The 116,955-nt window shown below is 44.7% G+C and overlaps 1 protein-coding gene across 1 annotated transcript; it reads right to left on the reverse strand.

Annotated features, from left to right (window-relative positions):
• Window positions 1-2,616: 2,616 nt before the first annotated feature.
• Window positions 2,617-82,879, reverse strand: LOC147737731 (uncharacterized). The gene is made up of 2 exons (XM_086942438.1): window positions 82,666-82,879; window positions 2,617-7,047 (listed from the first exon to the last, which is right to left on the reverse strand). Exon 2 carries the CDS (start codon window positions 6,126-6,128, stop codon window positions 4,311-4,313), a length of 1,818 nt encoding a protein of 605 aa, XP_086798564.1. The 5' UTR covers window positions 6,129-7,047; window positions 82,666-82,879; the 3' UTR covers window positions 2,617-4,310.
• Window positions 82,880-116,955: the final 34,076 nt, after the last annotated feature.

Here is a 116,955-nt window from a genome sequence, read left to right on the forward strand (position 1 = left end):
GAGTAGACTGTTTCTATCAGTCTCCTTCTTAAACAGAGTAGTAGTGATCGCTGAGGGATCTAATTGAATGGTCAGATCTAAGAAGGGTATAGATGTTTCAGAGATAGTGCCCGTGAACTTTAAGAATGGGTCCTGCTGGTTGATCCATGTACAGAAGGCCTCACAGCTAGGGCGATCACCCTTCCAGAAAATCAAAATGTCATCGATATATCGACGCCAGAGTGTAAGATTCTCTCGAAAGGGGTTTTGTTCCGGAGGGTAGATGTGATTCTTTTCAAAAGTGGCCATGTAGATACAGGCCAGGCTCGGTGCAAACGTCGAACCCATCGAGGTTCCGCGGACCTGATGATACAGTTGTAATTCGTATCTGAAGAAATTCTCAGTCAGGGCTATGTGGGCTAGCTCCATGATGAAGGCTATTGGGGTAGGGGAGATCCATTCTTCCTGTCGCATCAGTGAGTCCACAGCTTCTAATGTGGCTTGTTGCGGAATGTTGGTATACAACGCCTCTACGTCTAGGGTTAGGAGTAGATCGACGTCTTCTCTTCCATCGATGTCATTAATCAGACGGAGGACGTCTTTGGTGTCTTGTAAATACGACGGAATTTGCTTCACCAAAGGTTGGAAAAAGGCGTCACAAAATTGGGACAAGGGCTCCAACAGTGATCCGATGCCAGAGACAATTGGTCTCCCTGGGACTGGGGTGGTACCCTTGTGAATTTTGGGGAGGGTGTAAAAATAAGGTGTGACAGGGTCCGTTGTCACCAGGAACTCAGCTTCCTTCTTGCTGATCCACTCGTTGGTCTTGGCTTCAATAACAAGACTTGTGATGGTTGTAGTAAGCCGTTTTGTGGGATCCTCCATGAGTGGTCTGTAATGTGTAGTGTTCGACAGTTGTCGTATGCATTCAAGGTCATAGTCCTCATAATTTTGTATAAACGTGGCTCCCCCTTTGTCTGCCTGTTTGATGACAATAGAATCATCCCTGCCCAAATCAATGGATGCTTGTCTTTCCGCAGCTGTTAAATTGTGGAAGGGTTTGACAATTGGTTTATTCCGCAGGCTCGTCAGAACCGCTCGTTCGAAAGTTAAGACTTCCGGTGGAACCATCCCATCAGTCGGGGTGAAGGTGGATGGTTTTTTCAAACCAGTATCTTGACTGGGAAGCTCAGGTCGATTCTCGAAGAACGCCCGGAGACGTATTTTCCTGAAAAATTGTTTAAGCTCAATCATTTCTTGGAAACTATCAGGGGTCGGGTGGGAACAAACCCGAGACCTTTTTCCAAAACACTCTTCTCCGTTGGTGAAAGAATTTTCTTTGACAGATTAACGATCAGACTCGTCTCCCCCTGGCTGCTGTGCTCCTGGTCTCCATTGCTGTTGATATTGGCGGCTGATCTTGCCATTGTACTCCTTTCTGCCCGCCTCGCTTTCGCCCTCTTCCTCTGCCCCAACCTCTGCCTTGAAAAGGTGGCGGATTGAGGGGGTAAAATTGCGGGGGGCCTTGCGGGAAGAAAGGGTATTGCCACGCTGGTGTCATATGAGGTGGGCCGTGGAATACTGGGCCTTGTTGGTAACCTTGTTGCCAAGTGCGTGGTGGGGCTCATGGATTCCTAGAGGGATAACCACCACTGGAATCGCTGCTTGTCGATCCACGTCTGCTGTCACTGCCTGAGTTGTCATCAGATGAATAGTTATTCTTTTTCCCTTTAAAACCGTCTTTGAGATAGGGATAGACTTTTTCTTTCTCAAACTTGGCAATGTCTTTCTCAAGTTTTGTTGTCTTTTGTTTTAATAAGAACTCATGATGGTCAGACATTTCTTGATTGATCTCAGCTAACTTAGTGGTGAAAGCCGTTTTATTATTCTTGGAAGTTGCGTTCTTCATGGTGGCCTCTAGGGCTGAGATCTTTTCTAACAAGGCGTCAGAGAGGCGCTTTGCTGTTTGAGTGATCAAAAATAGTAGATCCTTGGTGCATTTCCAGGATACCTGGCACCAGTCTACTTTAAAACGTTTGTCTTCCAAGAATAGTCTTGGGATTATGTTGACAATTAAGCCCTGTGGGGCTATGTTGCTCCTCAAATAATCCGTCATCATGATCCCGTGGATCGTAATTCTTATAAGTTCTTTTTTCATCTCCGTCAGGGTTGTCCATTCATCGGAAGATGTACCAGATGTGGAGACAGGAGGGTTGGTTAGTATTGATGGCGTTGTTCTGTATGCCTCGGCTATGGTGTCCTCATCGAATTAAACTATAACACATTCGTATAAGTAGGTTAATCTGTCACGCCTGTTAACCGGAAAAGGTGTTGAGGGTATTGTGGACAGATACGAGCACTAATCAAGACTTTGGGCGCCATGTTGCGGGAATTATGCTCATGCGCAGAACTATGCACAGGAAACCAGGACCTCAGTGTATTGTGGTGTACCAAAAATCCACCTCAGTGCCCAGAACCCCTATCCGACTAGCAACAGTGTCTCATTCATTCTCCGTACTACAGCGAAGCTACCAATGAACAAGCGACTTTGGGACCTCTCAGGTTTAGTGGGAATCAAGAACACTCTTTTGTTTTTATTCTCATAAATGTCCACAACGTGAGCAATCAGAGACACTGTATAGTTTAAAATGTTTATTTCAACTACGTGCTCTAAGATGCAGTATCTTTATTAACATAAGTAAAAAGATGCATAAAATCAATAAAATCAACATTGTTACAATTCCATAAAATACAAAGGGAGAAATCATATTATAATGATAGTGGAACCATGTCTATAGCGCCTTGTGTACCACCCTCCCCTTGCTAGGAGCTAGGTATTATAATAATAGAAGATCTCTAGGTTAAAACCGGGAACCCCATACCTCCAAAGTCAGGTGAAGTGAATCACATACCAGATCAGCACAGCTCTTTGTCGATTGAAAGGTTTTTCCCAAGTGCTAGACTCATGCATGCAGTGCAATAATAAAAGCACCCTAGTTTCAGAAATGAGCAGCTGTGTTTGTGTTGTGTCTAGAGCGTGGGCCGATCAACCTGCATCAACACATACATTGTTATTTTAACCTTGAACACTTTGTGCAGACTTGAGGTCGCAGTGTGAGTCTAGAGATATGAAAAACAGACCATTCTCATGTGAAGGAAAAGCAAGAAGTTGGTCTTTATAAAAACAGAGACGTAGTGTCATGTGCAAAAGCAGCAAAATGGCGTTTTCGCAACTAACTCATTTATGCTTATATAGCAATGTGTGAAGGCAGAATCGTATTCGTCCCTACACTTTTACAGGTAGCATGAACAGGAACACTAGGATGTTTTATTTTGTAACTCTTCATCGCCAAATAAAAACCACCAGTGTTTCTTTTCTTTTAATCCACATTGTGCTAGTCTCCCAGTGGATTTCCTGTTATATCACGTTTTTTCTATGTGTACCGAAGTGAACAATCCCTGGGAACAGACACTTTTATTATTCTACAAATCTTTCGTTTTCTTCATTTCTTCTAGTCGAGTCTTCATTCATCTGGTATTTGAATAACCCACATAATTATATATTTGTTCCTATAATTCCTTCATGTCAAAATAACTGCACTGTTCTGCTCCTGTTTATGTCCTCAGATGAGTCAATATTATAGTTAATGTTCTTAAGTTCTTTTTGAATTCACTGCCTCTCGAAGATTATTTCTAAGTGAGTTAAATGAAGGTGTGTGTTCGCTGAGGCTATGTAGGATCAGAAATTGACAAAAGCTTGTCACACTTTTAGTGCAATTGTAAGGTTTAGCCCAGGTGTGTTCGTAATTGACAAAATCACTTCTGACATTCATTGCAATGCCCATGTTTACTCTGTGTGTGTTAGTTGATGTATCCGTAGGTTTAATAACTTACAGAAGATATTCACACATTCACTGCACCTGAAAGGATTTTTCTCAGTGTGCATTAACTGATGAATCCTTAATGCGGAAGATTTCCTAAAGGTACTTCTACACTCACTACAGTTGTATGGTATTTACAGAGTGTGTGTAAGCTGATGTCTATATAGGCTTGATAATTGACTACATTTATTCACACATTCATCGCACTTGAAGGCTTTTCTTCTGCGTGTGTTCGCTGATGCCTGTTTAGGATTGATAATGGACTTCAGCTTTTCAAGCATTCATGGCATTTAAAAGATTTGTTTCCCCTTTGTGAGCTCACTGATGATTTCTTAATGCTGAAAAGTAAGTAAAACTACTGCCACATTCACTGCAATGGTATGGGTTTTCCCCAATGTGTATTCGCTGATGTCTCCGGAGGCTTGTTAACTGACTGAAGCTCTTTACACATTAACTGCACTGGTATGGTTTTTCCCCTGTGTGTATTCTCTGATGTGCGTGGAGCTGTGAAATTTGACTGAAGCTCTTTACACATTCACTGCACTGGTATGGTTTTTCCCCTGTGTGTATTCTCTCATGTGCATGGAGCTGTGAAATTTGACTGAAGCTCTTTACACATTCCTTGCAATGGTATGGTTTTTCCCCTGCGTGTATTTTCTGATGTCTGTGGAGGTTTGAAATTTGACTGAAGCTCTTTACACATTCCTTGCAATGGTATGGTTTTTCCCCTGTGTGTATTCGCTGATGTTTTTGGAGGTGTGATAACCGACTGAAGCTCTGCACACATTCCTTGCAATGGTATTGTTTTTCCCCTGTATGTATTCTCTGATGTCTTTGGAGCTCTGATAACTGACTGAAGCTCTTCACACATTCATTGCAATGGTATGGTTTTTCCCCCGTGTGTGTTCGCTGATGTCTTCGGAGGTTTGTTAACCGACTCAAGCTCTTCACACATTCAGTGCAATGATATGGTTTTTCCCCTGTGTGTGTTCGCTGATGTGTTTGGAGATATGATAACCGACTGAAGCTCTTCACACATTCACTGCACTGGTATGGTTTTTCCCCTGTGTGTATTCTCTGATGTGCGTGGAGCTGTGAAATTTGACTGAAGCTCTTTACACATTCCTTGCAATGGTATGGTTTTTCCCCTGTGTGGGTTCGCTGATGTGTTTGGAGTTCTTGTAACCGGCAGAAGCTCTTTACACATTCCTTGCAATGGTATGGTTTTTCCCCTGTGTGTGTTCGCTGATGTGATTGGAGATGTGATAACCGACTGAAGCTCTTCACACATTCACTGCACTGGTATTGTTTTTCCCCTGTATGTATTCTCTGATGTCTTTGGAGGACTGATAACTGACTGAAGCTCTTCACACATTCATTGCAATGGTATGGTTTTTCCCCCGTGTGTGTTCGCTGATGTCTTCGGAGGTTTGTTAACCAACTGAAGCTCTTCACACATTCAGTGCAATGATATGGTTTTTCCCCTGTGTGTATTCTCTGATGTGCGTGGAGCTGTGAAATTTGACTGAAGCTCTTTACACATTCCTTGCAATGGTATGGTTTTTCCCCTGTGTGGGTTCGCTGATGTGTTTGGAGTTCTTGTAACCGGCAGAAGCTCTTTACACATTCACTGCACTGGTATGGTTTTTCCCCTGTGTGTATTTTCTGATGTCTGTGGAGGTTTGAAATGTGACTGAAACTCTTCACACATTCACTGCAATGGTATGGTTTTTCCCCTGTGTGTGTTCCCTGATGTGTTTGGAGGTGTGATAACCGACTGAAGCTCTGCACACATTCCTTGCAATGGTATGGTTTTTCCCCTGTGTGTATTCTCTGATGTGTGTGGAGTTCTTGTAACCGGCAGAAGCTCTTTACACATTCACTGCACTGGTATGGTTTTTCCCCTGTGTGTATTTTCTGATGTCTGTGGAGGTTTGAAATGTGACTGAAACTCTTCACACATTCACTGCAATGGTATGGTTTTTCCCCTGTGTGTGTTCCCTGATGTGTTTGGAGGTGTGATAACCAACTGAAGCTCTTCACACATTCAGTGCAATGGTATGGTTTTTCCCCTGTGTGTGTTCGCTGATGTGTTTGGAGATGTGATAACCGACTGAAGCTCTTCACACATTCAGTGCAATGGTATGGTTTTTCCCCTGTTTGTATTCGCTGGTGCTCTTTTATGGTTTCTAACTGGCTAAAGTTCTTGACATATTCCGTGCAATTGCCAGATTTTTCTCCTGACCGTCTTTCCTGAAGGGTCAGCATAATTAATAAACCACTTGCATTATTTTCACATTCCCTGTATGTGTGTGATATTTTGGATGCTTGATTTCCGATTTAACAATAAAATACAAGATTCACTAAATACCTGCCACATTCATAATATCAGTAAGGCTTCCTTGTGGGTGATGGCATCTTTAGAATGGATAATGGCTTCGCATGCTTGCGGGTAAAGCTTAATCTTCCTTCCAGTAGGTGCAAATTGGGACAATACTCTGTACTTCAGAGAGCAGAACTCCGCTTTCCTTTAGCCTTCAGTTGTTTGGCTCCACTTCGTTGTGCTTTTCCCTGGTGCCTGTGGTTTGGCTAGAAACAGTTAACAATACACTAAGAGCACTGAATGGTGGTCTGTTGCCAGTTTTGATAGCGAAGCACTGCTCTAGCCATATCATGATGGTGAAGCGACTCGTAATGTGTACAGCTACTCCAAAGAGTGTCCTGGGGCCAAGCACAGGTCAGAAAAGAAAGTAAATCTGGTTGTTTCAAACATGAACAAAAAGCCAAGTTTTCAACTTTTTTTTAAACATTATCATGTTACTAACAGCTCAAAGCTGAAGAGGGAGTTTGCTCCAAGCTATGGATCCCAAATAGACACGAGACCTTCCTCCAACTCTCATACCGGCCTCATGATCAAAGCTGGTGTTGGACACTTGTTTATACAGCCGGTGGCTTGTCAGTTTTGTTGTCTTGGTTTTGTTGAGGTCATTTATTCGTCTTGGGGTGTCGAGGTGCAGAGCTCAGACTCGTACACTCACTGAATTGACTTTGACTGCTTCTTCCTGGATTTGTCCTCTGCCTCTGATTGCACTGATGTTTTTGGAGCTCCTTTTTTTTGACAATTTTTGCTGGTTTGATGTGTTATCTTCTTTATTCATAATCAATCCGTGCATTTAAGGCTTATTTTCTGTTGGATGTAAAGAAATGTAATATTACTAAATGCAAATGTAATACAATGTGAATACACAATATTTAACCAGCTGGATAAGACATCTCTTCTCTACCATATTTGAAATTTAGTAAGGAACATTTTACCATACATGGATATTTCATGAAAACTGTGGTTGAACATGTCACATCTTATTTACTTCTGAAAAGGCAGTGATTTACCATTGTTCAGAGTAAATTACTAAGGAAAGGTCAGCTACAGAGCACTCATGTGCTACAGGTACAGTTTTGGGTAGAAACACATGGATAAGATTTCATTTAAACAGAACAGATTGTGGAAAAAGAGAGGAATCAGGAAGCGCTGCCATTAATTCAGTTTCAGGAAGTATCTACCAAAGGTAGCTCTTCAGGAAGTGTATAACAAAGGTAACTCTTCAGGAAGTGTACAACAAAGGTAACTCTTTATGAACTGTATAACAAAGGTAACTCTTCAGGAAGTATATATGACAAAAGTAACTCCGGATATCTTTTTCCAAAATGCTTTCCTGTTCACACTGGATCAGCTCAAATGCCAATTGCCGCCTTTACCTTGCTTGTTACTAAAGACAGGGGTCCCTGTTTACACAGGGTGGTCACTCCTTGACCACAAGGGAGATGTCTTCAGTCTTCTAGTCGGTATAGAATGTCGAAGGTCCAGGAGTTTCATTTCAGAGTTTCGTTCCAGGATAATCTAAAGTCCTGGGGACACAGCACCTATCTTTATATTAAGAAAATGGGCTGGATTACCCGCTAGGTCCCTCCTATGGGTGGACCTGGGAAGGGGGTGGTTACACCCCTTACCCTTTGTCCAGTATCGCGCCAGAGCGGGGCTGGAGTGCTCCAGCAACTGGTTTGCACCGGGCTATGCATGGAGCATCTTGTGTGCCCCAGGCAGTGCCTGGAAAAGCATTGTTCCATTCAACCCACCCTGCCCCAATACACTACAGGCTGTCTGGGGAGGTGCTAGCACCTCCCTCAACAGGAAAACCATTGTCCAGGCCTCCCTTGCTGGAGTTTCGTCCAGCAGCAGGAGGTCAGACTCGTGTCTCTGGCAGCAGCATCCATTTTGTGATGCTGAAGCTCTGTTTAACTTTAACCGGGTAAAGCAGTAACATACATGTCTTTTTCCTCTAGAAGGGTGGAATGCTACCCCCACCGCCGTAATTGGTGGGGGGGAGGGGTAGTATTCCAAAGTGTTTGACACCTTACACCACGTGTTTTGATAAAGCCACACCAAAGTTAGCATTTAACCACGAGGATTGTAATGCACTTAAGAGTATATGGTATGGCTATATCATAGAACAGCTATTAGGACATGGTTCTGAAAGCTGCAGAGGGGCTCAGCTCATGCTAGGGCACCCTCTCACATAAAACCAAGCACTCTGCCTCGAGGATTGTCGAGGCCTACCATGGGAGTGACTTATAGGTGCATATGTGTCTATATATAAAGGTAGATATAGGTATACTATATCTAAGTAAGGGGTGATTATACCACCTTACTCAAGCTGAGTGATCAACCTGTGGTGTCAGTTTGGATGGCCAGCCAGGGGTGGCATAATACATGCTTCAGCCCATGGTAGGCCTTGGATGCACCTATGCCCTGGGTACCTATGGTACACTACACAGGGGCTCACAGAGGTGACCCAATACCCAATCTGTTATGTACCTAAAGTACATGGAGTCCATTTATAGGGAGAGCAGATAGCCTGGAGCCCTGAATAGCAGGATCCCAGGCCAACTAAGTCGAAAACCAGCAAAACACAAGGCAAAAAGTTGGGGTAACCATATAGTCATATATCCACCTTCCTACACCCAGTGTCTTCTCAGTGTTGGAAATTATCAATTTTATTAACAGCACAATATTAACTCACCACTGCTGTGGCTTGCAGTCATAAGGCCATTTTGAATGGACTATGTTGTGTGCCAGAATGCCTGTGAATAGTTTAGCAAGAATGTTGGGAGGGAGATTGGTCTCATGTTGAGCAGGCCTAGGGGTTTTGCCAGGGATTGTGAATAACTGGTATTACTGTTTCTCTCTTGGTGTCAGTGGGCTTGTCTGTGTCCTCAGCTCTTTCAACAATGTTTGAAAACAAAACTAGTCAGATGATAGCTGCCAGGTGTACATGTTTTGCATGTGTAGAATCACACAGTAGTAACTGTACTGCATGCATGATTCACCTTATCAGTTTGTGAGCAAGTGAGCATTCACAGACCCCAATCTGACTATTTCTGTCATTGGAAACAGTTAGAGTTTCACTTCAACAAAATGCTGGAGTAACTCTCTTTCCAGGGTAGGAAGAGAAATGGATCACCCTCAAAACGTGGTAGCGAGTAGTGCTATACAGTTCATAGCACCATTTATCCGGGCAAAACTGGGGGAATGGTACAATGCACTGGGAAAATGGCATGTGATGACAATGTGACATGACATTCCTACACGTGCTTTTACACTTTTTTTGAGCTGTCTGTGTCCAGTTTTTCAAGGCCCAGGGTTTAGTTTCAAGTCAAGAGATAGTGCAGGATTAGACTAATTATAATGTCATACATTCCAACAAAAACCACGTAACAGCTTTTCCACGTAAGTCTTTACCATGCATATGCCTTGACCACGTACCCCCTTTACCACACAAGTCTTTACCATGCATATGCCTTGAGCACGAATAATGAAAGATTTACAAAAATGGCCCTGCCGGTAAAGGGTGGGTGCCCTTGAGCCACCCAGGGCACCCAAATCATTATTGTTGGGGGCCAGAGGGGGTCCCAAAGCCCCCATGATGCCAGCTGGAGCCACCATTGTTCCTACCCGTAGGGAGCAGCTTAAAATCCTGCACTCTACGGGCAGGAGCAATGTTTTCATGTGTTTCTCTGACCGCTTCATAAGCTGTGCATTTTGGGTAGTCTAAGCTAAGGTTACCCCAGGTAACTATAACTGCTCAGTTTCTATGGTTTTGAGTATGTAAAATGTGAACCTAAGGAAAACGCCCCTGTAACCTTTGTTTTTTTCCATGTATTTCTAAAGTTTTTAATGCTATTTCCTACCTATATCGTCCCTGTAACCTTTGCTTTTTTCAGTGAAAATATCTATCTAGCTATCTCTCTCTCTTCGAGTCTCTATGGTTCGCAAGTAAACTTCCCCAAGGAACAAGGCTCTTTATGCCTTAATATCTTGGCGGGATAGTGTACTTGTTTGCAGCACATATGGAGATCGCCGTGTCTCAAAGTTTTCCAAACATTATGACATGGCCTAGAATATACAGGCACCTGTAATGAACCGGCAGCCTCTTGTAATTAGCTGTGTTCACATTCAGTCCTGTTAGGCACTGCCATGCTCCCCGATGGAACTTCCCGCCACTGACGGGCTGATAATCATTTCCAACTCTAAAGCAGGTGTATTTCACGAGTAGATCAATATCCAAAGAGTCTTCACTCTTTCATACAGCATCCAGCAAGGCTAGATGACGGCAGTAGCCAGTGTGTCAGGGCCCCAAGTGAAAGGAAAGAAATGCCGTCTTTGGTCCCTGTTTGAACTGTGAAATACAGCAATAATTAGGGTTCAGTGGGCCTTGGTGCCACTGCACCTGCTGCACCAATGGAAGATACGCCTCTAGTTTACGTGTTGTGTTTAAAAGTTGGAGTGGAGGATAAACAATTTGTGTTTGAGATAAAAAATAATGATTTACAAGTACAGTCTTTACACTGAAAATGGTATCCTACTAATTGATTGTGAATACATACAAAATTGAGTGTGTGCTAATGTAATTTACTGTAATCTACATTGATAAAGACAGAAAGAGTGCTCCCACAAAGAAATACACATACAAAGAGATGCACAGACCCACAAACACACACCCCACACATGAACACACAGACACCTAACAACCCATAAACACATAAATACAAATAGAATAAAATAACACCCACAAACAGATATTCAAATAGATGCACACAAACATGCACACATAGACAAACACACAGGCTAAAAGACACTCACACACGTAAACAGCACACACCTCAATAACACTGAAGTAAATAGGTAATAACGAGACACTGGCAGGCAGGAGTTTAGCTTGGGCAGTAAGATTGGAGGGGTGAGCTGCAGATTTTCCATGAATGGAGCCAGCATATATATAATGTTAAAATGGTTCTGTTGTGAATCTATCTAGGACCCTAATTATATATCCCCGATTCATGCCCTTATGTGGTTATAACAAACATATCCTTATAAAGGCATAAGAATCATGTCCATATTTAGTAATAGCTAATGCAGTCCAAATACAGCAAGGCTACTCCCATAGACTCCTAGAAAGTACAACGCGTTCTTTAAACAAACCAAGCCTCCAGCAGCCTGGGAAATCCCCCTGCTTTTATTTTGATTTGAACAAGAAATCCTGGAGTCAAGAAAGAACTGTTAGTTTTTAGTGACGTCTTATGTCCAACCTTACCTCAAACTCGGCACCTTTGAGGTATAAATATACCAACGTTGCCTTAAGCAAACACACGGTGGTTTGGTGCAGAGCGGCTATCTACTTGGCCGACGCCCAGCTGATGCGAGTGCCGAAGGAAGCCGACCCTCCCATTTGACTCGCTGAGAGAGACGCTGTCTTTTCTCCAGCCGAGAAATTCCAGCTCCGGTGTTTCCAGTCGCCCTTGCGGGTTGCTGGGAGATCGAGTCCCGAGAGAGAGATACAAGACCTCCTTCATTCTAGAACCAAGGTACGAAGCTGATTAAAACCTTGAGAGAATTCTTGATTCAGATTCTTGGCAAAAACTAACTTAACTTAAACTGCAGCTCACTTACTCCTTCCCACGTACTAGGCTTAGGTTAGGTACACCGGGGTAGGCGTATCTTAGAAGCACCAGTTGAGTACGTTTAGTCAATGATTTTATGTCTGTATATATTTTATCCGTTTTAAAGTATCATATGCTCAGAAACCATACGCACTTTACTTCATGATAAGTATTGCATTTGTGGCAATTCACTTCTCTTGCATGAGAAAGAGGACTGCTCAATAAATAACACGTTTTATTGAAAATGTCCGTCTCTCTGTTTCTCTGCACTCCTGGTGAAACTAAGCATGCACGATTGACTGCGTGAAATAGTTGTCTATTTTAATAATAATAATCTTTATTTGGATATAAAATAACATCCTTAAAAGAAGTGCCAACAGCAATACACATTGTAAGAACAAAAATAACATCAATGATCAACTTAAGTGGATAAAAGTTCCCACATTGCATTGTGCAGTTCCCTATTGAACAATCCAAGTGACGTTTAAAAATGACATTTTATTTTATTTTTTTTAAAGAAGATAAAAGATACGGAGTTTGTTATACAGTGATTTACCGTGTTGAACTTGTAGGCCCACCCGCCGTTAATAAATAATTACAAATGTTAAAAAAGAGATCAGATAAAATAGCAACAGCAGGTCAATAGCAGCAAATCATGATAGTGCAAAGGTAAATAAAATAAATATACAGATGATACAACTTGGTTTAGGCTGCTCCCAACATGAGGGGAGCATGCAAAAAATTGCGGTATGCAAAGCGTATAAACAGTATAAGGCCGATATTTAAAGCCGTGTTTTCTGGGCATAAGGCCGCAATGATTGCCTGTCTGCAGGACCGGATTCCCAACCTATTCCATTCCACTTTCAATTTACGTCTGCGCTGTGCCATGAGTGCTGGGCAAAGACAAACCACGTGCTCCAGAGTTTCAGCCGTCCTGCCGCACCCTCTGCACCATATTTCATCTGACGTGCGACGCCAGCCTGGCAGATCTTTTAAAAATTGCCAGTCACCAAGTCTGATAGCCATAAAACTGAGTTTTAGGTGCAGGGAGTAGGTGCAGGACAGATAGGTTGCAGGAGCTAAACGCCCGTACGAGTTCATAATGGCCCAGGCGTGTCTGCGTTTGGCAAAGTGATTTTTATCCATAATGAGGGAACTTATTCGGACGCTTTTCTTAATGGTGGATTTAAATACTGTCATACTGGGGTTGAGATCCCATAGGTCACCCGCAGAGAGTTCTTGAATGTACTCCTTAAAGAGGCGCCCATACGTGCCCCCTGGGTTTTTCACAAAGATGTCTTGCCAAACTAGTGACTCCAATGAGCCTATGTCTGCTTGTCTGAATTTGTGGCAGAGATTTAGAAATGTGCCAATGCTGGAGGCTTCATAGTTTAATAAACCAAATTCTAGCCTAATCTGGGCAGCAGAGGCATTTTTGGGCAAACAAAGGACTTTTTTATAAATTTTGGTCACATGTTGGTTTAAATTCATGTTCAGTTTACCCCTGAAAATCTCATTACCATATGACAGTGTTGGGCCTATTTTTGCTCTCATGACCTCTAGTAGAGGAGTTAAACTTGGGCCAGACAATTTTTTTGAGAGCTTGGAGAAGGTCACCTGTAGGGTCACAGCTTTAGCAGATATCTCCTTACGCTGTTTCGCAAAATTGCCCCTTGAGTCGAGATTGACCCCTAGGTATTTGTATACACTTCCTACTGCAATGGTCATGTTGTTATATGACCATCCTCCCCCGACTTTCCTTTTTTTTCCAAAGGTAACCACTTGAGTTTTCTTTAGGTTAACCTCTAACAGGTTTGCAGTGGTGTAATTGTATAATTTTACCAGGAGCCTTTGTAAACCAACACGTGTTAGACTGAGAAGCACTAGGTCATCAGCGTAAAGCAGGTTGCTTATGGGAACACTACCCACCTTTGGGGGGTGACTATTAGTTTCATCTAAAGTTGTCGTTAAGTCAGCAAAAAGTTGTCTATTGTTTTCACACGACTCTAGAGATATACTATTTATTCTGAGGGAGCAAAGTTGTCATGTTTATGCGGTTGTCAGAAACGAATCCCTTGTCTAATCAGGAAAGTTAACTCCTTCCTGAACATTCGAGAAAGTTTCTAGTGACCTCTGAGCTAGCTGGCAAAACTAATTAAGTCTAACATAGTCAGTAGAGACCTAGATGACCTCAGTCCTACGTCTAAACTGCTGTTTATGTTATTCCAATGCGCAGAGCCTATTGGGAATATAGGAACTACACTACATGGCGCCCAACGTTTGGTAAGGCGATAATCTAACGCAAGACATTAGAGTAACTCAGTCGTGCTTTTTCACACAGACCCCTTTTTCCCGTAAAAACTCCAATAGACGTCTGGAGTGGGTAAAAGGTTAATATCCGCTGCAACTTAGTAGGAACAGATTTCTATGTATTAGTTTTTGGTTTAGTCAACGTTGAAGGATACAGTGTTCCAAAATATAGTGCACCTAATCTTTGTTTCCTTGAAACTTGCTCTGCAACAAAAAACTTTCTGTCAGAAAAATGTCGGATAGTGAAGACGAAAGGGAGAAAGCTAGAATAGCAGCTCAACTCCTAGCAGATGACACAAGTCTCCAAAATGATGACCCGAATGCTATAATCATTCCAGTAAATGTAAGAAAAACTATAACTATTAAACTTATAGAAAATGGACTATCATCGAGAGGTGGTACAGTCATATTTGTGGTAGAGGCCCATGAATATCGTCAGACAGTGGTATTCTATTCCTGGATAAATTTTCCAGCAGCACATGCTGTGACACATGAATTCCACTATTGCAAAATAGAAGAATCTCCAGAGGAATACGCTCCTTTCGAGGACGTTGAAATTCCACTAACATACCAAGAGCACCTGCTCTGGTTTAATGGCGCCCTAAAACATCAAAATCACATTACCAGGCTCGGTCCACTAGGTAGACCAGGAGCCACATGGCCGGTTCTAGCCAGCTACATACCACATCCCGACATTGAAAAAATGCCAGACCGGGAACTTTTAGCTCAGCTAAAACTACTAATTAAAATACAAAGACAATTGGTCCAATATGTCATGAGGACTTCAACAGTCCAACCAGCAATTAAAATTCCACAGCACACCCCTCATCAGGGGAACACAAATAAAATCACACCACAGAATATACAATCAGCTATTGGCAAAATACCCGCAAAATGTGAACAAATTCCATTCTGGTTAGCTCAAAAAATCACTCAAATAGAGGCAGTATTTGCTGATACTACACCTCATGAGAAACACAGAATTCTGACTATCTGCCTTCCAATGGGGATCGCACCACATGTCGAGGACTGTGACACTTGGGGCACAGTCTTTGCTTAGATTTACACAAAAACACATTGTGTTCCGTCTATGGCGGTTATACCAGATGTACTAAGACAGATTCAAAATTAATACGGTCCAGAACCTGCTTTAACTCTGGGTATGAAATTACTGAAAGACTTTAAGCAGGTCTCGGCTATATTATTAGCCAACATAAAAGGAGAAGCAGCATCTGTGGCGATCTGCCAGAAATTGAAAGAGACAGATATAGCAGAACAACCTTTTGAACTTGCCAGAATCATAGAAAAATCCTATGAAGAACTAGGTAGAGATAGTTTGGGTGGGAAACCACTAAAACCACAACTAATTGAAAATCCTGAAAAAACTTTTATTAAAAATAATCTGAATACTCCAAAAAAGAGTTGGGAGGGTAATAAACAATCCACTCCCAGAAAAAAAAACATTTTCAGTCCAGAGGAAGGTCTCCTCAGCGAAGAGATAGATCTCTAGAAAGAGGAAGCAAGACTCCCCAAAAAGAGCCCTCTGAGAAAAGTTACAACCTTAGAGATAGGGATAAATTGAAAAAACCTGACAGATATCAAGATATTGATACACGTCCCTCTCGATCTTTTCAGACTTCCTCACAGAAATCGGAAAGAAGAGGATGGTCAGAACACAAGGAAGAGCACGTCAAGTCCAAAGACAAGGAACCTGCTCATCAAAGTAAAAAATTACAATTTACAAAAAAGAAGGTAGCCAGTATTAAAATAAAACATGCCGAGGATTCTGAGGACACAACTGAAAAACGGAGAGTGGGCCCAGACAATGCTAGACAGCGCAGCAGAAGTAACCATAGCTCGCAAGATCCTGATGAATCTTCTGGAGACAGTGGACACGAATGAATACATTCAGGTGGAAACTGCGGACACCAGAGTTAGCAAACCCCATAAATTATATGAAATAACATTGCGTACAGAGGGGGACAAAACTAGGAAAATAAGAGGTGTTTTTTGAGATAACTTATCTAAAGGCTATGATATCCTGTTATCTGAGAAAGACTGGCCACCAGAGTTTGTCGGGGAGTGCCCTCATGGCGAATAAATGATTATGCCTGCCTTCTCAAATCATATTCCAATTCATAAAAAATACACATTTGCAAGAAAATGGGCAGTGGCCCAAGCTCCTGCATCATATAAAAATCATGTAGGATGGGATGAGGATTCTCCTCCCCACAAAATCCAGTTAATAAATCAACCTACTGCACAAAGGCAGTATCCTGTTAAGCAAGAAGCTAAAAAACAAGTCAGAGAGATCTTAGATCAACTTGAATATCAGGGGGTGATTTAAACATGCACCTCACAAATGAACAATCCTTTATTTCCTGTCTCCAAGCCAGACGATTCATATCGTCTAGTTTTGGACTACAGACACTTAAACTCCTGTTGCAAAACATTTGCAGTACAAAACTCACACAGTGCAGCACTAATGAATAACATTGGGCGCAAAAAATATAAAACGACATTAGATATCTCAAATGGCTTCTTTTGTCAAAACATTGCACCTGAAAGCAGGTATTTGACCGCTTTCTCAACAATGGGGTCACAAAAACAATTCTGTCGACTCCCACAGGGACTCAAGAATTGCCCAGGATTATTCTCAGCAAGGGTAACAGAGTTACTACAAATATATGATGATGAGGCATTATCTTATGTCGATGACATCTATCTCACAGATGATGACCTGGAGACACACTTGAAAAGAGTGAACACCATAATACTTGGGTTCGCAGCTGAAGGGTACAAATTCAACTTTAAAAAGTCACGAATTGCTCATCTAACTGTCCTGTTTTTAGGATATGAATTATCAAGGGAAGGCAAAAGCCTACCAGACAACTTCTTAGAGAAGTGTGCTGTACTCCAAGCACCAAAAACGCTGAAGAATTTACAATCAATACTAGGTTTCCTGAATTTTGGAAGAACATACACTCTAAATTATGCAAAGAGGGTTAAAAGAATTAATAAAACCTGATTTCAAACAAATTAATTGGACTCAGAAACACACAGAAATTTTAAGATCATTACAAACAGATATGTTAACTAAAACAAAACTGCAAACACGCGCAAACGAACGCAACCTTGTAATCCGAGTTATCCCAGGAAGATGCGGATTCACGTACCTGACCTCTAATGAGGGAGAAACTGTACCAATAGCTTACAAATCACACTTGTACACACAAGCAGAAATGAAATTCAGTTCTACTGAAAAAATTCTAACTGCGGTTCAAACTGCTGTAGCAAAAGAAAGAACCCTAGTCCAAGGGAGAAACATATCTGTATTAACAGCAGAATCAGCCCTTGAGGCAGTAACAAGACCACGCAATCTGAATGCTGTGGCATTAGAACCAAAATGGATACAATGGGAAAATGATCTTGCTGCAGAAGACGTGAAACACGCATTTGATCTGAAAATGAAAAAACTAGAAAATCTGGAATACGGACATGAATATCCTCTGCCAATCGAAATTCTGCCTCTAAAACAGTATACCTGTGTAATCTACACGGATAGATTTGCACAACACTACGCCGAGGATAAAAAACTCCTATAATGCAGCGTGCGCGATTGTTAAAGGTCGCTGGCGCTTTGGTAAATTCAGGCTGATAATCACCAAAACTGAATCACTCAGAAACTATACAGCTCAGCGAGCTGAAATAAGATCTTTAAAGATGGCGCTTGAAAATGCCGATCTCAAATTCCCGACACTAATAGTGTGCGATTCGCATTACTGCGTCCAGTCTTACAATAAGAACATGCAGACCTGGATTCAAAACGGTTACAAGAATGACACAGGTGCCACAATAAAGCTTAAAAAACTTTGGGAACAAGTAGTTCTTTTGCAGAAAGAACTACCAAAGACTCACGTGATACATACACTGAGTCATCAGCGTGATGGCATTCACGTTGCAGGGAATTCATTGGCTAACAGAGCCACAGCGGCAGCGGTTCAACCGGCTTACGTAGTCACAAAAAAGTGTGCTAAAAAACAAATAGACGGTGAAACGCTACAAGCAGTAAAAGCCTCAATGAAAGGCAACTATGCGGCGTTACCTCTAATTTATCCACTTGGAAATAAATACATAATTGATGCGAACTCCGTTCCTTTTGCTCAAATCCTTGGAGTGGGGGATAGAGTAATTCCAAACCAGACCGGAGGGCTTACTTGATTCAAGAAGCACATATGGGACAGGGTCTGAGGCACCAAGATATTTTGACATCTGTAATAGAATTACAATCACAATACTGGTGGCCGGGGATGTGCGTGCAAATGTACAACTTTGCAACTAATTGTCAGAACTGCAATAGAGATTGCAGTGGGGAACCGGACGAGACACCAGCCCAGATACCTTTATTAGAAAGCATCAGGCTATCTATACGCAAAAATCCAGAAGGAAAAAGGCGGTCCCATAATTATTAAGACAAAATTCACTTAAGATGTGGCCCCAGCGCTCGGCTGACGCCAGAACTGTTATAAAAGATTTGCGAGTCTTTATCGGCACATACGCAATTGGCATGCTACATTCTGACCAGGGTCCTGCGTTTAGCTCTCGAGCTTACAAAGAGGCCATGGCCAGCATGGGCATTGCATTGCGGTACTCTTCTCCCTTCCATCCTGAGGGAAATGCGGTAGTGGAAAGAAAAAACCGTGACATAAAGCAATCTATAACGGCGAGGGTATTAGGTTCTGGTGATGGGTGGGTCAAACATCTAACAAGTTTCCAAGGTAGTCTTAACAATCTGCCAAGAAATTCTCTAAAAGGTATCACTCCTTACGAACTATTGTTCGGCACTAGAATGAAAATCCAGGACTTAGATTGTCAGACTTCAGTTGTGAAAGAAAAAGCCTTTGATATCAAAGATCGTTTGGCTGTTTTACAGGACTTAAATGAAACAAGAAGACGTCTAAGTAACACAAAGTTAAAGCCAACAGCCACTGAAGAAAAACCACCTGTCCCAGCAAGACCTGTCTGGATTCCAAAGATTGGGGATCTAGTCAGAGAGAAGATCGCAGTGAAGAAGGAATTTGGGCTTTCTTACAGAAAAGCATTACCTGTCTTAGCTGTCAGCGAAACAAGATCAGTAGTACTACCGCCCCTTGCTGGTAAAATGGAGAACAGAGTTGCATCAATCGACCTGGTAAAACCACAATCATGTGGCCAATAATAAGTAGTAGGCCCAGTGGACTCCCAAGAAGTAGCAGAAGACCAAACCTTGCTACAATCCAAGAGGTTCAAACTGAGAGACTAATCACTTTTGATAAACCTGCAGTAAATAAAAAAGGACTATGCAACAAAGCCATGGAACTTGTGCCTCTTGAAACCCGAATTGCAACAGTTCGTCATGAAACAACTGTCTACAATGATGTAGCTTCAGACTATACTAATGTGACAAAAGAAGATTCAAAGACTAAAGAAAATCCGGAAGCAATTCCAACAATTGACAGAACTGCATCTGGCTACTTCATCAATTTCGATGACTTTTCTGATGATCCAAGTGAACATGAAGAAACGGCAGCAACAAAAACGTTTAAACAAAAAATGACTGAACTCTTTCATCAACTCAAAGAAACATATCTGATTTCAACATGGATTGAATTATGGATTGTGTTAGGTGTACTTTCCCTCCTACTTTGGCTCATCATGATTTTATGTTTGGGTAGATTTATTGATGGAAAATATAGTACAATGGACACAGCAAGTCAGAACATCAACTTGGTCCTAAAGCCACACAAATCATCTCACATCGAAAAAGAGAACTGTCATCAGTGAACATCACAGCCAATCCAATACCCGGTGGGGTAGCATGGGACAAAACGGATTATGAAATCTATGGCCCGATTGAGCTCTTAAAATATCTACATCAGTTCAAGGTTTCATTAAGTGACTTTGTGACACCAAGTACTTTCTCTGATGATTGGGACCTTGAAAATATTAATAATATGATGTCAGATTTAGTAATGTCAGCAAAATTCACAGAACAAGATTATTTGCAGGGTTCAGCAAACTATGAAGAAATGTATAGCTATAATCATTATGGTCATCACTATTTGCTTAAATCTGCTAATCCTAGAAATGTTTTTACTTATAATCAATGGGAACATTGTACAACGCCGCCAAAAGGCAGCTCGAAAGCATTTTATGAGAAATTCCCATACTTCTCAGGGTTTAACACAACTGATCCAGAAACGTTTTATTTCAAAATGTTAAATAAGACAGGATTGGAAAATATGTTGACAAATACTAAATTGATTTATTCTGAAACATTTTATGAAAAAATGGTTACATTTGGTTTTGAATTTTGGAAAACAACATTGAAACAAAAACCATCTGGGGTACAAAAGACTGGCAGGTACAAGGTCTAGAAGCATTATTTAGAACCTGCATGATCCCAGAACAGATAATATTCCTGAATGACACCATTCAGCAAACAACCTGTCTTGATTTAGCCAAGATAAAAGACTTAAACAATCCGTCTATTCCAAAGCCCATACCTGATAGTAATAGCACTACAGATGTGGAGATAGACGTATGCCATTTTTTTTTTGTCCTCATTACACCAAGGTGAGTGCATATGAACACTAGCATCCCCATACCGTCCGGGGCGCCCAGGGGTGAAGTTCTTGCTTTACCTGGGCCGACCCAGCCTGCCCCTTTTTGTTCCGAGGCATGGTGTAATCATAGGACAGTTTAAGACATCATATCATATCAGCCTCATTTCTTTCCCCCATTCCATTAAGGGTGCCCAAACAATACTATTTACATTGAGTGCCATGACAGATTCAAATCGTGCTATTCTGAGTGCAGCTTGAAGCCAACTTTCGTACAAGGGAGGACTAGTATACTTCCATACCTTACATATCTCCCTACGTGCAATAATAATACAATTAAAAAATAAAGCCACCTGTGCCACCCTAAGTAAGCAAATAAGATCAGCATCTAAACAGAACATCACTCTAACTGTATTTAAGGTAAATCTAATCTTGAAAATACTCTCCATTGCCTTCTCCACACTTGACCAGTAGGGGCCCAAGATTGGACAGTCATAAAAGATACGGATGTCATCTGCCTCGATTAAACCACAACTTGGGCACCCCGGGGGCGGGCTAATAAATTTCGCAATTTTTTTTGGCGTATAATATAGCCTATTGATTACATAAAAATTGTTATTCTTAAGTGAGGCAGATCTAACATATTTATACAAATATTGGAGAGATGTATCATACAGGGTGACTGAGGCGGCCTCCAAAGATGACAAGCTCCAAACCAGATCGAGTGGCGGGGCATGGGTTTCCTCTGCCTCTAGGGTTTTTTTGTACCAGAAACCCACTTCCTTCTTTTTATACCCAGGAGTTTGAAGGGCGAGCTCAATATCCCAATTGCCACCAATGTTATCCTTCTCAGCAGAATACCATGAGCAAAGTTGAATATATTTAAATTTGGAAAGGGAGTCCCCAATCTTAGATCTCAACACCTCCCACGGGAGAACCCCCTCTGATGTTATCAGATCCGACCAGATTGTTATTCCAGCTCTCCTGATGGGAAGGTACAGACCGTCCCTTAGACAGAGTGGCAGTCCCAGCGACTCCCAAATTGGGGCAAAATCAGAGTAGTATTTTATGCCCCATTTTGCTTTTGCTCTCCTCCATACTGAAAAGGCGAGTTTTAAAACCTTAAGGCGCACCTTTTTGTAGTATCTGGGTGAGCTGAATTTATACAGGAAACCGGGCCCACCCCCCTCTAGATCCACCATTATATTCAGAATCTGTCCCCAATTAGAATTATCGGGACTAGTAAGGAGGCTTCGAATATTTTTTAACTGAAACGCAAAGGCATACCAAAGGACATCTGGGAGCGCAAGACCCCCCTTTAGCAATTTCCTTTTGAGTTTTTTCCATGATATTCTGGACGTTTTGTTTGCCCATATGAAACTACCTATTTTCCTCTCAATTTTCCCCAAGATTTTATCGTGGAAGATCAGGGGTATCGTATTAAATAGGTACGTCAATTTAGGCAAAATAACCATCTTGACCAGGTTAACACGGCCATAGATTGTAAGAGGGAGGTTCTGCCAACGCAGAAAGAGATGATCTATGTCCTTATCTACCCTTTTTATGTTTATCTGCACTAAATGTTTAGCTCTGACGTTATTATTATGCCTAAGTATCTGAACTGGGTATTTTGCGCAGCACCCCAATTATCCACTCCCCAGCTCATTGTTTCAGTCTTCGAGGCATTAATCAAATAACCAGAATACTGACCAAAGTCACTCATAATCTCCTCTACTCTGGGAAACACCTCGGCTGGATTGCTAGTGTAGACAAGCAAATCATCTGCATATAACGCCAGCTGGCAACTATATTCCTTAACTGTAAAAGGTGTAATCAGTTCATCTATCCTCAATGCCTGCGCCAGAGGCTCTATATAGATGTCAAACAGGAGGGGCGACAGAGGGCACCCCTGCCTAGTTCCCCTCCCTATACTGAAGCGAGTAGTCAGAAACCCATTCACTAGGATCGCAGCTGTAGCCCCCTCATAGCACCCTCTCAGCGTCTGGATAAAGATTGTACCGAACCCATGGTACTCAGAAGATCCCAGAGGAAGCCCCAATTAACACGGTCAAAGGCCTTGGCGGCATCATATGCTGCCACCGCCAAGGGCTCCGACCGTGCCACTGCCAGATCTAAGCTTCCTATTAATTGCAGGGTCAGCTCTTGAATGAATCTACCAGGTATAAAACCCCTTTGATCTGGGTTGATGAGTAGAGGGGCCTGCTTATCCAATCTCCCTGCCAAAACACTAGTAAAGATCTTGTAGTCTGCATTTAGCAGGGAGATAGGCCTGAAGGAGTCTGCTTTAAGAGGATCTTTCCCAGGTTTCAATATAAGCACAATTGTGGACTCCTTCCAAGATGGCGGGGCCCTTCCCTCTGAGCTGTAGACGTATCCCATATTTTACACCAAAACAGAACAAATCCTGATTAGAAAAAATAGTTGATCTGGCCCACAGACACAAATAACTGTCAAGATAGATTCCTGAACAAAATACAGGAGTTCAAACAGACCAGGCCAGACCCAAGATATTCCCAGAGACAACATCCAGGGATAGTTACAACATACAGTGTAGGGAAACTATGCCTCGAGTGGCTACAGAAATCCACACTGGCTGAAATTAAGCAACACTTGACTGCACTTAAAGAAGGTGCTGACTTGCGAGATTTCATACTGGGACCTCGCAAACAGCGTCAAAAACGTTTCGTATACGCCGGTATATACGCTGCTTACAACGAAGCTTGGAAAGTAACACAAATTGAAACTGCAGAAAAAATACGAGGAATTGATCGTATTAATTTGGAAAAATCACTTTTTGTAGTAGACAATGGGTTAACGACTCTGTCCTCCAGAATATTTTTACTGGACAGCATTGTATCATCTGCTATTGATTTAATAGAGCAGGACTTGCTAATGTTACAACATGGTCAGTCCCAATTACGTTCTATTGTACAGCTAGGCTGGACGTTAAAAAACTTGCGTTCAGGCTACGTGCCATGGCGTCTAATCAACACAACATCATTATTTTCTATCTTTAACCTTACTGATAAACAAATCAGTTTGGCAAAAAAAGGAGCAGACTATACGATTCTGAGCATTGAAAAACTTGAGAGATTACCATTGACAATGTCAGAGAGACCTGTCATTGAATGGATAATACACGGAACAATTACAATTCCAATAACAACTTTCCAGTTTAAGTATTGCCAAAAATATATACCAACAGGCCTGTATGAAAGGTTGGGTAAAGGATACATCAAGTCAACCTGGAATTTACCTTATACACACAAATGTTATAGTGAAGGGAAAAAGGAGGTATTTCTTAGTGGTAACAATTGTAAAAAATCAGTAAGCGGTACACTTCTGTGTCAAGGTATTAACTTGCATGGAGCCTGCGAAGGTTCATCAAATAACCTTTCATGTCACCTGCATGGCACTCCTGCAACACAGATAGAGCCATTTTTCAGACAGCTTTCCAACGGCAGCTACGTTCTAATAAGTGACTACAGCTGTTGTGGCATGGTGCCAGGAAAAGCCTATCTCGTAACCGTTACGTCCAGGGTCATTTGCTGTATGCAAGTATTGTATCCAAACAGCAATCCAGACATGGAGGCGGCAATATGTCCTTCTTTGAATATCTCTTCTATTCAAATTGATACTTTAAGCAGAATGTTATGTTATGTTATGTTATTTTTACTTATACCGCGCACAGCTGCCCCAGCAAAGGGGCGTCCTGGCGCTTTGACAAGGCAAGCACAACACAACACTAAAGAAACTCAGAGGATTAGACCACAGCTTGAAAGCTAGACAAATAAAAAGGTCTTGATGGCCCGTCTGAACTGGAGAAGCTCATCGATGGCCCGGATATGCATGGGAAGAGAGTTCCACCAACTTGCCTCCAAAACTCTGAAAGAGCGGCCACCGGCTCTACTCAGTCTAAAACGCGGGACCAGTGCTAAATTCTGACCCAGGGAACTCAAGGTACGCGAAGGGACGTATGGTGTCAACAGATTCTCCAAGATTTGGGGAGATGTGCCCTTAAGAATTTTAAACGCAAGGCAGAGAACCTTGAATTTAATCCTCTGGTGCACAGGGAGCCAATGGAGGGAGCGCAAAGATTTAGATACCGAGCTGCGCCTTGGCAGACCTATCACCGCTCGGGCTGCAGCATTTTGGACTCGCTGCAACCGAGAGAGTTCCGATTTATTGATCCCGGCCAATAGAGAACTGGCATAGTCCAACCGAGACAACACTGATGCTTGAACCACCAATTGTCTAGTGGAAGCATCAAAGAATTTGAGGATCGGTCTAAGTCCTCTAATAATGCCATAGCAAGAAGCCGCCACCTTCTTGGTGTGACAGACAAAACTGAGGGACGGGTCAAGCCATACCCCCAGATTTTTTATCTCTGATGCTGGGGAAGGAGTCACACCCAATTCAGAAGGCCACCACTTGTCACCCCACAATGCCACCTGCTTGCCGACCACCATAATCTCCGTCTTCTTGGTGTTTAACTGGAGACAGTTGGAATTCATCCAGTTAGCCACTGCCCGTAAGCCGTCACAGAATTTGGGAGCCTCCATGTCTGAGTCCCCACTCAATGTGACCGCCAGCTGCGTGTCGTCTGCATATGAGACTATCGTCAGGCCCCACTGCTTGACGACCACAGCCAGCGGTCTCACGTAAAGGTTGAAAAGAGTGGGACTCAGCGACGAACCCTGTGGGACCCCCAGATCTAGCGGATAAGATTTCGATTTACTGGGCGGGATCGCCACCTGGAATGACCTTTCGGCAAGAAAAGATCGAAACCAGCATAGGGCGGAGCCCGAGACGCCCACTTCCGCAAGTCGCTGAAGCAGAATCCTGTGCGAGACCGTGTCGAACTAAGATCTAATAGCAGTAGCGCCGCCGTCCGACCCGCATCAAGCACAGAACGCAGATGTTCGACCATAGAAAGAAGGGCTGTCTCCGTGCCGTGAATGAAGTCTATTCTTTTACAGACAAATGTGCCTTTAACCTCGTCCAAAGGGACGTATGATCTGCAAGTTGCAAGGACAGCGGCAGAGATACATACCCTATTATCAACGAATTGCCCCGTGCATTTCGTAGAATTGTTAGGTCAAATTATAAACATGTATGATACCAGTGGCATCGCACATGTATTTAAGACAATTTTTTCGGGACTGTTAGCACCATTTGAAACAGTTCTGGGCATTTTTGGGACTCGTAGCAGGAATTTTATTTTTGATCCTTCTGCTCTGACATGGCAAGCCAAGCCACATACAAAACTCCAGCTACGATGGAAGAAACGATCCTAGCAATGCGCTACCGAGACCGAATCACTAAAGTCCTCGGCTAAGAGATCTGAGTACTACCTGGTTTCTTTCATTCAGACCAATCTGGCAAGATTGCATCTTACCTGTGCTTCGATGTCTGCTATGCGGAGAAGAATGCGTGTTGGACGTCTGTCTTACACTACCATCAGCAGTACCTATGGATATCGATACTTTGCTTGGTTCGGTAACGGCTGATGCAACGTGTTGTCCCCAGCGGCTACCTATTCTGATGACGGCATTCGTTGAGACTTCACCATTACGATTAGGTGGCGGTGAAGTACAAGATGAAAGCAGCACCACACAGGTACAACCTTCTGTGAGCATTGCTGATCCAGACATCGATGATAGCAATCATTCTCACATATGCACAATTTCAGCTTTTTCGAACTTGGTCGAACTCTCACCTACTGTTGTAGACCAATTTTTCGAAAGCCTGTCTGATTTGATGTTCTCTCCCAACAAAGAGAATAACTTTTAAAACAACGAGCACACAGCGTTCCCTGAACTCTGAATTCGGCCTTCAGTTTTTGATAAACAACACTACTGAAAAACATTTGGAACTATTTTTTCCCTTGATAGCGAAATTATTTTTCCACTTCCAAAATATGTACTTTTTTCTGGCACATGGTACTCTGCTTAAAGTAGAACTATTCTTAGAGAACAGAGCTTCTATTTTTAGAGACACTAGAGACAATATTTATACAGTATTGTATAAATATGTGATGAAATGGTCTCGACCTTCTTTTCTGTATTAAGAGCCATTTCATAAATGTAATTTTCGCAATTCATTCAGCCAATATTTATATATGCATTTCCTGAATGATAACACTGCTTGAAAAATGTACAGTATAAATACTCATTTTTGTGTATATACCATACACCATTTCAAATGCAATTTATGTATTTTGGGGTGGGTAGGAAAACACATGCATCGTTATATGTTTAGTATTACTTAGTATTTAGTAATGATGGACATTAATATGTGGAGTGGGTGTTGTGAATCTATCTAGGACCCTAATTAGATAACCCCGATTCATGCCCTTATGTGGTTATAACAAAACATATCCTTATAAAGGGCATAAGAATCATGTCCATATTTAGTAATAGCCAATGCAGTCCAAATACGGCAAGGCTACTCCCATAGACTCCTAGAAAGTACAACGCGTTCTTTAAACAAACCAAGCCTCCAGCAGCCTGGGAAATCCCCCTGCTTTTGTTTTGATTTGAACAAGAACTCCTGGAGTCCAGAAAGAACTGTTAGTTCTTAGTGACGTCTTATGTCCAACCTTACGTCAAACTCGGCACCTTTCAGGTATAAATATACCAACGTTGCCTTAAGTAAACACACGGTGGTTTGGAGCAGAGTGGCTATCTACTTGCCCGACGCCCAGCTGATGCGAGTGCCGAAGGAAGCCGACTGTCCCACTGAGAGAGACGCTGTCTTTTCTCCAGCCGAGAAATTCCAGCTCCAGTGTTTCCAGTCACCCGTGCGGGTTGCTGGGAGATCGAGTCCCGAGAGAGAGATACAAGACCTCCTTCATTCTAGAACCAAGGTACGGAGCTGATTAAAACCTTGAGAGAATTCTTGATTCAGATTCTTGGCAAAAACAAACTTAACTTAAACTGCAGCTCACTTACTCCTTCCCACGTACTAGGCTTAGGTTAGGTACACTGGGGTAGGCGTATCTTAGAAGCACCAGTTGAGTACATTTAGTCAATGATTTTATGTATGTATATATTTTATATGTTTTAAAGTATCATATGGCTCAGAAACCATATCAATGCTTTTACAGTATTATTTCATAATACTCCTTTTTACTGTACGCACTTTACTTCATGATAAGTATTGCATTTGTGGCAATTCACTTCTCTTGCATGAGAAAGAGGACTGCTCAAAAAATAACACTTTTTATTGAAAACGCCTGTCTCTCTATTTCTCTGCACTCTGGTGAAATTAAGCATGCACGATTGACTGAGTGAAATAGTTGTCTATTGTTTTCACACGACTCTGGAGATATACTCTTTATTCTGAGGGAGCAAAGTTGTCATGTTTATGCGGTTGTCAGAAACGAATCCCTTCTTGTTTAATCAGGAAAGTTAACTCCTTCCTGAACATTCGAGAAAGTTTCTAGTGACCTCTGAGCTAGCTGGCAAACCTAATGAAGTCTAACATAGTCAGTAGTGACCTAGATGACCTCAGTCCTACGTCTAAACTGCTGTTTATGTTATTCCAATGCACAGAGCCTATTGGGAATATAGGAACTACACTACAGTTCCACTTCTTCTTGGAGGGACGGTCCCAAAAAGTGTTCCTATAACCACACGTGTCGTCTTCCAGCCCCTTAGTATGTGGAGTCCCGCAGGGCTCAGCCTTGAGCCCTACTCTCTTTACTGTATCTCTGGCCCCTTTAGCTCCAATCATTGAACAACTAGGGGTGAAGGTCATATGATATGCTGATGACACTTAGCTGTGTTCTCCTTCAGGGAAGACTCAAAGGCTGTATTTATAAACTTTAAGCGGTGTATGCTGATAGCTGCATGAAGTCAAATGCAGATAAAACAGAGGTCATTTTTTTAATCAATCCTCTCCTCCCAAGCCTGACCTTTGGTGGCCTTCAGAGCTAAATCCTCCACCTTCTCCGGCTACATCAGCTAGGAACCTTGGGTTTAGTTTTGATTCCAATCTAACTGGCAAATCTCAAATATGCCAGGTCTCTTCCACATGTTTTTTGAAGTTGAAAGCCTTGAGAAGATTTTTACATCTTCTGCCGATGGAATGTAGAAAGTCAGTGGTCCATGCATTAGTCATCTCACAGCTGGACTATGCAAATAGTCTGTTCTTGGGTATGCCAGATTATCTAATCAGGAAACTGCAGACTATACAAAATGCGGCAGCAAGGCTAATTAGGAAAGTGCCATTCCGCCACCATATCTCACCAGTTCTCCAAAGCCTACATTGGCCGCCTGTCAAAAGAAGAATTGAGTTTGAGGCGTTGACTGTGGCTTACAGAGCAATCAGAGGCTCTGGTCCACAATACCTTACTCAAAGACTTCGGAAATAGTATCAAACGAGGGTCCTATGGTCAAACCACCAGACGTTACTGGTGACTCTGCGTTTTAGGAAACTTGGACTGGTGGACGAGCTTTCTCTGTAAGAACAGCCTTGCTATGGGATTCTATGCCAGAACATCTTCGGAAGGCCAAGTCGGAACGATTGTTCAGGAAAGCATTGAAAACATTTCTTACGCCCACCTAATCACCTGGTCATGCCGCTGCTGCTGCTGTTCGCTCTGGGACACCTCCGTCGGAGGTAGCCGTGCGCTTTATAAACTGCATTAATATTAATAATAATAATAACAGAGCTTTAACTATACACAAGGACAGAGCACAGAGGTCGCCTTCACCAGCCATGGTTCCTCCTGAAGCCCTTGTGGTCCGTATTCAATGGGCGGGAAGCGTAGTGGGGGTGACAAGACGGAAACGAGGAACAGCAATAAAGATTCGAGAGAGAGGGAAAGCCAGGAAGAAGAAGTGCGAGGGGAGGAAGAGAAAGGGCACCTGGAGAAGGAGAGACCCTTAAATTTCCCTCCCGGCACTTAAGCAAATGGCCTGGGCACTGATCTCATCCAGGTTAGACTACTGCAATGAGCTCCACTTGGCTATCAACAAGACTGTAAGAGCCAAACTGCAGCTGGTCCAAAATGTGGCAGCAAGATTGATTCTTGATATTCCTAAATCTCAATCATTTTTGTCAGATACTCTGAAGCTCAATTGGCTACCTGTGACACACCTATTACCTTCAAACTTTATGCATTGTTCACAAGGCACTGCATAACACTGGGCCTGGAGAAATTAAAGAAATGTTTCAATGATATATTCCCTCCAGGCAGCTTCAATCCTCAAGTCAAAATCTTGTAATTGTTCCTAAATACCAAAAGGCAAGTTGGGGAGTCCAGCGCCTTTTCTGTGGCCATATTCAAGCTATGGAACTCTCTTCTCCATTCCATCTCCAGTCTTCAGGCTCACACCCCATGTCGTAAGGCCTTAAAACCTGACTTATTATTCTGTCATGGATGTTTTCGGGGCTTGAGAGCATGGAATTTCTATTTCCATCTTTTTTTCCTTGTTTAGGACTAACTACTATCAGCGCCTTGATGCCTTTGGGCATTTGTTTGTGCTGTATAAATCCTTTTTAGTTCATACAACGTTAGAGAGACATCAAGCCATTGTGAAAGCCTTGCAAAAAAAGACATTGCAGAACAGACCGGTCTGACCCTTTTTATTTACGCTGATGATTCTCAGATCATCTTTTCACTTTCACACTCTGACCCCTACTCCACATCCTGTCTTCAGCTGGGTCTCAGGCGGATCACAGCATGGATGAGCCAGAACTATGTGAAACTAAACGGGGAAAAAACAGAGGTCCTTATCATTGGTAAGGAGAAAAAATCTATGGGGTCCGCTTCACTGGCCCGCTGAGATGGGTACACCTCCGCGGCCTTCCAGCCATGTCCGGAACTTTGCTGTTCACATCGATGACTCCCTGTCCATGCATATCATGCAGTCAAGGTCACAGCTGTTTGCTTCACCATCTTACAATGGCTTGGGAATATCCTTTGGATGCTACCTAATGCCACCCAGAAAACTGTGGTCCATTCCCTTATCACCTCACGGCTGGACTATGGGAATGTCCTCTTTCTGGGCACGAATAAGGCTGTAACCCGTAGACTGCAGCTGGTACAAAACTCTGCAGCTAGACTTCTTTGCAGAGTCCCTAGTTCCACTTCCATTTCTGGCCATCTCCGCGATCTGCAATGGCTCAGAGTGGAAAACCGCATAAAATTCAAAGCTCTCAGCTACATTTTTACGATCAAATGGGGTTCTGTTCCACAATACTTGCAGCCTCTTGCTCAGCCTTACATCCCTACACGCCACCTTCGTTCTGCCACTCTTGAAAATGTTACGGTCCCGAGGTTCAATCTTGCTAGGATGGGTGGCCGGTCCTTTTCTTATCTTGGCCCAATGCTCTGGAACACCCTTCCGATCACTATTCGCAAAGAAACCATCTATACCAGCTTCCGCAAATCATTAAAGACTTGGTTGTTTGACCAGTAACGTCTTTCATCACTACTTCTCTGTATTTTGCTTCGTCCAGGTGCCGGGAAACCCTTTTTGGGTAGGCGTCGCGCCTCACAAATTCAATAAATAATAATACTAATAATAATAAGGCGAACAGGCACATGGAAAAGTGAAGAGGGTGAACGAGGAACACCAGGAGAACGCCAGGCATAAACATTAGCTTGTTTTCTGGTCCCATTATCTTTTCTTCTTGCCCTTCAATAGACGGGCAAGAAGAACAGATAAGGGGCCAGAAATGGGGGCAGTGTCGAAAATGTCAGTCTTATTAGGTGCAATAATGCACTTAAAAAGCATTGAGTGTTCAGAATGGGAGGATGTGTAAACTGAGCTCTCTTTGTGTTGTTGTTGCAGTTATTAGACTCATTTCAGTAGTTGTTATTGTTATTGTTAATGTATAATTATTATTGTGTACACCAGGTCTCGCAAGAAGAATCAAAGCACTAAGTGGTTATCTATTCCTGGAAGCCACTGAAGGCTTCCAGGAGCACACAACAAACAATGCTTTGTCTCATGCCTCGGTGTGAGCAACACTCTTGGATAAACTGCAACAAAAGCAATGCAAGCACCATCCAAGCTTAGAGGCGATTCTACACGCGACGCCTACATTGGCCCGAATTGCACCCGTTGTGTAAAAGCACTGGATAGTGCTAGCGCAGTACAGTATCTTGCAGGGGCGAAGAATGTATGGCTCAGCAGTCTGTCTGCAAACACCCTGAAGAGGCATGCATGACTCAGCAATCAGAGCACAAGTGTATCTGAAGAATTCATGGCTCAGCAGTCTGCCTGCAAAAACCCTAAAGAGGCATTCTTGACTCAGCAATCAGAGCACAAATATATCTGAAGGATGCATGGCTCAGCAGTCCTATCTGCAAAAACCCTAAAGAGGCCTGCATGATGCAGCAATCAGAGCACAAATACATCTGAAGGATGCATGGCTCAGCAGTCTGTCTGCAAAAAGCCTGAAGAGGCATGCATGACTCGGCAATCAGAGCACAAGAGTATCTGAAGAATGCATGGCTCAGCAGTCTGTCTGCAAAAACCCTTAAGAGGCATGCATGACTCAGCAATCAGAGCACAAATATATCTGACTAGCAGCCCGCCCCGGCGTTGCCCGGGGCAGAAGGGGGCTGGGGGCAGCATTTCAGGCTTGCGTGCACTCAAGGCTCCCGCCCGTCCCTCTGTGCACACCCGCGGCTCTTGGCTGCTTCACTTACCTCACCCGCCGGCGTTGCCCGGGGCAGAAGGGGGCTGGGGGCAGCATTTTGGGCTTGTGTGCACTCATGGCTCCCGCCCGTCCCTCCGCCCGTCCCTCGGTGTGCACCCGCAGCTCTTGGCTGATTCACTTACCTCACCCGCCGCTCCTCCCTGCACTGCTGATGTTACCGCTCCATCGCTCCTCTGCTTCTCGCTGCTCCTCACCGCTTGACCGCCGCTCGCCGCTCCTCCCCGAGCTCATGTACTCCGCTTTTCCTGTTGCTCCTGAACGCCGCTCCTCCCCGCGCTCCCGATGTCATCACGCAGACGTCGCGGCCGGCGCTACTTGTAAGGCACTACTTTATTTTTATTTCTAAATTTTTTAAACAACGTATATTTTTTATTTTTATATAGCCTATGTCCTTCAGCTTGCCCTGAAGTTTTCAAATATGTCTTGGGTATTTGGATTGGTGGTGTACTTTTCGAGGTTACCTGGCTCAAAGGTCACAGTTCTCTCTTTATAATAGTAGTATAGATGAATGCATGGCTCAGCAGCCTGTCTGCAAAAATCCTTAAGAGGCATGCATGATGCAGAAATCAGAGCACAAATATATCTGAAGAATGCATGGCGCAGCAGTCTGTCTGCAAAAACCTTAAGAGGAATGCATGACTCAGCAATCAGAGCACAAGTGTATCTGAAGAATGCATAGCTCAGCAGTCTGTCTTCAAAACCCCTTAAGAGGCATGCATGACTCAGCAATCAGAGCACAAGTGTATCTGAAGAAAGCATGGCTCAGCAGTCTGTCTGTAAAGACCCTTAAGAGGCATGCATGACACATCAATCAGAGCACAAATATATCTGAAGAATGCATGGCGCAGCAGTCTGTCTGCAAAAACCTTAAGAGGAATGCATGACTCAGCAATCAGAGCACAAGTGTATCTGAAGAATGCATAGCTCAGCAGTCTGTCTTCAAAACCCCTTAAGAGGCATGCATGACTCAGCAATCAGAGCACAAGTGTATCTGAAGAAAGCATGGCTCAGCAGTCTGTCTGTAAAGACCCTTAAGAGGCATGCATGACACATCAATCAGAGCACAAATATATCTGGAGAATGCAACGACTCAGCAGCCTGTCTGCAAAAACGCTTAAGAGGCATGCATGACACCGCATTCAGAGCACAAATATTTCTGAAGAATGTATGGCTCAGCAGCCTGTCCGTAAAAAACCTTAAAAGGCATGGATGACACAGCAATCAGAGCACAAATATATCTGAAGCATGCATGGCTCAGCAGCCTGTCTGCAAAAACCCTTAAGACACATGCATGACTCAGGAATCAGAGCACACATGTATCTGAAGAATGCATGGCTCAGCATTCTGTCTGTAAAAACCCTTAGGAGGCATGCATGATGCAGAAATCAGAGCAGAAATATATCTGAAGAATGCATGGCTCAGCAGTCTGCCTGCAAAAACCCTTAAGAGCCATGCATGGCGCATTAATCAGAGCAGAAATATATCTGAAGAATGCCTGGCTCAGCAGTCTGTCTGCAAAAACCCTTAAGAGGCATGCATGACCAGAAATCAGAGCAGAAATATATCTGAAGAATGCATAGCTCAGCAGTCTGTATGCAAAAAGCCTGAAGAGGCATGCAAGACTCAGTAATCAGAGCACAAGTGTATCTGAAGAATGCATGGCTCAGCAGTCGGTCTGCAAAAAGCCTGAATAGGCATGCATGACTCAACAATCAGAGCACAAATATATCTGAAGAATGCATGGCTCAGCATTCTGTCTGCAAAACCCTGAAGAGGCATGCATAAGGCAGCAATCAGAGCACAAATATATCTAAAGAATGCATGGCTCAGCATTCTGTCTGCAAACACCATTAAGAGGCAGGCATGACGTAGCAATCATAGCAAAAATATATCTGAAGGATGCATGGCTCAGCTCTGGTCTGTCTGCAAAAACCCTTAAGAGGCATCCATGACCAGAAATCAGAGCAGAAATATATCTGAAGAATGCATAGCTCAGCAGTCTGTATGCAAAAAGCCTGAAGAGGCATGCATGACACAGAAATCAGAGCACACATATATCTGAAGAATACATGGCTCAGCAGTCTGTCTGCAAAACCCTGAAGAGGCATGCATAACGCAGCAATCAGAGCACAAATATATCTAAAGAATGCATGGCTCAGCATTCTGTCTAGAAACACCATTAAGAGGCAGGCATGACGTAGGATGCATGGCTCAGCATTCTGTCTGCAGAAAACCTGAAGACGCATGAATGATGCAGCAATCAGAGCACAAATACATCTGAAGAATGCATGGCTCAGCATTCTGTCTGCAAAAACCCTGAAGAGGCATGCATCACGCAGCAATCGGAGCACACATATATCTGAAGGAAGCACGGCTCAGCATTCTGTCTCCAAAAACCCTGAAGAGGCATGCATGACTCAGCAATCAGAGCACACTTATACCTGAAGGATGCGCGGCTCAGCACCCTGTCTACAAAAACCCTGAAGAGGCATGCATGACGCAGCAATCAGAGCACAAATATATCTGAAGAATGCACGGTTCAGCAGCCTGTCTGCAAAAACCCTTAAGAGGCATGCATGACTCCGGAATCAGAGCACAAATATATATGAAGAATGTATGGCTCAGCAGTCTATCTGCAAACACCTTTAAGAGGCATGCATGACGCAGCAATCAGAGCAGAAATATATCTGGAGGATGCATGGCTCAGCAGTCTGTATGCAAAAAGCCTGAAGAGGCATGCATGACTCAGTAATCAGAGCACAAGTGTATCTGAAGAATGCATGGCTCAGCAGTCGGTCTGCAAAAAGCCTGAAGAGGCATGCATGACGCAGCAATCAGAGCACAAATATATCTGAAGAATACATGGCTCAGCAGTCTGTCTGCAAAACCCTGAAGAGGCATGCATAACGCAGGATTCAGAGCACAACTATATCTAAATAATGCATGGGTTAGCAGTCTGTCTGCAAAAACCCTTAAGAGGCATGCATGACGCAGCAATCAGAGCACAAATATATCTGAAGGATGCATGTCTCAGCAGTCTGTCTGCAAAAACCCTTAAGAGGCATGCATGACGCGGCAATCAGAGCACAAATATATCTGAAGGATGCATGGCTCAGCAATCTGTCTGCAATAACCCTTAAGAGGCATGCATGACTCCGGAATCAGAGCACAAATATATATGAAGAATGTATGGCTCAGCAGTCTATCTGCAAACACCTTTAAGAGGCATGCATGACGCAGCAATCAGAGCAGAAATATATCTGAAGGATGCATGGCTCAGCAGTCTGTATGCAAAAAGCCTGAAGAGGCATGCATGACTCAGTAATCAGAGCACAAGTGTATCTGAAGAATGCATGGCTCAGCAGTCGGTCTGCAAAAAGCCTGAATAGGCATGCATGACTCAGCAATCAGAGCACAAATATATCTGAAGAATGCATGGCTCAGCATTCTGTCTGCAAAAAGCCTGAAGAGGCATGCATGACGCAGCAATCAGAGCACAAATATATCTGAAGAATACATGGCTCAGCAGTCTGTCTGCAAAACCCTGAAGAGGCATGCATAACGCAGGATTCAGAGCACAACTATATCTAAATAATGCATGTCTCAGCAGTCTGTCTGCAAAAACCCTTAAGAGGCATGCATGACGCGGCAATCAGAGCACAAATATATCTGAAGGATGCATGGCTCAGCAGTCTGTCTGCAATAACCCTTAAGAGGCAAGCATGACACAGCAATCAGAGCACAAATATATCTGAAGGATGCTTGGCTCAGCATTCTGTCTGCAAAAACCCTGAAGAGGCATGCATGACGCAGCAATCAGACCACACATATATCTGAAGGAAGCACGGCTCAGCATTCTGTCTGCAAAAACCCTGAAGAGGCATGCATGAAGCAGCAATCAGAGCACACATATACCTGAAGGATGCGCGGCTCAGCAGTCTGTCTGCAAACCCCTGAAGAGGCATGCATGACGCAGCAATCAGAGCACAAATATATCTGAAGAATGCATGGCTCAGCAGCCTGTCTGCAAAAACCCTTAAGAGGCATGCATGACGCAGCAATCAGAGCACACATATACCTGAAGGATGCGCGGCTCAGTACCCTGTCTGCAAAAACCCTTAAGAGGCATGCATGACTCCGGAATCAGAGCACAAATGCATCTGAAGGATGCATGGCTCAGCAGTCCGTCTGCAAAACCTCTTAAGAGGCATGCATGATTCAGGAATCAGAGCACAAATGCATCTGAAGGATGCATGGCTCAGCAGTCCGTCTGCAAAAACCCTTAAGAGGCATGCATGACTCCGGAATCAGAGAAGAAATATATCTGAAGGATGCATAGCTCAACAGTCCGTCTGCAAAAACCCTTAAGAGGCATGCGTGATGCAGCAATCAGAGCACAAATACATCTGAAGGATGCATGGCTCAGCATTCTGTCTGCAAAAACCCTGAAGAGGCATGCATGACGCAGCAATCAGAGCACAAATACATCTGAAGAATGCATGGCTCAGCATTCTGTCTGCAAAAACCCTGAAGAGGCATGCATGACTCAGTGATCAGAGCACAAGTGTATCTGAAGAATGCACGGCTCAGCAGCCTGTCTGCAAAAACCCTTAAGAGGCATGCATGATGCAGCAATCAGAGCACACAAATACCTGAAGGATGCACGGCTCAGTACCCTGTCTGCAAAAACCCTGAAGAGGAATGCATGACGCAGCAATCAGAGTACACATATACCTGAAGGATGCGCGGCTCAGTACCCTGTCTGCAATAACCCTGAAGAGCCATGCATGACTCAGCAATCAGAGCACAAATATATCTGAAGAATGCACGGCTCAGCAGCCTGTCTGCAAAAACCCTTAAGAGGCATGCATGATGCAGCAATCAGAGCACAAATATATCTGAAGAATGCACGGCTCAGCAGCCTGTCTGCAAAAACCCTTAAGAGGCATGCATAACGCAGCAATCAGAGCACAAATGTATCTGAAGGATGCACGGCTCAGCAGCCTGTCTTCAAAAACCCTTAAGAGGCATGCATGACTCGGGAATCAGACCACAAATGCATCTGAAGGATGCATGGCTCAGCAGTCTGTCTGCAAAAACCCTTAAGAGGCATGCATGACTCTGGAATCAGAGCAGAAATGTATCTGAAGGATGCACGGCTCAGCAGCCTGTCTGCAAAACCTCTTAAGAGGCATGCATGACTCAGGAATCAGAGCACAAATGCATCTGAAGGATGCATGGCTCAGCAGTCCGTCTGCAAAAACCCTTAAGAGGCATGCATGACTCCGGAATCAGAGCAGAAATATATCTGAAGGATGCATGGCTCCACATTCTGTCTGCAAAAAACCTGAAGACGCATGCATGATGCAGCAATCAGAGCACAAATACATCTGAAGAATGCATGGCTCAGCATTCTGTCTGCAAAAACCCTGAAGAGGCATGCATCACGCAGCAATCGGAGCACACATATATCTGAAGGAAGCACGGCTCAGCATTCTGTCTGCAAAAACCCTGAAGAGGCATGCATGACTCAGCAATCAGAGCACACATATACCTGAAGGATGCGCGGCTCAGCACCCTGTCTGCAAAAACCCTTAAGAGGCATGCATGATGCAGCAGCAATCAGAGCACAAATATATCTGAAGAATGCACGGCTCAGCAGCCTGTCTGCAAAAACGCTTAAGAGGCACGCATGATGCAACAATCAGAGCACAAATGTATCTGAAGGACGCACGGCTCAGCAGCCTGTCTGCAAAAACCCTTAAGAGGCATGCATGACTCAGGAATCAGAGCACAGATGTATCTGAAGAATGCATGGCTCAGCAGTCTGTCTGCAAAAACCCTAAAGAGGCATGCGTGACTCCGAAATCAGAGCAGAAATATATCCGAAGGATGCACGGCTCAGCAGTCTATCTGCAAAAACCCTAAAGAGGCATGCATGACTCAAAAATCAGAGCATAAATATATCTGAAGAATGTATGGCTCAGCAGTCTATCTGCAACCAAACTTAAGAGGCATGCATGACTCAGCAATCAGAACACAAATATATCTGAAGAATGCATGGCTCAGCAGTCTGACTGCAAAAACCCTTAAGAGGCATGCATGACGCAGCAATCAGAGCAGAAATATATCTGAAGGATGCATGGCTCAGCAGCCTGTCTGCAAAAACCCTTAAGAGGCATGCATGACTCCGGAATCAGAGCACAAATATATATGAAGAATGTATGGCTCAGCAGTCTATCTGCAAACACCCTTAAGAGGCATGCATGACGCAGCAATCAAAGCAGAAATATATCTGAAGGATGCATGGCTCAGCAGTCTGTATGCAAAAAGCCTGAAGAGGCATGCATGACTCAGTAATCAGAGCACAAGTGTATCTGAAGAATGCATGGCTCAGCAGTCGGTCTGCAAAAAGCCTGAATAGGCATGCATGACTCAGCAATCAGAGCACAAATATATCTGAAGAATGCATGGGTTAGCAGTCTGTCTGCAAAAGCCCTTAAGAGGCGTGCATGACGCAGCAATCAGAGCACAAATATATCTGAAGGATGCATGGCTCAGCAGTCTGTCTGCAAAAACCCTTAAGAGGCATGCATGACGTAGCAATCAGAGCACAAATATATCTGAAGGATGCATGTCTCAGCCGTCAGTCTGCAAAAACCCTTAAGAGGCATGCATGACGCGGCAATCAGAGCACAAATTTATCTGAAGGATGCATGGCTCAGCAGTCTGTCTGCAATAACTCTTAAGAGGCAAGCATGACACATCAATCAGAGCACAAATATATCTGAAGGAAGCACGGCTCAGCATTCTGTCTGCAAAAACCCTGAAGAGGCATGCATGAAGCAGCAATCAGAGCACACATATACCTGAAGGATGCGCGGCTCAGCAGTCTGTCTGCAAAACCCTGAAGAGGCATGCATGACGCAGCAATCAGAGCACAAATATATCTGAGGAATGCACGGCTCAGCAGCCTGTCTGCAAAAACCCTTAAGAGGCATGCATGATGCAGCAATCAGAGCACACATATACCTGAAGGATGCGCGGCTCAGTACCCTGTCTGCAAAAACCCTGAAGAGGCATGCAGGACGCAGCAATCAGAGCACACATATACCTGAAGGATGCGCGGCTCAGTACCCTGTCTGCAAAAATCCTTAAGAGGCATGCATGACTCCGGAATCAGAGCAGAAATGTATCTGAAGGATGCACGGCTCAGCAGCCTGTTTGCAAAACCTCTTAAGAGGCATGCATGATTCAGGAATCAGAGCACAAATGCATCTGAAGGATGCATGGCTCAGCAGTCCGTCTGCAAAAACCCTTAAGAGGCATGCATGACTCCGGAATCTGAGCAGAAATATATCTGAATGATGCACGGCTCAGCAGTCTATCTGCAACCACCCTTAAGAGGCATGCATGACTCAGCAATCAGAGCAGAAATATATCTGAAGGATGCATGGCTCAGCATCCTGTCTGCAAAAACCCTTAAGAGGCATGCATGACTCCGGAATCAGAGCACAAATATATATGAAGAATGTATGGCTCAGCAGTCTATCTGCAAACACCCTTTAGAGGCATGCATGACGCAGCAATCAGAGCAGAAATATATCTGAAGGATGCACGGCTCAGCAGCCTGTCTGCAAAAACCCTAAAGAGGCATGCATGACTCAAAAATCAGAGCATAAATATATCCGAAGAATGTATGGCTCATCAGTCTATCTGCAACCACCCTTAAGAGGCATGCATGACTCAGCAATCAGAACACAAACATATCTGAAGAATGCATGGCTCAGCAGTCTGTCTGCAAAAACCATTAAGAGGCATGCATGACGCAGCAATCAGAGCAGAAATATATCTGAAGGATGCATGGCTTAGCAGCCTGTCTGCAAAAACCCTTAAGAGGCATGCATGACTCCGGAATCAGAGCACAAATATATATGAAGAATGTATGGCTCAGCAGTCTATCTGCAAACACCCTTAAGAGGCATGCATGACGCAGCAATCAGAGCAGAAATATATCTGAAGGATGCATGGTTCAGCAGTCTGTATGCAAAAAGCCTGACGATGCATGGATGACTCAGTAATCAGAGCTCAAGTTTATCTGAAGAATGCATGGCTCAGCAGTCGGTCTGCAAAAAGCCTGAATAGGCATGCATGACTCAGCAATCAGAGCACAAATATATCTGAAGAATGCATGGCTCAGCATTCTGTCTGCAAAAAGCCTGAAGAGGCATGCATGACGCAGCAATCAGAGCACAAATATATCTGAAGAATACATGGCTCAGCGGTCTATCTGCAAAACCCTGAAGAGGCATGCATAATGCAGCAATCAGAGCACAAATATATCTAAAGAATGCATGGGTTAGCAGTCTGTCTGCAAAAACCTTTAAGAGGCATGCATGACGCAGCAATCAGAGCACAAATATATCTGAAGGATGCATGGCTCAGCAGTCTGTCTGCAAAAACCCTTAAGAGGCATGCATGACGCAGCAATCAGAGCACAAATATATCTGAAGGATGTATGTCTCAGCAGTCTGTCTGCAAAAACCCTTAAGAGGCATGCATGACACGGCAATCAGAGCACAAATATATCTGAAGGATGCATGGCTCAGCAGTCTGTCTGCAATAACCCTTAAGAGGCAAGCATGACACAGCAATCAGAGCACAAATATATCTGAAGGATGCTTGGCTCAGCATTCTGTCTGCAAAAACCCTGAAGAGGCATGCATGACGATGCAATCAGAGCACACATATATCTGAAGGAAGCATGGCTCAGCATTCTGTCTGCAAAAACCCTGAAGAGGCATGCATGAAGCAGCAATCAGAGCACACATATACCTGAAGGATGCGCGGCTCAGCAGCCTGTCTGCAAAAACCCTTAAGAGGCATGCATGATGCAGAAATCAGAGCACACATATACCTGAAGGATGCGCGGCTCAGTACCCTGTCTGCAAAAACCCTTAAGAGGCATGCATGACTCCGGAATCAGAGCAGAAATGTATCTGAAGGATGCACGGCTCAGCAGCCTGTCTGCAAAAACCCTTAAGAGGCATGCATGACTCCGGAATCAGAGCAGAAATATATCTGAAGGATGCATAGCTCGGCAGTCCGTCTGCAAAAACCCTTAAGAGGCAGGCATGATGCAGCAATCAGAGCACAAATACATCTGAAGAATGCATGGCTCAGCATTCTGTCTGCAAAAACCCTCGAAGAGGCATGCATGACTCAGTAATCAGAGCACAAGTGTATCTGAAGAATGCATGGCTCAGCAGTCTGTCTGCAAAAACCCTGAAGAGGCATTCATGACTCAGCAATCAGAGCACAAATATATCTGGAGAATGCACGGCTCAGCAGCCTGTCTGCAAAAACCCTTAAGAGGCATGCATGATGCAGCAATCAGAGCACACAAATACCTGAAGGATGCACGGCTCAGTACCCTGTTTGCAAAAACCCTGAAGAGGCATGCATGACGCAGCAATCAGAGCACACATATACCTGAAGGATGCGCGGCTCAGTACCCTGTCTGCAAAAACCTTGAGAGGCATGCATGACTCAGCAATCAGAGCACAAATATATCTGAAGAATGCACGGCTCAGCAGCCTGTCTGTAAAAACCCTTAAGAGGCATGCATGATGCAGCAAGTAGAGCACAAATATATCTGAAGAATGCACGGCTCAGCAGCCTGTCTGCAAAAACCCTTAAGAGGCATGCATAACGCAGCAATCAGAGCACAAATGTACCTGAAGGATGCACGGCTCAGCAGCCTGTCTGAAAAAACCCTTAAGAGGCATGCATGACTCAGGAATCAGAGCACAAATGCATCTGAAGGATGCATGGCTCAGCAGTCTGTCTGCAAAAACCCTTAAGAGGCATGCATGACTCCGGAATCAGAGCACAAATGTATCTGAAGGATGCACGGCTCAGCAGCCTGTCTGCAAAACCTCTTAAGAGGCATGCATGACTCAGGAATCAGAGCACAAATGCATCTGAAGGATGCATGGCTCAGCAGTCCGTCTGCAAAAACCCTTAAGAGGCATGCATGACTCCGGAATCATAACACAAATTATTCTGAAGGATGGATGGCTCAGCAGACTGTCTGCAACAACCCTTAAGAGGCATGCATGGCTCAGCAATCAGAGCACAAATATATCTGAAGGATGCATGGCTCAGCAGTCTGTCTGCAAAAACCCTAAAGAGGCATGCATGACTCCGGAATCAGAGCACAAATGCATCTGAAGGATGCATGGCTCAGCAGTCCGTCTGCAAAAACCCTTAAGAGGCATGCATGACTCCGGAATCAGAGCACAAACATATCTGAAGGATGGATGGCTCAGCAGCCTGTCTGCAAAAATCCTTAAGAGGCATGCATGACTCAGCAATCAGGGAAAAAATATATCTGAAGGATGCATGGCTCAGCAGTCTGTCTGCAAAAACCCTAAAGAGGCATGCATGACTCCGGAATCAGAGCAGAAATATATCTGAAGAATGCATGGCTCAGCAGTGTGCACTATCACACTGTTGCATTGCATGCAGGCAGAAGGATTCTAGCATCACAGATATACTCTATGTAGGAAGAATGAGAGGCGATTTCTGTGCATGCATGCACACACTTATGCTGTGTAAAATTCGTGCATGGCTCGTCTGTGTGCACACACAGTTGTGCTGTAGAGGATACAAACACAGCAAGCATAGATCAACAGTCTTTTGCACAACTGCGCTGTATCAGTACCATACAAGGTGTGGCAGTGTGTGTGTGTGTGTGAAACTTCATGCACAGCAGTTGAAAGCTGGATGGCGCAACAGTGTGCACAATTGTACTGTGTTGTAATGTGCACAAATGACCTGTACAGCAAACCAGGTAGGAGTTAACAGTGTGTAGAACTGCACCATACAGGAAGCATGCAAGATGTAACTCTATACTCACGAAGCACAGCACACTATGTAAAGCATGTATGGTACTAAAGTGTGTGTACCATTGTACTGTGTAAAAAGAAAGCATGGCTCAGCAGTATGCAAAAATTATTTCCATGGTAAGCATTTACAGCCGAACACTATGCACAACTGCACCTTAAACGAAGCTTGCAAGGCAAGAGAGAGTGTTGCACATTTGGCAATAGAATGCATTGAGGGCACAGCTCAGAAGTGTGCATAACTGCACAGTATCATAAGAATGCCTGGTTAAGAAAGGCACAGCAGAGGGTGTGCGCAATTGTGCCATATAGAAATTATTCACGGCTCATCAGTGTGGGCATAATTGAAATGAAGATGAAGCAAGCGTGGTTCAGCAGTGTGCACAACTACCCAGTATGCGAAGCATGTTTGGCTCAGCAGTGATTGCCCCATTACAGTGAATAGAAGTATGCAAGTTCAGCCGTGAGCGTCTGACTGGAAGCATGCAGTGCTCAGCAGAGGGGTCACAATAGTGGTGTTTAGGGATGCATGGCTCGCCACGGCGCTAAATTGCACTCAAGGAACCATGTATTGCTCAGGAGTGTGTAATACAGCAAAGTACAGTGAGCATGCAAGGTACTGCAGTGTGCAGAAGGGTACAGTAAATGAAATGAGCTTGACTTTTATAACAAATAATCAAACAAATATTGAGAGAATGCACGGTTTAGTTATGCATGCATGATTAATTGCTACTGCTAGTTATAGCAGAAATGTCACAGCCAACCATATGTGACTACCAAGATCCTATATGCATAGGAAACATGCACTGCTCAGTACTTTTTTTGTTCCTGTGTGTGTCAGCACAAAGATTAGGTGTGGGATGCTAACCTCTGTGTTTGTGGGATGTGCATGCACCGCTACGTGGCCCACGTCGTCAGTTTGGTTGCTAGGAAGCGTACACTGCGCTCCTGTCAGTTCGCTGACCCTGAATATGCAGGGATTTACTTTGCACTCAGACAGCGGATCTAACAGAGCAGGCAGGTCACTGCAAGCCCTAAAAGCAGCAAGCACCTTTCACCTCTGTTAACATGCACAAAAACAAGTACTACCCCCCCCGAAGCACACGGTCATTGAGACTGCCAGTCCCAGTGCCCTATCCGTGCTCTGCCATAAGCACATGCAGACCCGGATGCAAAGTGCAACAATTACCTGGGGGCTCCCATGCAGCTCAGCATGTAGAGGGGGCCCAGGGGCTGAAGCATGGCTGAAGCGGGGCTGTCCGCTGATCAAGGAGGAGAGCGCTGCAAGGTGCTGCCGTGATACGGTCATGCTGCTAAATCTTTTTCTTTTTAATTACTTAAAAACGAATCAATGGATTTGCACCAAATTACAAAATGAGATCTTTCTGGTCCAAGCTCTAGCTTGCTGCCAAATTTGGTATTATTCTGTGCAGCGGTCCGAGCTGTAGTCATGTCTAAAACCCCTATGGGAAAACGCATGGGGAAAAGGCATTTTGGGACCACCCTTTTACTCGACCTCTACTGACGAATGACCCCAAAGCTTTCCAGTCAGTAGCTGAATTGAATGGTAAACTAGCTTTAAAACTTTTGTAGACTCGTCAAATGGAGCCAAAGTTATTAGCAAAACAAAAAAAGGTCCTAACTATAACTACCTACGGGTGACAGCTAGTGTGATACATATATATATATATGTATATAAATATATATATATATATATATATATATATATATATATATATATATATATATATATATATATATATATATATATATATATCTCTATCTATCTATCTATCTATCTATCTATCTATCTATCTATATATATATATATATATATATATATATATATATATATATATATATCAATGCTCCGACTCCTCCCAAATCCTTGGAAAAGAAAGGCAACACGCCCAGGACACTCCAGTACTCACGAAAGATTTATTAAATCAGACAGACGCGTTTCGGGAAAGCTCCCTTTCTCGATGTCTCATCACACATGTAAGACGCGGCGCCATTTAAAGATAGACAATTCATAGACATAGAAGTGGGGTATCGCCTGCTGTGATTCCGCGGGCGCCATATTGAAAGTATCATACTATCAACGCTAGGCAGTAGCTTTACATTATTTAAATCAAAATGCGTACATTTCCGCATTAACATTTGACAGTTATCTTGCCGTGGATCGGCAACGCAACCCTCATGGGTTGCAAATCCCCCCCTAACAGTTATTCTAAGAAATTCTCAATATATCATTAGATTCTATGTGCAACACAACTACATGTCCTTGGGGGTCACGGAAGTGAAACAGCAGCCGTACATGGGATCGAGGACGGGCCCACTTGTGGAGTCCATACAGGACTTGATTGTGTGCTTTCCGCACCACACTTCCCATAATGCACAGTCTCATCGGAGCCTTCCATCGGCGGGTGTGTCATATGGAAATTGGAGAAGTGTGTCAGCGGGTGCGCACACCGCTTCCGTTAAAGCCCCTGAAGAGAAGCAGATGGAGCTTCGAAACGCGTCGGGCAGATCCATTACGGAGCGGCGTCTACAAGCGGATCCCCGTCCTCACCTACACATAAATCAAGCTGCTGCTCGTGTGCTACTCAAGAGGTGGACAACCTGGAGCGACAATTTACACGCGGCAGTCCAGCCGCGGAGTATGCACCACCCCGTTATCCTTGGGGGTCACGGAAGTGAAACAGCAGCCGTACATGGGATCGAGGACGGGCCCACTTGTGGAGTCCATACAGGACTTGATTGTGTGCTTTCCGCACCACACTTCCCATAATGCACAGTCTCATCGGAGCCTCCCATCGGCGGGTGTGTCATATGGAAATTGGAGAAGTGTGTCAGCGGGTGCGCACACCGCTTCCGTTAAAGCCCCTGAAGAGAAGCAGATGGAGCTTCGAAACGCGTCGGGCAGATCCATTACGGAGCGGCATCTACAAGCGGATCCCCGTCCTCACCTACACATAAATCAAGCTGCTGCTTGTGTACTACTCAAGAGGTGGACAACCTGGAGCGACAATTTACACGCGGCAGTCCAGCCGCGGAGTATGCACCACCCAGTTATCCTTGGGGGTCACGGAAGTGAAACAGCAGCCGTACATGGGATCGAGGACGGGCCCACTTGTGGAGTCCATACAGGACTTGATTGTGTGCTTTCCGCACCACACTTCCCATAATGCACAGTCTCATCGGAGCCTCCCATCGGCGGGTGTGTCATATGGAAATTGGAGAAGTGTGTCAGCGGGTGCACACACCGCTTCCGTTAAAGCCCCTGAAGAGAAGCAGATGGAGCTTCGAAACGCGTCGGGCAGATCCATTACGGAGCGGCATCTACAAGCGGATCCCCGTCCTCACCTACACATAAATCAAGCTGCTGCTCGTGTGCTACTCAAGAGGTGGACAACCTGGAGCGACAATTTACACGCGGCAGTCCAGCCGCGGAGTATGCACCACCCCGTTATCCTTGGGGGTCACGGAAGTGAAACAGCAGCCGTACATGGGATCGAGGACGGGCCCACTTGTGGAGTCCATACAGGACTTGATTGTGTGCTTTCCGCACCACACTTCCCATAATGCACAGTCTCATCGGAGCCTCCCATCGGCGGGTGTGTCATATGGAAATTGGAGAAGTGTGTCAGCGGGTGCGCACACCGCTTCCGTTAAAGCCCCTGAAGAGAAGCAGATGGAGCTTCGAAACGCGTCGGGCAGATCCATTACGGAGCGGCATCCACAAGCAGATCCCCGTCCTCACCTACACATAAATCAAGCTGCTGCTCGTGTGCTACTCAAGAGGTGGACAACCTGGAGCGACAATTTACACGCGGCAGTCCAGCCCCGGAGTATGCACCACCCCGTTATCCTTGGGGGTCACGGAAGTGAAACAGCAGCCGTACATGGGATCGAGGACGGGCCCACTTGTGGAGTCCATACAGGACTTGATTGTGTGCTTTCCGCACCACACTTCCCATAATGCACAGTCTCATCGGAGCCTCCCATCGGCGGGTGTGTCATATGGAAATTGGAGAAGTGTGTCAGCGGGTGCGCACACCGCTTCCGTTAAAGCCCCTGAAGAGAAGCAGATGGAGCTTCGAAACGCGCGGGCAGATCCATTACGGAGCGGCATCTACAAGCGGATCCCCGTCCTCACCTACACATAAATCAAGCTGCTGCTCGTGTGCTACTCAAGAGGTGGACAACCTGGAGCGACAATTTACACGCGGCAGTCCAGCCGCGGAGTATGCACCACCCCGTTATCCTTGGGGGTCACGGAAGTGAAACAGCAGCCGTACATGGGATCGAGGACGGGCCCACTTGTGGAGTCCATACAGGACTTGATTGTGTGCTTTCCGCACCACACTTCCCATAATGCACAGTCTCATCGGAGCCTCCCATCGGCGGGTGTGTCATATGGAAATTGGAGAAGTGTGTCAGCGGGTGCGCACACCGCTTCCGTTAAAGCCCCTGAAGAGAAGCAGATGGAACTTCGAAACGCGTCGGGCAGATCCATTACGGAGCGGCATCTACAAGCGGATCCCCGTCCTCACGTACACATAAATCAAGCTGCTGCTCGTGTGCTACTCAAGAGGTAGACAACCTGGAGCGACAATTTACACGCGGCAGTCCAGCTGCTGAGTATGCACCACCCCGTTATCCTTGGGGGTCACGGAAGTGAAACAGCAGCCGTACATGGGATCGAGGACGGGCCCACTTGTGGAGTCCATACAGGACTTGATTGTGTGCTTTCCGCACCACACTTCCCATAATGCACAGTCTCATCGGAGCCTCCCATCGGCGGGTGTGTCATATGGAAATTGGAGAAGTGTGTCAGCGGGTGCGCACACCGCTTCCGTTAAAGCCCCTGAAGAGAAGCAGATGGAGCTTTGAAACGCGTCGGGCAGATCCATTACGGAGCGGCATCTACAAGCGGATCCCCGTCCTCACGTACACATAAATCAAGCTGCTGCTCGTGTGCTACTCAAGAGGTAGACAACCTGGAGCGACAATTTACACGCGGCAGTCCAGCCGCTGAGTATGCACCACCCCGTTAACCTTGGGGGTCACGGAAGTGAAACAGCAGCCGTACATGGGATCGAGGACGGGCCCACTTGTGGAGTCCATACAGGACTTGATTGTGTGCTTTCCGCACCACACTTCCCATAATGCACAGTCTCATCGGAGCCTCCCATCGGCGGGTGTGTCATATGGAAATTGGAGAAGTGTGTCAGCGGGTGCGCACACCGCTTCCGTTAAAGCCCCTGAAGAGAAGCAGATGGAGCTTCGAAACGCGTCGGGCAGATCCATTACGGAGCGGCATCTACAAGCGGATCCCCGTCCTCACCTACACATAAATCAAGCTGCTGCTCGTGTGCTACTCAAGAGGTGGACAACCTGGAGCGACAATTTACACGCGGCAGTCCAGCCCCGGAGTATGCACCACCCCGTTATCCTTGGGGGTCACGGAAGTGAAACAGCAGCCGTACATGGGATCGAGGACGGGCCCACTTGTGGAGTCCATACAGGACTTGATTGTGTGCTTTCCGCACCACACTTCCCATAATGCACAGTCTCATCGGAGCCTCCCATCGGCGGGTGTGTCATATGGAAATTGGAGAAGTGTGTCAGCGGGTGCGCACACCGCTTCCGTTAAAGCCCCTGAAGAGAAGCAGATGGAACTTCGAAACGCGTCGGGCAGATCCATTACGGAGCGGCATCTACAAGCGGATCCCCGTCCTCACGTACACATAAATCAAGCTGCTGCTCGTGTGCTACTCAAGAGGTAGACAACCTGGAGCGACAATTTACACGCGGCAGTCCAGCCGCTGAGTATGCACCACCCCGTTATCCTTGGGGGTCACGGAAGTGAAACAGCAGCCGTACATGGGATCGAGGACGGGCCCACTTGTGGAGTCCATACAGGACTTGATTGTGTGCTTTCCGCACCACACTTCCCATAATGCACAGTCTCATCGGAGCCTCCCATCGGCGGGTGTGTCATATGGAAATTGGAGAAGTGTGTCAGCGGGTGCGCACACCGCTTCCGTTAAAGCCCCTGAAGAGAAGCAGATGGAGCTTTGAAACGCGTCGGGCAGATCCATTACGGAGCGGCATCTACAAGCGGATCCCCGTCCTCACCTATACATAAATCAAGCTGCTGCTCGTGTGCTACTCAAGAGGTGGACAACCTGGAGCGACAATTTACACGCGGCAGTCCAGCCGCGGAGTATGCACCACACCGTTATCCTTGGGGGTCACGGAAGTGAAACAGCAGCCGTACATGGGATCGAGGACGGGCCCACTTGTGGAGTCCATACAGGACTTGATTGTGTGCTTTCCGCACCACACTTCCCATAATGCACAGTCTCATCGGAGCCTCCCATCGGCGGGTGTGTCATATGGAAATTGGAGAAGTGTGTCAGCGGGTGCGCACACCGCTTCCGTTAAAGCCCCTGAAGAGAAGCAGATGGAGCTTCGAAACGCGTCGGGCAGATCCATTACGGAGCGGCATCTACAAGCGGATCCCCGTCCTCACCTACACATAAATCAAGCTGCTGCTCGTGTGCTACTCAAGAGGTGGACAACCTGGAGCGACAATTTACACGCGGCAGTCCAGCCGCGGAGTATGCACCACCCCGTTATCCTTGGGGGTCACGGAAGTGAAACAGCAGCCGTACATGGGATCGAGGACGGGCCCACTTGTGGAGTCCATACAGGACTTGATTGTGTGCTTTCCGCACCACACTTCCCATAATGCACAGTCTCATCGGAGCCTCCCATCGGCGGGTGTGTTATATGGAAATTGGAGAAGTGTGTCAGCGGGTGCGCACACCGCTTCCGTTAAAGCCCCTGAAGAGAAGCAGATGGAGCTTCGAAACGCATCGGGCAGATCCATTACGGAGCGGCATCTACAAGCGGATCCCCGTCCTCACCTACACATAAATCAAGCTGCTGCTCGTGTGCTACTCAAGAGGTGGATATATATATATCATTCCACGATTTGCTTCCAAGGATGAAGCCACTCCCAGCGTGTAAACTCCGTTTATTTCAAGGATTGCGCAAGCCAGGTAGAGCGCACAAATGTCAGCCAAACGCGTTTCGGGCGAGAATCGCCCTTGATCACTGGCAAGGAAATATCAGCAGAGCAGTCCTGTGAGCACGTTAAGTATCCCGCCCATGTGGGCGTGTGCCTCGAGGGATTCTGGTTCTTGAAGTCCGCTCTTTAGGTAAAACCATAAATGGGCGCCGGTATTCCCCAAATGTTTAATGTTCCCAAGTGGGTATGTGCCCTGCAGCCCGGCTTGCATACTATGCCACCCTCCTTGAACTGGACACGATGTCCCTCACGTGCTTCTCGGTATCCTGCACGGAGGTCCTGCATGTGTGTGCTGTGGGGCCTCATCGCGGCCAGGCCAGCCGCTAAACATCATTCCACGATTTGCCTCCAAGGATGAAGCCACTCCCAGCGTGTAAACTCCGTTTATTTCAAGGATTGCGCAAGCCAGGCAGAGCGCACAAATGTCAGCCAAACGCGTTTCGGGCGAGAATCGCCCTTGATCACTGGCAAGGAAATATCAGCAGAGCAGTCCTGTGAGCACGTTAAGTATCCCGCCCATGTGGGCGTGTGCCTCGAGGGATTCTGGTTCTTGAAGTCCGCTCTTTAGGTAAAACCATAAATGGGCGCCGGTATTCCCCAAATGTTTAATGTTCCCAAGTGGGTATGTTCCCTGCAGCCCGGCTTGCATACTATGTCACCCTCCTTGAACTGGACACGATGTCCCTCACGTGCTTCTCGGTATCCTGCACGGAGGTCCTGCATGTGTGTGCTGTGGGGCCTCATCGCGGCCAGGCCAGCCGCTAAACATCATTCCACGATTTGCCTCCAAGGATGAAGCCACTCCCAGCGTGTAAACTCCGTTTATTTCAAGGATTGCGCAAGCCAGGCAGAGCGCACAAATGTCAGCCAAACGCGTTTCGGGCGAGAATCGCCCTTGATCACTGGCAAGGAAATATCAGCAGAACAGTCCTGTGAGCACGTTAAGTATCCCGCCCATGTGGGCGTGTGCCTCGAGGGATTCTGGTTCTTGAAGTCCGCTCTTTAGGTAAAACCATAAATGGGCGCCGGTATTCCCCAAATGTTTAATGTTCCCAAGTGGGTATGTGCCCTGCAGCCCGGCTTGCATACTATGTCACCCTCCTTGAACTGGACACAATGTCCCTCACGTGCTTCTCGGTATCCTGCACGGAGGTCCTGCATGTGTGTGCAGTGGGGCCTCATCGCGGCCAGGCCAGCCGCTAAACATCATTCCACGATTTGCCTCCAAGGATGAAGCCACTCCCAGCGTGTAAACTCCGTTTATTTCAAGGATTGCGCAAGCCAGGCAGAGCGCACAAATGTCAGCCAAACGCGTTTCGGGCGAGAATCGCCCTTGATCACTGGCAAGGAAATATCAGCAGAGCAGTCCTGTGAGCACGTTAAGTATCCCGCCCATGTGGGCGTGTGCCTCGAGGGATTCTGGTTCTTGAAGTCCGCTCTTTAGGTAAAACCATAAATGGGCGCCGGTATTCCCCAAATGTTTAATGTTTAATATATATATCAATGCTCCGACTCCTCCCAAATCCTTGGAAAAGAAAGGCAGCACACCCAGGACACTCCAGTACTCACGAAAGATTTATTAAATCAGACAGACGCGTTTCGGGAAAGCTCCCTTTCTCGATTTCTCAACACACATGTAAGACGCGGCGCCATTTAAAGATAGACAATTCATAGACATAGAAGAGGGGTATCGCCTGCTGTGATTCCGCGGGCGCCATATTGAAAGTATCATACTATCAACGCTAGGCAGTAGCTTTACATTAATTTAAATCAAAATGCGTACATTTCCGCATTAACATTTGACAGTTATCTTGCCGTGGATCGGCAACGCAACCCTCATGGGTTGCAAATCCCCCCCTAACAGTTAGTCTAAGAAATTCTCAATATATCAGTAGATTCTATGTGCAACACAACTACATGTTGGTTCTTATTCCACCCATGAATCTATAAATACATTTACATTTATCCTCACTGAGTACAATGAAACAGAATATTCATATATAAGGTGCACAATTATGAGAAATTCTGAAAATTCATATAGTTCTTCAATCACAGATGCATAAAACACAGTTACATCTTAAACCCATAAGTGCAGATTATTACCCAATCTATGTACCAAGGTGTACAGCTAATTCTTCCCCACTATTCAGGCCAAACGGTGCCTTGGTTTGTAAATCCACTATGTACCTAGATTCAAGTCTGCGGAGTTTCTGCATTCTGTCTCCGCCTCTTGGATTCTCAGGTACATGATCCAGGCAAAAATATTGGAGTAAATCCATGTTTCCTTTATGTTTTATTGCAAAGTGCCTGGCTACTGAATATGTAAAATCCTTATTTGCAATGGCCCGCATATGTTCTAAAATCCTGAGCTTCACGGGGTTAATTGTGCTTCCCACATATTTTAGATCACACGGGCATTTGAGGCAGTAAACAGCATAGGTCGTATGGCATGACATGAATTTGTTAATCTTTTTCCCATTTCTCACCGTTTGGTGTATTGGTAGCTGTAATGGAAATTTGAGTGAGTGCACCGCCGCTAACACCAACCCATCAAGCGCAGAGTGAGAACCCCGTGAACCACAGGAGGAGGAGCAATAGAACCTCAAGCGCTGGACAAACCACCGAGAATCGGGGTAAGCCCTATCTTGCAATTTGCTTGCGCTTTGAAAGTAAATGGGTGAGCGGCTAGGCGAGGGACCGTTTCAGAACTTACACGAAGGATAAGGAGGTGGCGTCCGGGACCGGAGCACCACTGACTTGAGACTGATATAAATCAAGGCACCATGTTCAATCTAACAGAACGCAGGGAAGCGGCAGCAGGGATGTCTAAGAACAAAAATCCTGACATTTCATTGCCTCCTCACAAAGTACCAACTGAGGTGAAAAGTACTCTTGCCAACCTTTATGCAAAGCTTGAAAAACTTTACGAAAGAGAAATACGCAAGTGGTGGAAGGGGACCTCATTACAGAGCTATATAGAGGTACAAAGAGTTCCACGAGGCTTGCGTATTTTCACTATCCCAGCATACGAGAATCTAGACCCTTTGCTGTTGGAAGCATGGGCGGCACATATAGCCCTATCATGCAAAGGTATGCTGGAAATCTTGATACAGTTCGCTTGGAGCGATCGAGACAAGGCTTTGAAAGAAATTGAGACTCTGGAAGAAGAGTTATCGAAAGACTCAGAAAAAGACCAGCAAGAACAACTAAGGGCGTCCATGAAGAAACGGTTGGAAAAGTACGAAATGAAAATTAAGGTGCGCAAACAAGAGAAATTCGATCGCGACGAACGGGATTATGCGATGGGGAGAGTCCTTACATTCGCCAAGAGATACGATCAAACCCGGAAGGAATTGGCTAACAAGAATTCAACACAACAAAAGGGAACCACACAACCAAGGGTGGAAACCTCGGAGTCCGATATCACTGAAAGTGAACAATCTGGTGAGGAAACGGCAGGACCCTCAAGAGCAATGACCAAAACCCCTTTTCACCAGGAGTTCAATATCATCCGACTAAACTGGTTGAGAGGGGGAAAGAACAAGCCCCCAGAGGAAGGAGGAAAACCAGAAGGAACGGTCGGCACTGCAAGGGGAAGAGCCAAAAACAATCCAAAAACCAGAATAACGAGGAGCAAAAGAGGGGGCAGATGGTAATGCAACCTGACGAATTAACAATTGTGAATCTGTCAAACAGAATCTTAACACCAGCAGAAGAATCTGTGCTAAAATTGGGACTCACCTTCTGCCCTAATGATGGCCTGGAATATACTCAAACCAGGATAGACCTGTTTAAATTCATTCGAAAAATGAAATTACACAATTGTCATAAAATCAAACCAACACAGAGTGAGAGCAAACTCCTGAAAATGAGACAGAGAGAGACAGATCTTCTGAATGTGAATGATTTAACAGCATTGGAGCTGCTAGAAGATCTTAGACAGGATAACCCCATTGAAAATCGGAGGACATCCATGACATTAACTCAAAGACTCACTTCAGTGGAAATTAAACAAGAGGCACCGAGTAGTGGCTTAAAATCTGCCTCCAAATTCTTACCAATAATGCCTCCAGATGCCATTGACACCTTTTCGGATTAAATCATCAGGGAGCTGATGACTTACAGAGACAATCCGAACTCCAAAAGAGGACGGGACAATCTATCGAAGGCACAACGTTTGGCAGTAAAGAGTCTGGCGGATGATACCACGATTATCTGTAAACCGTCAGACAAGGGAGGCAATGTGGTTCTCCTTTCACGTGAACAATATGTGGCAGAGGCCACACGTCAATTAGGAGACAAAGAATGCTATGAACTCTCCTCCAGAACTGTGTATCTGACAGTATTGAACAATTACACAAGTTGTTGAAAAAGTGGCATGATAAATCGATGCTCGATTTGTATGAATATTTATTCCTGAAGACCACCAATCCTGTACTCCCCACTTTTTACCACCTACCCAAGGTTCACAAAGACAAGAAAAAACCACCTGGACGACCCATAGTTTCCTCCATGGGTGGCTTGACAGAGAACCTCTCTAAATTTTTAGATCACTTCTTGTTTGAATCAGTACTCAACCTTAAATCTTACATCAGGGATACCAAGGATTTCATTGAGAAAATCGAAAAAGTGGATTGGCAACCTACATATTATTTGATCACACTAGATATTACTAGTCTCTATACGTGCATTGATCATCTGCAGGGACTCAGAGTGGTCGAATACTTCTTGAAAAAGCGACCATTAAAACTGGCAAAACATAATGCAATGTTATTGAAACTCATTGAATTCTGCCTCCACAATAATATCTTTCTTTTCCAGGAAAATGTTTTTAGACAGGTCACTGGTACGGTGATGGGCTCCTGCTTCGCCCCCAGCTATGCAAATTTATTCGTAGGCTGGTGGGAGGAGCAGGTAAATACAAAATATGCTCTAGCGTCTAGAATATGATGGAACCAAAAGAAACGACAAACTCATCCAGAATCAAAGTGAGGTTGAAAGAGATACACAAAATATATTGTGTGTGCGGATGCGCATCATACACCAGAAACGGTGATCAGCTTCATCATTTGGTTATCCTTTGTCTATAGGAGTGACAATAATGCTCTATGGAAATCAGAGCTTGCAAGTGTCACAAAGGTATAGAAACCAAGATGAGCAAAGTGAAGTGTATGGGAACAGATATATGTGCAGTGCAAGTGGTGAAGTGAAAAGGCTAAAATTGGTGCGTGAACAGACTATGAATTTTTATTAGTGTCTGTCACGATCAAAAGTTAAAAACCGTGAATACTAGGAACAGTTTTAACTAATAGCTGTCCTAAATACTAGTGGTCAACATGTTTCAGCACATCTGGCCAGAAGTTAGGCCAAGTGCTTTCGTCAGGACCTCTAAGGAAAAAACAAACATACTCTGATAACTAACAAATAGTCGTAAAGGATATAGTGTGAGATAGAGCTCTCACAATCCAGTATTCCTCCTTGTCTCAGCAAATTTCTGAAATAGACAAGAAGAAAAAACACACAACACATATGATTCTTAGAAGAGAAGAATGGATCAATGGTACCATCAACACATGTGGGCTAACTCTTATATACCATCATGTAAGCCCATTGATTAGGGCAAGGCTCCATCTTACCTCGAGAGTATGGAGGATCAAGCCTCACCCCACCTGGCAACAGCTCAGGATAAAGGAGGCACCGCTCTAGAAAAAAATAATACACCAACCTAAAGTTCTTGGAGTGTATCACATTCAAACATTTAAAAACAGAACAAAGTATCAACAGCACCCGGTACAACTCGACCCATCATGGCGCGAAATACATATACACCATCATCATAACACTACTAGATAGTGTCTCCACACTATGCAGACTTTAAATACATCATAGTTTAATGGTTAAGCCCACATGTGTTGATGGTACCATTGATCCATTCTTCTCTTCTAAGAATCATATGTGTTGTGTGTTTTTTCTTCTTGTCTATTTCAGAAATTTGCTGAGACATGGAGGAATACTGGATTGTGAGAGCTCTATCTAACACTATATCCTTTACGACTATTTGTTAGTTATCAGAGTATGTTTGTTTTTTCCTTAGAGGTCCTGACGAAAGCACTTGGCCTAACTTCTGGCCAGATGTGCTGAAACATGTTGACCACTAGTATTTAGGACAGCTTTTAGTTAAAACTGTTCCTAGTATTCACGGTTTTTAACTTTTGATCGTGACAGACGCTAATAAAAATTCATAGTCTGTTCACGCACCAATTTTAGCCTTTGCACTTCACCACTTGCACTGCACATATATCTGTTCCCATACACTTCACTTTGCTCATCTTGGTTTCTATACCTTTGTGACACTTGCAAGCTCTGATTTCCATAGAGCATTATTGTCACTCCTATAAACAAAGGATACCCAAATGATGAAGCTGATCACCGTTTCTGGTGTATGATGCGCATCCGCACACACGATATATTTTGTGTATCTCTTTCAACCTCACTTTGATTCTGGATGAGTTTGTCGTTTCTTTTGGTTCCATCATATTCTAGACGCTAGAGCATATTTTGTATTTACATGTTTACATGGGGCTGCATGTTCTAGTTGGTCTATAAACCTTGGCCTCAGACCCGTATCTACCTTTCTGTGTGTTTTGGGAGGAGCAGGTAGCCTGGGCCCCATGCAATGAGGGATGGTCTCAGAAAATCGTATCTTGGATGAGATACATAGACAACCTGTTTTTGGTCTGGAATGGCACCTTGGAGGAAGCTGAACAGTACATTGCAGTTCTTAATAATAACAGTAGCAATTTAAGATTTACTGGTCATGTGAGTAAAGTAACAGCTAGTTATTTAGACCTTAATGTAAAAATCGTGGATGGGAAGATTAGAACATCATTGTATCGAAAGCCAATGGCTGGCAACAGTACGCTTCATGCGTCTAGTAGCCACCCGCGTAGTCTAATCAATAGTATCCCCTATGGGGAGTTCCTCCGATTAAAACGTAATTGCACATCTAACAGTGACTTTGAGATAGCGGTCCAAGATAGCTTTGATAGATTCTTGGCTAGAGGTTATGAAGTGGAACTCCTCCAAAAAACATTAACCAGGGTAAGATCTATACCCAGGAGAGATATCTTTAATAAACAACTTAAAGATACTAAAGACAATGGCAAATTCAGACTCATTACCACCTTTTCATGTGATTCCACATGGTTGAGATCGATCATGAGGAAACACTGACATGTTTTGAAAACAGACAATATCATCGGTGTGGATGTACCTCCGGCACCTTTGATTACCTTTAGAAAGGCCCGCTCCCTACGGGATCATCTGGTCCACAGTCATCTTGAACCGGTGGTCAAAAAAACAGGGTCAATCAGGGAAGCAAGGGGATTTTTCCCATGTGGCCGATGTAAGGCCTGCGCCTTCAGTAGAAGGATATTGTCCTATGAGGTCATGGGTTGCAGAAATGGGAAAAAGATTAACAAATTCATGTCATGCCATACGACCTATGCTGTTTACTGCCTCAAATGCCCGTGTGATCTGAAATATGTGGGGAGCACAATTAACCCCGTGAAGCTCAGGATTTTAGAACATATGCGGGCCATTGCAAATAAGGATTTTACATATCCAGTAGCCAGGCACTTTGCAATAAAACATAAAGGAAACAGGGATTTACTCCAATATTTTTGCCTGGACCATGTACCTGAGAATCCAAGAGGCGGAGACAGAATGCAGAAACTCCGCAGACTTGAATCTAGGTACATAGTGGATTTACAAACCAAGGCACCGTTTGGCCTGAATAGCGGGGAAGAATTAGCTGTACACCTTGGTACATAGATTGGGTAATAATCTGCACTTATGGGTTTAAGATGTAACTGTGTTTTATGCATCTGTGATTGAAGAACTATATGAATTTTCAGAATTTCTCGTAATTGTGCACCTTATATATGAATATTCTGTTTCATTGTACTCAGTGAGAATGAATGTAAATGTATTTATTTTTAGATTCATGGGTGGAATAAGAACCAACATGTAGTTGTGTTGCACATAGAATCTAATGATATATTGAGAATTTCTTAGACTAACTGTTTGGGGGGGATTTGCAACCCATGAGGGTTGCATTGCCGATCCACGGCAAGATAACTGTCAAATGTGACGTTGTTAATGCGTACATTTCCGCATTTAAATTAATGTAAAGCTACTGCCTAGCGTTGATAGTATGATACTTTCAATATGGCGCCCGCGGAATCACAGCAGGCGATACCCCTCTTCTATGTCTATGAATTGTCTATCTTTAAATGGCGCCGCGTCTTACATGTGTGTTGAGACATCGAGAAAGGGAGCTTTCCCGAAACGCGTCTGTCTGATTTAATAAATCTTTCGTGAGTACTGGAGTGTCCCGGGCATGCTGCCTTTCTTTTCCAAGGATTTGGGAGGAGTCGGAGCATTGATTATTATCGCGGCACACCACCGCGAGGCAGCACCCGCCGTAAAGAGTGCCTCACTGTTTGTTGTATTGGTAGCTGTAATATATATATATATATATATATATATATATATATATATATATATATATATATATAAAACAAAAGTATGTCTTTCTATCTGTCTGTCTGTTTGTCCTTTATGCATTACTACACCATTCATCCGATCGCCATGAAACTTTGGGAAGTTGTTGAGTACACTCCCGAGAAGTTTTCTGGCATAACATTTTTTTAAATATCGTCCCCCCAGGGCCCTCATAATCTTTCGAATACTGAATTTTTCCATTTATGGAATACCAGGCGAAGCAACAACGTATTAGTCCATCGATACTGTGATGAATCAAGACCAAGACAAAGTTGTCAATTACCCAACGGAATTCTTGAATTCCCTGGATTTGCCAGGTATGCCACCGCACATTTTAACATTGAAAATTGGCGTGCCTATCATTCTTCTCCGAAATATCAATCCACCACGACTTTGCAATGGTACAAGACTTTCGGTGATAAAGATGATGAACTAGGTCATCGAAGCTATAATTTTGAATTGGAAATTCAAGGGGGAAGATGTACTGTTGCCACGTATTTCAATGATCCCAACAGATATGCCTTTTGAATTCAAACGTTTACAGTTTCCGGTGCGACTCGCTTTTGCAATGAGCATCAACAAAGCGCAAGGTCAACCGCTAGAAGTGTGTGGACTAGTTTTGGAGAATCCATGCTTCTCACATGGACGACTGTATGTGGCCAGCTCACGCGTCGGAAAACCTATTGATTTATTTGTGTATGCATCAGACGGAAAAACAAAAAATATTGTGTATCCACAAGCACTCGAATAAATAAATAGAATTAAAACAACACTTTGAAATGTTTTCCATATTAAAATGAATAAGTTTCAATAAAATAGTTATCTGGAAATTTTACTGATATAAAACCATCTCAAGGGTTACTTTACACTGAGAGGAGGTCTGTCACTGTGTCACAAGGATGGTGTCATCAGTGATGTCATGAGTGATGTCACTGACCATGTCATGAGTGATGTAATATGTGATGTCATCAGCAGTGCATTGCACGCGCAAGTTATAGTGAGTCCGACTAACTATAACGTGGGAATTTCAATGGTTTTATATCAGTAAAATTTCCAGCTAACTATAACTGGTGTGAAACCTATGGTTTTTTCAGTGAATTTAATAGGTTTTTTAAATGCTAATTCCTAACTATAACTGGTGTGAAACCTATGGTTGTTTCAGTGAATTTCATAGGTTTTTTAAATGCTAATTCCTAACTATAACCGGTGTGAAACCTATGGTTTTTTCAGTGAATTTCATAGGTTTTTTAAATGCTAATTCCTAACTATAACCGGTGTGAAACCTATGTTTTTTCCAGTGAATTTCATAGGTTTTGTTAATGCTAATTCCTAACTATAAGTTTCACTTTATAAATAAGACTGTTAGCACTCTAGTTGTTCTTTTTAACACTCTGTCATTGGGCTACAGTTGGGCTACATCTAGTTGAAATTTGGGCTACATTTACAATTTTTGGTCTCTGGTGGCCATCTTTGGGCTACATTGGGCTACTTTGGGCTACATTTGGGCTACATTTTGGCTCTAACATATATTAAGCCCAATGTAGCACAATACATAATTTTCTAAAGTTAATTTTTTTACAAACCACTTCAGAATAGGGCTACCTGTCCCTACAATGATCCCATTTTTTTTTTAAATTTTTTTGGGGAGCGCTCCCGGACCGCGCCCCGGGGAGCGCCCTGAAGAGCGTATTTTTGAAAAGCGCCCCGGGGCGCGCTCAGGGGAGCGTCCCGTGAGCGCCAATATCGCGAACGAAAACATGATCGTGACGTATCGCGTAGCCGCGTATGCGTGAAACGCACGACGTAAGCGCACCGACGCGCTTACGCTACGCGACCCGGAGCACGCCCCCGGGCACGCCCCGGGGCGCGTAGCGTAAGCGCGTCGGGTCATGTGCCCTAAAAATAACACTTTTCATTGGTTCATAACAGTTTTTGTTTCATAATGATAAAACCCCTAGTCATGTGACCTAAAATTAACACTTCTCATTGGTTCATGATATTTTTTTTTTCAAATGAGGAAAGCCCCCACCTTTTTTCCTTATTCTACCTTTTTGCTTTGAGAGAGGAAGACCTGTACTTATATCTGTCGAAAATGGCTACATTAGCTGCAGCTGCTGGATCTTCTGGACCACCACCACCACCACCACCACCACCACAAGGACCTCCTCAACTTCACAGTGGTGGAGATCCAGAACAGGAGGAGGATGAGGACGAAGAGGACAGTAGATTCGTCCCAGAGGACAACATAACATACAAACCAAAAGAGCACATCATTTGGCAATTTTTTTCTATCCCGAGTGACAAAAAAAAAGTGAATGCACCTAAAGCAACCTGCCTTATCTGTCATCAGGAGATGTCAAGGGGGAATCCCAACAAGAAGTACTCCTTCGGCAACCACACAATGATTAGGCATATGGTTAGAAAACATCCCAACAACTATTCTAGGGCAGAGGTCAGGGAACTAGCCAAAAACCCTGTACAATCTTCTGCCAGAACCTCCAAAACTACTGTTCCCACCCCATCAGGACCGGAAGTTAGGGAGACATGCTCCATCATACAAACCAACTTTTCAAATTTTAAAATGGTTTGTAAATTTTGTGGTCAAATGATTTGCTATGGTGAGCAATGCATCACTCTTATTAATCGTGCTTGGGAAAACCACAAGTGCAAAAGGAAATATTAATTTGTTGCCCTTTTTTTTTTTGTTGAGCCCGTTTGAAATGCTTGGTTTTTGTTTCTCTCCTTAAAAAATACAAAAAAAACAAAAAATGTTCATAAAAACCAAAAAAAAGCAAAAAAAGTTTAAAAACTCCGAAAAAAAATATAAAACAACAAAAAGAATAAAAAAACAGTTCTTTTCAGAACTACCTCCCATTTATATAAAATGACTAAAATTTTAAAACTCTGCCATTCTCTTTTCTCCCTGGTGCGCTCCCCGGTGCGCTCCCCGGTGCGCGTACCAGGCGCTTCCCCCGCGCAAAACGAAAAAAAATATATATATTTTAAATGCCCCGCGGGGCCCTTTTATAGCCCCCACATCAAACCTAGGGGGTCAAGGGGGGGTCTACCCTGCCCCCTTATGGTCATTTCCCTCTTTGTTTTGCCCACCTCTCGTGTCTCGATCCTACCGAGACACAAGATGGCGGCCGCTCCGGACTGTTTAGAATGTTTACAGACAACTGAGAGCCAATCAGCTTTCTGCGCGCAAGTCGCGTGGCGCGCCTGGAGCGCTCTCCGGTGCGCGCACCGGAGAGCGCCTATAGATATATATATTTTTTTTAACCTAAATTACTCAAAATCCACTGCAGCACATATCTTGAGACATAGCAAAGGCACATCGGGCTACCAGTCCCTACAATTTTGCCAAGTTTGGTGCAAATCCATTCAGCCGTTCGGGCTAAAAGTGAAATCGACCGCCCTATGGAAATTAACATGGGGAAAACGCGTTTTGGGACCCCCCTTTTATCTCGGCCCCCGCTTGACGAATCCCCCCCAAACTTTCAGGGAAGGACCGGAACGCCGCGAGGCCATTTTGAGGAAATTTTGAGGCAGATTCGTCAACCGGCGCCAAAGTTATTCCAAATAGAATTTTGAGATTTAACATTGAAAAAAATCCTAACTATAACTACCTACTGGCGACCGCCAGTAGGTAATATATATATATATATATATATATATATATATATATATATATATATATATATATATATATATATATATATTACCTACTGGCGGTCGCCAGTAGGTATATATAGTTAGGATTTTTTTCAATGTTAAATCTCAAAATTCTATTTGGATTAACTTTGGCGCCGGTTGACGAATCTGCCTGAAAATTTCCTCAAAATGGCCTCTTCAAGCTCCGGTCCTTCCCTGAAAGTTTGGGGGAGATTCGTCAAGCGGGGGCCGAGATAAAAGGGGGGTCCCAAAACACGTTTTCCCCATGTTAATTTCCATAGGGCGGTCGATTTCACTTTTAGCCCGAACGGCTGAATGGATTTCCACCAAACTTGGCAAAATTGTAGGGACTGGTAGCCCGATGTGCCCTTGCTATGTCTCAAGATATGTGCTCCAGTGGATTTTGAGTAATTTAGGTTAAAAAAAATATATATATCTATAGGCGCGCTCCGGTAAGCGCACGGATACGCGCACCGGGCGCGCCACGCGACTTGCGCGCAGAAAGCTGATTGGCTCTCAGTTGTCTGTAAACATTCGAAACAGTCAGGAGCGGCCGCCATCTTGTCTGTCGGTAAAATCTAGTCATAAGAGGTGGCAAAAACAAAGGGGGGAATTGACCATAAGGGGGCTGGGTAGACCCCCCCTGACCCCCTAGGTTTGATATGGGGGCCCTTAAAGGGCCCCGCGGGGTCTCAAAAAAAAATTTTTTGCGTTTTTCGCGGGGGGAGCGCACGGTACGCGCACCGGGGCGTTTACGGGTACGCGCACCGGGAGCGCACAAAAGTCAAAAATGAAAAAAAAAAAAATACTATATTTAAACAAAAATATTATCATAATATACAATATAGGGATTTTTTTGAATAGGGATTTCTGAAAATTCTATGTTGAATAACTTTGGCGTTTTTCAGGAAAATGGCACATTTTGTTTCTGAGCGTCCCCTGAAAGTTTGGGGGGGTTTCGTCAAGCGGGGGCCGAGAAAAAAGGGGGGTCCCAAAACGTGTTTTTAACATTGAGTTTTCCATAGGGCGGTTGGACTCACTTTTAGCTGGAACGGCTGAATGGATTTCTATGAAACTTGGCAAAATTGTAGAGACTGTTTGCCCGATGTGCCTTTGCTAGGTCTCAAGATATGTGCTCCAGTGGATTTTGAGAAATTAACGTTCAAAAAAATATATATATCTGTGACAGCGTCCCAGTTAGCGCCCCGGTTCGCGTACCAGACGCGTAACGGAACTTCGCGAGGAGAAGCGGATTGGCTCTCCGGTGACTGTCAACATTCTAAACAGTCCGGAGCGGCCGCCATCTTGTCTCTCGGTAGGATCGAGAGACAAGAGGTGGAAATAAACGAAGGGGGAAATGAATGAAAGGGGGCAAGGTAGACCCCTCCTGACCCCCTAGGATTGATGTGGGGGCTATTGAAGGGCCCCGCTGGGCAAAAAAATAAAATAATTTTTATTTCGATTTTTCGCGGTGGAAGCGCTACCCGGTACGCGAACCAGGTAGCTCACCGGTAGCGTAACGGGACTCCGCCATCTTGTGTTTCGGACGAATTTAGTCACAAGATGGAGGATAAACAATGTTGGGAATGGGTATAAGGGGGCACGGGAGACATATCCTGACCCCCTAGGTTTTCTGAGGGTGGCAGAGGAGGCCCATATATGCGGAAAAAAACCAACCTTTTTTTTTTCAAATTTTCTCAGGGTTAGCGCCTGGTCTGCGCACCGGGTAGCGTTCAGGAAAGCGTAACAAGGGGAAAACCAAGGGAAATAGTAAAATAATATTTTAGAGAGCTTTGAGGTAGGGTAGCTCTGAATAGAGCTGTTGTGTTGTGTGGGTGATGTAAGTACCAACATGTAGGTACCAATGAAGAGTCTAAAATTCAATGTACACCGTCTCCTCTGTAGATATTTTGTATGTTCTAATATGGGTTATTTAAATGTAAATGTGTGGAAAAGCACTTCATGCTTTAAAGCAATTGTATTTTTGAACTGATTGTTCTTTCCTCTTAGTCCTCCTCTTTGTTTTTTTTTCCCCACACTCTTCTTCAGCATGATAGTTGATAAATTCGTTCCCTCAAAAAATGTATATACATAAAAAAAATATATTAAATACATATAAAATATATTTTTCCTTTAAAAGAAGAATACATTTTACAGCTTTTGATATTTGCTATTAAAAAACCATTGAAATTCACTGAAAAAACCATAGGTTATAGACCATATATAGTTAGGAATTAGCATTTACAAAACCTTGAAAATTCACTGAAAAAACCATAGGTTATAGACCATATATAGTTAGGAATTAGCATTCACAAAACCTTATTTTACTCACACAAAACCATTGAAATTCGCATATATAGTTAGTTGCACTAACTATATATCGCGCACCCGCAATCCACTGCTGATCATGTCACATATTACATCATTCATGACATGGTCAGTGACATCACTGATGACATCTCAAATGACATCACTGATGACATCACTGATGACATCTCAAATGACATCACTGATGACATCTCAAATGACATCACTGATGACATCACTGATGACATCTCAAATGACATCACTGATGACATCACTGATGATATCTCATTTGACATTACTGATCACATCACTGATGACATCATTCATGTGATTATACGATGAACCTCTTCAGACTCTAATATAACCTTAGATACACTCAGTGTAAACAGACACTCACAGACACTCACAGACTGTCACTCATCCATGGAGTTACTCACACACCTAGTCAGTCATGCAAAGAATCAATCACACCTCCACTTCCTCAACTATACAGTTATACACACCTTACTTATTCAAACATATACTAACATATTTACTCTCTTATACAATCCCTGATACAAGTTCACCATGATCCATACAGCCACTCACACATTCACTGGCTCTTATGCACAGTTATTTATATATGTCTACTCTCACATGTACTGTGTTTTACATATATACTTACTTTGACATGTAGCACTGAGATATCCATTCACTCACCAATACACTCATGCACACAGTCAACCGCCCATACAGCTGTTTCCACATGCACTTTTGAACCCATACATCTAGTGAATCAACTGCTCACACATCTATGCACAGAGTCATACACCTCCCAGCCACCCACACACACACTCAGTCTCCCATACAAATACTTGGGCAACCAATCAATAACCCATATAGTTACTCATATAGCTACTGATCAACACATGCAGCAGTTTACAGAATAACAGACATAATGATGCACAAATTAAGACAGTTTAGTCACTAACCCATGCACTCAGTGAGACACATTTAATCACTCACTCATACAGTCAGTCATGCACCTACTAAATCCTTCATCCAGACACTTATACATCCACTCATTCTTCAATATGTAAGACATATTTTAACTTTACAGAAACATACAGTCACTGGATGTTGTCATCAGTGATGTCATTTGAGATGTCATCAGTGATGTCATCAGTGATGTCATTTGAGATGTCATCAGTGATGTCATTAGTGATGTCACTGACCATGTCATGAATGATGTAATATGTGACATGATCAGCAGTGGATTGCGGGTGCGCGATATATAGTTAGTGCAACTAACTATATATGCGAATTTCAATGGTTTTGTGTGAGTAAAATAAGGTTTTGTAAATGCTAATTCCTAACTATATATGGTCTATAACCTATGGTTTTTTCAGTGAATTTTCAAGGTTTTGTAAATGCTAATTCCTAACTATATATGGTCCATAACCTATGGTTTTTTTCAGTGAATATATATATATATCTATATATCTATATATATATCTATATATATATCTATCTATATATATATATATATATATATCAATATATATATATATATATATATATATATATATATATATATATATTACCTACTGGCTATCGCCAGTAGGTATATATAGTTAGAATTTTTTCCCTATGGGACTTTTGAAAATTCTATGTCTAATAACTTTGGCGTTTGTGGACGGAATCGGCTGAAATTTTCAGGAAAATGGCACATTTTGTTTCTGAGCAGCCCCTGAAAATTTGGTGGGGTTTCGTCAAGGGGGGGCTGAGAAAAAAGGGGGGTCCCAAAACGCGTTTTTCCCATTCATTTTTCCATAGGGCGGTTGGACTCACTTTTAGCTCGAACGGCTGAATGGATTTGCACGAAACTTGGCAAAATTGTAGGGACTGTTAGCCCGATGTGCCTTTGCTAGGTCTCAATATATGTGCTCCAGTAGTTTTTGAGAAATTAACGTTCAAACCAAGATATATATCTGTAACAGCGCTCTGGGCAGCGATCCGGTCCGCTTACTTTTCGCTTATCGGAACTTTGCGCGCAGAAAGCTGATTGGCTCTCCGGTGTCTGTCAACATTCTAAACAGTCCGGAGCGGACGCCATCTTGTCTCTCGGTAGGATCGAGAGAGAAGAAGAGGTGGAAAACGAAGGGGGAATTTAATGAAAGGGGGCAAGGTATCCCCCTCTTGACCCCCTAGGAATGTTGTTGGGGTTATTAAAGGGTCCCGTGGGGAAAATAAAAAAAAAATGATTTTTCACGGTAGAAGCGCGGCCGCGAACTGGTAGCGAAACGGGAATTCGCCATTTTGTGCTTCGTAAATTAAATTACTAGTTATAAGTGGGTGCGGGAGACGTATCCTAATCCCCTATGTTTCCTGAGGGTGGGTGAGGAGGCTGATATATGTTGATACATCTCTTCCAGCGGCTGTGCGTGAGCTTTTTTTTTTTTTTGCTGCGTGACAGTCCGGAGCGGCCGCCATCTTGTCTCTCGGTAGGATCGAGAGAGAAGAAAAGGTGAAAAACTAAGGGGGAATTTAATGAAAGGGGGCAAGGTATCCCCCTCTTGACCCCCTAGGAATGTTGTTGGGGTTATTAAAGGGTCCCGTGGGGAAAATAAAAAAAAATGATTTTTCACGGTAGAAGCGCTTCACGGGCCGCGAACTGGGCCGCAAACTGGTAGCGAAATGGGAATTCGCCATTTTGTGCTTCGTTAATTAAAGTACTAGGTATAAGGGGGTGCGGGAGACATATCCTAATCCCCTATGTTTCCTGAGGGTGGCTGAGGAGGCTGATATATGTTGATACATCTCTTCCAGCGGCTGCGCCATCTTGCCTTTTTTCGAATGCCACAATTTTGTCGTGCACGGCAGCCATTTTAGATGCCAGGCTGGTTCCAGGCTATCACCTAACCCTGCGGATGTAGTTTATGGCCCCAGCTGTAGAGAATTCAGACATGCCAATCCTCCTGATTCAGGCGTGTGAGTACTGATTTCAGTGCTAGTCTCCCGCCTCCCGATTTCTGCAAGCAAAAACCCGGGGGCATATTACGAACAACTAGCGATAATTTTTGTCTCTAACTTGTTTAGAGACAAAAATTATCGCCGCACATCGGCGATTTTTATCGCAGATAAACCTTGCTATTATCGCAGAAAAGTCAGCGATATTCATGTATTATCGACCTAATGCTCTTAGCCATGTTATCCACCTCCCATTGGATAACATGGCTAAGAACTGCTCAGGGCAGGTGTTAGATTTTGGAGATATTCGCGCTTAGCGCGAATATCTCCAAAAGTTGGTAATAGAAGGTAGCGATGTTAGGGACTGTTTCCAGTCGCTAACATCTTGGCACGCCACTTTGCATGTCATTAGTGATAAGTATCACTGACATGCAAAGCGGGGCCCAAGATGGTCGCTATCTCCTTTTAGCTGTCACTAACTGGTGTTAGCGACAGCTTGATAATAGGGAAATAATTTTATCTCCGCTTTCATGGTTTTTAAAGCCAAAAAAGCGGAGATAAACCCCCTTGATAATATGCCCCACGATTCCTTGGGGGTTTCAGCTGACAGGGCTTGGTATTGTGTTACATGGTAATTTTTCCATGAAACGTCAGAGGGTCGATGCAGGGGTTCTAGAAGAGGTGATAAACCATTTAAGCCTCATGAACAAGCGCATGGTCTTTTAAAGATTTGTGAAGTACTCGGGGCGGCGGTGTGTGTGTGCCCTCTTTCAGGAGCGGGCGGGGGGGCACTGCCAGCAACTTGCCAGGTCAGGTAGTGTTCAACACGTGCATCACCCTTTCTCTGCCTGCTATTGCGCTCCATGCTTCGGAAAGGTAAGAAAAAGAACGTGCATTTGAGTTTGAAATGTCCGATCCTGCAGCAGCACACTTCCAAAGCCCACACATGACAATAACCCGATTCAAGGCCCCATTCACCCGTTTTTAAAAAAATAGATAACACTCCAAAAAAGTAAGGTTATAAAACTTTATTAACTACTAACTTTAACAAACGGAACAAAAACTAAAAACATTTAAACATTTCTCAACACAAAAAGCAACAATGGTTAGAAGCGGTCTTTTGTGCGAATAGTCCCAAGGCAGCACAACGTGCAGAGTTCTGGACGGCACCCAGGTGATGTCGCCTGGGTGCCGCACTGGTTTAGGGATCCTACAATGCTGCTCCGAAAATTGGCGTGGGGCGTCCCGGGTGGGGCGGGGGGAGGCCTCATCAGTAGCGGTCTGTTGTGCGAATAGTCCCAAGGCAGCACAACGTGCAGAGTTCTGGACGGCACCCAGGTGATGTCGCCTGGGTGCCGCACTGGTTTAGGGATCCTACAATGCAGCACAGAAAAACAGCGTGGGGCGTCCCGGGTGGTGCGGGGGGAGGCCTCATCAGTAGCGGTCTGTGTCCAGTGTCACATGGCTGACACAACATGTACGACAGGCACCCAGGTGATGTCCAGTAAACTGCCGCACTGGTTTTGGTATCCTACAATGCTGCTCCGAAAATTGGCGTGCGGCGGCTCGGGGGGGGGCGTGGGGGAGCCGGCGTGAACGGGCCTCCCCAGGTGGCGGCCATCTAGCTGAGTTGCGCTCGCTCTTGCGGCCACAGCGTCTCGCTCACCATGTTGTTGAGTTGCTCCCACTCTTGCAGTGCAGCGATAGGCGGCTGCCACATGGCTCTTAAAATGGCGGACAGCTCCTCGGTTTTAGGCCTGGTCCACTGAAATGGCCCTGGGACACTTTGGAACTCGGACGCTTGCCTGCTAGGGCTTGGGCTCCATTCTCGAAAAGCGTCCGCTCAGCCGTGAAGATTGTATAAAAGTCTTGGGGGCCCCCGACTCCCGCAGGCTTCCGGTGGGGAGCGGCTGCCATGATTGCTCGCGGAATGACCACGACGGAGCCACGAGATGGTGGTGCTCTCATGCTGACGCCAGCTTCAGTCTGAATGATCCAGAAACAAGGTGGGGCTTTCATCGTTTGGGAAAAAAAATGTTCTAAACCAATGAAAAGTGTTATTTTTAGGTCATATGACCAAGCCTTCCATCTTTAGGAAACCAAAAGTAAAATGAACCAATGAAAAGTTTTATAAACAAGTCACATGACCTGTTATGCGACATAGGGCTACAAAAAGCGTAGAAAATCCGTTGGCACGTGAGGCGGCGTCAGTAGCGGACCGATGTGCGAATAGGCCGAAGGCAGCACAACGGGCCGAGATCCGGATGGCACCGAGGTGGTGTCCAGCAAATTGCCGCACTGGTGTGGCCATCCTACAATGCTGCGCCGAAAGACGGCGTGTCCAGCTGAATTGCGGTCACTGTTGCGGTACAGTGACTCGAACGCGCCGAGATCCGGATGGCGCCGAGGTGGTGTCCAGCAAATTGCCGTACTGGTGTGGCCATCCTACAATGCTGCGCCGAAAGACGGCGTGTTCAGCTGAGTTCCGGTCACTCTTCCGGCACAGTGACTCGAACGCGCTGAGATCCGGATGGCACCGAGGTGGTGTCCAGCAAGTGGCTGCACTGGTGTGGCCATCCTACAATGCTGCGCCGAAAGTCGGCGTGGGGTGCCCCGTTGGCTTATGAGGTGATGTCAGTAGTGGACTGATGTGTGAATAGGTCGGAACCAGCACAAGGCGCCAAGATCCGAATGGCAAGTCCTGGATGTTGAGTGCCTCAGTTGAGATTTCTGAGCAGTGCTTGTAGGACTGTCTGAAGCTTATTTGCACCTGCTGCAGCTTCACTAGGTCCGGCAGAACTTTTTGCCTTTTTCTTTCTGCTTCTTTTCCTACAATGCGTTTCATCTGAAGACACGACCAGGTCCCTGAATGTGTGCAGGGGGACGCTATTGATTGAATGAACGCGCCGAGATCTGGATGGCACCGAGGTGGTGTCCAGCAAATTGCCGCACTGGTGTGGCCATCCTACAATGCTGCGCCGAAAGTCGGCGTGGGGTGCCCCGTTGGTTTATGAGGTGATGTCAGTAGTGGACCGATGTGTGAATAGGTCGGAACCAGCACAAGGCGCCCTGCACTGTTGAGCCTTTTTCAATGCCTGTTTTTTGTTGTTTCCCCTCCATCAAAAACAAAACAAAAATACAAGGCGCCAAGATCCGAATGGCAAGTCCTGGATGTTGAGTGCCTCAGTTGAGAGTTCTGAGCAGTGCTTGTAAGACTGTCTGAAGCTTATTTGCACCTGCTGCAGCTTCACTAGGTCCGGCGGAACTTTTTTCCTTTTCCTTTCTGCTTCTTTTCCTACAATGCGTTTCATCTGAAGACACGACCAGGTCCCTGAATGTGTGCAGGGGGACGCTATTGATTGAATGAAAATGGCGGCTTGACACAAAGCTGACTCAAGCGTTACTGTTGGTGCTATACAGACAAAAATTGGTTTTCAGTTTGTACATTCTTCAGGTTTTTTTTTTCCATCCAAGTCTGATTGAGAGTTTGTAGAAAAATGGCTTCAGATTTTCCACATACTACTCTTCAACATTCTTCCTAAATGTAACAATGTGAAACTCACTAGGAGAACGGCTGTTTCTGTTTCCTTTCAAAATGCTGCCACCAATATTTTCTGAATGGAAGACACCATCTTGTAGCATAAAGGGCCGAAAGGGGTTCTGGTCTGGCCGATGGTTGGTGGAGACATTTTGACTATATCTTGGACCTGCACGGCCTCGCCCAAAATGGCGCCGGTATAAATGGGACTCGTAACTCTTTGCCCGCAAATGTATATCTAGAAAATGTTATTGTAAGTGGCCCTGTCGTATTTTAATTACAAAATGTACGTCCACCGATTCCGCAACTGTTAGACACCTTTGTTCTTGTCACCTAATGGCCCGCTCGTTACGTTCTTCTACAGTGTAAATGTCTCCTCATCATATACGATTTCAGTTTGCTCCGTGGCCGGCCCACGTGGTTATAGGCCCGTATTTGTATACTGACATTTTCACAATAAAGGTTTTTAAAACAAAACACGGTAGTAGTATTTTCATTTGTAAAGTTTTTACTTTTAGTGACTGTATCAGTAAAAGGCAAGTGAAATAAAGCAGTCCAATTACATGACGGATAAAAGGTATAATATGTAGGAACGCAGTAAAGATAAATGGTCAAGGGCAGTTGTGTTTTTCATGTCTGCAACATAAAGTGATCGATAAGAATCTGATAATCAGGCGTATCGGCGACTAAGACAGCAGGCCGAATCTCTTTTACTCAACGGCTCCGTCATGGAAGGAAGAAACGCCCTTTTTCTCGAAAAAGGAATATATTTTACTTGCAAGACAGTTGTAAATTTTCCGGGAAAGTACATTAGCCTGGAATATTATAACATATGTTTGAAAAAAAAATATTGTTCGAAAATAATAAAAAGCGTAATTTTTAGGTCATATGACCAAGCTTTTCATCATTAAATTAACAAAAGTAAAATGAACCAATGAAAAGTTTTATTAACAAGTCACATGACCTGTTATGCTTACGTTACGCGCTGCGCGCCGCGCCTCGGATCACTTCCGGGTGCGCTAACGCGGCGTGTCATAAAACGCATTACGCGACAACGTAGGTCAAGAATATAGTCTAAATGTCTCCACCAACCAGCGTTCAGAACACAACCCCTTTCAGCAGTCCAAAAAGTTCTGTTAAATGACAACAGAGGGGACAGGCAACAAGAACCATCAGTCAAAGAGGGGAGGGCAAGTTCTTCTCTTCCGGGTCATGTTGGGGCGCTACCGGAACTGATCGAATTGGTAGTCTACAGTGTTTCTGGATGTTTCAGACTGAAGCTGGCGTCAGCATGAGACCACTACCATCTCGTAGCTCCGTCGTGGCCATTCCACGAGCAATCATGGCAGCCGCTCCCCACCAGAAGCCTGCGGGAGTCGGAGGCCCCCAAGACTTTTGTAGAATCTTCACGGCTGAGGGGACGCTTTTCGAGAATGGGACCCAAGCCCTAGCAGACAAGCGTCCGAGTTCCAAGGTGTCCCAGGGCCATTTTAGTGGACCAGGCCCAAAACCGAAGAGCCGGCCGCCATTTTGAGAGTCCTGTGGCAGCCGCCTATCGCTGCACCGCAAGAGCGGGCGCATCTCAACTACATGGTGAGCGAGACGCTGTAGTCGCAAGAGCGGGCGGTAAACAGCTGAATGGCGGAAGAGGCACAGTGTAGCAAAAGCGGGCGGAATGGCAACTAAAACGATAAAGGGGCGCCCCACTACAGCTTGTCTTCAGGTCAAACGGATTGTGGGACAAGGTCCAGAATTGAAGAGTCATCAAAAGGCAAAAAGTTCCGCCGGACCCCGGGAGCCGGCCGCCTATGTCGGGGGCGATCTCAGGCTACACCAGTGCTATAAGACTTGGGGAGGGTGTCGGAGCCAAGCGTCTTCTCCGAGTCCATGGCCATCACACCGCCCCTCAGGGGCCTCCGTCAAGCTGTTTAGGAAGGTAACATATCACATTGTTTTCTAATGCAGTCAGGTCCACAAACGACACTCACTTACTTTGAGAATAGTGAAGCTGCAGTAGGTGGAAATAAGCTTCAGACAGTGTTACAAGCACTGCTCAGAACTCTTAACTATGGCACCCAACATCCAGAACTTATGCTATTTGAGAATGGTAGTGACATCGAAGCATCTCAGGGACCAAAACCATTAACGTACTTTCACGTATGAAAATCTTACTTGGGGAGGGGGCAGGAGCGAAGCGCCCCCTCCCAGTCAGCGCCACCACACCGTATGTTGAAAATCTGAAGCCATCGTTCTACAAAGTCAACCAAACTTGGATTGAAAAATCTAGAAAAATGTACAAACTGAAAACCAGTTTTGGTCTGCATAGCATCAGTAACAACGCTTGAGTCAGCTTTGTGTCAAGCCGCCATTTTGATTCAACAAAGCACAGGCATTGAAAAAGGCTGAAATTCAGAACTCTAAACTATGGCACCCAACATCCAGGATCTTGCTATCCGGATTTTGGAGCCTTGTGCTGTTTTCGATCTATTCACACATCGGTCCACTACTGACATCATCTTATAAACCAACGTTATGTAAATAGTTTTTTAATAAAATGTTTTACCCTGTTTCTTTGCTGGTGTGTTGTCTATATTTTTAATATTTGCATAGGGTTTGTCGTTATTTTGTGCGGGATGGGTGATGGAGCCGAGCTGTCTTGCAGCCCTCATGGTGTGGAGCTCAGTTCATCTCACTATTTTCGTATTTCTCAAGAAGGGTTGTTCCTAATATTTCTATTTTAGCGAGGTCAAAAAGAGATCCAATTAGTGGCCTACTGATTTTGCTCGATTACTTTTATTTTTTTACACGATTTTTCACTATCTGCAAAGACTAAACAGAGTATTGCGACTTTGTGCTTGTTTGTAAATAGAGAATGATCCAAAGAGAACCAATTCTAAAACAGTAAATGCTTGGACAACAATCAATCAAATGGAGAGACAAGGAGGCACGACGGATTACAACGGGGGTAAAGGCCTGCGTTAACTACCCTTCAGTATCTGCAAAGAGAGAGTACTACTAAGGCAAAAGAGGGGAGGGGGGGGGGGTGCAGCGTTCAAAGCACATCAGCGTGCATAAATACGAAAATGTTTTTATCTATCACGTACTTGACATTTTAAAGCTTTTCATATTTGCTATTAAAAAACCAATGAAATTCACAGAAAAAACCATAGGTTATAGTGGATATATAGTTAGGAATTTGCATTTACAAAACCTTGAAAATTCAATGAAAAAACCATAGGTTATAGGCCATATATAGTTAGGAATTAGCATTTACAAAACCTTATTTTACTCGCATAAAACCATTGAAATTCCATATATAGTTAGAAGCGCTAACTATATATCGCGCACCCGCAATCCACTGCTGATGATGTCACATATTACATCATTCATGACATGGTCAGTGACATCACTGATGACATCACTGATGACATCTCAAATGACATCACTGATGACAACTCAAATGATATCAATGATGACATCTCAAATGACATCACTGATGACATCACTGATGACAACTCAAATGACATCACTGATGACATCTCATTTGTCATCACTGATCACATCACTCATGTGATAATACAATGAACCTCTTCAGACTCTAATATAACCTTACATACACTCAGTATAAACAGACACTCACAGACTGTCAGTCATCCATGGAGTTACTCACACACCTAGTCAGTCATGCAAAGAATCAATCACACCTCCATTTCCTCAACTATACAGTTATACACATCTTACTTATTCAAACATATAATAACACATATTTACTCTCTTATATAATCCCTGATACAAGCTCACAGTGATCGATACAGCCACTCACACATTCACTGGCTCTTATGTTCAGTTATTTATATATCTCAACTCTCACATGTATTGTGTTTTACATACGTACTTACTTGCACATGTAGCAATGAGAAATCCATTCACTCACCAACACACCCATGCACAGTCAACCGCCCATATAGCTGTTTCCACATGCACTCTTGAACTCATACTCCTAGTGAATCAACTGCTTACACATCTATGCACAGAGTCACGCACCTCCCAGCCACCCACACACACACTCAGCCTCCCATTCAAATACTTGGGCAACCAATCAATAACCCATATGGCCACTCTTATAGCTACTGATCAACACATGCAGCAGCTTACACAACAACAAACATACTGATGCACGAATTAAGACAGTTTAGTCACTAACCCATGTACTCAGTGAGACACATTTAATCACTCACTCATACAGTCAGTCATGCACCTACTAAATTCTTCATCCAGACACTTATACATCCACTCATTCTTCAATATGTGAAACATATTTAAACTTTACAGACACATACAATCACTGGATGTTGTGATCAGTGATGTCATCAGTGATGTCATTTGAGATGTCATCAGTGATGTCATCAGTGATGTCACTGACCATGTCATGAATGATGTAATATGTGACATCATCAGCAGTGGATTGCGGGTGCGCGATATATAGTTAGCGCTTCTAACTATATATGGAATTTCAATGTTTTTATGCGAGTAAAATAAGGTTTTGTAAATGCTAATTCCTAACTATATATGGCCTATAACCTATGGTTTTTTCATTGAATATATATATATATATATATATATATATATATATATATATATATGAAACAGCATAATTCTAATGAAAAAGAATCCAGACGAGCCCGTAATCCTTTCTTCAAATATTTATTTCGGCACAGCAAACAGACGAGGATAACGCGTTTCGAACAACCCTGGTTGTTCTTGGTCACATGACCCGCGTTCCTCACACACCACCTTTTAAAGGTGTATTCATGTTTTTTTCTCTTTCCCCTCTCAATTTGTTCTTTATTACTTCATGGCACAAACAAAAAAGATTTTCCCAAGGCACAAATTAATCCACCTCATTTCTCTGAAGAGTAAAACGTGAAGAAAATTATACCATCAATTATAGTCATTGATTATTCTAAAAATTCATGTGTAAAATAAACCAGCTCATATTTTTGATTTTCATTCTGTTTCAATACAGTGGGCTATCTGTCACATCAGATTAAGGTTTAGTACCAAAGAGTTCATGTTTCCCAATGAACCAAAACCTTCTTTTGCAAAGCAAATCATGCAAAGTATTGGTATAGTACCCTTCTATTTCTCCCTCGTAATACACGCCGGTATTAGATAAACAGTTCATATTTTTCAAAATTGAAGGTCCATAACCAGTCTTTTGAAATCACTTCATACTCCACCTGTGGAAACGGGAGAAGACAAGGTTTTGGTATGCTACAAAATTTACACTTTATACAATACTATTTACATGTGAGATATAACTCTTGATCTTATCATAAAAGTATGTGGTTGATAGCCCTACACTGATTAGCTGGTGTATGTTTCGTGAAAGTGTATATATATACATACATGGAGAGTATTTTCTCCCACACGGGGGTACGGCGACACGTAGAAGGGCTCTAACCTGCAGTGACTAGAGTACGTTAGGTATTTACACCTACGCCACGCAGTATACGGAATATACATGGCGAATGAAATGTTAAAGGAGCGCGAAGCATTGGTTCTTAGAATCTTTAACTCGAAGTCAGCTGTGAGACGAGACGGCGACGCTTATGTAAGTGATGCCGATGGCACAACCAGCACTTTGAAACAACGAGGTATTACACTGGAAAAAATGAGGAAAAAGGAAATCAGTCAATGGTGGGAAGCCACATCACTTCAAAATTACCTGGATGTAAACAGGATAACGAGAGGCCTGAGAAACTTTATAATCCCCACATTGGCAAATCTTAGACCTGAGTTACTGAAGGATTGGACAGAAAATACTAATCCAATCAAGAGTGCATGGATAGAGCATACGGAACTAACAACTAAAATCAAGGGCATAATGGATGAATTTGAGAAAGAAATAGATCAGGAAGCCGTTAAGAAAATACTTAAGCCAATTGAAGACGCCTCAAGACCCATGAAAAGGACGTAATAGAGCACAAACAACGCAAGTTCCTTCGGGATTTATCACCAAGTTTACATGTCAGACAAACAACTTATGCAAGATCTTAAAGAGTAGATGCACAATACTAACACATGATACCACCTTAAGAACGAAGATAGGCAAATAGACCCACAATCACTTTTAAGAGAAATGTTTCCATAAAAGACATGTTAGTACACAGTCATCTCACAAGTAACAGACAAACTTGGTTGCAACAGAGTTGAGGTTTCAGAAAATGCGGTCACTGCAAGGCATGCAAATTCAGCACTAACGTCTGTGAGATTACCCTAGACAGGATTAGGAAGAAATACTGTATCACTAAACCAATCACATTTGAAACAGACTATGTAGTATATGTAATCATCTGCCCATGTGACAGATGAAATATAGGGTTGACTACCTTTCCCATACAAAAGCGTATACTCGAACATTGGCGTACCATCACAAATGCAGACATGAGCTACAGCACAGCACGACACTTCAGGGAACACCATGATGGAGACTGGACCAAAGCCAGATTGTTTGGCATTGATACAGTTGTGAAACACCCTAGGGGTGGCAACAGAACTACTGCATTACGCAGAATGAAATCTAGGTACATACTAGAAGCAGGAAGTCTCGCTCCACATGATATGAACCAGGACGAAGAGCTTTACACACACTTGTAAATTAGATGCTCCTATGTGTAATTCATTTTTCTTTTCTTTTGATGATGTTTCTAATTGTCACAAATGTATATATTTTTTTCTGTAGACATATCACATTCATCATCGATATTATTTTCTCCTCTTATAATGGTTTTCCAAGATGCAACACGAAGAAGACTGTACTTAGGTTGCACTTACGTTACTCTGGTATACTAAATTGTTCTTTTTCTCCATTATAGATATTTGGGAGCTAGCATGCACATCTGCTGGTAGCGTTAAGGAGACTATAGAAGGCGACCCCCATGTGGCAACACCTTTTTTTATTCACTGAGGTTGAAAGTACAATTTAGTTTCATATGGGTCCTATACCCTTGAGCACAGCAGCTTTTGTTTGTCAGTTTTGAATTAGGGCACTAGACCCTAACAAGAAATTTTGTATCAAAATAAAAATATAATTCAGAAACGACCCAAACATAGTTGAACAACTGTCATAGACACTGTACTATACCTAATATATGGTGGCTAAAGTCAATATTATTGGTAACACTTAGTTTACTAAATAACAGCTTTTTTCCGTCATTGATAAAGTTTTTGTTGACAAAAAGTTGAGGAGGAATCACAGAATGTGAAGTATTTTGTTTATGTTTACTTGAACGCATTTTTCCACGTTGTATAAATGCAATGAACATAGAGAAAAACGGGTTATGTGAAAAAGTTTGTCAGATCGAAACACGCCAGTTTCGTTTGCCAAATAAATACCAGTGATAAAATACTACTGCGTTGGTGTGGCTGTTTTCTCAGGAGTGACAGGAAAGGCATAATACATGTGGTTTATACATATATATATATATTCACTGAAAAAACTACAGGTTACAGGGACGTTAGAGTTAGGCTCAGATTTCACTCATAAAAAAACATAGAAATTCAGCTGGTATAGTTACCCAAGCTAACTATAACTTATGCCTCTGCAATGCACTGCTTATGACCTCACATATTGCATCAATCACTCATGACATGGTCAGTGACAGCGCTAATGACAACATCCACAGAACCCCTCACACACCCACTCCTACCCCATAGAACCTCTCATACACCCAATCCCAACCCCACATAACCCCTCACATACCCATTCACAGACCCATACCAGTACTCACATAACCAGACTCATCCAAAGAGCGACTCACAAATCCACTCACTCACACAGCCACTTACATACCCACTAAGTCACCCATACAGCCACTCATGCACCCACTCACTCACCAATACAACCACTCACATATACATACAGACAGATACTTACACACCCACTCCTACCCCATAGAACATCTCAGACACCCAATCCCAACCCCACATAACCCCTCACATACCCATTCACAGACCCATACCAGTACTCACACAACCAGTGACTCCTCCAAAGAGCGACTCACAAATCCACTCACTCACACAGCCACTTACATACCCACTAAGTCACCCATACAGCCACTCATGCACCCACTCACTCACCAATACAACCACTCGCATATACATACAGACAGACACACACCCACCCCTACCCCATAGAACCTCTCATACACCCAATCCCAACCCCACATAACCCCTCACATACCCATTCACAGACCCATACCAGTACTAACACAACCAGTGACTCCTCCAAAGAGCCACTCACAAATCCACTCACTCAGATAGATGCAGCACATTCCTGCCCTTTCCCGATCACGGAGTGCAGCTAGGTGGCTTGCTGAGCTGCGCTGCTTGCCCCTAAGTGTAGTTGAAGGACGTGCAGTATGGAAAGATTTTTCTCAGTGAAGAGTAAAGAACAGTGCAGCGCGCCCAGCGTTTCTCTTTTTGAAACGCCCCTCGGACTGTAGTAAAAAGTGATTCTGTTTACAGACCACAGATGGGCTCTAAAGACCCTGCACAGAGTAGTCAAAGGCAGAGGAGTCTGCACAGATATCCTCTTTTATTTTAAACCCCCCTCACAGTGTAATAAAAAGCAGTGCAGTGTGTGCACATGAGCTTTCCTGTCAACAGCCCTCATAGAGCAAGGAAAAGCAATGCAATGTACAGATTTTATCGGTTCTCAGAGATTATTAGTAAGCTGAGCACAAACTTCTCACAAAGTAGCAAAAAGCAGTGCCGTTTTCTCAGACATCTTCCTCAAAGTGCAGTAAAAAGCAGAGCAATGTGCACCGATTTCTCACAGTGCAGGGGGCACAGACTACTCATAGTGCAGTACAATGCATGGCCGCATGCACAGATCGCTCATAGTGCATATAGCTGTGTAGCATTCACTGTTTCCACACTGTGCAGTACGATGCAGGGCAGTGTGCACAGACTTCTCATAGTGCTGTAAGATGCAGTACAGTGTGCACAGTTTCCTCATAGTGCTGTAAGATGCAGTACAGTGTGCACAGTGTCCTCATAGTGCCCTACGATGCAGTGACGTGTGCACATATTTCTTATAGTGTTAAGTTGCAGTGACGTGTGCACAGCTTTCTTATAGTAGTATAATGCAGTGTGCACAGATTTCTCCCAGTGTAGTAAGATGCAGTGCAGTGCGCATAGAATCCTCACAGTACAGTAAGAAACAATGCAGTGTGCATAGATTATTCATAGTGCAGTAAGATGCAGTGCAGCATGTACATATTCCTCATAGTGCAGTAAGATGCAGTGCAGCATGTACAGACTGCTCATAGTGCAGTATATTCAGTGCAGTCTGCACAGATTTCACACAGTGCAGTTAGATACAGTGCAGTGCACAGACATAGACTTGTCATAGTGCAGTAACATACTGTGCAGCTTCTACAGACTGCTCATGGTGCAGTATATACAGTGCAGCGTGCAGAGATTTCTCACAGTGTTGCGTGATGCAGGGCGGCGTGGACAGATTTCTCACATTGCAGTAAAATGCAGTGTAGAGTGCAAAGATTCTTCACAGTGCTGCATATTCCTCATGCAGTAAAATGCAGTGCAGCATGCAGTGATTTCCATCGTTCAGTGAGATGCTGTGCAGAGATTACTCATAGTGCAGTCAGTTGCAGTGTGTACAGATCCCTCACAGTGCAGTAAGATAGAGCAAGGAAAAGCAATGCAATATACAAAGCCCAGCTCAGCCCCAGGGGCCCCGGATAGAAGAGCCCAGCCCCCCAAGAGGCCCCCAGATAGAAGAGCCCAGCTCAGCCCCAGGGGCCCTGGATAGAAGAGCCCAGCCCCCCAGATAGAAGAGCCCAGCTCAGCCCCAGGGCCCCTGGATAGGAGAGCCCAGCTCAGCCCCAGGGACCCCGGATAGAAGAGCCCAGCTCAGCCCCAGGGCCCCCGGATAGAAGAGCCCAGCTCAGCCCAAGGGGCCGCCGGATAGAAGAGCCCAGCTCAGCCCCAGGGCCCCCGGATAGAAGAGCCCAGCTCAGCCCCAGGGCCGCCGGATAGAAGAGCCCAGCTCAGCCCCAGGGGCCCCGGATAGAAGAGCCCAGCCCCCCCAGAGGCCCCCAGATAGAAGAGCCCAGCTCAGCCCAAGGGGGCCTCGGATAGAAGAGCCCAGATCAGCCCCAGGGCCCCTGGATAGGAGAGCCCAGCTCAGCCCCAGGGACCCCGGATAGAAGAGCCCAGCTCAGCCCCAGGGCCCCCGGATAGAAGAGCCCAGCTCAGCCCCAGGGCCGCCGGATAGAAGAGCCCAGCTCAGCCCCAGGGGCCCCGGATAGAAGAGCCCAGCACCCCCAGAGGCCCCCAGATAGAAGAGCCCAGCTCAGCCCCAGGGGCCCCCGGATAGAAGAGCCCAGCTCAACCCCAGGGGCCCCCGGATAGAAGAGCCCAGCTCAGCCCCAGAGGCCCCGGATAGAAGAGCCCAGCTCAGCCCCAGGCCCCCCCGGATAGAAGAGCCCAGCTCAGCCCCAGGGGCCCCCGGATAGAAGAGCCCAGCTCAGTCCTAGGGGCCCCGGATAGAAGAGCCCAGCTCAGCCCCAGGGCCCCTGGATAGGAGAGCCCAGCTCAGCCCCAGGGACCCCTGGATAGAAGAGCCCAGCTCAGCCCCAGGGCCCCCAGATAGAAGAGTCAGCTCAGCCCCAGGGGCCCCGGATAGAAGAGCCCAGCTCAGCCCCAGGGGCCCCCGGATAGAAGAGCCCAGCTCAGCCCCAGGGCCCCTGGATAGGAGAGCCCAGCTCAGCCCCAGGGACCCCTGGATAGAAGAGCCCAGCTCCGTCCCAGGGCCCCCGGATAGAAGAGTCAGCTCAGCCCCAGGGGCCCCGGATAGAAGAGCCCAGCTCAGCCCCAGGGGCCCCCGGATAGAAGAGCCCAGCTCAACCCCAGAGGCCCCCGGATAGAAGAGCCCAGCTCAGCCCCAGGGGCCCCCGGATAGAAGAGCCCAGCTCAACCCCAGGGGCCCCCGGATAGAATAGCCCAGCTCAGCCCTAGGGGCCCCCGGATAGAAGAGCCCAGCTCAGCCCGGCTCCTGCAGAGATTCCCTCCAGGATTATTCAGTCTTTTTCTACAGACACAGCAGAAGGTGCTGACAATCTCCTACCTGAGCAGAGACCTGTGCAGACATATTCGGGCTCTCTCCTCCCCCTTGGGTGCCGGGGGTGGGGGCATATCTAGGATCTGACGGGGGCAGATCTGAGGTCTGAGGGGGGGGTCTGAAGATGAAGGTATCTGCACAGACAGACAGTGCTCCTTCCTCCTCTGCTGAGGCCGAAAGTGATGTCACCACCGCTGCTGGTGCTGTCTCTGCCTCCACTGACCCGGAAGAGGAAACCCTTCTCCTTTTCATACAGTATACAGCTCTGTGGGTTTTATCAGCAGGCGAGGAGCGCCCTCTGGTGGCCGCTGACAGAACCGCTACCTCCAGGCTCCAGGAGTGAATTGGAAATGACAGCCTGAGTTTCATTAAATATTTGAAAATGTAAGAATTAAACTGGTCAACGTTTTTCTGTTTTTCTATTTTTCCTGTTTCTGTGGGTAATTCTTTATATTTGTAAGGGCTCTGTATACTCAAACAACTTTCCGACTCTGCCCCAAATTAAGTTTTGCATGTGTCTGCATTGTACACCACCTCACTCCCTTCAAAGCTTCACTTATAAAATAAAGAAAGAAGTAGAGTGTAGTATCAATAAATTCAAAAGACAGAACAATCAGGTTTGACTCACAGATTTCTCCCTCAGTGGATGGTGTCATGGCAGTGAGTGAACGGTGCTGGGTCTGAGGATGAGAGGGTATTCCAGCACTAACTAATGCCAGACTCCTTCATACAGGCTCTTATTAGAGTTACCACCTTTTGGTCATATTTTAAGATTTTGCAAAGGCCCGGGTATTATTCTTCAATAAGACTTTGTGTAAAAGTGTTTGTATTAATTATTAACATGGCTTTGCTCTCTTTTTTTCCTTTAACTATCAGTCATGATTCATTAAGGCAGCTCTAGAACACATTTTAAAGGGATTTCTGCTTGTGTTTGATATTTTAAGTTTGCACCAATACCAGCTTTAAGTAATCTTCCTGGCCGGAACATTAACATACTGGCCATGCCATGCCTATAAAAGACCGGCCAGGTGGTAACCCTCTCTCCTAGCATGAGTCACTACTCGTCCACGCACCATCAATGTGCGGTTGAAGGAGGGCTTTGTAGCATTGTCAGGCAATTTGCATTTGTTGCCTCAGCAGTGACATCAGATCTAATATGCACACACATCAGAGCATTCAAGTCTCACTCATCATGAGTGACACTCACACATTTAGAGGTCGTGCTGAAGTCTCACTCACACCTAGCTGAATCTTATAACTGCGAGGCGGGAGGGGGTCCTAGTACTCCATTTGTGACTTTGCTCGCACTTCCACTCTGTGCAGAGTAGACGCTTACAACTAAAGAGGGAGACACTATTCATTTCATAGAGTTCTACTGTCCTACATTTTGATAACAATCCATTTTCAATATTTCACCTTGACCGCTGCACAGATTATACTTTCCGTGTAATGTTAATTTAGATGTCTGTATTAAGGATTTGGATGTTACCTGTGTACTCATCATTCCTATCATTGCACTAATGTCTCTTCCTCTGACATTATCAAAGACAAATGTTATGTGACATCACTTCCTGTGAGGTCATCAATAGGATAGTTTATTTTTGCTCCTAAGAATCTCAAAACCTTGAGCTCTGTGAAGCCCATACATGTGCGCTCATCTGGAGTAAGGGGGAGGAGAATGCTCTTAGCTCAGAGATGAAAGCGCCTGGAAGCAGTGGAGGCGCTACCCTGACACGTCCCTGACAAGCTTTGTTCTCAGCATGCACACCAGAAGAGTGCTGATCTCTGCAAAAAGAAATGACATGTTTGTTTCAGTTTAATTACACTTCACGTCAGTGATGTTCAACTTTACAATGGTCACAAAGCGGTTCCTCGCTTGTGTTCCTCCGAGTACCTTCAGTCTCCTGATTTTCACACTGTGCTGTTTCTGCAATGACATTGTCCTTAGAAGAGCAGACTGTCTTTTCTGAGAGAGAAGTCAAACTTATGTTTCCTGGAGAAAGTAGTTAAAGCCATTGTCTGTTTCTGCTGAATCTTGGATTTGACTAAAGTGAGTCAAATTCTGTGCCGAGGTGGGTTCACTCAGAGAAGCCCAACAAAGTGTACATTGACGCCGTATGAATCTGGCTTTGGATATGGTATGCCTACTAGGTGGTCATTCCATGCACGGAGATCAGGGGTTCCCCAAAAGTGTACAGGGCTCAATGTAAAACCCAAAGTGCTCTATTAGTGGGAGTGCGGGCGAGCAACCTTAGGCCTCACACAGAGAGTGGAAGACATTTATTGCACAACATTGACCAATAATGGACACACGGCTCAATGAGGAGATCCACACCACTTTTGGAAAAATATAATTTGTTTGTATTTTATTTTAAGACCAAGATCTTTGCAAAAAGGTAAGTACTTTTTTAAATAAAAATACTTTTAGCTTTTAAAAGTTGGCATTTAGAATATGTTTGAAGCAGTTCAATGTTCCCTATGGTGAAAACAATAATGAAGTTTAACAGGTAAGTTCCCCACTTACAAATCCAGTACCTGGGGGGCGTGGCTTGGATGGCAAGGAGGCAGCAGACCTAAGTCCGGAGCTCCCGACCCCCAAGTCAAACGAACGGCGAGCAAGAAAGGAAAAACGCTAGAAACGAGACAACGGACACAAGGAGAGGCGCATGAACATAAGGGGCACCCGCCAGAAGTCTTCAAGTCCGGCTACATCCACTGCAGAGGCTGTGAGAGGAGAAAGGATATCGGGCTGGAAAAGGGAGGCGTAAGCGCAAGATGGCGGACAGAATCTAGAGAGAGCGAAACCCGAGACGCAGGACCATCAACACCACCAAGTAAGAGCGCCCGAAGGTCGACAACGCGAAAGTCCGAGGCCCTAAGCAAAAGAACCCCCCCCAGCGATACTCCTGATGCGATGTACTGAGGGACCCTAATCCCGAGACGAGACGAGGAGGGAAACACACGGAGGGCAACCATCTTGGGAGTGGTGCAGAAGCCAGGGGCGGCCATCTTGGGAAAGCAAGCAACGCCACCAAGTAAGAGCGCCCGAAGGTCGACAACGCGAAAGCCCGAGGCCCCTAAGCAAGAGAACCCCTCCCGGCGATACTCCTGATGCGATGTACTGAGGGACCCTAATCCCGAGACGAGACGAGGAGGGAAACACACGGAGGGCTGCCATCTTGGGAGAGGTGCAGAAGCCAGGGGCGGCCATCTTGGGAAAGCAAGACAAAGCGGGCTCTCTCTCGAACGAGCGAAGCACAGAACCGCTCAACACCCGCCAGAAGCCTCCGAGCCCGGCAACGGCCACAGGAGATGCTGTGAGAGGAGGCGGACTACGGGTCGATAAAGGAGGCGGAAGCGCAAGAGGACCTAGAGAAAGCACAACCCGAAACGCAAACCATCACGCGCCACCCAAGTAAGAGCGCCCTAAGCAAGAAAGATCCCCGCAGGCGATAGACAAGCCGCCGATGTAGAGGAGGAACCCAACTCCAATCTAACTTCAATCCAACTCTAGACGAACGAACGAGCAAACAAACACACGGCATCCATCTTGGGTAAGGTGCAGAAGCAGGGGGGCGGCCATCTTGGGGAAGCAACGGCACGCAGAGCAAGAGCGAGTGTAGCACAAACCTGCTCAGCGCGAAACAGCTGATCAAAAGGGCCGGCCTACACCCAGGGCAAATCCGAGCATACCCCTGAAGCGAGAGAAGCGGGGAACTGGTCTCAAACGCATTCCTCTGCGAGACGGCGGACATCTTAAACAGTGTACAGCGGCAAGTAGCCAGTTGCTGAGACAACAACAAAGCACGAAGTAGGCCCAAACAATATCGCCAACCAGACGCAGGCGAAGGGGGGAAACACCAACCAGAAAGGCGCCAAGGACAAAGCGCAGTTACGCCGAAAGCACGAAACGCGCCGACCCACTCGAGGCAAGGTAGAAGAAACTGAAGGGGCCCGCTAGTCACAGAATCAAAGCTAAAAGTAAGGCCGTAACTCCCGGCAAGCAGAACAATCGCGATCAAAGGCCCGTTTACAGCCCTAACAGAAGCAACAGAAGCAGCAAGAAGTAAAGACCGAAAGAGTGCAGAAAGGGCAAGACGCCAAGGGGAAGAATACAAGAGGGGGAGCGACCTCGGGAAGGAGGATACGAAGCACAACACCAAGACGAGTAGGCGAAACACCGCAAGAGGCTGGCGGAGTCCAGGACCAAAACTAGAGTGGTCAGGTGGCCGCCCAGGTTCAGGGACAGCAGCCTGACAGCAACAAACACCCTAAGCAACAAAGAAGAAAAGGGGCCAAAAAGAGACACCGCAAAGCAACAACCAACAGAAGGGAGACCCCAGACGCACCAGGTTAGAAGAGGTTTCGACGCCATGGCGGGGAGAGATGGGAAACAAGTCACAAATGACCAAAAAAAGAGCAAGAACGACACCCCTGCTTCGCCGGCAAAGGAGCATGGCGGCCACGAAACTATAACACTTGACACACTACTAAGGAAGATAACGGAAGGAAACGATCTAACAAAGGCCACAAAAAAGACAGTGGACAACATCCAGATGGAACTGATAGCAATCAGAGCCGAGCAAAGCAAGGCCAACGGCAGAATTGATGAGGCGGAAAAAAGAATAAGCCAGCTGGAAGATCGCGCTAATGTGACACACAAGGACCTGGGCTTGGTGATAAAGAGAACCACAGCACTACAGAGAACCATGGCAGAGCAAGAGGACAGAAGCCGCAAAGGAAATATAAGACTCTTGGGAGTGCCCAAAGATGAAGAGGACACACCAGGGGCATGCGCACTAATGCTGGAAACCATAATCCCCAAACTTACCGGACTCAGTTTCGACAGGCCGCTCGAAATCGTCAGAGCCTACCGCATACCAGCGAAGAAACAAGTGAACAGTAACACTCCCAGACCAATAATATGCAAGCCGTTAAGAGACAATCACACAGATGCAATCTTCGCTGTGGCCAGGAAAGGCCGCCCAATGTTGATAAACGGGAAGAAGGTAACAATCACCCAAGACTTCTCCAGGCTCACAGTGGAAGTGAGGAAAGGCTTCCTAGCCCTAAGAGAGCAACTGCGCAAAAAAAACATCACCTTCACTTTTGCAGGCCCATCCAAGATGAGAATAACGGACAGGCACGGAAGTAGAATCTTTGATGACCCCAATGACCTACACAGATACCTACAAGGTCCAGCTCCAGAAGAAATGGAGCTACAAAGCCCAGGCGCAAAGCGAAGAGCATCCTCAGACGGAGCTGACGGAGAGGAGGAATGATGAAGGCGCGGAACCTACACTAACGGAACTCGAACTCAAACGAACTTATCTACCTCAGACAAACGCACACACACAATCAACCGCATGTACCTCAACGGCGACGCCGACATCTACGGGAAGGAAGGAGAGGGGGAAACTACCACAGCCGTATCCTTATTTATTTCATTGCACTTCCCTTTCCCTCCTCTCTAGGCGGAATTGTGTATGTACCAACTCATCAATACAAACTATGCAAAACTAAAAAGAGCCCAAGAGACAAAGACTTGGGGGTGAGGAAGTGTGAGGACCCTTGCTGTCGCACATCCGATTCTCTACAAGCGGGGGGAGGGGGGGGGAGAGGGGGATGGGGGCGGACAGGGGGGAGGGGTGGGACAGATGGACAGAAAGGCAGATGAGACAGTAGGCATTTGTGTAACTAGAATTTCCCTTTTTCTTTCTTGCTATATCTTTTCCTCACCTAGCATCCCAGCCCTTGGGGGGGGGGGGAGCCACAAGGTGCGCCACGGAAAATGGACATACAAGCCAGCACTAAAACATAAGGAAAACAAAGACACCAGCGATAGCACTATACCACCATGAACGACTCAACAAGGGCTAGCCTAACCATGAACCTAAAGGTGGTGTCCATGAACGTTAAAGGCCTGAACCATCCGATCAAACGTAGGAAAATACTAGAGCACCTGGCCAAACTAAAAGGCGACATATACACGTTGCAAGAGACTAAACTCTCAGAGGAAGAAGCCAAGCTACTCAAAGCAAAGTGGATAGGGGACGTACTCTGCTCGCCAGCGAAAGGGAAGAAACGTGGAGTAATAACCATTCTGAGCAAGAGGGCCAACCTAACCATACAAACGACAAACACAGACGAAGACGGACGTATACTAATAACAAGCGTCCAGAAAGGGAACGACCGAATACATGTAGCCAACATCTACGGACCAAACTCTGAAGATAAAAAGTTCTGGCAGGAAGTGGATACCAAACTATCCAACATACCACAGGAAGACCTTCTGCTAGTAGCAGGAGACATGAACAAGACGATGGATCAAGCCACAGACAGGCATCCAAACAGACCAAGCCATGACTCCCACAACAACAACACCCTGAAAGACCTGTGCATCAAACAACATCTAGCGGACCCATGGAGGCTACAACACCCAACGGCGCGCGAGTACACTTTCTACTCGCACCCACACAATTCCTACAGTAGGATTGACTACATACTGATGTCTAACACCCATACGCACCTAATAGAGGAAACGGAGATAGTTCCAATAACCATCTCAGACCATGCGCACATATCACTCGCTCTGAGCGGCAAGCACAACGAAACCCCAACGAGAAGATGGAGACTAAACAACGACATCCTGCAAAACAGAGAAAACGTGAAAGAAATCGAGGAAGCACTAAAGGACTACCTCAAACACAATGACAATGGCGAAGTGGGTAAGAGCACCATTTGGGACGCCCTCAAAGCGGCCCTAAGAGGTAAAATGATCAACATCAAATCAAGGATGAACAGAAGTAGGAACAGGAAAATCTCCGAAATAGAGGAGGAGATAAAAGCACTGGAGAGAGGTCATTGCGCGAACATAATGGACAAGAATACACTCACCACGCTCACAAAGAAGAAATACGAGCTGAACAAAATTTTGAGTGAAAGAGCAGGCTCATGGCTGACAAAATTCAAATCAGTGAACCTGTGCGCAGCCAACAAAGCAGGGAAACAGCTGGCATCCTACCTAAAAGCTACACAAAGGCAACACACAATCGCAGCGATCACAGACCAAACCAACAAGTCCCAAACAACAAACAAAGGAATACTAGAAGTTTTCAGGCAGTTCTACCAAGAACTATACTCCGAAGATAAGAACCTGAGCAAAGACGGAGGACTCACCCTTCTCAATGACACCAACTTGCCAGAACTCAAGGAGGATGAGAGGGATTCGCTGGAAGCAGACATAACATAAGAGGAAATTGAAGCAGCAATCAGCCAGCTAAAACAGAACAAAGCGCCAGGACCAGATGGATACACCACTATGTTCTATAAAACCTTCGGCCACCAAATAAAAACGCTACTGGCAGAAACATACTCGGCCTGCATACAGAACAGCAAGATGACGGAGTCCATGAGCGTAGCTAACATCACAATAATCCCGAAGGAGGGGAAAGACCCACAATACCCGCAGAACTACAGACCCATCTCGCTAATAAATGTCGACTGTAAAATCTACGCAAAGATACTGGCCAATAGACTAAACAAAGTCCTACCAGACATCATCCACAGCTCACAGGTGGGGTACATCAAGAGCAGGCTATTGAGGTTCCGTGACAATTTGAACCCGTGTTTTCAATATTGTAGGAAATACATAATATTGGTATCAGCGAACCGCAAATGATCCATTTAGCATATCCTGGTGTTTTCGCTATGCTACGAGCAAGAGTACTCCTGTTACAAACACATTTCTGATCTACCCACGGCATCCATCTTAGATCATGGCAGCCATTTTGTGTTTCTTGCCCTCACATACGCAATAACCTCTGATCACTTCATTCCAATTAAAGACACGTAGGCTTAGCCGGCGATTCACCTCTCTAGTGACACGTACACCTTGGAACAGAACACGCTGTAACTGCATGACTCGACAAAGGCTGCCTCCTCTGCCCGAGGCCAGTCCTGCTATACTGGTTCTTGTGTCCGTTGGCCTGATCACGATTAGGCGGCCGAAGCCGGAGCCTTGCCCATTTACAACCCACAAACATCTCTAATCCTGCTTTTCTATCTTCTGCACCTGGCTCTGCTCCTTTCCTTCTGGGCCTTTATTAGGGGGAGGTAACGAAATTTACGATGAGGCGGTCCGGGTCTTGAATGAAAAGCTGACATGCGATTATGATGGAAAAGTGGGAACCCCTCGCTCGTAATGTTTTGACATCAGATATTATTGACGATTCCTGTGCAACGCCAAATATTTATTGTTTAGGACACAAAGGTTTGGGAATGTACTAACATGTGAAGAATTTGCCTGGAGCCCAATTTTTAGTATATAAGGAGCAACCCTCTTTGTACAAATCGAACAGGCTCCTAGACACTGCCCATGCATGGTTTCTGTGACTTCTGTGTCCCTGCAGTAATAAACCTTTGGTCTTTGACGCCACCATCGAGAAGCCCGTGTTTCTGTTTATTTGTGCACCAAGGCGGGTGGAACTCCGGGGTCTTCGGGTGTTGTTCCCTGACACCTCTGGACGGAACCAAAAAGTCCAGAACTCCAATTGGCGCCCAACGTGGGGCGACGTCATTCGGTACCGGTCCAAAAGCCTGAAGAGTTCGAGAAGCTTCGTGTGAAGATTCCTGAGGGAGGCGCCCCACTTCATCGATCCCGGCATATCGCAAAAGTGGCCCGACGTTCTCTTCCACGAGGGTTCCCGTTCAGGACGGCTGCAGTGGGCCGTTGCCTTGACCGTCGCCCTGTCTTGGACCCGAGGTGCAGTCCTTAGTACGGCGAAACGTGACGGGTTTCTCCTTGGTGACGTCTTCAGTGCCTCAGTTAAGTATTTAGTGGTTGCTAGCTGGTTATTTCGTGAGGGTTGTTAAAATCCTTTTTTTCGGTTCTTGGTTTGGTTTGGTCTTGTAAGATTATCACTGGTTGTTCTGGTTACGATAATCTATTTGGTTTAGTTTGGGTATCGATACATCAGTTCGTTTTCGGTAGGCCTAAGTTCTTGGTTCAGGTGCACATATCTGTTTCTTGTTTTGTCTGTTCTGTGTTCCGGATTACAAAATGGTAAGTCGGAGAAATTGTATGTTGTCTTGTTTCGGTTGCAACAGTGATTTACGATTGGAGGACTCATGTCTGGTTCCTCCGATTGGGACTCCCCTATATGATTTGTATTGTAAGCATGGTGTGGGTCCTATATCTTATAATGAGGTGTGGGTCCGGTACACTGAGAAAGATGGTGTCCTTAGTTGGCCACTACATGGTAGTTTTGAACCCGGGATCCTTGATAATTTAGAAGCGAAATTATTTAGGAAGAAAGCCCGGCCGGCAATGTTTGATTCTTTCCGTTACTGGCGAAAAGAATCCAAACAGAGAGAAATTAAAAGGTTGAAGAAAGAGCAAAAAGAGCAAGAGTTGACTTTAGAACAGGCGGCTAAACAGCTGCAAATCAACGAGTCTGAGAAGGCCGTAGAGGTGGCCATTAGAGAGCATAATTTAGCGATAGACAAGTGCTATCCTGCCTTGCCATCGAGTACAACTAAGATACTAGAGGACCCCGAAAACGACCCTCTGTTGTCTTACTTGTTACAGTCACCTCCACCGTATGCACAAGGTGCTACGGCTCCACCTGTACTGAATGTTCAATTGCCGGTTGCTGGACAACCTGGTATTCCTGCTCCTCAGAATCAAGTTCCTGTACCTCCTGTGGTTAATGTGAATATCCCTTCGGCACCTCCTCTTCCTGGGTTGCCGACTTCTCTACCTATACCTGTATCACCTACACCTACTGTTTCGCAAGCTACTTTATCTGATACTCCTACTGTTTCTGGTCTATTTGTTCCTACTGCTACTGTGTTTTCTACATCTGCTAGTATTTTGACTCCGCTTTCTGTTCGCCGAAGAATCACTGATTCTGTCACTAATATTCTGTCTCCCTTTTATAACTCCTTGATCAAGACTCCTACTTCTGACTCTGTACAGAGACGCAGTCAGCTCCCAAGTACTGAGGAACGGGGGATTTTAGATTCCACGGCTCTCAGATGGATTTCGAAGAGTAGGAGATATAGTACGAGAGATGTACTAGATACATTTATGCAGTGGAATGAACCAACGCAACGATATGTCTTTGACGAGATGTGCTCTCTTTTACGTGAGGAAGTAGAAGAAGATGACGTCGAATCGAGTTTAGAAGACTTAATTAAGGTTCAGAAAGAGTTTGCCGCAGGAATGATAGTAGGTCAAAATATAAAGGAAGCAATGGAACTGATTTTAAGTTATAGGAATGATCCATCACTTCGTTCACCGAGAGACTTAGAGAAAAGTAGTACGAAGCTGAATCGCCAATATCCAATGAGGGAGGTTCCTCCAATTTGGCGCGAAGCTGTGCAAGCTGATGCCATTAATGGAATTGCAGCCGCTCCGGCGCAATTCCACAGAGTGTGGATACACATTCCGTGGAAGCGAGCCGAAGTGTTAGCAGTGAAGCAGGCCTTGCCAGACCCGCGTAAAAATCCTGCCGGATACTATAAAGAATTAACGCAGACAGTTGAGGCTTGTGTAATGAATCTGGCGGACATTGACATGTTATTTGGTAATGTAGTACCGCAACCAATTTGGGCTAAAATACGTAAAGAAAATCATCCAGTTGCCCTAGGTGGTGATTGGGCAGCTATCATTGCAGCAGATGGTCAGCAAATAGGTGGTTCCAAACCCGAACCTCTAATTGCTAATCTTCCAGGTAGAATAATCGACTTAATGAAGACTCTGATGCCAGCATTGCGTGTTAATTGGGACAAGTTGTCCGCATGCAGGCAGAAGAAAGACGAAAGTGTTTCCGACTTCTTTACGAGGTTCGAAGAGACTTTTGTAGACCATAGTGGTCAGGATATGAGCACAGAAGGAGGACAGAGATTGTTTGTCGACAAATTCGTACACAATTTGTTACCTGAGCTGTGCAATAAATTAAAAGATTCCGAAAGTGCGTGGGCTGTCTCTACAACTGCGCAAATACTTGCAACTGCCCAGTATTATGAAAATAGAGATAAAGAGGAGAAAGAGAAATCAGATAAGAAAACGAAAGATTTAAAGACTAAAGTCCTTTTGCAGCAGGCGTATCCGCCTCGCACGAATCAGACTAATCTGCAGCAAGGTTCGTATCAAAGGACAGATTATAGCACACCTAGGCCTCAGTATCAGTGGAACCAGTGTGCGTACTGTAAGAAAGAGGGTCACTACAAGAATGAGTGTCCGATCTTAACGCAAAATAATGCAGCAGCAGCTCAGAGAGGTCGTGGTGGTTTTGTGCAGAATTCTAGAGGTCGAGGACGAGGTGCTGTGCCTCCACAGACGAATGATCGCCCTTCCAATCACTTTGATCAGCGAAATGGACAGCCTGCTCAACAAAATAGATCTCCACAGTATCATGTTGAAGACTATTGTGAAGTAGATGAGGGATTTCAACAAAATGGGTACTAGGACGGCCATGGACAGAGAGGGAGTAGTATCAGTTCCAGTGGATCAGAGTGGGCCTTATGTCGCAGTAGCAACATCAGGTGTAGTCGAACCGTTTCTGTTGGATACTGGTGCCGCAAAAAGTTCTATCATTCATGCGAAACTCCCTGGCGCACCTTTGTCCGGCTTAACAAATGTTTCTGTAGGTTTTTCAGGCGCCCCTGTTTACAACCCCATATCTGGTCCTTTGTCTGTTTCTGTTGGACCGTGTCAATTGAAAGCACCCTTGATTTTGACGACAGGATGTAATGAAAATCTGCTTGGTTTAGACTTGTTAAAACGCCTATATGCGACATTGTACTGTTCTCCGGAAGGAGTACAGCTTACGTTGGGTAAAAGAATCACCTCCCCGATGTACTTGTCAATGGATGCACTCCCGCCGGAGCTGCGTTCACTCCCTGATACTCTTTGGGCGACTGGTCCTAATGATGTAGGCCTTTTAGAAATACCACCATATGTAGTCACTTTGAAAGCAAATGTCAAATTTCCACGAATTCCTCAATATAAAATTTCTAGCGAAGGTGAACGTGCACTTTTACTGATTGTGCAAGATTTGATTAAGAAAGGTGTGGTAGAAGAAACTAGAGGAAATGTCTGTAACAGTCCTGTATTACCGATTTTGAAACGAACCGATCCAACAAAACCTCCAGTATATAGGTTTGTCATTGATCTCAGAGAGGTTAATAAAATTGTGGTTCCACAGTTTCCTGTGGTCCCAGATATCACTGCCTTGTTAACATTGATTCCTGCTACAGCAACATGGTTTTCAGTCATTGACTTGAAAAATGCCTTTTTCAGCATTCCCATAGCCGAGGAAAGCAGAGATATTTTCGGCTTCTGTCTAGGAGGTCGAAGTTTCAGATTTAAACGCGCTCCACAAGGCTATTGTGAGAGCCCATCTATTTACAGTCAAGCATTAAAAAGCCAGTTAGATTCTTTTGTACTTCCTCCAGGTTCTGCTTTAGTGCAATATGTAGATGATCTTTTAGTGGCTGCCGATGACAAGGAAACTTGCAAAGCAGCTACGATTTCATTATTGCATCATTTGTCCAATTTGAATCACAAGGTATCGCCTTCGAAAATGCAATACTGCTGCCAAGAAGTGACCTACCTAGGTCATCTCTTGTCAAAGGAGGGAAGGAAGTTGACCCCAGAAAGAATAAAAGCAATTACACAGATGAGTGTTCCTCGCACACAGAGAGAAGTACGTGCCTTTCTAGGTATTACCTCTTACTGTAGGCAGTGGATCCCAAACTTTTCTCTTTTAGCGAAACCGTTGGTAGCTTTGACTGGGAAAAATGTTCCGAGTCCGGTGCCATGGTCTGATGAATGTCAGGAGAGTTTTTCTGAATTACGAAAAGCCTTATGTTCAGCTCCTGTATTGGGTACACCTGATTACAGTAAGCCATTCACGCTCTATGTTCACGAGAAAGAAGGTTGCGCGTTGAGTGTTCTGACACAGAAATTTGGTGATAAACAACGCCCTTGTGCGTATTTGTCATCAACACTAGATCCAGTAGCTAGAGCGCTACCTAGTTGTTTGAGAGCTACAGCAGCAGCTGCGGCTTCCATTCGACAATCTGCTGGTTTGGTGATGAACAACATGCTGGTGGTTATGGTTCCTCATGCTGTGGACACACTCATGAATCGAACCAAGACACAACACCTTACCAGTGCGAGATTATCTGGTTACGAGCTAACATTGCTAGCGAGTCATATTCAGATCAAAAGATGTAATGTATTGAATCCAGCAACGCTGTTGCCGGCTAATCAAGAGTCGAGTGATTCCGAGCCCCATGATTGTTGTTTTAGAACGGAGGAAGAGACGAAAGGACGAATTGATTTAAAAGACACTCCATTGTTGGATCCAGATGGCACATTGTATGTGGATGGGTCATGTTTTATATTGGAGAATGGTGATGTGACTGCTGCTTACGCAGTAACGACTTTGAAGACGATTGTGGAGACTGTAGGAGTGAGTCAGAATTCTGCCCAAGCTGCAGAATTAATCGCTCTAACAAGAGCGTGTGTTTTAGCTAAGGGAAAGAGAGTGAATGTGTTCACAGATAGTCAGTACGCATTTGGCGTGGCCCATAGTTTTGGCCGTTTGTGGAAAGAAAGAGGTTTCATTACGTCCCATGGGACTAAGATCCAACATGGTCAGCTAGTTAACGACTTGTTGGAATCTCTAACCTTGCCGACTGAAGTTGCGATTGTGAAATGTAGTGCTCATAAAGCAATCACGGATGATGTTGGTCGTGGGAATGCTTTTGCTGATGAGACTGCTAAACAGACAGCTAGAGATACGATGAGTAGAATGTATGTTGCAACGTCTGCAAGATGGATTTCCGAGTCTGGAATGTGTGAGGATACAGTGGAAAGCGTGAAAGAGATTCAGAAAGAGGCAACTGAGGAGGAAAAACGTGTATGGAGAGAAAGTACGGGCAAGTTGGATTCGAGTGGGTGTTGGATTGACTTGTCGGAACAACAGCGATGAATGTTGCCTGATGCGTATGTGCTTGCAGTGGTGACAATGGCGCATGGAGTAGCGCATATAAGTTCTAAAGGAATCTGTAAGATGTTAGCCCCAGTTTGGAAGAATGATGGGATTAGTAAATGTGCAGAGAGAGTGGTGAAAAACTGTATGGTATGCCTGATGCATAATCCTGGCAAGGGAACTCCAACTCCTGCTGGTCACTTCGCTCCACCTTCTTGCCCCTTTGAAGTAATTCAGTTAGACTTCATTCACATGGATCGGTGCAATAATTTAAAATACGTCCTGGTGGTAGTCTGTGCCTTCTCCAGATGGATCGAAGCATATCCACTAAAGGACAATACTGCCCTATCAACTGCCAAAATTCTTCTCAAAGAATATTTCCCCAGATTCGGAATGCCACGGATTGTATGGTCAGATAATGGAAGTGAGTTTATAGGGAAAGTTATGCAGAGTGTGTGTGCCGGTCTGGGCATCAAACAGAAGTTCCACAGTGCAAACTATCCCCAGTCTGCTGGTTTAGTTGAGGGTTACAATGGCACCCTCAAACTAAAACTTGCTAAAGTACAGGCATCCACGGGTTTATCCTGGCCAGACGCACTACCTTTGGCTTTGTTATCCACGAGAGCGACTGTACATTCTAGAGTAGGGCTTAGTCCATACGAGATTGTATTTGGCCGCCCCGCTAATATTTGGGGAGTGCCAAGGCCAAAGGAGTTTTGTTCTCTAGAATATCCAATGTTAATTGACTACCTTTACGACTTGACTGCTAAATTGAGTCTTATTCACCAACAGGTTTTCGATGCATTGCCAAAGCCTCCGGAGAGTCCAGGTCATCAGCTGAAACCAGGTGACCACGTTGTGGTACGAAATTTCGCGAGGACGAAGAACCTTCAACCCAAGTTTGTCGGCCCCTTCCAGGTGCTGCTTGCGACAAGAACCGCTGGTCGTGTAGCTGGTCGCAAGCATTGGATTCATGCATCCCATGTTAAACGTGTGCCTCTACCACTTCCTTACGACGACTGGGTGAAGAAGGGAATTGGTGCCTCCGAATTTGAACAAACACCCAAGTTCATCCCTTTCAGCGATGCCGAATTAATAACGGACATTCCGAACTCTGACTCTCCCCCTGAAACTACTACTTCTTTGACTCCTGAACACTTGCCTTCTGCATCAGAAGAAACTTTGCCATCTGCGAACTTAAACATTGCAAACTCTACTGACAACACGCTGTTTCCGGATCAAACGATTCCTGCAAAACTAAGATACAACTTACGATCTCGTAATATGGACAAATAAAGCAGGAAACTGCCTATTGTGATATTTGAAATCTTGAACTTTTGCCTTCAGCCAGGAAGTTTGCTATTGTTTTATTGTTTTTAAAAAATTGCCTTGCCATCTGGGTAGCCGTAGGGTCGTGGCTGTGTACCTAATTGAATTTGCGGGGGTCAGACACAAGGTCGATCTTTCTGTTGGTTCTGGGAACTCCCAGAGCTGATAGAGGCATTTTCATCTACGTACACATCATCAGTGGTCGCGAGCGGATTGTAGAAGATGGAGCTTCCTGCGCTGCAACGAGAAAATGTGATCTATGTTTGCAAAAACAGACTTTACAGAATACTTCATAGTAAATGTTTTCTGATGCAATGTGCTATTACATTTTTAATTGTTTTGATAACGTTGGTGGGTGGAATCGTCTTTGGTATAAACTTAATATTTGTACCAGTAACTACAGTACCTCCCCTTGATCCTGCTACTTCCACTGTTTCTTCTATACACTCTTTTCACTCGTTTCCTGAACATGAGCAAGCTCGACGCTCAGAATTCATTAATAACACTTTTGTACAGCTCTTGCACCAACACCAACTGGTAGCTAACACTACAGATTGCTGGGTGTGTGGCTTGATACCCCACACTATGGATAAAGGCATTCCCTATCTGGTTTTGCCTTTTAGCTACAATGGATCATTTCAGGCCCTTCAAACCATCTTTGCTTATGCCCTTGAAACCTATCCTCCACGTCCACCACGTTCCACTAAATATAACTCTGCCAACAAAGCTTTAGTCCAGGGAATTATTGACATGATCAAGGACGTCAATAATACTCCATCTTACCCTAGGGACGAATTGCGAGTATATTTGAGTTGGAACTCTTCAGAGTATCGCCTTAGTTTGGGAGAAAGCAAGCGTAAAAGCTCAACTCCAATCTGGGTCGTACCTCACCGAGGTCAGGTCTGTTTGCAAGGTAATGGGAGAAATCCGAGAGCTCAGCTAGGGAGGAGTGAGTGCGTAGAGACTTACGTGTTTCCGTCTGACTCTTCCCCTGCTTTTCTTACTGCTAGGGGTACTTACTTCATCTGTCTAGACAGAGCGTATACATGGTTACCTGCCGACTTTTCAGGTTCATGTTATATTGCTCGATTGTTGCCTCCAACATACACTGCTTCATCCGATTATCACAAGACCAGAGTAGCAAGAGGTGTTTTCAGCAAGGAAGATACCGCTAGTCAGGAAGCTGGAGACTTCTTCAAAGGTTTCCTTCCGTTCTGGGGACCTATGGCCAATAGTAGAAACATACGTCAGCTAACACGGGTAGTTGAATCTACTATTACCGAAACTGCTGGTGCCCTTAGCAATTTGACAGCTGAGCTTCAGGCGGATAGACTCATGACGTTGCAGAACCGTATGGTTCTAGACGTAATACTTGCAGATCGAGGTGGGGTATGCAGAATGATCCAATCGAACTGCTGTGTCTTTATTCCCAATAATGCTCCAACAGTCTATGAGGCGATCTCGAAGCTACACAAGATTTCCGACTCTATTCATGTAGACAAGGGAAACTGGTCCTTCATGGAGTGGTTTTGGACTCTGATATCAGCGTGGGGATGGAAGGTTCTGATGGTCATTGGTGCCATTTTAGTATTCCTATTCTCATGCTGCCTGATTATCCAGTGTGGTCCTGCTCTGTGTAGTCTTTGTGCTGCAACTTGTTTTAGGAAACCACCTGTGTTTGGAGAAAAGGCACGAGAAAGGATGATGATACAACAACATGTCACTGACCTGATGAGCATAGAACTAGATTCTGACATAGACTGAGTAATTGCCTATGTAAGGGCAAAAGGAGGGTCTGAGGTTCCGTGACAATTTGAACCTGTGTTTTCAATATTGTAGGAAATACATAATATTGGTATCAGCGAACCGCAAATGATCCATTTAGCATATCCTGGTGTTTTCGCTATGCTACGAGCAAGAGTACTCCTGTTACAAACACATTTCTGATCTACCCACGGCATCCATCTTAGATCATGGCAGCCATTTTGTGTTTCTTGCCCTCACATACGCAATAACCTCTGATCACTTCATTCCAATTAAAGACACGTAGGCTTAGCCGGCGATTCACCTCTCTAGTGACACGTACACCTTGGAACAGAACACGCTGTAACTGCATGACTCGACAAAGGCTGCCTCCACTGCCCGAGGCCAGTCCTGCTATACTGGTTCTTGTGTCCATTGGCCTGATCACGATTAGGCGGCCGAAGCCGGTAGCCTTGCCCATTTACAACCCACAAACATCTCTAATCCTGCTTTTCTATCTTCTGCACCTGGCTCTGCTCCTTTCCTTCTGGGCCTTTATTAGGGGGAGGTAACGAAATTTACGATGAGGCGGTCCGGGTCTTGAATGAAAAGCTGACATGCGATTATGATGGAAAAGTGGGAACCTCTCGCTCGTAATGTTTTGACATCAGATATTATTGACGATTCCTGTGCAACGCCAAATATTTATTGTTTAGGACACAAAGGTTTGGGAATGTACTAACATGTGAAGAATTTGCCTGGAGCCCAATTTTTAGTATATAAGGAGCAACCCTCTTTGTACAAATCGAACAGGCTCCTAGACACTGCCCATGCGTGGTTTCTGTGACTTCTGTGTCCCTGCAGTAATAAACCTTTGGTCTTTGACGCCACCATCGAGAAGCCCGTGTTTCTGTTTATTTGTGCACCAAGGCAGGTGGAACTCCGGGGTCTTCGGGTGTTGTTCCCTGACACCTCTGGACGGAACCAAAAAGTCCAGAACTCCACTATCACAAGATAACACAAGGCTATTATGCCATCTAATCAACCACACAACACAGAGCAGCGAACAGGCAGTCATGATAGCGCTAGACGCTGAGAAGGCGTTCGATAGAGTCTCGTGGCCGTTCCTAAGGAACTGCATGAACAGATTCGGCCTGGGGGAGAAATACATAGCCATGGTGATGGCCCTCTACAACGGACCAAAAGCAAAAATTGTGGTGAACGGCAGTACATCCGAAACGCTTACACTAGGAAGAGGTACCAGGCAAGGATGCCCCCTCTCACCGGGCCTCTTCCTGCTGGCACTAGAACCCCTACTAGCCAGAATTAGAGACAACACAGGAATAACGGGCGTTAAAGTCAAAGAGAAGACAGTAAAACTGGCCGCATATGCGGATGACATCCTCATCACAACCACGAACCCATCTACGTCAATAACAGCACTCATGGACACAATAGGAGAATACGCGGAAGCCTCAGGGTATAAACTCAACAAAGACAAATCGGAGTGTAAACCAATGAACGTCCACACCACAAGAGAAATCCTCGGGGACTCAGGCCTGGCATGGCAGACAAAACCACTCAAATACCTAGGCCTGCAATTTGGGAGAGACCTAACGTCCACGCTACAACACAACGAGGACTCAACACTGAAAAAAATAAAAGAAAGACTAGAACTATGGTCTCCAAAATACATAAGCTGGTGGGGAAGGATAGAAACGATTAAGATGATGATAACGCCGGCAATCAACTACACGCTAAGCATGCTGCCACTCCCGATGACAGAAGCCTTCCACAAGAAACTAGACAAACTTATCAATATCTTCCTGTGGAAAAACACAGAATCAGCCTACATAAACTTAGACTCACCAAAGACCTTGGAGGCCTCAATCTTGCAAACTTCAAAACCTACCAAACAGCATGCCTGGCAAGGCAAGGAATCGCCTGGCTAGACGACAGCCAAACCTATAAACCAATCTGTCTAGAAGTGGAGAAAGACATCCTAGGAGGCCTCAACCCAATAGCCCTTCTAACAGCAAACAGACACCCCAAAAGATCCAACCCAATACTTAAACACACCAGGGAAGCTCTGATGAAAATAGACAGACGCATGATGCGGAAATTGAAAGGCACAGCATGGGAATCTATCTGGTTCAACACAAAAGTAACTTACCAAGGGGCAACAATGCACAATGACACATGGATCGAGAAAGGAATCAGTCTTCCCAAACAGATGGAAACCAAGCAGAAGCCGCTGACCATTCAAAACCTGCAGCAACTACACGGTCTCTCAAACCAAGAACTCTACAACTTCCTCAAGATCAAGACAGCCATAACCAAAGCAAACCTACACAGAGAAGAGCCAAGCATCATCAAATATATGCAAACGCTCAACTCAGCAGGACACCAAACTGCAAAGATTTATAAGCTCCTGAGCCCCTCCACGCTGGCGCAGAACAAGAAAATAACCAACACATGGGAAACACTCCTAGGCAGGCAGCTAAATGAAAAAGAAAGGGCAAAAATGTGGGGCTCAGCAACAACAAACAAAGTCACCCCACAACTAGCACAAACTAAATTCTGGCTCCTCCACAGGGCCTACTGGACCCCATCCAGGCTCCACAAGGTCGGCATTGCAGACTCGGGCAACTGCTGGAACTGCCAAAAGGAGGAGGGCACCCTCGAGCACCTCATCTTCAAATGCGTGAAAGTCAAGAAGTTCTGGACACAGATCAACACTTTCCTAAACGACATGCTCAAAGCAGACCTAACAATTAGCTTTGTAAGCCTAGCAACAGAACACATGACTGCAAGCCTAAACAGCAGAGAAGAGAGAGACCTACTAGACCTGCTCCTCACTGCGGCCCTAAAAATAATCCTGACAAACTGGAAGAACACTGCCAAAGCAAATTTTAAAACATGGATTAATTGGGTCACCTTCCTAAGAGGAGCAGACAACATCACAGGTAAATTTTCAAAGGAGCACAACCCAAAAGTCCGCATGTGGGAACCACTCGACGAGCAGCTGAAGAAAGCCCAGTAACCCCCTCCCCACCCTTCTCTTCTTCTCTCTTTCCTTTCCCCCCTCTCACTTCGGGAAAAACCAAAGATAAGCGCGTATTCACAAATGGACTGTATACAGAAACTGCCAAATGTATATTCCACTTATATTTTTTGTATCAATTAAAATGTATTAAATAAAAAAAAACAAATCCAGTACCTGCGGCAGTTACAATTTGGGAAGCATTCAAGGTAGTGACTTGAGGAAATACCATGGCTCAGATTAGGCGTAACCCGAAAATTGGAAGAGAGAGTGTTAGACCTGGCAGCCTTGGCATGGGTTTCCCCTGCATTTTTTGCCTTTGCCTCCTGTGTTTTACTGTGTGTTCGATTTTGTTTTTGCTGGTCTAGATCCTTTGGGTTACTGCTGTTCAGTGCCCAAGTGCAAGTGTTCCCTCTGTAAATTGTTATCATGGATTAGTGTTTACATATGTGGGTTACTGTTAAGTCTCTAGTACAGTGCACTGTGTGTGCCCAGGGCCTGTAAACCAAATGCTGCTAGTGGGCTTGCAGCACTGATTGTACCATCCACACATGCAGCCTTGCAAAAGTGTCTCAGGCCTACCATTGCAGTGCCTGTGTGCACTCTAGTACTGCTATGTCGACCCCGCAAGTGGACCCACTTGCCAGGCCCTAACCTTCCTTTTTCTTATTAGTGAGTCAGGTATGGGAGAGCTGGACTTCCATGTAGTGGAGAGAGACTTTATAAAATTTGGACTTTCAACCAACAAATCAAGGCTGCAAAATGAGGTGGGGGAAGATAGTGCCGGAGGCCTTTTTAGATAAGTTATATACGAAGGGTGCTTAAGATATTAAATTGTGTCTTGATTCCCAGGCTGAGGCTGGTGTGACAATAGGGTCTTTAGGAAAACTTGTCAAGCGGATTGCAGAAAGTTTAATGGGGAGAGGAAGGATAGGGATATTAGAGGGGGAAAAATAGTACGACGCAGACTGTTGTAAATCCCACAAAGCTCTAATGAGTGCTTTAAAATATAAACCCAAGGATGAAGAATAGATAAAGGCATGTAGGAAAGCCTATACACTGGCCATAAATCAAAGGAAAGACAAGGTTAATCAAAAAAGGCCATGGTCGACCAGGTCGAAGGCACTGGTCAGGTCTGCGAAGCATAGAAACAGCGAACGTTCATGAGACCATCCATGAACTATTTGCAGCAATAGATGTAGCCACCTGTGAAAAACTTCCCCTTACCATAATCACCTACGATGCAGCCAAAGCGTTCGATAGAGTCAACTGGGCTTTCCTAAACGAAATCATTGAAAAAAAGAACTTGGGGAAAAGCTTTGGTCCTATGGTAAGGGAAATATATAACAAACCAAGAGCAAAAATAATAGTTAACGGGAATCTGACTAGTAACATCGAAATACAACGAGGTACAAGGAAAGGCTGCCCGCTGTCACCGCTACTTTTTAATCTCTATATCGAACCGTTGGCCTGCTCAATTGGAAATAATCCTCTAATCACACCCTTTAAACATCAAAATTGGTCAAAAAAGGTAGCATTATATGCGGATGACCTGATGGTATTCACAGATAATTATGAAGACACTCACCAAGTAATAGAAGATATAATGAACAACTTTGGTAAAGTTTCAGGTTACTTAACAAATCAAGAAAAAACTGAAGTGATGAGTTGGAACATCAACCCTAATACACCATACAGTAGGGATAAAATAAAATATCTAGGAATTATGCTGGTAAAAGAAATTGAAAAAGTCCCACAACTAAACTGGACAATAATTGCCAAGGAAATGAGAAGACTCTTTAAAGTATGGACGGGTCTGCCACTAAGCTTCTTAGGAAGATCCAACGTAATAAAAATTACCATTATCCCTAAATTCACTTACCTTTTCAATACAATTCCATTAGAGTTCAAAAAAGAACCCTTAAAGAAGCTCCAGGGCGAAATAGCAAGCTTTATCTGGGCGTCAAAAGGCACGAGAATAGCCTGGAACAAACTTAGGAGGAGGAAAGAGCAAGGCGGAATAGCTAGTCCTGATTTATTTTAGTACTATAGGTCATTTCAATTCAATTCAATTCAAAAACTTTATTCGATCATTGATTAATAATCATAAAAGTACATACATAAGTAAAAACATGAGGGAACAGCAAAATTTAAATTAAACACATATCAAAAAAGCATGCTATTCCTCAAGCATATCGATTTTAAAATAAATACAGCAGTAAAAAAACAGATGTCCTGTGAATCAAGTCCAAATAAAAGCCCCATAGCCAATACAATAGTGGATACATTGTATTTTTTTAAAAGCGGTTTCAGATATATTTTTCGAAGGCAGAGATAAAGAGGGCATCACAATAAAAAATGCTCCGTACTTTGCTTTGTAGTCCCATCACACGGACAGGGGGCAGTAGTATAGGTCTTCATTACAGGATACGCAACAAGCAAATGGGCAATCCCCATCCGTAATCTTGTCAGTACATATTGGTGGGATCGAATAGTAACCAATTTAAGGTATCCTGAAAGCCCCATTTCTTCCTTAGTATATCTGTCATAAAAATCATGTGTGGAGAACTGAGCAGTAGCTGCGTTACGCTTCACCATGCTAGCCCTCAAAAATTCATGTTTGAGCTCACTCTTCGGGATATCTAGAACACAGGAAGGGTTATCACGCACAGTAAGATTAAAAACATCATTAAATGTTCGAATAATATAGTTAAGCCAGGGGATGCGGGAACATTTGTCCATGTGAAGACAGTCTAAAATGATCTTTCTTGTGAAACCAGTCTGTTCCTTACTCCATATAGATCTCCATACTAAAAGGGGTCTTAATCTGATCAAGTCAGATAGATGTTCTAGACAGACCTCCTGATGGATCAACTTTGTTGAGGCGGAAGATGGTAAACATAGGAGTTTTTTGATAAATTTATTTTCCTCAACCTGGAGCATGTTGTTATTACAATGGCCCCACACTCCTGAGCCATATAGGGCCAGAGCAACACATTTGTGGTGGTATAGGTACAACATGTCTGGTATCCGTCTTGAGCCTAGCTTGGATGCAAACTTAAATATGCCAAAAGAACACTTGGCCATTTTGGCTCTTACATTAATCATTTCAGGTGTCCACATCCCCCGCTGTTAAAAGTGATACCCAGATAACAAAATGTATCCACCACTTTTATAGTTTGGTTCATAACTGTAAAGGGCCTTAAGTTTTTAATTTTCTTCCCACAGGGCATTATAAAAGTTTTTGAATCATTAATTTTTAATTTTCTCCCATTAATAAAATCTGCAAATTTATTCATAAGTTTTTGCAACCCAAGAGGGGTTTGTGAGAGCAGAACCGCGTCATCCGCGTAAAGCAATATTGGGATGGAAAGGCCGTCAGCAGTCGGAGCATCCGCACTGATGGTCCGCAGTTCTGACTCGATTGCATTAATAAAAAGGGAGAAAAGAAGAGGTGCAAGGACGCATCCCTGCCTAATTGCGGAACCTACTTTAATACTGGGTGTACACTCCCCCGATTGCCCGTAGCGTATCTTAGCCGTAAGATTCCTATAAAGTTGGGCCAAGAAATAGATGATATCCTGTGGGGCACCCATGTTCAACAAGGTTAATCAAAAAAGGCCATGGTCGACCAGGTCGAAGGCACTGGTCAGGTCTGCGAAGCATAGAAACAGCGAACGTTCATGAGACCATCCATGAACTATTTGCAGCAATAGATGTAGCCACCTGTGAAAAACTTCCCCTTACCATAATCACCTACGATGCAGCCAAAGCGTTCGATAGAGTCAACTGGGCTTTCCTAAACGAAATCATTGAAAAAAAGAACTTGGGGAAAAGCTTTGGTCCTATGGTAAGGGAAATATATAACAAACCAAGAGCAAAAATAATAGTTAACGGGAATCTGACTAGTAACATCGAAATACAACGAGGTACAAGGAAAGGCTGCCTTGAGAGCGAAGGCACATTTATTTTTTATTTTTTTATTTATTTATGCGTTTTCATATAGCGCGGACTTTACCCGAAGGCGTCAGAGCGCTTCACAATAGGAACAGAAACGCACAAATGAACAAAATTACAAAAGCAGACGATAAGTTACATGAGGTAAAAGTGACAATTGTGAGCAAACAAAATACATGAGGAAAGACAGCGGCCTGTCCAAACAGTGCAATACACAAAGGCAGCGGCCTGTCCTGGCACTGCACACGCTGTCATAGAGGGCATCGGATATATTTAGCATACATGATTTAGGGTAGGGGGAGCAAGGAAGGATGTGTGGATTGGAACTGCAGGCACTAAGGGAAATGTAGGGGGGTGTGTTGTGGCACTGCTGTACAGTAGGGTGAGGTGGACACGCCAGGCAATGCGGCTTAGGGGGGACAAGGTGGATGTGTTCCGTACTGCTGCATGCCCAGGGTGTAGGGAGAGCAAGATGGATGTGTTCCGACACCTCCCAAAGTGAAGGGCAGGGAGATGTGCTCTCGTGCTGACACTGCATGGATTGGTGTCAAGGGTGTTAAGGGAGATGTGCTCTGCCCTCATCGTGTCATGGAAACATGGGGGCGTGTTCTTATTTAGCATACACCGCTTTATTTTGCATTTCTGTGTTTGATTTCAGGTGCCTTTCCGCTGCAGCTCTGCATCCTGATGGGTGAAGTGGGTTAGGGCACCGCACCACATGCACACAATGCTGGCCGATAGCGCCTGCGGTGTTTTTTGTTTGAAGTGGGCCTCATTTGGGTGCCCAGTACACATCATGTTGCAGGTCCTCCCATGTTTTGCCTTTTCTTACTCTATCAGGGTGTCCACCATAGACCCAGGAGAGAAAGATGCATGTCAGATGACCACTAGCTATGCAAATATTTTATTTTAGATTACTTGTGGCTAAACTTGTCTTATGGGAACTTCAAAAAAAACGGGGAAGGATCCAACCGTCCTGGACACATTTTGGACACCTCTAAATCCATCGTGCCAGAGTGGCTGTCTCCAAAAATGCCCTTTTCGTGCTCATTGAGCTGAGGGGCGTAGCTTCTGAGGGGCGTAGCTTCCGGTAGTGCCTGTGGCCCAGACACCCGAGGAGCCCTCTGCATCATGGTTATTCCTGTATTTTTTCATTCAAACAGCTTGGGAAGGGGGGTCATTCCATTTCTTGCCCCAGGCCCCATGACACACTGACTACTAGGCTGATTCAGCCCTTTCTTTCTCAAGGGAAATCCTGCACTCCCCACTCCCACCTTCTCCTGAGGCACTCTGGGCAGCATCCTTGGCACAGCGACAACGAGAGCCATATGCCATTATTACACATATGACCACTAGCCGGCCTCCACACTTTGTACAGGTGCAGCGCCGAGGATGGGACTACACAGAGCCTGATGACCCCAATTCAAAACCTTTTTGAAGAGGTGGGTCCGTCCCAGGGTCTAGTGGAGGACCACTGCCAACCCAAGAGGAACTTCTACAGTGCATCACAGGTATCTCCACAGCAGTTTGTTTGAAACGTCTGAAGACAGGAACGAAAGGAGAGGAGCAGACCGGTAAGTCCACCCAGCAAGCGTGTTGAAAATTATGCAAATAGCGGTTTTGCCCCCTAATACCACACGTGATGGTTGGCGCCTGAAAGGATACAAGCATCCATGAACATGGGTCCCAGTATGTTATTTTCTCGTTTTCTTTACCATTGAGGCATTTTCTGCTGTGGTGGGCCACCAGTCAGACTCACTTAATGCAGGCTTATGCTAGGTTGGTGACAAGATAAACAGATCTTAGAAATCTCCCTTGACTTGAATTGAACTTAGCTGTTGCATACACTGCAACTTAGAGCGGCACCAAGCAGTAGGCACTAGGAGTTTGGCAGAAACTCTCTGGCTGCAATGGAGTGGGTCTGACTGTTGAGACTGGTGTGACTCTGTTCTAAGGCCAGGCTATATGTGTACCACCCCTCCCCCCCCCTCAGTAGTTCATGCTGTTCTGAGTTCGTCATTTCATTATTGTACCTCAAGTAAGAGCATATCACGTTTGTGCACGTCCCCACTGCTATAATGGGGGGAACCACGATGTTTAGTCATCTAATGTCAGCTGTAGATGATGGATCCCTGAACAGTGTCATGTATATGCATGTTTGCATTGTGCTGAGGGGATTATCAGGTAATCGTTCACGCAGCTCTCTGATGGATGTCACATGCAGTTTTTCTGAGTCCCCAGATAGATCATGCTGTCTGTGTGTTCTCCTTTGTACTGCTGGTCACCGGTGTGTATTCAACTGTGTTGCTTTGGACCGTGTCATGTATGTGCAATGTGCATGTAACTTGCATGATTGATCGTGGTAACTATTAGCGGCAATACTACGTGTCTCTCGGACCTCTTTCAAGTGCTCGCTGTCCATTTTCCACAGCACAGGGGGGCGGCAACCTGAGGGATAGCCCCGGGCACCACAATCTCTAGCTACGCCCCTGGGCCTTTGCCTTCGAAACCAGACGGCCCTCGAGAGAAATCTGAGTCGAGAACATACATTCAACACAATTCACGAAGCACGCTTCTAGGCGCTGTTCAACTCGCTGATTGCACTGGTCCCGAAATACATCACATCCCAGTAATTACTTCCTGACTGATTTTCTCTAATATACAGGCGTGTCTGCTGGCGATCAATGGGGTTGGTTAAGATGGCAGGGGCTGCTGACAAAGGTAAATGTGGAGATGAGTACATTTGCATTAGTAAGTTCATTCTTACACTCTGTGGTAAATGTCATACTTTTGGCTATTCACGATTTATGTGAAATGTTTACAAAGTGCAGATTTACATATCTCCGGCCCTCGAATTAAGGGGCTGAAGGTTTATTTACGAGTGTGAAGTTACTACTAGCAATTTTTCCACACCTAGGTGGCGTTCTTGGCCACCAGGGCCAAACGTTTATTCAACAATTTAAAGAATTTGAAAAATGTATTTCATGTTACATATTAGTGAGTATCACATTTAAATATGTATTTTGAATGCAGAATTTTGTAATACAATTAGATCATTAACAACATTATATTTAATTCGAACTGTAATTATTTTGAATGTATTAAATTAAACTAAAATTATTTTTGGGAACTATAAATTAAAAAAATCCCACCTAAAGGAAAGTAATTTTACCTTAATATGTATTAACAATCATTAAAACGAATGTATAGCATTCAATTAGGTTAATTATTTTGAATAAATATTAATGTCACTTTAATTTTTAAATTGAAAATAGTTAATAAAATATTTTAAAATGAAAAAATAATGACTTTTTATTTGTTGACTTTTTTACATTAAATACATTGTATTTACATGTTTAAATACTTTACTTAATTGAATTTATTTTAACATTAGTTCCTATGAGGTACTACAAAGTGCAGTTTGTGACTAGGCCCTGGTGTGTAACTTGCAGTGTGTCTTTGTAGAATGATGAATGGTGAAGTAAGTAGGAGTTAGCATTTTATCCATGTGGTGTGTGGGACATGATGTGTTGCCCTATGCTGTATATGACTTGATGGGTAGTGGGTTCATATATAAGTAGTATATTCGCTGTGTATGGTGTGCGTTGCACTGCCTCATGGTGTAAGTAATCTGATGTGCAACTGTGATGTTTGCTGTGCTATTTGCATGGCCTGTGTTGTGCGTCCTGGTCTTCAATCTTTATATAGTGAGTCGCTCTGCTCATTATTGTAGGGTATAATAACCAAGGGATCCATTAGGATGGCAAGCGGATCGCCCCCGCCAGGCCGGCGGTAGCCACTGCCGGACTGACGGGGGCAATCTGCCCGCCATCCATGCTGGAATGACCACCCACCATATTATCATGGCTGGGGTGTCCGTGGCGGATGGAAAGACCATCTGCCGCTTTTCGACTGGGGCGGTAAAGGGTTCTATATGGTGGCGGTGTCTATCAGACACCGCCAGCCATATTACAATGGGCATTTTCCAATGTTGCCATGGATAGGCATGCAGAGTCTACCTGCGGGGCCCGTTGCGGGCCCCCAGGGATTCCGGGGTGGTGGGAGGTGCACATGTGGGGTGAACAGCATCTTTTAGTTTTTATGCTGTAACAAGACCACCTGTCGCAGGTGATTGGTGACTCTTGCTCGCTAACACACCTTTTTGCTGTGCACTTCAATCTCGAGTAAAGCGCCTCACGCTGGGCGCATGCTCATGGGATTAGTGTATTCCGTTTTTGCTTATGCGCGCGAGCTCAGAGGCAGCTATTGTTTCGAATATAGGTACCATTCTAATAACAGGCATACTATACAATATAATATTTTATTTACATCAGCTGAACTCCTTTCTGAAAAATAATGACCTGTGTCTAAACCTACTTCGGGATTGTCCTAATCATTGCGCATGCGCGACATAGTAGTGTCTACTTCCGCGTTCGCTCCGTGATTTCGGTACAGTGAACGCCCCGTTTACCTCGGTGTCTAACTACCGGCGGATACTTAAGCATCAAGGGCGGATCCTTATTCACCTCCACTGCCGCTCGGCTAACGACCAGGGGCACCGACGGACAGGTGAGTGGCTATTTGGACTCAGCCCTTCTCAGCAGTCTCGTTAGTCTTGGCAATGTCAGTCAGAATGTTGCTGACTACACACCATTAGAGTTGGTTTGAATGGGTCCTTAGTCTTGACACGTTTTTTTACAAAGAAGGGTCTCTGCTCCTTAGCATCCTTTGACATTCTATTATTCCTCTTACCAAGGTCTTCCCTCTGATTGGGTTGTATAGTAGTACATAGTCTATACAACGGAATAAACTCTTTACATTAGACTACCTAGAGGCACTTTTTACTCTTAAACATCCATAGTTTATCATGTGAGATAAAGATATTAAACATGCCATGTGTCATACAGGAGGAAGAGGGTGGTTGTTGCCTGGACAGACGGGCTCCTACATACGTTTTTTGGGTTATGTGTGTAGAGCATTTGGCTTGGGCATGGTAGAGTTTCTCACTGTTCCCTTTTTTCTACACCGTAGAGCGGGGCCTCATACTCCCGAGCGGGTGAGTATCACTGGGAGGAAATGCCTCTAAGTGATTAAGCTATTATGCTTTTATACATGCAGAATGTCAATTATTCATGCAGGTGTGTTTTCCTTACGGTCTCTCTGGACGTTAATGGTGATGTATGCGTGAACTAGTGTTGTTGTACAATTATCTTTGTTTTTTGATAGGAAGAAGACAAGCTTCTTTCCCGCCAGTGGACGTTCAAGCACTGAGGTTCCTGGTAGATATGTATCTATGAATCTATCTATTAGTAATACTTATTGTCGCTTTTTCACCTAACATACCATCTAGTAGTCATAGTTGCAGTAGCTAGTTTATACTTAAGGTCCTGAAGAAAGCTGGGGTAATCCCCCGCAAGCTGAAACAAGTTGACCAATCTGCACAGCGCCATGAGGTAGTCTTACTACCAGGCGTGTTTTTAAACCTTGACACATAGATTTCTGTATACACGTTCCGTCAGTATCTGTGTAGCCAATTTTATTCTTCACTACCACCTAAGCACTGCACATTACTAAGTCCACTCCATGGTAAACATCATGGCTGGATTTCTGACATCCATTCCCACACCGGCACTGAATGGCTTGATGTGGTTTGGTTTGATCAGCAATTCCCACGTGACGTTAACTCCACCGTAAGGGTGGTCTGATGGGTCTTGTACCAGCCATGTGGTTACCAATAGTTTCCAGCAGCATTGGTTCGCTCATGCATTCTGTTGTCTCATAGTTACTGGTTCAGTTACACACCATCTCCGGACCTGTTCCGCTCAGTTATGTATTTTGTATTCTGATAATAGGGGTGTGAGCAGACAGGTCATTAAATATATTCCCCTTGACCCTCCACAACGTTTGTTTTTTTGCCAATTTTTTGTAACCTTTTACAAAAGGGTTACAAAGAAATTAACTTCAACTTCGGCACTTGCTGCTGTAAGCATGTAAGGGCTTCCTGGCGCCTTGTTGCCTACTTGCAACTATTCTCTGACCCTGCTCTGACCATTGAAGCAGGGTCAGAGAATAGTTACAAGTAGGCAATGAGGCGCCTGTCACGAAAATTAAACCTCAACAGGAAGCACTGACACTGACAGAACTGTGAAGCTGGATCCTTCAAGCTCCTATTATCTCCAAACTTCACGTTATCGGGTGCTTTAATATATCGCGCTCCCGGCACAGCCAGCACCTGAGCATCCTCTTTCCCGGAGCTCATTGCACCATTTCTGTTAGATGCCACTAACTTTCTGATAGTCTGTGACTTAAATATTCATCTCAATGACACCTCATGTCACACCAGTACTAACTTTATAGCGGATCTATCTGCCCTAAACCTCACCCTCCACAATGCAGGTCCTACTCATAAGGCCGGCAACTTACTTGATCCAATCTTCTTCAACCACGACAATATTACTTGCAAACCACCTATACTTATCCCCTGGTCTGATCATTACCTGGTGGAATTTACCATAGCCGTGCCTCGACCGGCTTCCTCTCAGAAGGCCCCCTCCGGACCAAGGGTACTGAGAAATTGGAAAAAAACTGGACACTACCAAACTGAATGCACATCTTAATGACACCCGACCCCTCTCTAAAATAACAAACATAGAGGAGGCCGCAGCCATTCACAACAAGCTCAGCTCTGCCATTGATGTATGCCTTCCACAAAGAAATAAAAAACAAACCTCACTTCATCCCCCTGCACCTTGGTATACAGATGCACTTAAACTCGAAAAACGGCTTGTAAAAATCTAGAGCGCAGATGGCGTGTCCATTATGACCCTACACTAAAGTCATTATACAAAGCAGCACTATTAAAATATCATGCTAATTGTTTATCAGCTAGAGCTGAATATGCCAAAACGACCATCGAGAATGCTGAAAATCAGCCCAAAGCACTTTTTAAAATAGTGCAGGAACTCTCTGGTTCCTCCTGTCAACCGAAAGCCCCCTGTCTGGACTCCGCACAGTGCAATGCTCTGGCAGAATTCTTCATAAACAAAATAGACAAAATTTATGAGGACTTCAAAGATCCAACTGCTTTTTCATCAGTCCCGGATTCCCCTATAATTATGTCCAATTGTGAAGATGCTAGACCACACCCTTCCTTAGGTGGCACCCCTCAGATTCTAGCAAACTGGGACCCGCTCAACCTGTCCTCATTACATGAAATCATTAAAACTATCAAATCTGGCTCCCCCCTTGACCCCTTTCCCCCACAAATCCTCCTTTCACTCGACACCCCTTCCCTCACGCTCATCTTAGAGCTCCTGAACTCTTCCCTAAGAGATGCCAAAGTCCCCAAGGCATGGAAACATGCCATGGTTTCACCAATATTTAGGAAAGCCACCGCAGATCCACATGACCCCGCCAATTTCCGCCCAATTTCGCTGCTACCCTTATTCTCCAAAATCCTGGAGAAACATATTGTCACCCAACTTACGTATTTCACAGAAATCAATAACCTCCTTCACACATCCAAGTCGGGATTTAGGGCAGGCTTTTCAACCGAATCTACCCTCCTAGGGGTCTCTGAAACTATACGCCGGCAAGTTGATGATGGGGAGACCATGGCACTTATCTAACTCGATCTTAGTGCCGCATTTGACACGGTCTCCCATACCATCCTCATTAACACCTTGCAAACCTGTGGCATAACTGGACCTGCCCTAGCATGGCTTAAAGTTTCCTTTCTGATCGAACCTTCCAAGTCTTCTCCTCAACTTCCTCATCTAAACCTCATAAATCTCTATTAGGGGTTCCCCAGGGTTCGACTCTCAGCCCCATTTTATTTAATTTATATATCAGTCCCCTTGCTAACTTAGCAGAAAAATCTGGGTTGACGATCTACTCATACGCTGACGACACCCAGATTATTTATTCACTTTCTGCGAATGCTCTGTCCAACCCGTCTTCCCTCCGCTCTGGTCTTAAGAACATTGCCAAATGGATGTTTGATAACAAACTAAAACTCAACGGAGGAAAGACCAAACTGCTTCTGTTTGGGAAACACACTACCCTATGGGGCCCCCAACATTGGCCTCCTCAGATGGGACCTACACCCACCCCCTCCAAAACCGCTCGAAACTTGGGCATCATCTTTGATGAACACCTATCCGTGAAACAACAAGCGGTCAGAGTGGCTGCCACTTGTTTTACCATACTTAAGTGGCTCAAGAAAATCAGGTGGATGCTCCCCCAGAACACACTAAAAACCGTAGTCCAAGCTCTAATTACATCTAGACTGGACTACGGCAACATCTTATATCTGGGGGCATGTAAAGAAGTCACTAAGAAACTTCAAACAGTGCAAAACGAAGCAGTTAGGTTGATATGCATGCTGCCAAAAAAATCCCCAACTTCATCTGGTCTGCGGAGTCTTCACTGGCTCCGTATCGAACAACGAGCAAAATTTAAAGCTCTGTGTTTTATGCACAGAATCAAGGCAGGCTAGGCCCCTGCCTATTTGAGCACCCTAGTCCACCAATACTTCCCCCCAAGAACTTTACTCTCCTCCAGCCAACACAAGTTTCAGATACCCAGGATTAATCGAGTTAGACAGGGAGGTCGTTCTTTTGCCTACATGGCCCCCTCTCTATGGAACTCTCTCCCAATTCAGCTTCGCACTAACAACTGTTACCTCCAATTTCGTAAGAACTTAAAAACATGGTTGTTCAAACAATAACTTTGCTTTTAATAGCCCACTGTCCCCTTTTGTATTTTCGCTCTTTATGTCTTTAGCGCCGGGAAACCTTAGGGTAGCTGTGCGCTCTACAAAAAATAAATATAATAATAATAATATAAAAACAAGCATTTGCACTGCAATACACCCCTGTTCGCGAGTTGCGGTCATCTACCCAATCACTCCTACAAGTCCCCAGATACAGACGTAAGAAATGGGGTGGATCCAATTTTTCTGTTTTAGCACCCTCCTTTTGGAACTCCCTTCCTGACCATTTACGTTCGGCTACTCACTACCCTGCCTTCCGAAAAGAGCTCAAGACTCTTCTTTTTACCCAAGCTTTCCCAATGTAATTCCTTCCCCTCCCTGTCATCTCTAGTCTTGTTTGTGTCACTGCTAAAGTTTGCCTCCATAGCGCCAAGAAACCGCATGGTGAACGTTGCGCTCAACAAATACTTTTTAAATTAAATTAAATTAAATAGGTCTCACATTAGGAAAGTTTGAGCTATTGGTCTTGTAAATGACAATTTTTTTTATTTATGTGTTGGTTTTGAAAATAGCTAAATTAATAGATTTGTCATTTACAATGCCAATAGTTATAACTTTCGCAAATGTGACACCTATAGCATTTGTAATGCAACATGTTTTGTATTTACGTGACTTAGATGTATTGATATTACAAATTACAATGGCTTTTAGTTTTTTAAAATAATTAATACTGAAATAAAAGTGGTTTTAATTTATAATGGCAATAGCTTAAACTTTTGTAAATAACTTTTGTGAAGATTATGTTCAGTGTATTTTATTGTGACGAAAATCCAAGAACAGAAGTGAAATATTAACATCTTTTTGTGACATTTGTAATAAAGCTTGAAACATTGAGAGAACATATTTGAACCAGTTGTTGTTGAATGGTTGCTCAGACTGATGCTGGGGTGGCGCTGAGTGGTGTTGTGGTGGTGCTGAGTGATGCTGTGGTAATGCTGAGTGGTGCTGTGGTGGTGCTGAGTGATACTGGGATGGTGCTGAGTGGTACTGTGGTGGTGCTGAGTGATGCTGTGGCGGTGCTGAGTGATGCTGGTGTGGTGCTGAGTGGTGCTGTGGTGGTGCTGAGTGATAATGTGGTGGTAGTGAGTGATGCTGTGGTGGTGCTGAGTGATGCTGTTGTGGCACTGAGTGGTGCTGTGGTGGTGCTGATTGGTGCTGTGGTGGTGCTGAGTGATGCTGTGGTGATGCTGAGTGATGCTGTGGTGGTGCTGAGTGGTGCTGTGGTGGTGCTGAGTGATAATGTGGTGGCGCTGAGTGATGCTGTGGTGGCGCTGAGAGATGCTGTGGTGGCGCTGAGTGGTGCTGTTGTGGTGCTGAGTAGTGCTGTGGTGGTGCTGAGTGATGCTGTGGTGGTGCTGAGAGGTGCTGTGGTGGTGCTGAGTGATGCTGTGGTGGTGCTGAGTGGTGCTGTGGTGGTGCTGAGTTATAATGTGGTGGTGCTGAGT

The sequence above is a fragment of the Lissotriton vulgaris genome, chromosome 1_1 (genome assembly GCF_964263255.1).
Source record: "Lissotriton vulgaris chromosome 1_1, aLisVul1.2, whole genome shotgun sequence".
NCBI lineage: Eukaryota > Metazoa > Chordata > Amphibia > Caudata > Salamandridae > Lissotriton > Lissotriton vulgaris.

What these genes read in the sequence shown, in the direction of transcription:
- LOC147737731 (XM_086942438.1), bottom strand. Translation starts at nt 6,128, where the DNA reads ATGCTGACCCTTCAGGAAAGACGGTCAGGAGAAAAATCTGGCAATTGC.